This window comes from Xenopus laevis, chromosome 9_10L (assembly GCF_017654675.1).
Source record: "Xenopus laevis strain J_2021 chromosome 9_10L, Xenopus_laevis_v10.1, whole genome shotgun sequence".
Taxonomy (NCBI): domain Eukaryota; kingdom Metazoa; phylum Chordata; class Amphibia; order Anura; family Pipidae; genus Xenopus; species Xenopus laevis.
Window position 1 is genome coordinate 11,420,027 of NC_054387.1, and position 116,048 is coordinate 11,536,074.

At 41.7% G+C, this 116,048-nt stretch overlaps 1 protein-coding gene across 5 annotated transcripts; it reads right to left on the reverse strand.

Annotated features, from left to right (window-relative positions):
- Positions 1-12,638: 12,638 nt before the first annotated feature.
- On the reverse strand, positions 12,639-99,756 carry nfatc2.L (nuclear factor of activated T cells 2 L homeolog). Of its 5 annotated transcripts, XM_018234936.2 has the most exons (11): positions 84,955-85,558; positions 70,355-71,297; positions 69,356-69,524; positions 56,261-56,463; positions 51,755-51,927; positions 50,807-50,947; positions 43,450-43,505; positions 42,699-42,825; positions 40,359-41,054; positions 21,891-21,978; positions 12,639-15,427 (listed from the first exon to the last, which is right to left on the reverse strand). In XM_018234936.2, the coding sequence occupies exons 1-10, from the start codon at positions 85,091-85,093 to the stop codon at positions 21,935-21,937; spliced, it is 2,691 nt and encodes an 896-aa protein (XP_018090425.1). In that variant the 5' UTR covers positions 85,094-85,558; the 3' UTR covers positions 12,639-15,427; positions 21,891-21,934. The 5 variants fall into 5 exon arrangements, with proteins under 5 accessions (XP_018090425.1, XP_041432107.1, XP_041432109.1 ...); XM_041576173.1 differs by lacking the exons at positions 21,891-21,978; positions 84,955-85,558 and adding an exon at positions 99,415-99,756; XM_041576175.1 differs by lacking the exons at positions 21,891-21,978; positions 84,955-85,558 and adding an exon at positions 99,415-99,753 and having other exon boundaries at positions 70,355-70,798.
- Between the last annotated feature and the right edge of the window lie 16,292 nt (positions 99,757-116,048).

Sequence of the window (116,048 nt, forward strand, 5' to 3'; positions counted from 1 at the left end):
ACCCTCTCTGCAAATACCATACAATGTGACACAGAAATTCCGAGCCCGTCTCATACGTTCCAGCCTTTGGCGGGTCCTGAGTTGCCATTTTTAATGTTATTTGGTCACTGAGTCTGTGGCAGTGCCCAGCGTGCCCAGTGCAAACACATACTGTAAGCTTCTGGGGTGTGAAGCAGCGGGGCGGCACCTAGGGAGTTTATGAGGCATTTTCTGCTGAATAAAGAGCTCTGTTGTTCCCAATATGAGCCTTAAATACAATGGGAGTCAGTGTGCTACCCCAGAACAGCAAGTGCAATCGCGCATTTATTGCATGGAGTCATTCAAAAAATATGCATTTGTTACGGTCTGATCTTACATGGGATCAGCTGGAGCGTTAAAGAGGTGCTTGTCCTATAACAAGACCCCCTCCCCTTTTTGAAAGTAAGCTCCCCTACAATTTCTAACCGTTTTCTATCACATTAGAAGTTCACATAAGTTTATATAATGATGTACAGGTATGGGACCTTTTATGAATCTTTATGTAATTTGGATCTTCATATCTACTAGAAAACCATTTAGGGCTGAGACACATGGTCAGATTCGGGGAGATTAGTTGTCCGGCGACAAATCTCCTCTTTTTAAGGGTGACTAATCTCCCCGAACTAATCTCACCTTCCATCTGGCTAATATGTAAATTGCCGGTGGGATGGCTCTTAGAACGCTTAGTTTTCCGAAGTCGCCTGAAGTTTCCTCGTGAGGCAACTTCGGACGACGTCGGAAAACGAAGCAATCTGAGTGCCATCCCGCCGGCGATTAAAATTCTAGCCGACGTGGAGGCAGTTCGGGGAGATTAGTCGTCCGAAGAGGAGGAGATTTGTCCCCAGGTGACAAATCTCCCCGAATCTGAGTGTGTGTCTCTGCCCTTAAATGTTAAATAAACCCAATAGGCTTCCAATAAGGATTAATTCTATCTTTGGATCAAGAACAAGGCTTTTTGTGTTATTACAAAGAAAAGGGAAATCATATTTAAAAACTTGGATTATTTGGATAAAATTGAGTGTATGGGGAGGTGGCCTTTCCATAATTTGGAGCATTCTGGATAACAGGTTTCCGGATAAACCTATGGTTTTAAAAGTTGAGTGGCTATGTTTGCTCTGCTTAAATTAAGCCTATATCTTACAGTTTGACTGCTAAATTGGACCATGACCATGGCCTCCCCAAGCAGCAGTGCAGTACGTGAGCCTTTCAGATAAGGGGTAATTCAGTCTACTTGGTGGGCAATAAAAATAATCTGTTCATATCCAATGGCTTCACCAGCTACATTAGAAAGACCTGGTCAATTGTTAACCAGGTCCTTTAACCAGCTGGCTTCTGCTACATTGTTTCAGGAGTCAGAGGCAGCAGTGCAGAGAATATAAGACAGGTACTGCTTTCAATTCATTCACTCCATACTTCATCCCCGGGGAATGTGCAGCATAGAGAGCGTTTGTGTCTCTGGCCGAACACGAGGAGGATTCTGCATAACCTCATGGCACGGGAAGACACAGTACAAATACCAGCCTGGTGAGATGTGCCCATCGGCTGACGTATCGAGCGCCCGGCTCAATCACTGAGTTCATTCACAAAAAAACGGCTGTTCTTCCCATTAATTATGGTCAGCAAACAGCCAGTTCCCTAGCAACCGGGAAGCATTACCGCAACGTCTGCTCTTATTTCTGTTAGTTTGGAGAGAAAAAAAAAAAGAAATTGCATCTGTTGGACTGGAGAGTGAGAAAAAGAATAGAATTTGGTGGTTTCCTTGACATTTTTTTTTGTTTTGTGTCTCCAGCTGCAACAAGACCCCCCTAAAAAAAATTAAAAAAAGCAAGTTAGACTAACTGTGTGCTGTCACAATGTAGCACCATGACAGTAAGGCCATTGACTCACATGCTGATATCACAATGGATATGTGCCACAAAACAGACAATCAATATCCACGCTGGATTTGTTTTCTGACACTGAAGTCTGTGTGGGCCCCTTATCCAAGCAACGGAGAAATGTGCTTTCTGGGCAGCCATCCTTCCCAAATAAGCGGAATCTCCATCTAACAGGATCCCGGCTATTTTTACATGGGACTGTGGTCAGCAGATGGATGTTGGTGTGGCTACTAAATATGTATTAGATCTGGATGGAGCTCAGATGGCGGATGTTGTAGGTCAATAAAGCTCTAACTCCCAGCTGCTCATTTGACTTGTCTCACTTAGCCCTGAATGGCAGCAATTAATAGATAATGCTAAGCAATTCTCTAGACAGCTCCTTGGCATGCAGATAATATTCCCCAAGGGGTGGTTAGACTAAGTGGTGCTCATCTGTAAAAACACATTCTTATGGCTAGCGCTGTGCATTTTGTAATCTCCTCCAATGCTTATTTCTGGGACAAATTAGAGGTAAAGGGGAAAATCTGGGGCAGATTGGGGGGGTGCAGGGGTGTAAAAAATGGTATGGCACCCTAGGCAACCCGGCTAGGCACATCGCACCCCTACTCTAGTGCACATGAATGAGAGTGAGCACTCGCATGCAGATGCACCGACAACCACAAAAGAAGAGCAGTGCAGGGATGCAATCATTTATACTAGGGGTAGGCAACAGAAGTGGTATCTGCCTGGCACCCCCAACTGTTGCACCCTAGGCATATGCCTCTTCTGCCTACTCCTAATTCTGGCTCTGATGGGTGAGGCTATAATTTTTAGGGAGCTAGCACCCAGGCAGATTCGTGGAGATTTAGCCTGACGACTACTCGCCTCTTCTGCGGGGTGACAGTCTCCCTGAACTGCCTGCTATAATGAGAAAACGGCAGCGCCAATTCACTCGCTGCGCTTTGATTTCCGTAGAGACCCAAAGTTTCCTCGTGAGGCAACTTCTGGCGACTTCAGAAATCAAAGCACCGCCAGTGCATTGGCCCTGGCGTTTTCTCATTATAGCAGACAGGGGGAAGGCAGTTTGGGGAGATTGTTAACCGCGCAGAAGAGGCGATTATTCGGAATGACAATGTGTAATGGCAGTGGGGAGTGTTGTCTATTAACCAATCTCTCAATTTATTTTCTCAATGATAAGAATGGCATTAAACCACAATTCCTTCAGAAGGAAACATCTTTTGTTCAATATTATAAAAGGGCAGCTCAGTTTTGGAGACACTATCTCCCATTGGGTAGTTGCAGTATCACATTTCAGCCCCTCTCCTGTAAGCTGCCATCAGAATGTTCTCGTGCCACTCGTAGTTTGAGTTACAGAATTCCTGCCCTTTAGCCTGTAATTTGCCTTAAGCGGGTACTAACCCACCCACTGCTTGGGGCAGACTCTGTGCTCCTCTAAGTAAGCTGCCATCATTGTGCTCTAGTCCCACCCATTGCTTGTGTCACAGACTCTATGCACCTCCCATGTCTGGACTCAAAATAGGTGCTGGTATTTCAAATACACAGAGGCCCAAACAGCCCCCCAAAGACGCAATAAATAGTAACTGTCTATGGCATCTTCCAGCAGCCCCTCCAATAAGTTGTTGGGGGTTATCATTGACATGAGTGCATTTCTATGTGCGGTTGACTGATATGTGGGTTTTAAAGGGGAACTCCACCAAATTATATTTGCCTAATGAAAGGAAAAATAATTCTAAGCATCTTTCCAATATACATTTTCATTGTTTTTACAGTTAATTGTAAATACTAATGCTAAAGGCAGTCTCTGTCCGGGGTCTGAAACAATGTCGCAGAAGCCAGCTGATTAAAAGGAACCAATGGAAGTGGAGTCTTAAGCGCAAGCTCTGCATTCCCCCATTGAGAACCTTTCGTTCAAACACTAATGGAAAGTAAAGGAGCAATAAAATGTAACCTTCCTGCTAGTGCCGCTAGATGGCATTGCCTCTCTGTTGTGCAGCCCTAGCTCCAACCAGGGATCCCAGTTTAGGGCCAGTGTTGGATTGGAGAGGAATGTAATGTTTCTGGTATTAATGTTCAGTGCAAAGATTCGCTGGGCTGCATTGGAAAGCGCATGTAAAGGTTAGTTTTGGGTTCCTCCTTTTCAGCCAGACAATGTTTCTTTATGGCTGACCTGCAGAGAATGGCACTGACATTTGCCTGTAAACACACAAGTACTGTAACAGTTAAACCACTTTTTAATAACCTGTCTTAAAGGGCAACTGCACTTTTGTTTTCTATGTTTTCTTTGTATTTGTAAATAGGTAAATAGTAAGGACAGATGGGCCAGTTGGGATCATTGACATTAGCTGAAAGATGGGATAACTGTACACAAACAGATACAGGGGCATTTGGATCTTCATACCTTAAGTCTACTAGAAAATCCTGTAAATATTAAATAAACCCAACAGGCTGGTTTTGCCTCCCATAAGGATTAATTATATCTTAGTTGGGATCAAGTACAAGCGACTGTTTTATTATACAGAGAAAAAAATTAATGAAAAAAATAGAATTATTTGGGAGAATTGAGTTTATGGGAGCTTTATGGATAACAGGTTTTCAGATAACAGATCCAACCTGTAGTGTACGCATAGTAAAAAAAATATATGTAAGAGTACATCTTCATTTAGGATTCAGCCGAACCCTGAATCCTTCGTGAAAGATTCGTCCGAATAGTGAACCAAATCCTAATTTGCATATGCAAATTTGGGGTGGGAAGGGGAAAACATTTTTTAATTCCTTGTTTTGTGACAAAAAGTCACGCAATTTCCCTTCCCGCCCCTAGTTTGCATATGCAAATTCGGATTCGGTTTGACCAGGCAGAAGGATTCGCCGAATCCTGCTGAAAAAGGCCTAATCCTGGCTGAATTCCGAACCAAATCCTGGATTCGGTGCATCCCTACTTTCAAGTCTAGAATTACTGGTTGTACCCACCCTCCCTTAAACTATTCTATATCCATTACTTACTATAATGTCTAATCATGCACAGCGGCCCCTGCTTAAAGTAAAAATGACATTATCCACCATTCACTGGGTGCTGTATAATGAAATATTGGCCCAGGACACAAAATCCAGGTATTCTAGAAATTGACTCAGAGTTCTGCATTAACACCAGACATGCCAATAAGATCATTGCATACTTCTAAACATTTGAGAAACCAGAAGAGCTACAGAAGTGCCGCACCACTACATTTATGACAGCAATATTTTTGGACATGTCCCCTTTATCTCCCATTTTACTTCAAGACAATATTTGCCCTATAATAATCCAATCCCCAGCTTCCCTACACATCTTCTTCTATCCCCAGTTTTCCTGTATGTCCCTCCACTCTATAGCTTTCCTATTGAGCCCCGCAGGCAATAAATAGCTGACCAGAATTATATTTTAATACACATTTATTTATCAATTTATGCTACAAAGTCTAAAGATCAAATGATAGTCAAGTATAACATTACAACATGATTAAATGTTTTCTTCACGGTTTAGTGCAGAAAATAACAAAACACGTAGATATTGTTTCATTGAAATAATGGTCTCAGCAGCTATTGAGGTCTTGGGGCCCAAGTCAATTGGGGATTTTGGCCCTGCCGCTGAAAAGGAGAAGATACAGGACTTTTCTCTTTAGAATTCTGCCTTCATCTATATACACTTTACTCTGGGCAGAAGAAATTACAGAGGATCTCAGATAACGAAGGAAATGTTGATTTTTTTGCGTCTTTCAATGTCTCAGTCATTTGAGCAACTGTTTTACTGGTCTCCTGTATCTGTGACTTGGATTCGGCTATTCTTTTTTGAATTTCGGCCATTTTTGCCTCCGTTTCTCGAATTTTCTGCTCCATTTCTCTATGCTGAAGATCAATTCGCTTAACCGTGTTTTCTATTTTAACCATGTGCTGGTAATGAGCCCATTGTCCCCAGCACGTTATCACAACCGCGAATATAAACAGAGCGATGACCAGCTTGAAAAGTTTCTGGGCGTAATGTTGGTCAATAGACTCGTCTAAATAAGAATTCAAATCAGGTTTCTTCTTGTTGTTCTTCATTGTTCTATCTGCATTATCAAAATAAAGATTTTTAACTCACTATCAAATATAAAACTATTCTCTAATCCTTATTTAATGAATATACAAAACTGTAACTACACATTTCTTTCAAATATCAAACGCTATTCCGTTATATTCTCTACTGTACAAACCAAACTGAATATCTAACTTTAAACTCACTATACAATTAAATTATTCTTTTATTACCCTAATACATATACAATTTCCTATAATAAACAAATCTACACATTTTACCTTTAAATTCCATTAAAAGTGAAAATGATGAATTGGTAAAATAAAATTTCTTGTTGATAAATCGCAGAGAGTTGCTTACGCTTGGAAGCTTATCACAACTCTGATCTGATTATTGATGGTGCACTCAATATATATGGCAAGTGTCATTGTGACATCATACTGTACCATTATGACATCATGCCATTGTGACATAGTGCCATTGTGACATCATACTGTGCCATTGTGACATCATGCCATTGTGACATCATACTGTGCCATTGGGACAGCATGCCATTATGACATCACATCACCATGGCAACCTGATTGTTACTGTTTAAGTCCTTTTCCCAAGGCAGTGGAAAGTGCGCCTGACTGTTATACAATTTTAGAAGTTAAACTACTATTTTTGAAGGCTGATTTTGCTTCCAAAAGCTTTGCAGCTTTCCAATACACGTTTATTATATGTTTTTTTAATGCTTTTAAAGGGATGGCTCATCTTTAAGTTAAATTTTAGCATATTATAGACTGGCCAATTCTAAGTGACTTTTCAATTGGTCTTTTGCTACTTTTTTATTACTCTTCTTTCTATTCAGGCCTCTCCTATTTGGCCGAATACTGAACCAAATCCAAATTAGCATATGCAAATTAGGGGTGGAAAGGGGAAAACATTTTTTAATTCCTTTTTTTGTGACAAAAAGTCATGCAATTTCCCTTCCCGCCCCTAATTTGCATATTCAAATTCTATTTGGTTTGACCAGGCAGAAGGATTCACCGAATCTGAATCCTGCTGAAAAAGGCCTAATCCCGGCTGAATTACGAACAAAAACCTGGATTCGGTGCATCCCTACTTTCAAGTCTAGAATTACTGGCTGTACCCACCCTCCGTTAAACTATTCTATATCCATTACTCACTATAATGACTAATCAACATGCACGTCGGCCCCTGCTTAAAGTAATAACAACATTATCCACCATTCACTGGGTGCTGTATAATGAAATATTGGGCCAGGACACAAAATCCAGGTATTCAAGAAATTGATTCAGAGTTCTGCATTAACACCAGACATGCCAATAAGATCATTGCATACTTCTAAACATTTGAGAAACCAGAAGAGCTACAGAAGTGCCGCACCACTACATTTTTGACAGCAATATTTTTGGACATGTCCCCTTTATCTCCCATTTTACTTCAAGACAATATTTGCCCTATAATAATCCAATCTCCAGCTTCCCTACACATCTTCTTCTATCCCCAGTTTTCCTGTATGTCCCTCCACTCTATAGCTTTCCTATTGAGCCCCGCAGGCAATAAATAGCTGACCAGAATTATATTTTAATACACATTTATTTATCAATTTATGCTACAAAGTCTAAAGATCAAATGATAGTCAAGTATAACATTACAACATGATTAAATGTTTTCTTCACGGTTTAGTGCAGAAAATAACAAAACACGTAGATATTGTTTCATTGAAATAATGGTCTCAGCAGCTGTTGGGGCCCAAGTCAGTTGGGGATTTTGGCCCTGCCGCTGAAAAGGAGAAGATACAGGACTTTTCTCTTTAGAATTCTGCCTTCATCTATATACACTTTACTCTGGGCAGAAGAAATTACAGAGGATCTCAGATAACGAAGGAAATGTTGGTTTTTTCGCGTCTTTCAATGTCTCAGTCATTTGAGCAACTGTTTTACTGGTCTCCTGTATCTGTGACTTGGATTCGGCTATTCTTTTTTGAATTTCGGCCATTTTTGCCTCCGTTTCTCGAATTTTCTGCTCCATTTCTCTATGCTGAAGATCAATTCGCTTAACCGTGTTTTCTATTTTAACCATGTGCTGGTAATGAGCCCATTGTCCCCAGCACGTTATCACAACCGCGAATATAAACAGAGCGATGACCAGCTTGAAAAGTTTCTGGGCGTAATGTTGGTCAATAGACTCGTCTAAATAAGAATTCAAATCAGGTTTCTTCTTGTTGTTCTTCATTGTTCTATCTGCATTATCAAAATAAAGATTTTTAACTCACTATCAAATATAAAACTATTCTCTAATCCTTATTTAATGAATATAAAAAACTGTAACACATTTCTTTCAAATATCAAACGCTATTCCGTTATATTCTCTACTGTACAAATCAAACTGAATATCTATCTTCAAACTCACTATACAATTAAATTATTATTTTATTACCCTAATACATATACAATTTCCTATAATAAACAAATCTACACATTTTACCTTTAAATTCCATTAAAAGTGAAAATTATGAATTGGTAAAATAAAATTTGTTGTAGATCAATCTCAGAGAGTTGCTTACGCTTGGAAGCTTATCACAACTCTGATCTGATTATTGATGGTGCACTCAATATATATGGCAAGTGTCATTGTGACATCATACTGTACCATTATGACATCATGCCATTGTGACATCATGCCATTGTGACATCATACTGTGCCATTGGGACAGCATGCCATTATGACATCACATCACCATGGCAACCTGATTGTTACTGTTTACGTTCCAATACACATTTATTAAATTTTTTAGTGCTTTTAAAGGGATGGCTCATCTTTAAGTTAAATTTTAGCATATTATAGACTGGCCAATTCTAAGCAACTTATCAATTGGTCTTTTGCTACTTTTTTATTACTCTTCTTTCTATTCAGGCCTCTCCTATTCATATTCCAGTCTCTTATTCAAAGCAATACATGGTTGCTAGGGTAATTAGGGGAACTGACTTTTGCAACATTTGTTTAAGGGTAGGACTACACGGATGTGCACTTGCACCCGACAGTCGTGTCGCATCAGATCAATGCTGCAACTTCATCCGACATTTCTATCTCTTACCTTATTTCCGTTGCATGCGATTTGTCACATGCGTTTTGTCGCAGTGCGTCGGATTGTGCCGAAAAAGACAGATCTGTTAATCAGCTGCCTTTTCCTACATTGTATTAACAGTCTGAACCACCAGTGCAGAGAATAAAAAAGGACAAAACAGCTTTTAATAGCAATACATATACAAATAACGTAAAAACATAGAACATTTGAAATTAAAGTATATTGCAAAGTTGCTTAGAATTATGTTTTCTTCTATTAGGTGAAAATTTTTTTTTTTGGGTTGACATTCCCTTTAAGCATTCCCGTCCTATGCTGTGGGTCACCACCTATTGGAATGGACAGCAATTGTGAGATCAGAAATAAAAATAAATGAAGACCATTTTGTTCAGCAGTCAATGTTGGTGTCAGCTCCAGATTTATAGTTCGACAGCTGTAGATACAGAGGGGCAAATTCACTAAGCGCCGAACGCTAGCGTTACTTCGCTAGCGTTTGGCATTTTCGTTACTCCGCAAATTCACTAACGAACGCTGGCGTAGTTTCGCTAGTGTTACTTCGCACCCTTACGCCTGGCGAAGTTTCGCTAGCGACGTAACTACGCAAATTCACTAACGAGCGCAGTGTACTGAACGCTACCTTTTACGCTAGACTTCCTTCGCCACCTCAGACCAGGCGAAGCGCAATAGAGTAGATAGGGATTGCTTCAAAAAAAGTCAACATTTTTTCTAAGTCCCAAAAAACGCTGGCGTGTTTTCTACATTATGGGTGATAGGCTGAAAAAGATCTAAATTTTTTTTGGGGCTCCCCTCCTTCCCCCCTACATTTCCTGACTCATGGCAACTTACCTAGACAGTGGGCACATGTGTAGGGCAAAATAAAATTTTTATTTGATGTTTTGAAGCTTTTCTAGCCATTTGTAGTGCTGATACGTATTCCTCCATTGAAATTAGCCTTCGCTACCGTAACTTCGCTTTACTTAGCGAATCAACGCTAGCGCAACTTCGCAACCTTACGCTACCCCTGAGCACAACTTCGGATTTTAGTGAATTTGCGAAGCGCTGGCGAAACTACGCCTGGCGAAGTGCGGCGAAGTTACGCCTGGCGCAACTACGAATCTTAGTGAATTTGCCCCAGAGAGTAAAGATGGCAGTGTATGGGCCCTGGGAGACCAGGTTGGCAGCTCATGGGCTGTTTGCAGTTCCAAATAGACACAATGCAATAAACGATGCACATTCTTGTACAGATACAGAATATAAAATTTATTTATGTATAAAATGAAAACATGCTGAGTTACAGTCTGAGAACTTGTAGAGCTGTACAGCAAGGCAGCGATGGTTTTATACAATAAAGAGGCCACGTCAGATTTGCAGAGCTTTGTGGCTTGTGCAGGGAATGGGTTTCATGTTGCAGGGTATGTACATAAAGCAGTGCAATTTATTGCCCCAAGTGCTCCATCCCTGTCGTGGAAAATGTCTTTGGTTCTGTGTCTGCAGCAACATCACGAGTAACACAACTTTGGTTCAAACAAATGGCCCTGCTACAAAGAGCTTACACTCTATAACAGCAATATTCAACCCTAGGGTGGGGTTCCAAAGAGCGCAGAACTACAACTCCCATAATTCTTCTCAATCAGAGACAGACAAGTGAAAGTTCTCAAAGTGCAGCTAAACGAATAGTAAATAAACGACATCTGCATTGCTTTCCACTGAAGGAGTCTGGGAGTTGTACTTGTGCTATATGGAGCCCGTCTCTAATTAGTCAGAAGGCAAGGCACCCTTATGTGGTATCCAGCAAATGTGCCACTTCCAAAACTATAAGTATAAATAAACAGAGCTGAATTTTCTGGGCATACAATAAGATATTACCCTCTTTCAGCATTGTCTACGGAACAATTAAACATTTTTATTGTATAATAGAGGGTGCATTATCTCTTATAATACAGAGTTCCCTGTATAACTCAGCCTGCAGCCTTGTTCCTTTATATGGTCACATAACCATTAAGGGACTTCTAATATCCTTATCATTTACAGTAGGGGGTACATTATCCCTTATAATACATGAGTGATACTCAGAGTTCCCTGTATAACTCAGCCTGCAGCCTTGTGTCTTTATATGGTCACAGAACAACCCCTCAGTGACTTCTAATATCCTTATCATTTACAGTAGGGGGTACATTATCCCTTATAATACATGAGTGATACTCAGAGTTCCCTGTATAACTCAGCCTGCAGCCTTGTGTCTTTATATGGTCACAGAACTTCCCAGTGACTTCTAATATCCTTATCATTTACAGTAGGGGGTACATTATCCCTTATAATACATGAGTGATACTAAGAGTTCCCTGTATAACTCAGCCTGCAGCCTTGTGCCTTTATATGGTCACAGAATAACCCCTCAGTGACTTCTAATATCCTTATCATTTACAGTAGGGGGTACATTATCCCTTATAATACATGAGTGATACTCAGAGTTCCCTGTATAACTCAGCCTGCAGCCTTGTGCCTTTATATGGTCACAGAACAACCCCTCAGTGACTTCTAATATCCTTATCATTTACAGTAGGGGGTATATTTCCTGTATATTGCAATATGGTGGCACTGTAATGGCAGAGGAAAATACATTAGAATTGCTCAGCCCCCAGACAATATTAATTGTCATACTTTGGTACAATGACAGGAAAGCGCAGTGGTCACAACATTTAAATGCCAAGGAAAGACACATTTTCCTTGTATGCAAATATGGCTTTCTTCCAGGGTAAGTGAAAACTTGCTCTTTACCCCTACTGTACTGATGGGCTGGGAGAGGAGGTTATTTTGGGGGAGTGAAAGTGGATTGTGTACAAGTTTAATTCAGCCTTTTCCCATGTGTAAATAAAATTATTTTGTAGACTGTAAATAGCTTGGGGGTATAACTAATTATATGCATGTGAACAGAAGCTGCCTTCATTCCGGAAGTAAGACTATAAACTCTCCATAGAACAATAACAGTGGTTAAGAATAGATTGTATGGTTTGTTGAGAGCAGCTAAGCTTTGGGAAGCTATACCTTTATACTGTACTGTCTACTTCACAGCACCTTCCTTCCATATGTATAAATATACAGAGAAGGAATGTTCTGGGCACATAATAAGCTATACCCTCATACTGTACTGTAAGGGAAACAATATGGCACCTCCATCTCATATATATATATATATATATATATATATATATATATATATATATATATATATATATATATAAATATACAGAGAAGGAATGTTCTGGGCACACAATAAGCTATACCCTCATACTGTACTGTCTAAGGGAGAAAATATGGCACCTCCTTCCTATATGTATAAATACAAATATACAGAGAAGGAATGTTCTGGGCACACAATAAGCTTTACCCTCATACTGTACTGTCTAAGGGAAACAATATGGCACCTCCTTCCTATATGTATAAATACAAATATACAGAGAAGGAATGTTCTGGGCACACAATAAGCTATACCCTCATACTGTACTGTCTAAGGGAAACAATATGGCACCTCCTTCCCATATGTATAAATACAAATATACAGAGAAGGAATGTTCTGGGCACACAATAAGCTATACTCTCATACTGTACTGTCTGAGGGAAACAATATGGCACCTCCTTTCCATATGTAAAAATACAAATATACAGAGAAGGAAGAGCACGCAGTTAACTGTAGTCAGAAATTAAGCCCATTACAGCGTGAAACTAATATATAGAATATATAGAACATGTTCTGGAAAGAGAAGAGTAAAAAGTGGCACATACTGTTACCCCAGGTCGGACAATCTTGCCTTCTCACTATATAAATCAAATGGCATAGCTGATGTCTATGTACAAGGACTATATTGAAGCTAAGCAGCGTATGGGATGGAATAAGGCTGACTGTACTGTATGTAATAGGCTTATTGATGGCGAGTATATGCATATAATATTCCAATAGGCCGAGGCCTAGATTTCGGCTATAGCAAGGCATGGCAACACTATGAGTATATCACTGCCTCGTATTTATTGTTTATACCAGAGATCATTTACAGATATAATGGAAATGCTTTATGTTAGTGCTTATATTAAGGCTGCCACCCCCCTTCTCTCTGTACATTATAGGGGGGTAACATTGGTTTCTTATAGAAAATAAGATCTGTTTCATGGAAACTGGGCCCTTAGTCTACAGGCACCGTCTGGTGTGATGCCCGGGAGCTGCTGTTCGGTTACAGATCCAAGTGATGGATAAATAATTACTTATATTTTGGGAATGATTCTAGATTCAGTTAAACTACACCCTGGTGTTTTAAAGGAGAACAAAAGTCCAATTTATTTTAGCAGAACTGTAGATCGGTTCAGGCTTAATATTGTTGTGCTTGAGTTAGACCTAGTAGTCCTGCTCAGTAAGCTGCCATCAGAAAGTTCTAGTCCAGCCCACTGCTTCAGTCACAGACTCCTTGACCCTCCCTTGTAAACTGTCAGCGTGTTCTACTCCCACCCACAAATATACTATAATTCAGTGTTGGACTGGGCCCTCCGACCCAGACCCGATCCCTGCCCGGGATAGTGGGCACCAGCGGGGGGATTGGGGGTCCCTCTGGTGGGGCTCACCCCCCCCCCCCAAGTCCAACCCTATAGCAGCTTTCAGGGAGCAGGCCAGAGTTGAACTACAAAAGTGGAAAACACTAGAACACTTTGAAGGCAGCTTACAGGGGAGGAGCCTGTAGTCTGTGACTCAAGCAACCAGAACACCCTGGGAGTTTGACTCACAGTGGGTGGGACTTAATATGAAATATTTAGAAAAGAAATCCTGATTTAATTGGAAAAAGTTAAGGCTTAGTTTTCCTTTAAAGGCCTCTTCTAGGGAACCAACCAATAGGATGTAGTCTGTCAAAGAAACAGCCCTTGGCACCTCTATCCGATTAACCCTCAATGAGGGGAAAGTTAAACAGTTCACCTCTGACAGATCGCATCGTATGTCACAGAAATATACAAAAGCCAGTTATTATATATATATATATATATATATATATATATATATATATATATTCTATAAAACAAGCAAATTAGTTACATTTATATCACTCTAAACATTTGATTAGACATAATAAATAACATATTTCTGCACTTTGTATTTACATCAGCTCTTAGAGATTCCCCCATGAGAACCCTAGTTACAATGGTGGGAAAAAAAACAGGGTCTAAAAATGGAAGCCGGAAGTCTGACTCGGGCAGGGGCACATCACTAATTCAGGCCACTCCTTTGCTTGTGAGATAAGCCCCACCTCTCTCTTTACTCACTATATCGATTCAAAGGAGAATAAAGCTCCATTATCTATTTTAAAAAAACAATGTACCACTAGTGATGGGCGAATTTGTTTTGCATCGCCGGAAAATTTGTGAATTTCCCGCGAAAAACAGTGGAAAATCTATGAAACTCGAATGCATTGACGCCTCTGTTAAAGTCAATGGGCGTTTGAATAATGTTGACGCGCGACGGTTTTGGCGCGAGTGATTTTTCGGAACTGCTGCAAAATTTTTTTAGACACAGGCAAATTTTTGCAGCAGTTTCGCGAATTTATTTGCCAGCTGGGAAACGCGCTAGACATGATGTGGCAAAAGATGGCGGCCGCCAACCCCGCTGCACTACTCTGGAACAAATATGTGGTTTGGGAGCTGGAAAGGGGCACTTTTTGGTAGAAGCAATTTAAAAAAATTGATAAATCACTTTGGTAGACTGGGAGCTCCCTCTACAGGACAAAAAAATCAACAACAGCCAATACACAAAATAAAAATGGCTGCTTCCATTGTAGAGACAGCTAATAGCCAGGCGTTGTAAATAAATGTAAGCAATTCACTTAAATGTTTAATGTGATGCTAACAATTTGGTTAATAGCCATACTAATGTGGTTTATTGTTTCTTTGATTACAATCCATTGGCCTTTAAATGGCAGCATGTGTCCTATACATTTTAAGGTGACACAGAATGCCAGGCCGCAACTGAAAATTTCAAAGGACTTTAGTTGACAGATGGCGGTTCCACAATCAACCCCCTTTACCGTACAATTCTCACCATTTATCTCTGCCCTCGTTCTGCGTTTTATTATAAAAGAACAATTAGTCTTACGAGCGAATCAGGGAAGACAGTCCCTTTGATGTTTACAGAAGCAACGTGCCGAGCTGCTATATATCGCCAAGGCGAGTTGCGGTCAAGCTTATTGTTTCTTGTCGTGGTAACGGACAGAGAGGAAACAGAAGGTGGTTGGGGGGGCGAGCGATGAAACCAGAAAGGTCACCGAGGAAGCGTTCAGTGAAAGGTGCTGTAGTTCTTCTAGGTTTGATTCCTGCCAGGGAAGCCCGGAAACTCCTTCCTGATTATTTCATTTACTGCAGAGAAAAGAATACAGAGATATCAGATACAGTCCAACACCTCTTGTTTTTGGCTGAACAAAAAAAAAACATTCAATTCAAATTAAAGGGAACTGAATCATTCATTAAAATAATTCTGTGGTTTTAGGGTAGAGACACAAGTGGAGATTCAGGGAGATTAGTCGCCCAGCAACAAACCGCCTCTTCTTCGTGCGACTAATCTAGCCTTCCTAGAATCTAAATCACGGGCGGGGTGGCACTAGAAGTGCTTCTTTTTCCGAAGTCGCCCGCACTTTCCTCGTGAGGCAACTTCGGGCGACTTCGGTAACCGAAGCGCTCCAAATGCCATTCCGTTGGCGATTTACATTCTAACCGGTGGGAGGCAAAAGCCTCCCCTACCAGCAGCGCTGTAAATATGTCAGATACATAAAGGGTCAGACCAGCTGAAAGGCCCATTATCCCAGCAGTGGGGGGGTAAAACTACACATGTATGGGCAGATTTATCAAATTTTTGGGTTAAAAAGACTAAAAATTGTCAGGATTTTATTTTAAAAAAAATTAATTTTTAAAGGTTCATTATACCCCAAAGCTAGAAAAAGCTTGAAGCTAAAACCTGTCGAGGTCATGTAGAAGTTAATCGCAGGGGTGCCTTGAACCATTTGAAGATGTTCATATGTTAATTGCCTTCATGATATTTTTCGATGGGTTTCGATCGAAAACTTGATTCATTCGAGCAATTACAGTTTTTTTCCCATGGAAAACTCGATTAATCTTTCGGCCTTTAACCCCCAATTTACTGAATCGAGTTTTTTTCTTAAATTAGAAAACATACAAGGTTGTGAGTTCATTCGAGGTATAAAAAAACCTCACAAACGTCAAAAATTCAACCTTTGATAAATAACCCCCTTATTGTTATTGCTACTTTTTATTACTACTCTTTCTATTCTGACTCTCTCCTATTTATATGCCGTTCTCTAATTCAGTGCATGGTCACTAGGGTAATGTGAACCGTAGCAACCAGATTGCAGAAATTGCAAACTAGGAATCTACTGATTAAAAAAAGAAATAACTCAAAAACCACAAATAATTTAAAATGAAAATCAATTGTCTCAGAAGCTCACTCTCTACATTATACTAAGGGGCCGATTCACTAAATTCGAGTGAAGGATTCAAAGTAAAAAAACTTTGAATTTTGAAGAATCGAAGGATTCGAACTAAAAATCGTTCGACTATTCGACCATTCGATAGTAGAAGTACTGTCTCTTTAAAAAAAACTTCGACCCCCTACTTAGGCAGCTAAAAGCTACCGAAGTCAATGTTAGCCTATGGGGAAGGTCCCCATAGGCTTTCCTACGTTTTTTTGATCGAAGGTTAATTAACCCTCGATATTCGACACTTAATGAATCAGCCCCTAAAAGTTACTCCTTTAGGGCAGAGACACATGCTCAGATTCGGGGAGATTTAGTCGCCCTGCCTCTTCTTTGGGGCGACTAATCTCTGCCTAGAATGTAAATTGGCGATTTACATTCTTGCCGGTGGGAGGCAGTTCGGGGAGATTAGTCGCCCGAAGAAGAGATTTGTTGCCGGGCGACTAATCTCCCTGAATCTAAGTGTGTCTCTGCCCTTACGGCAGGTTAGGGTTGGGTATGGGTTGAAATATTTTATTGAATTATTTAATGTGGTGACAACTCCAGGGTCCCCCTAGTGTCAATGTGTAGGTGCAATTGTTTACGATTCAATACAAGAGGCAGAAGGGATGTAATGGTGCTTAGAATTGACCCTAGTGAGTGTGTATGTGATAGGGACCTTAGATTGTAAGCTCTCATGTCTGTAAATTAGGAAAAATAATTCTTTGAACAGACCTAGGATATCTTGCACTTAAACCAAACCAATAAGGTTGTATGACTACTTGTCCTTTTCTTGTATGGTATGGCAAACGTGGTATACGTTGGATTTTTTCACATCAAGATAACTCTGTGTTATGACTCTCTAATTGCTGTACCCAGGAAATGAGAAGTTTTTGGATGGAAACATTAGTAGTGTCAAAATAGACCCAGGTAGGAGTGCTGTAAGGGCCACTTCCTCTGAAAATATCAAAAAGTCATTGTGCTGCTGAATAAAAAGCGAAATAACTCAAAAACCACAAATAATAAAGGATGAAAAACAATTGCAAATGGTCTCAGAATATCCCTCTCTACATCATACTGAACGTTAGCTCAAAGGTGAACAACCCCTTTAGGGCACGGGCACATGGGCAGATTCAGGGAAATGTAGTCGCCTGTCAACTAATCGCCTCTTCTGCGGGGCAACAATCGCCCCAAACTGCCTTCCGCCTGCCCTAATCAGAAAACGCCAATGCACTCAAGGCACTTCGAATTCCAAAGTCGCCCGGTTTCCCCTTGAGGCAACTTCGGGCGACTTTGGAAATCGAAGCACCGCCAGTGCATTGGCGCTTTCTCATTATAGCAGGCGGAAGTCAGTTCAGGGAGATTGTCGCCCCGCAGAAGAGGCGATTAGTTGCCAGGCGACTAAATCTCCCCGAATCTGCATGTGTGCACCTGCCTTTAATAATCTCATCTCATAAATTATCCCCCCCCCACCAGCCTATGCTTTATAATTCTGTTGAGATCACAAAATTGTAATAAATAGAACTGCTATTAAAGCGGGGTCTGTCTGTGTGTCCTTCTCTATTTTCATACCTGCTGGGCCTGACTTTTGCATTCAGCTACATTGTTTCAAGAGCCATAACCCGCAGTGACAGAAGGTTCAGTCGGTTTATCAAGGCTGAATCTAATTGTCACTACAAGCCTGGCCAAGCACAATAAATCACAGTTTCTTTGTTAGTATCTGCACAGAGAGCGTGATTTAGCTGCCATATTGTTAACCCTCTGCAAAGGCATCCGCTATCAACTGTAATGGAAACAACATATATTTATGATAAATGTGGTTGCTGTATTATAGCAGAAAATGTGCCATACTGTACTGTAAGGGAAGCAATATGGCATCTCTCAAGGCATACATGGAAATATGTAAAAATATAGTTTTAAGAGAAATAGAAAATTTTGCACCTTTTCATACCACATAATAGCAAAGTGAATGAATTTTCTTGGGAAGATATATGGGCATTCTTGTTCCAATATCCGATGGCAGTTAGAGCTTAAAAAATGTTAATAGGATTTCTCACAGTCTTTATAGAGCTCAGTGCTGCCTTGTAAATGTCCCTAAATGACCTTTCCCAGTAGAGCAGAGACTTTTACACTAAAAAGGTTCCATCTGCCTTTCCATCCAGCATTTGGTCAGGGCCTCTTAGAGATATATAAACATTGGGGTAACAGTCACCCTGCTATAGTTCCAGGGGTACCCAGGGTACAAATAAACACTCACCCCAAATCTCCCCCTAACTGGCCTTCAGACTGGGCCCCCTTAGCTCATAACAAGGTTACAGATATATAGAAACATTGGGGTAACAGTCACCCTGCTATAGTTCCAGGGGTACCCAGGGCACAAATAAGCACTCACCCGAAATCTAATGTTAACTGGCCTTCAGGCTGGGCCCCCTTAGCTCATAACAAGGTTACAAATATATAGAAACATTGGGGTCACAGTCACCCTGCTATAGTTCCAGGGGTACCCAGGACACAAATAAGCACTCACCCCAAATCTCCCCCTAACTGGCCTTCAGGCTGGGTCCCCTTAGCTCATAACAAGGTTACAGATATATAGAAACATTGGGGTAACAGTCACCCTGCTATAGTTCCAGGGGTACCCAGGACACAAATAAGCACTCACCCCAAATCTCCCCCTAACTGGCCTTCAGGCAGGGCCCCCTTAGCTCATAACAAGGTTACAGATATATAGAAGGATATCATTTATTGAATATGTACATTTAAACCATTGCTCATTACATGTCTCCCACCAGTCAAAGTTGCAGAATAGTGGGCAAGATGTCATAAGGAGCGGTTAATAAGTGTTTCTCTGAATTACTGAGAATGACTGAGATTTTGACCGTGGGAACCAACTAGCAATTAACCAGTACAACATTAAAAAAAAAAACACTTGTAGTCTCTCCCCAATGAGGTTACACACCAGCCTTGCTCACACGTACATGGGACTATAGGACACTTTATCACTACAGTTCTTTCATTAAGTATTGAATACTGTTGCTGTTTCTTTATTTAATGACTATTCTACCTATACAAAATATGAGGGCAAATTCCAAAAAAACATATTTTACTTGTATAAAGACCCCTAAGTAACATAAGGGATGGACAATACAAAAACAGCTCATTGTGGTCTCCCCTGAAACAAGACACAAAGGGGCAAATTCACTAAGATTCGTAGTTGCGCCAGGCGTAACTTCGCCACACTTCGCCAGGTGTAGTTTCGCCAGCGCTCCGCAAATTCACTAAAATCCGAAGTTGCGCTCAGGGGTAGCTTAAGGTTGCGAAGTTGCGCTAGTGTTGATTCGCTAAGCGAAGCGAAGCGAAGTTACGCTAGCGATGGTTAATTTGCATACGGCGCCAAATTCAAATTTCAATGGAGGAATATGTAGCAGCACTACAAATGCCTGGGAAACCTTCAAAACATCAAATAAAATTTTTATTTTGCCCTACACATGTGCCCAGGGCCGCCATCAGGGGGGGACAGGGGGGACAAGCGTACCGGGCCCGGGCATGAAGGGGGGCCCGGCAGCGCTGCATTTTTTTGAAGATCCGGGCCCCCCTTACGAGCGCCCGAGCCGTACGTCATTCCTCTTCAGTGCCGAATGCGGAAGTGCCGAAAAGCCGAAGCCGATGCGCCGAAAAGACCCGAAGTCACGGAAAAAGCCGAAGTCACGAAGCGCCGAAAAGACCCGAAGTCACGAAAACAGCCGAAGCCGAAGTCATGAAGCAGCGCAAAGACCCGAAGTCACGAAAACAGCCGAAATTTAAGTCCTGAAGCGGTGAAAAGACCCGAAGTCACGAAAGGAGGCGAAGTTGAAGTACTGAAGCCATGAGTTCAATTCTACTGAACACCAGTTTGTGGTTTTTTTTTTTTTTAATCCCCTGGCCACCAATGTATTATTTTAATATTCTATAGGCCCCTGCCACCAATCTTTTTTTTAAAACTTTTGTTTTTGGGGCCCCAATTTTTTTTTTAACTCGTAAGGGGCCCCTTGCCACCATTGTTTTTTTTTGGTTTTTTTTTTTAAAAAAAAAATTAATTTTCTTTTTGGTGGCCCCAAATTTTTTTAATTTGCCACCAGTTTTTTTTTTTTTTCAAATATAAAATTATTTTTTTTTTACATTTTTTTTTGGGGCCTCAATTTGTTTTTAACTTGTAAGGGGGCCCCTGCCACCAGTTTTTTTTTTTTCAAAAAAAATTTTTTTTTTCCAAATTTTTTTTTGGGGCCCCAATTTGTTTTTAACTTATAAGGGGGCCCCTGCCGCCAATGTTTTTTTTTTTTTCAAAAAAAAATTAATTTTTTTTCAAATTTTTTTTGGGGCCCCAATTTGTTTTTAACTTATAAGGGGGCCCCTGCCACCAATGTTTGTTTATTTTTTAGTTTTTTTACATTTTTTTTTGTTGGGGCCCCAAGTTTTTTTTTTAACTTATAAGGGGGCCCCTGCCACCAATGTTTTTAAAAAAAAAAAAAAAATTTTAATTTTTTTTTTTGGGGCCCCAATTTTTTTTATAAGGGGGCCCTGACCATCAATAGCTTTTTACAACTTGTGTGGGGGGGGGTTACTTTTTTAGCGCTGATGTCTGTGTGGTCTTTTAACTGCGATGTGGGCGGGATATGGGGCGGAGCTTGGTCGTCAGTGTGGGCGGGGCCCAGGGGGCCCCAAAAATTTTGTTGTACGGGGCCCCGTGATTTCTAATGGCGGCCCTGCATGTGCCCACTGTATAGTTAAGTTGCCATGAGTTAGGAAATGTAGGGGGGAAGGAGGGGAGCCCCAAAAAAATGTTTGATTCTTTTTCAGCCTATCACCCATAATATAGAAAAAACGCCAGCGTTTTTTGGGACTTAGAAAAAATTTGAACTTTTTTTGAAGAAATCCCTATCTACTCTATTGCGCTTCGACTGGTCTGAGGTGGCGAAGGAAGTCTAGCGTAAAAGGTAGCGTTCAGTACAATGCGCGTGTTAGTGAATTTGCGTAGTTACGTCCGTTACGCAAATTCGCCAGGGGTAAGGGTGCGAAGTTAAACTAGCGAAGTTACGCCAGCGTCCGTTAGTGAATTTGCGAAGTGACGAAAATGCCCAACGCTAGCGAATTGACGCAAGCGTTAGGCGCTTCATCGCTTAGTGAATTTGCCCCAGAGAGCTGGCCTACTGAGTGTAGCAAGCTAAAGCGCTCTTCTGTAGAGCCATCTGGTGGCAGGAGGAGATTTTGTACAATTTTATCCACTGAAAGAACAGAAAGAGACAATGTCCATTTTTTTGTAAGCAGCAAAAGTCAAGTGCAAACGGCTGGAGAAAAAGGGATAAAAATGCATTTACCTTGGACTGTCATTTCTTGCATCTTAGATCACTGTCCCTCTGCCTCATATTATGTTTTGTATCCAGCTAAGGTTTGTATCTATCAGCTCTGAAAAAGACGTGCAAAAACCAATGTTGAGTTGGGGCAAAAAAAAAAAAAAAGTGTAATAATATGTCGTTACCTTAAACCTCCACCTCTAGGATAGTGTGCAGAAGAGTGACTATCATGTAAATATACATCACAATACTCTCACATTCACAAGGATTACAATTATAAAAAGTTCTATACAAAACGTGTGGGTAAAAAACATTCCATCTGTTCATCTTGGAGGAAGGGAATCCCTTCTCCCAATAGTACTATCATCTACAGCTACAATTAGTAGCGGGAGATCTGACCAAGCACCAACTGTAAGCAACAGTCCTGCCCTGCTTTATGGCAGCTGAGATTCTATCTGATCCCCATTGCAAGCAGCAGTCTTGCCCTGCTTTATGGCAGCCGAGAGTCTAGCTATCTGTATAACAGAACATTCTGTCCCAGTGGCTGTACAGATTCTATCTGATCCCCATTGTAAGCAGCAGTCCTGCCCTGCTTTATGGCTGAGATTCTAGCTATCTGTATAACAGATCATTCTGTCCCAGTTGCTGCACAGATCCTATCTGATCCCGATTGTAAGCAGCAGTCCTGCCCTGCTTTATGGCAGCTGAGATTCTAGCTATCTGTATCACAGAGCATTCTGTCCCAGTGGCTGCACAGATCTTATCTGATCCCCATTGTAACCAGCAGTCCTGCCCTGCTTTATGGCAGCTGAGATTCTAGCTATCTGTATAACAGAGCATTCTGTCCAGGGGCTGCACAGATCCTATCTGATCCCCATTGTAAGCAGCAGTCCTGCCCTGCTTTATGGCTGAGATTCTAGCTATCTGTATAACAGAGCATTCTGTCCCAGTGGCTGCACAGATCCTATCTGATCCCCATTGTAAGCAGCAGTCCTGCCCTGCTTTATGGCCGGTAGCTGAGCTATTAGGTCAAGTCTCTTGCAGTTTTTGTTGGCAGACATGCTGAAATGAAAGATATTTAACCCTTTCTTGCAAAGCATGCATCTTTACCAGCAGGTGCACATAGACTTGCTGAGTAAGTGGAATTGCAGCAGTCCCATACTTAGACAGGAGACTAATATTGTACCTCGCTGTGATACATTCTGATACTGTAAATGCTTTGATGGTTTGCACATTCAGTCTTGCATACAAGTGTGATTTCCTGCTCTCTACCTGGGTTTAAAAGCTTCCCCCCCCCTCTTCTTTCTTCTCTCGCTGCATCATTTCCTATCAAGGGATCTGATAAGCTGAAAGCTTTGTGCCCACGCTAATCGCCTGATAAACTGTATCGACCCGCAAGTGGGAAAGTGTGATTTACAATAAACGACTAATGTACTTCCCCTGATTTCTCAAATACAGTTGTTGCATTGCTCCAATTACCTTTTGCACCTAATTGTAACGTTAGATCTAAATACTATGGGGGGCTTCACCAAAACTGCAGTATTAACATACATCCAGGTTAATTAATTCTATTCCATCTGATAAAACTGACCCTAGTGTGTGTGAAATGTGATAGAGACATTAGATTGTAAGCTCCACTGGGGCAGGGATTTTGTATCATGTCTGTAAAGATCCATTGAGACTGAGTTGGTAGATAATTGGGCCCTATATGGGGCCCTTCCAACTGCCTGTACAACTGATATTGGGTTTAAAAATCCCGTCTTGTTTGATGAAGCATAAATCACGTGTTCAGCTATTGACAGCAGCTTGCAGTTGGTCTTGCTGTGTTGACCTTAGCAACAAAGCAGCAGTTTGACTTAAAAGGGTTGTTCACCTTTAAATTAACATTTAGTATGATATAGAGAGTGATATTGCAGTTGGTTTTCATTTTTTATTTGTGGTTTTTGAGCTATTTAGCAGCTCTCTGGTTTGAAATTTTAGCTATCTGGTTGCTAGAGTCCAAATTACCCTAGTAACCATGCACTGATTTGAATAAGAGACTGGAATATGAATAGGAGAGGCCTGAATAGAAAGACGAGGAATAAAAATTAGCCATAACGATACATTTGTGGCCTTACAGAGCGTTTGTTTATAGATGGGGGGGTCAGTGACCCCATTTGAAAGATGGAAAGAGTCAGAAGACGAAGGAAAATAATTTAAAAACTATAAAAAAAAATGAAGCCCAAAGTTGCTTAGAACGAGCCATTCTATAACCTACTAAAAGCCTCTCCTTTAAAGCCAGAGGATACAAAAGAGACGGATTGAACAGAAAACAAAGTAAAGGTATGGGATCCGTTATCTGGAAACCCGTTAACCAGAAATCTCTGAATTACAGGAAAGGTCATCTCCTACAGTCTCCATTTTATCCAAATAATCCAAATTATCCTTTTTCTCTGTAATAATAAAACAGTACCTTGTACTTGATCCCAACTAAGATATAATTAATCCTTATTGGAAGCAAAACCAGCCTATTGGGTATATTTAATGTTTACATGATTTTCTAGTAGACTTAAGGTACGAAGATCCAAATTACGGAAAGATCTGTTATCCGGAAAACACCATTCTGCATAACAGGTCCCATACATGTATTGAAAATCTATACTCACAATAGATCTCTATACTGGGGTCATTGACCCAGTTGTCAGGTTGAAGTATGCAGAACAGAAGAAAGAATTGCTAAATCATAATAAGCCATTGAAGACTAACACAAAAGCTGCTTGATAGCATCTTTTTTTTTTTTAGTAGTTATGCGCCTTTCCAACTTTTTTTTTCCTGAATACAACTCCCATCTACCTTTCTTGCGTCTGCAGTCCTACCTGCACCTCCAGGTCAAAGTCTGTATCTAATGAGTTATCCTGCTGCGTCTGTGTCCTTATAAAATAGGGATTATCTTTTTATAACACTATGGGGCAAATTCACTAAGATCCGAAGTTGCCACACTTCGCCAGGCGTAGTTTCGCCAGAGCTACGCAAATTCACTAAAATGCAAATTTGGGCTCAGGGAGGTGAATGGTAGCGAAGTTGCGCTAGCGTTAATTCATCAAGCAAAGCGAAGTAACGATAGCGATGCCTAATTTGCATACAGCGCCAAGTTAAAGTACAATGGACGTATATGTAGCAGCAAATACATTACACTACACAAGCCCGGGAAACCTTTATAAAACAAAATAGAGTTGTTATTTTGCCCTACACATGTGCCCACTGTATATTTTAGGTGCCATATGTTAGGAAATGTAGGGGGGAAGGAGGGTACCCCCAAAAAAATTATTTTTCAGCCTATCACCCTTAAAAAAGGAAAATACGCCAGAGTTTTTCGGGACTTTCAACTTTTTTTGAAGCAATCCCTATCAACTCTATTGTACTTCGTCTGGTCTGAGGTGGGGAAGGCAAGTCTAGCGCAAGAGTTACGTTCATTAAAATGCTCAAGTTAGTGAATTAGTGTAGTTACGTCTCCCTTCTCCATAGCGCAACTTTGCCTGGCGTAAGGGTGCGAAGTAGCGCTAGAGTAGGTCCACTTCGCTAGCGAATTTACGCCAGCACCCGTTAGTAAATCGGCGAAGTAACTAAATGATGTCACGCTGGCGAATTTGCCCTAGCGTTAGTCGCTTTGCGCTTTAGTGAATTTGCCCCTATATGTAGCAACGGGAAAGTTGTATTTTGGTGAATGAAAGCGGATCTCCTGTTTATCTTCTGTCTCCCTCCATCTGCTCTGTAACCATGTGTCAGAAGTCTGTGCTGCTGCAACGGCTAATTTATTCCAGATGTTTTTCTGGAAACTTTTTTGTGATCACTCAGAACGTATTTAAAGCTATACTGGCACCTGTAAATTAATGGCTGGATTGAAGGAGACCTGGTATAAAAAATACCAGAACTTGGATAACTGTACAAGTCCAGTAAATCTAACTGGCAGGCTGTACCAATAGTGGGAATAATCTGCATTGCGTGTAGGGATCTAGAATATTATTGTTGTTAAGGTAACAAGGAAATCACCCGCAAGTCCCTATATGACCGCACTGCATCATCATTTTACCCCACCGCCCAAGCCACCTACATTTCTTATCATATCCTCCTACTAATGCCATGACTTGCAGACTTGCGATTGCACCCCCAACAACATGAAGTACACAAATGTAGGCAAAGCTCTAATGGAATTTTAATCAAACAGTAAGCGTGGACCACAGGTTTGTTGGGGTATATTACTAAAGCATGTGTAACTTACTAAAAGCACAGGTGGCGGGTGATGTCTGTGACCCAGAACACGCAGCAGGATAAATACAGTGCCAATTCCATATATAATACACCAAAACACACAGCAGGATAAATACAGTGCCAATTCCATGTACAATATCCCAGAAGACACAACAGGAAAATACAGTGCCAAATTCATATATAATACCCCAGAAGACACAACAGGATAAATACAGTGCCAATTCCATATATAATACCCCAGAAGACACAACAGGATAAATACAGTGCCAATTCCATGTATAATAATCCCAGAAGACACAACAGGATAAATACAGTACCAATTCCATATATAATAGCCCAGAAGACACAACAGGCTAAATAGAGTGCCAATTCCATATATAATAGCCCAGAAGACACAACAGGATAAATACAGTGCCAATTCCATGTATAATACCCCAGAAGACACAACAGGATAAATACAGTGCCAATTCCATATATAATACCCCAGAAGACACAACAGGATAAATACAGTGCCAATTCCATATATAATACCCCAGAAGACACAACAGGATAAATACAGTGCCAATTCCATATATAATAGCCCAGAAGACACAACAGGATAAAAACAGTGCCAATTCCATATATAATACCCCAGAAGACACAACAGGATAAATACAGTGCCAATTCCATATATAATAGCCCAGAACACACGGCAGGATAAATACAGTGCCAATTCCATATATAATAGCCCAGAAGCCACAACAGGATAAATACAGTGCCAATTCCATGTATAATAATCCCAGAAGATACAACAGGATAAATACAGTGCCAGTTCCATATATAATATCCAAAAACACACAACAGAATAAATACTGTACCAATCCCATGTATAATATCCCAGAACACACTGCAGGATAAATAACTGTACTGTACTGTATTTATTGGTGTGTTTTGCCTTCACTTATACCACATGACACATACAAATAGAGTGTTGGGCAAGCATGTGGGGCCTACAGTTTATATGAGATGCCTCTCTTGTGATTCACTTATGTAACCCAATCAAAGAGAAACTGGTAACTGGGCACAGTCAGTTTGGGTAAGAAATAGATTCCTCCCAGCTGTGCTTTCAGATTCCCTCTGAGCGTATCCCTATTCCTTATTCACCAGCCTGGGAAAAGCACATTTAATTTGGAAAGGTTTCCCCCGTGTTATTTAGCACATGGAGTGACAGCTGCAGAGTTCTGGGGGCCTGGAGAAGGCAATAGAATCCGATGTTCTGCTTGGCCATTCTCTATCTGCATATCCTGTTTTTAGGCTCCAGCAACCAAAACAGGTAACCAAGGCCTTATCAGCCCCATGGAGGAGTTCCTCTGGGCAAGCTGTCCACCCTTCTGCACAAAGGCAGCCGACGAAGGATAAATAACTAGGGCTAAAGTGTGAGGCACAGGACTCGGTAGGAAGGATACACCTTCAGCACTGTCCCACAGAGGGGGCCCCGCAGGTGCCTAGGGTCAAGTGAAAGTGGATGAAATACAAGCTTGTCTTTTCCTTCCTCTGTGTCACTTAGTGAGTCATATGTCAGCTCCTTCTGCTCAGCGTATTCAAACCATTCACAGGGTTAATTCACTTTCATATCTAATCACTGTCCTTACTCTAAGGTCGACTGTTTCAGTTCCTCAGGATGCCCATATGTATGTAAGGGAAACTGTCAGCTATGAGAGAAGCTGGTCTATAAGCAACCCCTGAAGCATGCCCTGATACAATACATCAACCCCCAAATTTCCTAATGTATATGCTGTGTGCAAGGGACAATTACCCCAATGTTTCTATATCTCTGTAACCTTGTTATGAGCTAAGGGGACCCAGCCTGAAGGTCAGTTAGGGGAAGATTTGGGGTGAGTGTATATTTGTGCCCTGGGTACCCCTGGAACTATAGCAGGGTGACTGTTACCCCAATGTTTCTATATCTCTGTAACCTTGTTATGAGCTAAGGGGGCCCAGCCTGAAGGTCATTTAGGGGGAGATTTGGGGTGAGTGCTTATTTGTACCCTGGGTACCCCTGGAACTATAGCAGGGTGACTGTTACCCAAATGTTTCTATATCTCTGTAACCTTGTTATGAGCTAAGGGGGCCCAGCCTGAAGGCCAGTTAGGGGGAGATTTGGGGTCAGTGCTTATTTTTGCCCTGGGTACCCCTGGAACTATAGCAGAGTGACTGTTACCTCAATGTTTCTATATATCTGTAACCTTGTTATGAGCTAAAAGGGGCCCAGCCTGAAGGCCAGTGTGGGGGGGGTTTGGGGTGAGTGCTTATTTGTGCCCCAGGTACCCCTGGAATTATAGAAGGGTGATGGGTTACCCAATGTTTCTGTGTTGCTGTAACTGTGTTATGGCCAAATGTTCAATATCAGGGGCTTAAACCCAGTGATTTGGAAAACCACTGTCCAGGTTGGAAAAAAACTAAAACATCTGGAAAGGCGCTGATACAGAAAATGTTATATAAAAAGGAAAAATATGTATGTGAGCATATGGCAGTAGAGCTGTGGGCAGAATGGGGGCTTTAGTTAGCAGCTGTTTATAGAGGGAAACCCAATGTACTTCATCCTGAGACTTTTTTTCTCTTTCTGTTCTAATCCATTCATGGCTCAAATTTTCCATCCTCTACGGCCACTGAAAGTCTGTTTAGGAGACCCAAAGTGTTTGTAACTGAGCAGCTGGAATGGTGTGGACTTCACATTGGCATCATTTCTGGTATGGAAAAATAAAGCAGCCCTCTCTCCTAGGGACATTTCCACCCCCCAAAATGTAAGCTTTACTCCTCCAAAGCAAAAAAGGGGCCAAGATCAACAATGAAAAAAAATACAGAAAAAAAGGATGGCTTTCCCCAACTCTCTAGAGTGCCCGTACTCTCACTTTTACAATAGTTTCCATAGAACTTTGTTTGCTGTCATAACAAACTGGGTATATCCAAGCACGGCTGAGCACAGTGTTTTGCAAAGACAATCCATTTCTTGGTCTGTCTGGGTGCCAACGCATTTTTGTGCTTGTGCCAAAGACAGGGGACTCCCTGGATACCGTTTCATTTACCAAAGCAGACCAGCATTAGTGTCATTACTCAAAGCCAAGTGGAGAATAGAGAAAAAGGCAGTTTTTACCAAGGGCAGGAGAGCCTAACCAAATACATTTATTTTTATTTTCTGAAGCTCTCACCTGTTACACCTATTTGTACAGATAATAGGGGTGTGACAAGAGGATGAGTAAGGCTAACTGCTGCTTTCATATAGGATTGTAACAGAATGCTCTGTTATACAGATAGCTAGAATCTCAGTCAAAAAGCAGGACAGGACTTCTGCTTACAATGGGGATCCAATAGGATCTGTGCAGCCTCTGGGATAGAATGCTCTGTTATACAGATAGCTAGAACCTCAGCTACCATAAAGCAGGGTAGGACTGCTGCTTACAATGGGGATCAGATAGGATATGTGCAGCCACTGGGACAGAATGTTCTGTTATACAGATAGCTAGAATCTCAGCCATAAAGCAGGGCAGGACTGCTGCTTACAATGGGGATCAGATAGGATCTGTGCAGCCACTGGGACAGAATGTTCTGTTATACAGATAGCTAGAATCTCAGCTGCCATAAAGCAGGACAGGACTGCTGCTTACAATGGGGATCAGATAGGATCTGTGCAGCCTCTGGGACAGAATGCTCTGTTATACAGATAGCTAGAATCTCAGCCACAAAGCAGGACAGGACTGCTGCTTACAATGGGGATCAGATAGGATCTGTGCAGCCACTGGGTCAGAATGTTCTGTTATACAGATAGCTAGAATCTCAGCTGCTGTAAAGCAGGGCAGGACTGCTGCTTACAATGGGGATCAGATAGGATCTGTGCAGCCACTGGGACAGAATGCTCTGTTATACAGATAGCTAGAATCTCAGCTATAAAGCAGAAGAGGAAGAGAGAAAGGAAGGAGACACTTTGAGTATAGTTTTGCCATCTCAAAGTGAGGATAACTTCAAAAAACCCAGGGGCCTTTTACTATGTCACAATGCCAAATAATGTCTCTGAACACGTTTCACCCAACGAAAGCACGTTACAATCCCCTTATGAAACACAAATGGAACTCCCAGTGTCCTAGTTCAACGACCACCCACTCTCTGGGTGCTGCTCTGACAAACACAGCCATTAAGGTATGAAACTCACACAAGGTTACCCACCAACAGCCAGGAATCCATCTCTGTTTGTTCAGAAAAAGAGAATGTGTTTGTGACTCACGGATTAGAGTATAAAGAAAAGTTCTGGGAACACTAATTGTCAAAAAATTCTAAGTGTTTATAATTAGCAGAGGTTAAACTGAAAGTTGCTGGGAAAGTACCAGCTACAGGGGTTAACCAAACTACCCGGCATTAACGGTCACAATGTGAGCGAATATAAATACAGGTATGGGACCTGTTTTCCAGAATGCTCAGGATTTGGGGTTTTCCGGATAATGGATCTTTCCATAATTTGGATTTTCATAATTTAAGTCTGCTAGAAAATCATGTAAACATTAAATAAACCTAATAGGCTGGTTTTGCTTCCAATAAGGCTTAATTATATCTTAGTTGGGATCAAGTACAAGATACTGTTTTATTATTACACAGAAAAAGGAAATCATTTTTTAAAAAATTGGATTATTTGGATAAAATGCAGTCTATGTGAGACAACCTTCTTGTAATTCAGAGCTTTCTGGATTAGGGATCCCATACCTGTACATTGCGATAACCCCACAAAAACAATGAATTATGAAGCAGGTAGAATGCTGCCATTGCTTCCAGGTCAAAGCTCAGGAATAGGAGAAATGTAACCAAGCAAAGTCAGATGGAGACAAGCTTTATATATACTGAATATAACACTCACAGCAGCTGAACAATACGCAGCGTGGATTGACCCCGGCTAGCAGGGTCTATAGGAAATGTTACTGGTGGTTTTGCTGCGGCAGTTCTGGGGCTACAAGAATCATTAACACACTGGATGGAAGCCATACTCACCCTCGTAATTATTAGTGAGCTGAGAAGTTGCACGCTGGCAGGGTCTCTTGTTTTAATTACAGTCTCCCCTGCCAAGAGAAGGGCCACACAGATGCTCCTTATTCCCTTATCTGCAGCTTCAGCTCAAACCCATTAAGTAGAAATAATTGATATGGGGAACGCCACACAAACATAACTTAAGCTTTTTCAAAAGTTAAACACAATTTCAAGCAACTTTGCAATATACATCAATTAAAATATGCAGACGTTTCATGGTTTTTAATGGTTTCTGAGAGTTCCCTATGCCTAGCCCCCTGCTCTCCTGCTGATCTGTCTGACTACTTTGCCGAGCTGGCTGACTACTGTTACTTTGTTACTGTCCTCAGCCTGCATCCTCCAAACCCCACAATTCCCTGCACACGTGATTTCAATAAGGAACAGAACATCACAGTGCAATGCATTGTGGGTTATGTAGTTCCTGCATGCTGTCTGTAAGATGTGGAGAAGTTGTTACAATTTGTAACATCAGTGTTTAGTCCCTCCTTCCCTGCCAGGATTTCAAATGATGCAGAAAGAGAAGAACTGTTTAACAACGGAGTTCCCCTTTAAGTTAACTTTTAGTATGTTATAGAATGGCCAATTCTAAGAATCTTTTTTTTTTTTATATTATTTGTCTTTTTCCACCTTTCAAATGGGGGGGGGGTCAGGGGAGTACCAAGAAAAGTGCAACAGCTGAGTCATTCCACCCCCCAAAACATCACACATGGTTTACTGGAATCTCCAGTTTTTCACGACAGTAAAGGGGTTGTTCACCTTTGAGTTAGTATGTTTAGTATGATGTAGAGATTGATATTCCTCATAATTTTTTTTATTATTTGGGTTTTTGAGTTATTTCGCTTTTTATTCAGCGGCTCCCCAATTTGCTTTTTCATCCATCTGGTTGTTAAGGTCCAAATTCCCCTAGCAACCATACAGTACATTGATTTAAATAGGAGAATGGAATAGGAATAGGAGAGGCCTGAATAGAAAGATGAGTAATACAAAGTAGCACTAATAATACAATTGTAGCCTTACAGAGCATTCGATTTTTATAGATGGGGTCAGTGACCAATGCTCGAAAGCTGGAAAGACAAATAATTCAAAAACCGGAAACAAAAAAAAAAGAAGTCACTTAGAATTAGCCATTCTATAACATACTAAAAGGCATCTTTTTTATCAGGTGGCAACCCTACTAACAAGTAGGAACAGGGCTGCAAAGAAAAAAAAAAAGGGCCCTCTGACACAAAACCACAACCCTGATCTACCCCCTATATATGGAACCCCCTCCACGATCTGTAAATTGCACTTTTACATTATTTCCATGGGATTTACGTAGGATTTACTGGTCACCTGTTTAAAAGCACACATCTCATTGGTGGCTATGGGTTACTGCTATTGGGCAAACAGTGCCTTTTATAATATATGGGGGATTGAATCAAAATTAATTTTAACATTATTCAGAACCTCCCAATTGGTGACATACAACAAATATTACACTTAAATTGGCAGTATACCCCCTTATCAACATGAGTGCAATGAATAGTGCTTTTGCTGAACATACCTCATGTCTATTGTTTTTAAAAGGCCAGTAAATTTTTTTTAATTAAAAAAATATATATTTTTTTGTTATTTCATGAGCTAAACAGGGAGATGGAAGCTAGATAATTAGATGACCAGGAGTCCATTATGCAGGGGGATTATTTATTCATGGAGAATCTGATTACAGGTATGGGATCAGTTATCCAGAATCCCATTATCCAGAAAGCTACGAATTTCAGAACAACCATCTCCCATAGACTCCACTGTAATCCAATAATTCAAAAGTTTAACAATTATTTCCTTTTTCCCTGTAAGTACCTTGTACTTGATCTCAACTAAGATCCAGTTATGGGACCTATTATCCAGAATGTTGGGCTTTTCTGGGGTTTTCTCTTTCCATAATTTGGATCTCCATACCTTAAGTCTACTAAAAAATCATTTACACATTCATTAAACCCAATATGATTGTTTTGCTTCCAATAAGGATAAATTAAGACCAATAGGCTGGTTCTGCTTCCAATAAGGAAGTGTATAAAATGGGATTAAACAGTAATCAAGTACGGGACCTGTTATCCAGAATGCTCGGGACCTGGGGTTTTCCAGATAACAGATCTTTCCGTAATTTGGGTCTTCATGCCTTAAGTCTACTAGAAATTAATTTAAACGTTAAATAAACCTAATAGGCTGGTTTTGCTTCCAATAAGGATTAATTATATCTTGGTTGGGATCAAGTACAATTTACTGTTTTATTATTACAGAGAAAAAGGAAATCACTTTTAAAAATTTTAATTATTTGATTATTTGATTAATGGAGTCTGTGGGAGAGGGCATTTCTGTAATTTGGAGCTTTCTGGATAACGGATCCTATACCTGTATAATTAATCCTTATTGGAAGCAAAACCAGCCAATTGGGTTTATTTAATGTTTGCATGATTTTCTAGTAGACTTAAGGTATGAAGATCCAAATTACAGGAAGATTCATTATCTGGAAAACCCCCAGGTCCAAAGCATTCTGGATAATAGATCCCATACCTGTCATCTCTATTGTAAGGACCAATCATGTAGTCATAGATTTTTCACAATTAGAAAAAATATATATCCTATTCTTTTCACTCATTTTGAAAAGAGGGGGGTCTACTGCCCCTTTAAAAAGTCTGACTCCGGTGTAAGGGGTTGATTCTCGGCCTGCGTTTTCAGCCCTCCATGGATAAAAGTTTTGGTTGCATCATCCATGCCCTAAAATTAAGCAATTTATTTATTTTTTCAAAGTCTGGGATTTTTTATTTTGCAGAAATTGTAGCCACCCACAGACTTAAACCCACATTTGGACAGGAAAATGAACGGCTAGTATCAGGAGAAACCCAAATCGAATTTATAAAATATCTGGAGAAAAAAAAAAGAAGATTGAAAGTTATGCTAAAATTGTGTTATTTTTGATCAGTGGCGAGAAATATCATTTTGGGTGATCTGCCTAACGCACATTTCCCCTCTGGTGGCACAAAATGATCTCGGCCCTTTGGTGTTTGAATAGCACCCAAAAACCCCTCCACCAGCGCTCCCCATTTCCGTGCCATTGATTCTGTGTTTTTGGGCAGTCGAGGGGAGCCGAGAGAGTCCAAATTATGCTTTCATTGGACATTTTGAACTCCACCACAAACGCAGAGCTTTATAAAATATTTCAGAGGTGCGAAAATATGTTATGGGTGTCGTCTTGCCAAAAATGTTACATTCTACCGGAGGTGAGAAAGAAAAACCTGCGAGAAGAGCTGGTGTTAACGGCTTGCGGTATATAGAGGCACTCTCGTCACTTGTGCCGACTTTTTGATTAATAAAATAATATCAATGTCAGGTTCCCAATTTTGATAAATTGGCAGTCTAACATCTGTGTGTGGCCTTTTATAAGGATACAGATGTTAGCTCAAAACAACTGCTATAGTTCCAGGGGTACCCAGGGCACAAATAAGCACTCACCCCAAATCTCCCCCTAACTGACCTTCAGACTGGGCCCCTTAGCTCATAACAAGGTTACAGATATATAGAAACATTGGGGTAACAGTCACCCTGCTATAGTTCCAGGGGTACCCAGGGCACAAATAAGTACTCACCTCAAATCTCCCCCTAACTGGCCTTCAGACTGGGCCCCCTTAGCTCATAACAAGGTTACAGATATATAGAAACATTGGGGTAACAGTCACCCTGCTATAGTTCCAGGGGTACCCAGGGCACAAATAAGCACTCACCTCAAATCTCCCCCTAACTGGCCTTCAGGCTGGGCCCCCTTAGCTCATAACAAGGTTACAGATATATAGAAACATTGGGGTAACAGTCACCCTGCTATAGTTCCAGGGGGACCCAGGGCACAAATAAGCACTCACCCCAAATCTCCCCCTAACTGGCCTTCAGACTGGGCCCCCTTAGCTCATAAGGTTACAGATATATAGAAACATCGGGGTAACAGTCACCCTGCTATAGTTCCAGGGGTACCCAGGTCACAAATAAGCACTCACCCCAAATCTCCCCATAACTGGCCTTCCAGCTGGGCCCCCTTAGCTCATAACAAGGTTACAGATATATAGAAACATTGGGGTAACAGTCACCCTGCTATAGTTCCAGGGGTACCCAGAGCACAAATAAACACTCACCCCAAATCTAACCCTAACTGGCCTTCAGACTGGACCCCCTTAGCTCATAACAAGGTTACAGATATATAGAAACATTGGGGTAACAGTCACCCTGCTATAGTTCCAGGGGTACCCAGGGCACAAATAAGCACTCACCCCAAATCTCACCCTAACTGGCCTTCAGGCTGGGCCCCCTTAGCTCATAACAAGGTTACAGATATATAGAAACATTGGGGTAACAGTCACCCTACTATAGTTCCAGGGGTACCCAGGGTACAAATAAGCACTCACCCCAAATCTAACCCTAACTGGCCTTCAGACTGGACCCCCTTAGCTCATAACAAGGTAACAGATATATAGAAACATAGGGGTAACAGTCACCCTGATATAGTTCCAGGGGTACCCAGGGTATAAATAAGCAGTCGCTAAAACTGAAGTGGAAAAACCCCAATATTCAAACACGCAGGTGGGTGTATGAGCAAATTTAGACCCTTGTACATGGCGAACTGTGGTACAGACAGACACAAGGGAAGCTATTTTAAACTGGCATGGAGTTCGTATTGGTCTTGGCAGAAAAAAGTAGTTCTGGAGACGTTGTTTTGAGAGTATTAACATGAGTATTGAGCAAGAGAATTGACCATACAGGAAGGCAGCCTGTTGTGGCTAAGGCTCCTTTCACTGACTAAGCAGACTCGCTTTTCCTACAGAAGCCTCTGTCTCTGTTTTTTCTATTACACAACACGCACCAAATCTCTCGAAACACGAATAAAGGAAATAAGTTCACCAAAACACAATAAGAAAACACTGAACAGTCAGCAAACACCTTGGTTATTACTAAATAAAAAGAGCAGTCATTGCTGGGAAAGTATGAAGAGTCAGTGGTTACATTTAAATGTCAGAGTGAAGGTGCATGGGAAATGTGAAAGGGGTGGTTGACCTTTAAGTTCACTTTTTCAACCGGCCTTCATTTTTTCTTTTTTTATAGTTTTTAAATGATTTGCCTTCTAACTCTTTCCATTGGGGTCACTGACCCCATCTAACAAATGCTCTGTCAGGCTACAGATGTATTGTTATTGTTACCTTTTATCGCTCATCTTTCTATTCAGGCCTCTCCTATTCATATTCCAGTCTCTTATTCAAAATCAATGCATGGTTGCTGGGGGAATTTGGACCCTAGCAAACTTTGCTGAAACTGGAGAGCTGCTGAATAAAAAGCTAAATAACTCAAAAACCACAATTAATAAAAAATGAAAGCCAACTGCAAATTGTCTCAGAATATCACTCTCTACATCATACTAAAAGTTCATTTAAAGGCAAACAAACCCTTTGAAGTTCATTGTCTTGTAAGACATGGGCTACGTGGTGCCAAAGAAAGCAGAAAGATTTTTGGTGTAGATTCACAGAAGCCTGGTTACACTGATGAAATAATGACCAGTAATATATAATGTACAGGTAAAGGATCCCTTTTCCGGAAACCTAATATACAGAAAGCTCCGAATTACGGAATGGCTGTCTCCCATAGGCTCCATTTTATCCAAATAATCCAATTTTTAAAAATGATTTCCCTTTTCTGTGTAATAATAAAACAGTAGCTTGTACTTGATCCCAACTAAGATATAATGAATCCTTATTGGAAGCAAAACCAGCCTATTGGGTTTATTTAACGTTTAAATGAATTTCTAGTAGACTTAAGGCATGAAGACCCAAATTACGGAAAGATCCGTTATCTGGAAACAGGTCCCATACCTGTATTAGATTACTGATTAATCCCATTTTATACACTTGCCCAGATTACTGAATATCAGTTATTTATTGGCAAAAAAAATCATTCTTGCCCAAACTTGCCTTAGAGCAGTTGTTTTCTACCTATGATCTAGAATGTAAGCTCTATGGAAACTCCTTATAGTTCTTACTTCCAAACAACCACACTTGTGCTCTGTGTTCACAAATAAAAGAACACAATACAGCTGCTTGCACCCTTATCTGTATACATCTTACACCCTGACTGTCGCTGGCTTTAATTCTCTCTGTCTGTAGGGGCAGCACAAATTTGTGGTTTCTCAAAAATAAGCGGTGAATTGAAACGCCATATTATGTGCTGTATAGTGGTGCCAGATGACTTCAGGCGGCTGAAGACAAATCCGGTCATTACAGAGCTGTTCTGTGTTATTTTTGTCCTCAGCAGAAGAAGATAAAAGAAATAAAAATAAAGACTTTTGTTATCTAGAGGAATGTTCTCGAGCAGACATGTTTCCAGGCCTTCAGCTATTGATTTGCTGGCTGCAGTTATGTGCTTAAAGGACCAGCAACATCAACATTTTTTCTTTGTAAAGCTTCATGCTGGTGTGCCAAAATATAAGGTACAGCTGTTCTATTTGAGGTCATTTACAGGGAATATTTGGGGTGAACACTTTTCTATCCTAATGACCGTTACCCCAATGTTTCTATATATCTGTAACCTTGTTATGAGCTAAGGGGGCCCAGCCTGAAGGCCAGTTAGGGGGAGATTTGGGGTGAGTGCTTATTTGTGACCTGGGTACCCCTGGAACTATAGCAGGGTGACTGTTACCCCAATGTTTCTATATATCTGTAACCTTGTTATGAGCTAAGGGGGCCCAGTCTGAAGGTCAGTTAGGGTGAGTTTTGGGGTGAGTGCTTATTTGTACCCTGGGTACCCCTGGAACTATAGTAGGGTGACTGTTACCCCAATGTTTCTATATATCTATAACCTTTTTATGAGCTAAGGGGGCCCAGCCTGAAGGTCAGTTAGGGGGAGATTTGGGGTGAGTGCTTATTTGTACCCTGGGTACCCCTGGAATCATAGCAGGGTGACTGTTACCCCAATGTTTCTATATATCTATAACCTTGTTATAAACTAAGGGGACCCAGCCTGAAGGCCAGTTAGGGGGAGATTTGGGGAGAATGATTATTTGCTTTCCTACAGATCCCAGAAAGCCCAGCTATAAAGTCAACAAGGGTTATATTTGGAATTACTAATTTGCAGTGCCAGATATTCTTGGAACTGTGACTGAATTGCTTGTATCCCAGGCCAGTCTTATCTTTAACATTATTATTAATTAAGGGGACGCAAACCGAAGGTAAAAACCCTGTTTGAACTGAAAAAGTCGAACCACTGTTCAAGGAGTTACAAGTGTTTTAGCCAGGACCCCTTACCCCATAACAATAGTACAGATATATGTACAGATATACATGTTCAACCCAAATTCATCCTAACATTCTTTCAGTCTGCCACCCCCTATTTTTCTTTGTTTAGATAACTTCTGCCCATGTGTTGCCAAACAATTCCCCTTTGGGATGACAGGTACTGAACACACTGCCTTGCTGTTTAGTCACTGAGCATTACAGGAGAATAAAAACTAGACTTAGTGTATGCAGTGGCTCATTTTGAATTGAGAAGTAAATATACAGGGGCTGAGTCATAGACATGTGTAGCCCAGTCTCCTGTCACCTCCCTCTCCATCTGCCAAAATTGTATTATTTTCTCCTGCCTTCCAGGGAGAAAGGGATTCACTGTTTCCTCCTGGTTACTCTATGCATTGTTCTTATAGCCTTAAAGGAGAACTAGAGCTTAACTAAAGAAGTAGCTAGAAATTTAAATGTACATGATGTTTTGTGCTTCTGTACCAGCCCAAGGCAACCACAGCCCTTTAGCAGTAAAGATCTGTGTCTCCAAAGATGCCCCAGTAGCTCCCCATCTTCTTTTCTGCTGATTCACTGCACATGCTCTGTGCTGCTGTCACTTACTGAGCTTTGGGACCCATATAAGGCTGATTAGTAATTAATACAGATAATTACTACATGACAGCAAAGAAACCAGTGCAATTAGCATCAGCATTTAATAATCAGCCCTGTAGCATCAACTTATAATACAGACCAACCTCATTTTCTGCTGGATAATTAGTGACGAGCCCTAAGCTTAGCTTCTCAACAGCCAATCAGAGCCCACTGAGCATGTGAGTGTCACAGACACTTTCCAAGATGGTGACCCCCTGTGACAAGTTTGAAGTCCTGGATCATTGCTGCTATTGACAAGCTGAAACTTTAGGCTGGTGCAATAAGTTCACTATATAAAATATGGCATTTTTAACAATTTGAATTTTTTGAGTTTAGTTCTCCTTTAATACATACAGGGACATTCAGGTTGCAGCAACATGGCGGGCTGAGCGGGCATTTCAACCAAGATGGAGCCAGTCGTATCAGAAACATAACATCTGCATTTGTCGGTGGGCCAAAGGCGGGTTTGTTGCAGAGACACAACATTGTTTGCCAGTCAATGCCCCTCTGTTCATGGGTAATGTTAAGAATATGTGCCCGGCAGCATTTTTTGTCCTAATCTCATGCTGCAGTTAGCAGCCTACATTGAAGCAGCAGAGAAATAACTGGATGGCTTGTTTGATGCCATTTATTATTACTACCCGCTGTTTACAAGAGAAGCTGTTGCCTGTTGCACTGAGCCCCAGATCTGGGCCAAGAAGTCTTTGCTTAGTCTACACGCAAGCAAGAACCCCCCCCCCAGTTCTCCGTTCACTTGCTTCTCCTCCAACAGTACAGTGGTTGGCAGACGTTTTTTGGTTTAAGCCCCCCTTTTGAGGTCTAATGTTTGTTCAGGACTTCCATAGCTCAAGAAGACTTCCATAGTGAAGACATTGATGTATCAAGAGTAAAAACAGTAGCAAGAATTAATGGCCTTCAAGCTGGACTTCTAGACGTGTCTAGGAGACCAAACCAGCATTCTCACTAAATCTCACACTAAATGGTCTACAGGCTGCCTCCCAGATTGCACCTGGAGGCTGTTGGGAGTTGCTGGAATGTTGGAAAGCCCTACTTCCTTTAGCTCCTCAACCACTATAATGGTATTGCTCCACAGCATAAGCAGAAACCTAAGCATTTCTCTGAGTTGGTCAACCATCCCAATAAACTCAAAGCGAAGTTGTGATAATTGCCTAGCATTCTCAGGTTGTAGTAGGGAAACAACAATGTTGTATATGCTTGTATATAACTTCTGCTCTAGACAAGTTCAGATGTTACTTACCATCATCTAGGTAAGCCTGGTCCAAATTCTGTTCCCGCTTCACCGTTACTCCACCTGGGCCATTCTCTTTTTCATCTGGAATGGGGGGACCATTTTTTGAAGCTCTTGGGCTGTTTGACTGTTGCTGGATCACACTCTGGAAGGGATTTGGGCTCATTCTTTGGGCTTGGCTGACTTGTGGCTGACTGGATCTGGTAGGACTTGTTGCAAAATGATCAGAGCACATTATGTGTTGGAAGTCCTGGTGACTTCTATGTCTCACCTGATGATTGGTTGGAGAATAGTGAATTACAGGAGATAGCTGTGGATTGGCAGAAGAGTGGAGCACAGACTGGACTGGAGAACCAGCATGGACAAGGACAGATCTGTGGGCATCAGGAATGGCATCTGGCATTGCAATCTGTGAGGCCATTAGTTGTGGCTGATTGTAGCCTAGTTGGCTTGGACTCAAGCTTTTGCTTCTTTGGTACATAACAGTCGAGGGATTCTGCTGATGATACCTGGATTCTGGAGATGGAAGACTTACTCTTGCCTGTTGACATGAGACCAAATTGGCCACCAGACAAGAAGGTGCATCATTAGCCATAGAATGCTGGGAAAAGTAGGCCTGCGACACTGTTCCTAGGCCACTGTGTATGTTGCTCCCAACGATGGAGGGATTGAACTCATCGAGAGGCTCTGTTTTGATAGATGGCACTGCAATGCACATAAAAGAGCAACCGCTATAGTTATACTGGTCTGAATTATCCCAAATAACAGCTGATTATAATTTTCTTTTTTCCTTCCCCGTCTAAAGTTATAAAATATTTCATTTATGAAGGAGCGAACAATGGGAATTCCAACACCTGTTGACCAGTGAGTTTATCATTATATCTACTGTATATAAATATATATATATCCCTTCAATGCAAGGTAGTAAGTCACATGCGTGCAGAGATGTCGATGTGGGAGTAAAAGAACTTTCCGATCAGATGTGCCCTTTGCAAGTAATTATTTCAGAATCAGAATTGAATTGCCGCAAACAGTTGTTTACTTTGCAGAGTAAAAGGGCATAGAGTTCAGGTCATTCAGTGCAAGTCACATCCAGAAACAACAAGATATGAAACATAGGGTGGCAGTTGTGGATACATATGATCGACAGACGGGACTTCACATGCTATGCAAACTGAAGCCATGTAGGGCAGACTAATAGCAAAGAGAAAACTCTAATTCTAGTCTATACAGAATGTGGCCTTTTATATTATTAAATCTTTAAGATTCCTTACACCTTTTCCAATATGCTATTGTTACAATGTCAGTTCGATGTACTTCTTGAGTTATAGTGGCCATACACTGAGAGATCTGCTCGTTTGGCGACATGCCCACCCTGAGGTGGGCGATATCGGGCCAATCATATCGTGGGACCTAGGGCCCAAGAATCGGATCATATCGAAGGGTAACGGGTGGTTGGATTGCGGGACCGCATCAAGAACAGATGCAGCCAAGATCCAATGGGATTTTTAGTCCTGTCCGATCGACATCTGGCCAACTTCTGGCCAGATGTCGATCGGGAAAGCCCGTTGGAGGTACCCATACATGGGCCAATAAGCTGCAGCTTTTATCGGCCAGTGTATGGCCACCTTTACAGACTGCCTGTCCTACTCCCAAAAAGCTATCATTAGTGTTCTAGCCTAGTTTAGACTCCCTCCCCCTGGGTAGGAAGGAAATTGCTTACACCTTTACCTGTAAGGTGTCATTATAATGTTCTAGTCCCACCTACTCCTTGAGTTACAGACTGCCTACCTCACCCCCCGATAAGCTGCCCCTCCCCCTGTATGTTGACGTAATTTTTTCCTAGCCCAGCCCACTGCTTGAGTCACAGACTTCTTGCTCCATTTCCTGTAGTGTGTTCAAGTTCAGTCCCATTGATAGAACTCCAGTGTGCTGCTCTTGGGAATTAGTTCAGGTCCAGCATTACATTACTCCTCAACACATCAACACTGGGCAAATTTGCCCATGGGCAGAAACCCATGGCAACCAATCAGATGGCTAAATTCATTGTTCTACTTCCAGCTGGTTTCAAAAAGCTAATCACTGATTGGTTGCTAGAGGTAACTGCCCATGGGCAAATTTGCCCAGTGTTGATAAATGAGCCCCAGTGTTCTTAAATGCCCAGCCCTACCAACATACTAACTGTAGTGTTACAATGGAACCACACAGTACCAAAGTGCCGCACACGTTCCAGCTGCTTTGCTGGTTGGCAGTTGTGTTGCCTTTTGCACAATAAACTCTTTGTACAAAGTGGCTCCCATCTTGTGGTTTGTGTAAATGAACACAGCTAGGCGACACAGGGGGACTTACCTGGGTGATAGGTGAAGTGCTGAGCCTGGCTACGCTTTCTTTTCCCATTGATGACATAGAAATTGACTTTGACAGGAGAGGTGATGTGTTTGCTGCGATACTCTGGCACTTCCACAAAGAGCATGCTCTGAAACAGGGACACACAATCAGACACAACTGTTAATTTGCCAATTACTGATACTAGCCTTTTTTATTCTTAATTGTATAAAATATTAAGAGATACGTGTGCAAACATAGATATTCCTGTTCCATGTCTTTCCCTGCCTTCTAAAAGGTATTTAGGATTCAGAGATTGACTAATGGTGTGATAACAATGCCCCCCCCAATAAAGATGTCTTTTACAAAATAGTACCTGACCACTTATAGTCTACCCACAATGCACCTGATCTCCCTCCATAGGTGGTTATAGTCTCAATATAGATTTATTTTTAATAATAGGGATTACACTATTAATAGTGACTGTAAAAGGCCTTGGTTTGAAGGAGGGTGTTCAGAAAATTGGGGGTGAGACCTACTTTTGGGGCAGTCTATAAAAATATAGAGTTTGATTAGTAACAAGAATGAGTTTGCACATAACCATTGTTAATATACACCGAACCTTGAAATGGGTGATATTTATTATTATTCAGCTTAGAGTGGCTTTAATTTGTTTTTCCATTATTTGAAAAAATTAGATATTTGACATTATTATTATAAAATTTATTACAGGCAACATTACTGTCTACCAAGAGAGCTTTCATTTTTTACTCACCGGTTGGCTCTTGTCTTTATCGACTGTAGCCTCCATCTCCCAAATCTGCTGGCCATCTGAAAAAAAAAAAAAAAGATTTCAGACCATAATATCTTAATTTGGATTCCTCGGTTGGCTTGTATATGGCAGCATTGAAAGACAAGGAAACCCTGATTCACCCAAGGAGTAAGGTCTGATAGATACAAGGCCATGGCTAGTTAAAACCAGCTAAAGATTTCTAAAAAGCTTGTACAGAGAGATACTATAAAACAATTCCGGCATAGAGATTCGCCTTTACTAAGCACAATTCAACAGGAACAGCCCCCTAAGTTTGCTCATAGCCTGTACACAGAGAGCCCATAAAACTATGGCAGCATAGGTATTCCCCTGTACTAAGCACAATTCAGCAGGAACAGTCCCCTAAATTTGCTCATAGACTGTACAGAAAGACACCATAAAACTATGACACCATTGGTATTCCCCTGTACTAAGCACAATTCAGCAGGAACAGTCCCTAGGTTTGCTCATAGTCTGTACAGAGAGATACCATAAAACTATGGCAGCATAGGTATTCCCATGTACTAAGCACAATTCAGCAGGAACAGTCCCTAAGTTTGCTCATAGTCTGTACAGAGAGATCCCATAAAACTATGGCAGCATAGGTATTCCCTGTACTAAGCACAATTCAGCAGGAACAGCCCCTAAGTTTGCTCATAGTCTGTACAGAGAGATCCCATAAAACTATGACAGCATAGGTAATCTCTTGAAGTGAGCACCATTCTGCAAGTATTTAGTAGCCCTGTTTACTCATTACTGGGAATAAAAATAAACATTACTATCCCATAGTACAGGTAGGATTATCTGTTGCAACACTTTACTGAGAAGTTGGACAAATTCCCTGCTGAGTCCGGTGGATAATCCGATATCTCACTGACAGCACAACAGGGAAACTCATGTGAAATACATAAAAGAGAAATTTTTGGCAGCAAGGAGCCCCTGCATGGAATGTGTTATCAGAGGGCGCTGAATTGGATGAGATAAGGGTGCTGAAAGCAGAGCTCTCCTGTAATACAATAATATACTGTAAGGCTAGGGGCACACGGCGCGATTTCGCCGCGATTCTGCGCTGGGCGAGTTGTCGCTGCGTTTTTTAAGCTGAAATAGCTTTGCTAACTTTGGCGCTGGCGTCAATGCAAATCGCGGCGAAATCGCTGCGCTAATTCACACGCGGCGATTCTTTTTCTACTGTCGCCCGGAAACGCCCAGCGAGGCAACTTCGGACGACAATAGAAAACGAATCGCCGCGTGTGAATTAGCGCAGCGATTTCGCCGCGATTTGCATTGACGCCAGCGCCAAAGTTAGCAAAGCTATTTCGGCTTAAAAAACGCAGCGACAACTCGCTTAGCGCAGAATCGCGGCGAAATCGCGCCGTGTGCCCCTACCCTAAGTGTGCTGGGGCAAAGGGAGCAGCAGGGACGGTACAACACATTGGCTGTGACTGAGACAAGTGTAAAGTATTAGTCTAGATCCCAGCATCAAGATGTATACGCTGCTCCTGTTAACAGCTTTAATCTTAAAGCTATACCCGTATACTGTACTGTCTAACAGTCTAGCTGGCCATAGATGCAAAGATCCGATCGTACAAATCATCGTACGATCGGACTTTCCCATCTCCCGACCCGCCACTAACCATTCAGATCAAAGTCTTACCAGTCAGATTAGTAAAAGAACAGATCAGCAATGTTCTGCCCCTGACAGCAATCGTACGATATCTATGTCCAACCAAAGCTAGTGACAGTCTCCCACTGAAAATCGTACGATCGGCAATACACGCAGAGATATTATCGACAGCCGACAGAAATTTTCTAACCTGTCCGATCGACCAAACGACCGATCTCCGCCGGACGAAAAATGTCGGGACTCTCCACACACGGTCCGAAAATCGTACGAATCCTCGATTCGTACGATCAGATCTTTGCGTCTATGGCCAGCTTAAGGGAAACAATATGGCACCTCCTTCCCATATGTATAAATACAAATATACAGAGAAGGAATGCTCTGGGCACACAATAAGCTATACCCTCATACTGTACCGTCTAAGGGAAACAATATGGCACCTCCTTCCCTTATGTATAAATACAAATATACAGAGAAGGAATGTTCTGGGCACACAATAAGCTATACCCTCATACTGTACTGTCTAAGGGAAACAATATGGCACCTCCTCATATGTATAAATACAAATATACAGAGAAGGAATGTTCTGGGCACACAATAAGCTATACCCTCATACTGTACTGTCTAAGGGAAACAATATGGCACCTCCTTCCCATATGTATAAATACAAATATACAGAGAAGGAATGTTCTGGGCACACAATAAGCTATACCCTCATACTGTACTGTCTAAGGGAAACAATATGGCACCTCCTTCCCATATGTATAAATACAGATATACAGAGAAGGAATGTTCTGGGCACACAATAAGATATACCCTCATACTGTACTGTCTAAGGGAAACAATATGGCACCTCCTTCCCATATGTATAAATACAAATATAAAAAGAAGGAATGTTCTGGGCACACAATAAGCTATACCCTCATACTGTACTGTCTAAGGGAAACAATATGGCACCTCCTTCCCTTATGTATAAATACAAATATACAGAGAAAGAATGTTCTGGGCACACAATAAGCTATACCCTCATACTGTACTGTCTAAGGGAAACAATATGGCACCTCCTTCCCATATGTATAAATACAAATATACTGAGAAGGAATGTTCTGGCCACACAATAAGCTATACCCTCATACTGTACTGTCTAAGGGAAACAATATGGCACCTCCTTCCCATATGTATAAATACAAATATACTGAGAAGGAATGTTCTGGCCACACAATAAGCTATACCATCATACTGTACTGTCTTAAAAAATAATATTTTAATTTATTATTTTTAATGTGTTTTGCATCTGGTTCTTGGTTCTCATTTGTGTTTCTGATATCATTTCATTTATTTCTGTCTCTGCTTCACTCACAAACTAAATGCAATTGGATCAGAGACTCCTGCTTGTGCTGAACAGCTGAGGGCCTAGGTTTAGTCATGCTCAGAATTCTGAAGGGACATGCATTATTTACTTTTTCATGAACAATCAGTGTTTCCCACAGTCCTGCAGCCCAAGAGGGATTTTGAAATGTGCCACGAAAGGCTGGTACATCATGTATTAGTGCACACACTGAAGGACTGGAAATGAGATATCTTTAAAGGCCAAATAATCCAAACAGACAGCAACTTGTGTTGCTAAATGCCAGAATGCTGTGTTATACAGATAGCTAGAATCTCAGCCATAAAGCAGGGCAGGACTGCTGCTTAAAATGGGGATCAGATAGGATCTGTGCAGCCACTGGGACAGAATGTTCTGTTATACAGATAGCTAGAATCTCAGCTGCCATAAAGCAGGACAGGACTGCTGCTTACAATGGGGATCAGATAGGATCTGTGCAGCCACTGGGACAGAATGCTCTGTTATACAGATAGCTAGAATCTCAGCTGCCATAAAGCAGGGCAGGACTGCTGCTTACAATGGGGATCAGATAGGATCTGTGCAGCCTCTGGGACAGAATGCTCTGTTATACAGATAGTTAGAATCTCAGCTGCCATAAAGCAGGGTAGGACTGCTGCTTACAATGGGGATCAGATAGGATCTGTGCAGCCACTGGGACAGAATGATCTGTTATACAGATAGCTAGAATCTCAGCTGCCATAAAGCAGGGCAGGACTGCTGCTTACAATGGGGATCAGATAGGATCTGTGCAGTCACTGGGACAGAATGCTCTGTTATACAGATAGCTAGAATCTCAGCCATAAAGCAGGACAGGACTGCTGCTTACAATGGGGATCAGATAGGATCTGTGCAGTCACTGGGACAGAATGCTCTGTTATATAGATAGCTAGAATCTCAGCCATAAAGCAGGACAGGACTGCTGCTTACAATGGGGATCAGATAGGATCTGTGCAGCCACTGGGACAGAATGTTCTGTTATACAGATAGCTAGAATCTCAGCCATAAAGCAGGACAGGACTGCCTTTACAGTGTTTATATAACTGTATATGAAAGCAAATTGTGGTTGTAATGCTAATCTTTCTCTACCCCAAACATAGGGATGACCTGCCTGTCTTTGCTGACTGCTGCATCCTCAGTTTCGGAGTCACGTCTGGCCCCTGCTAATACAGACAAGCCTTTTGCATGATTAAAGATGACTTATCATTCTCACAATCATCACACCAAATTAGCTCTTGTTTTGCTTATGTTTCCTCTGTTTCCACTTTCCTGCTCTTTGTGGTCAGAACCTCATCTGGTGCTTCTATCTCTGTGCTTAATGATTCAGTGTATTGTACAACACACAGTAAGTGGTTTCCCTGCTCGCAGCAATCCGACCAAATGCATGATCACAACTCTAAATTGCATCCTAGGCCTTTGAAATGGGGGGCTATAAATTCCTAATAATAAATTCACTTTTGCACATGTGATCGTTGGCTTTCAGGTCAGGCTCAGAGAAAAGTTTGGAATCAGGATTTGCCCCATTACCAAAGGCTGCTGCAGGGGTTTCAAGCCAAACATTGCGGAGTTGTTCTGAGCCTGTCCACCATCAATACCCCAGAATGCAGTCTAAGGTCCTGACCCAACAGTGTCCATCTTTTCCTATTACAGGTATGGGATCAGTTATCCAGAAAGCTGTGAATTACGGAAAGGCAGTCTTCCATAGACAACATTTTATCCAAATTTTTAAAACTTATTTCCTTTTTCTGTGTAATAATAAAACAGTAGCTTGTACTTGAGCCCAACTAATATATAATTAATCCTTATTGGAAGTAAAACCAGCCTATGGGGTTTATTTAATGTTCACATGATTTTTTAGTAGACTTAAGATCCAAATTACAGAAAGATCCATTATCAGGAGAACCCCAGGTCCTGAGAATTCTGGATAACAGGTCCCATACCTGTAGTGCTGTGTAGTTTTTTGTTTCCAACACAGGGTATAGGTATGGGACCTGTTATCCAGAATGCTCAGGACCTGGGGTTGTCCGGATAACAGAAATTTGGATCTTCATACAGTCTATTGGGTTTATTTAACGTTTACATGATTTTCTAGTAGACTTAAGGTATGAAAATCCAAATTTCTGTTATCTGTTCTGTTATTTCTGTTATCTGGAAAGCCCCAGGTCCTGAGCATTCTGGATAACAGGTCCCATACCTGTACCATGCTTTGGAAACAAAAAACTACACAACACTACATGTATGGGACCTGTTATGCAGAATGGCCTGGGCCTGGGGTTGTCCTGATAATGGATCTTTCTGTAAATTGGATCCTAAGTCTAGTAGAAAATCATGTAAACATTAAATAAACCCAATAGGCTGGTTTTGCTTCCAATAAAGATTAATTATATCTTAGTTGGGATCAAGAAAAAGCTACGTTTTTTTTTATAACAGAGAAACAGGAAATCAATTTTAAAAATCAGGATTTTTTGATTATAATGAGAGACGACCTTTCCGTAATTCGTGCTTTCTGGATAACGGGTTTCCAGACAACGGATCCCATACCTGTAATTAAAATGGTAAAAGCAGGGGAAGCAATGGATTTCTGCGGGTTTCATTTTCTGCAGCTTCTCACATGTGAGCTCTGTATTGACACGGCAGCTGGGCTACCACCAGTCTTTTTGGCCCCCGAATGGTGTGAATGAAATTCAGGCTTCGGGTCATGTGAATATTTCACCCAGAGAAGCAGCGTGTAATAAAATGAGTCACTGGGAGACGATGACTAAGGAGGGAGAGAGGGGAATTTCTCTTCCTCCGCCAACGCTTTATATCATGCCTTTCAGCAGGTGAGGGGTTATGATCTCCAAATGGGCTTACTCCAGAAGATTTCTTGCACAATAAATACATATCATCAGAATATATTTTGTATTTCCGGTAAAGAAAAAAATATCTGCAATGTATAGTAAGGAAATAATGTCCGTGGGAAGGATTCATTTACTGTAATTATTAAATCCATTGTAAGCAGCAGTCCTGCCCTGCTTTATGGCAGCTGAGATTCTAGCTATCTGTATAACAGAGCATTCTGTCCCAGTGGCTGCACAGATCCTATCTGATCCCCATTGCAAGCAGCAGTCCTGCCCTGCTTTATGGCAGCTGAGATTCTAGCTATCTGTATAACAGGGCATTCTGTCCCAGTGGCTGCATAGATCCTATCTGATCCCCATTGTAAGCAGCAGTCCTGCCCTGCTTTATGGCAGCTGAGATTCTAGCTATCTGTATAACAGAACATTCTGTCCCACTGGCTGCACAGATCCTATCTGATCCCCATTGTAAGCAGCGGTCCTGCCCTGCTTTATGGCTGAGATTCTAGCTATCTGTATAACAGAGCATTCTGTCCCAGTGGCTGCACAGATCCTATCTGATCCCCATTGTAAGCAGCAGTCCTGTCCTGCTTTATGGCAGCTGAGATTCTAGCTATCTGTATAACAGAACATTCTGTCCCAGTGGCTGCATAGATCCTATCTGATCCCCATTGTAAGCAGCAGTCCTGCCCTGCTTTATGGCAGCTGAGATTCTAGCTATCTGACAGGCAGGATTTTGACCGTAACACAATTAATAAGGAAAATTATTAGGATCACATGTCACTCAGTTTTAAAATATATGGTTGTAAGAAAAAAATATATTTAATCAGAGAAATTGGCTCAGAACTGCATATATTTTTACAAAGGGGAAGCCCAGGGATGATAATATTGCTTTAAATACATGGTTGCTTAGCAGAAGAGTCAAGACCAGGCTGATTTCCATGTGCGCCCCCACACAGAGGGCTATGCCAGAAAGCTCAGGCGAATAGTGGATTCCTCTCTGTTAATAAGGATTTACCATCTGTAAAATTCCAATGTGTTGTGTCATGCAGGGAACCTTCCAAAACACTGGATTCCACCCTGATTCACACAGTTTGTTACAGCTATGGTAACTGACTTGCAGGAGCTCCATCTCTTAATCAGGGGCTCTTAGATTTTTTCCTGTTTGGTCGTGTTTAGAGGGGATATCCCAGTGACCTCACGCCACGTAAGTCTGTTTGTTGTGTGACTGCCAGAAAGTGTCGGATTCTCCCCCGGAATCCACAACAGCTCAAAAGAAACACAATAACAATACACTATAACACTAAGAGGTCAGCTCTGTAACTAGGCATTAAAGGCAGTGGTTCTGGAGGGCAGGATACGGGCAGAAGTGAGAAAGTTATGCCCTAACCTAGATCAATCTGCAACAGGCAAGAGTAAAATAAATCAGCCTTCTACATAGTGGGTAATGGATCCTGACACCCTCAGCAGATCACCTACCTGAAGTCTTCTCTGTGAATACGACTTTGGACTCAGCAGTGAAGTTCTGCCCACTGAGAATCATCTGTTGCCCTCCGTACACCAGGCAACTGTGGATATCATGCCTCTCCACCATGGGGAGCTCATGAGCAGATCTTTGGGCTGAAAAGAAATCCACAAACATTTGGATAGTTTGATATAATGCAACACATTTGGGTATTGCAATGATTTTGGTTGTAATAAAATATACCCAGAATAAATAATAACTTGCATATTAGTGTTGCCTCCTACTATATTTTCCTAGGCCTTGCCTAAATAAACAGCTATGACCATTAGTTCTAAATGCCCTTTATTCTGCCCACAATATGAAGCTATCAAAATGGTAGATGGAGCATGGCCAACAAGTACACCACGAGGAGATGGTTTCACTGTGGCATCTAATTCACTAGACACTTGGACTAAATTGCCAGCAAAATACTATGGCATTTCCTTCTTCATAGGTGGAGGAGGCCCACAGGTGGGTTTTCTGTCCAATTACAGGCTTGAGTGCTTAAAGGCACTCTAGGACCCTAAACAAACAAGACATTAGGGGTCCCTGTGGCCTACTTTATAGAGTTAAATATATTTTTCAATGGCAAAGTGTTGAATGGGTATGGCAGTTCCACCTGAAACCCACTCATGGGATCTCTGTTCTTTAGGGAGCTATGTAAGAGTAAGAGGAAGTGAGAGTACATAGGGAAGGGAAGATAATGACAAAGGGAAGGAAAGGGGTGTCATAATAAAGAAGGAAAGGGCTGAAAAAGTAAAAGGAGGGGGATGCAAGAGAGAAGAAACAAAAACATAGGACAATGAGTTGGGAGAATAGCATAGAAAGTTAAAGTGAAAGAATTAGAATGGGAAGAGAAAAATTAGAATTATGAAAGAAGGGGATTGGGAAGGCCACCCCAACCACCCCACTGATGAACTTACAGCACTCAATAGGGTTGGAAGCCACTTGCAGGGACACAATCCGACCATTTGCCTCTGGAATGTGGACTCTGAAAACCAGGCGCACCCGTGTGTTCTTCCGCCCAATGTCAGTCTCTCCTTTCCTCAGCTCGATGTCTGCATTTTTTAATTTCAGGATCCCTGCGCAGTCAATTCTATGGGAAAATGAACATATTTTATTTATTAAAAGGCGTAACCCTGACACACCCCAAACTGTTCAAAATGTAAAATGCGTAAGGGGACAGGTGTGCTTCAAGGTCTAGCAACCCAAAGTAGTTGGTCAGACCATCACGTTGACTGGTAGATAGTAATGGAATAAATTAGTGAATTTGCGCTGGCGTCAATGTTTTTTCAATGCCGACGACAGTTCCGATGCCGGTGCCAAATTTTCACCAGTTTCGCAAATTTCGCGGGAAATTTTTAGACAGTTTCGCAAATTTCGCAGGAAATTTTCGAAATTTGTGGCAAAGCGAAACGGAACAAATTCGCCCATCACTACTGGTAGAGTGCATTTAGAATAATGAAAGGAGATTGGTGAGAGTTACTTAAAGGGATACTGTCATGGGTAAAAAAAAATTTTTCAAAATGAATCAGTTAATAGTGCTGCTCCAGCAGAATTCTGCACTGAAATCCATTTCTCAAAAGAGCAAACAGATTTTCTTATATTCAATTTTGAAATCTGACATGGGGATAGACATTTTGTCAATTTCCCAGCTGCCCCAGATCATGTGACTTGTGCCTGCACTTTAGGAGAGAAATGCTTTCTGGCAGGCTGCTGTTTTTCCTTCTCAATGTAACTGAATGTGTCTCAGTGAGACATGGGTTTTTACTATTGAGTGATGTTCTTAGATCTACCAGGCAGCTGTTATCTTGTGTTAGGGAGCTATTATCTGGTTACCTTCCCATTGTTCTTTTGTTTGGCTGCTGGGGGGAAAAGGGAGGGGGTGATATCACTCCAACTTGCAGTACAGCAGTAAAGAGTGATTGAAGTTTATCAGAGCACAAGTCACATGACTTGGGGCAGCTGGGAAATTGACAAAATGTCTAGCCCCATGTCAGATTTCAAAATTGAATATAAATAATCTGTTTGCTCTTTTGAGAAATGGATTTCTAAAGATTTATTTACCAGTAGGTCTTTCCAGCTGACACGAGGTCACCCATTCCGATTAGAAGAAAAGAGGTTCCGCCTAAATATTCGGAAGGGGTTTGTTACAGTGAGAGCTGTGAAGATGTGGAATTCTCTCCCTGAATCAGTTGTACTGGCTGATACATTAGATAGCTTTAAGAAGGGGTTGGATGGCTTTTTAGCAAGTAAGGGAATACAGGGTTATGGGAAATAGCTCATAGTCCTAGTTGATCCAGGGACTTGTCCGATTGCCATTTTGGAGTCAGGAAGGAATTTTTCCCCCTCTAAGGCAAATTGGAGAGGCTTCAGATGGGTTTTTTTTGCCTTCCTCTGGATCAACTGGCAGATAGGTAGTTAATAAAAAAAAAAAAAAAAAAAAAAAAAGGTTGAACTCGATGGACATGTGTCTTTTTTCAACCTTACTTACTATGTTACTATGTTACTATGATTTCAGTGCAGAATTCTGCTGGAGCAGCACTATTAACTGATTTATTTTGAATTTTTTTTTTTTCCAATGACAGTATCCCTTTAAGTGTTTCAGGAGTCCGAACCAAAAAAGCAATGTGAATGCAAATGTTGTAGGCAATTCATTTTGCCAAATGTATGTTAGATAATGATATAAAAAAATAAAATATACAAGTTATAAAAGAGAAATCGTGTGTATGGAAAAATGCTTTTCAGACGGTTCTCCCAAATAAGCCATTAAAGTAAAGTTTTAACAACTGCCCTTAAATGTGCTATTAAATACGTCGAGCAGTGCTGAGGGAGCTGAGAGTCTTTACTACAATTGTATATAAACCAGGTCTCTTTGGAGAAGTTGCTGGAGTTGCGAGCTTTCCCTCTGGTTACTGTAAAACTCAAACTAACCGTGCGTTCCCACCAGGCCACACCAATAAGATTGCTTCTCCAGGCCATGAATAAAATCCCATCTGCTTTTTTGCAGAAGTCTGAGAAGCAGAGATTTTTATGGGCAGGCAAATACCATGATAACATTTATATGCTGTGATTCATAGTCTCGTAAATATCCATGAAGCCCAAGTTGTGTTTCATTTGCATTCTGTTTAATTCCTGGAAGGTATGAAAAGTATAGGCACCCCTTAGCATGACCAAAGTGTCTTGGGAAATCCAATTTGAGTATTGACCAGCTACAGTAGATATATGTTAGTTCCCCAACTTGAGTATCGGCCAGCTATAGTAGGTATCCTCTAGTCCCCCCAACAACCTATAGACATTACTCAATAAAACTCTAAAGGAAAAACTTTGTCCCTGGATATTTTGCCGGTCCAAGAAGACAATGAAGTTCCTCGTAAATAGAATCTCTCCTCACAACATCGGTTAGCAGGGTATTTAACAGCCTCACTGCCTTCACTGTGAAGAACGATTTCAGTTCAGTTAAAGTCTTGAAGGGTGGCCTCTGGTTCTTTGTTAGTTATCCCCCCACACTATTTGTCTGTAATGTTCTCTAAATGTACCTGCAAAGAGTAAAGCTGGCCATAGATGTTGAGATTTTTAAAAGATCAGATCCTGATCGTGAGACCACGATCTTCTCAGAACAATTGTACGATCCTACGAATTTACCATCATCTAAAAAGACCAGTTTGCCAGGAAAACAAAGGGGAGCTGCCTGCTTGGCCCTGCAAACATAGATAGATTGCACTGGGGCCGACAAAGATTTTTTGATCTGGCTGATCAATTTCCCGAAAAATCGTAAGATGTACGATCGTTCGAATACCACTAACCGCACGATAATTTCGAAGGATTGGTCGGGCTTCCCTAAAATCGGTCGTTCGGCAAGAAGAATCGTCGCGTCTATGGGGAGCTTAATCATGTCCCCTCAGAAGCATCTTTTCTCCTAAGAAAACAACCCTAACGCTGATAGTCTTTCCTCATAACTGAATACTTCCGTTCCATTTACCAGTTAAGATAACATGTCTTCTCACAAGGACTCTTCAACACAATTCCATTTAGTGAATAATTCAAATTTGTTATTTTTGCCTAACCTTACATTTATAAACATTGAACCTCGTCTGCTAATTTACTGGCCAGTTCTCTAAATCAAATCTCTCAGCAAAGCGGCAGCATTTTACATGAATCTTAAGGTGGCCATAGACGTAACAATTTAGATCTTTCTTTCGATACACACGTGTAGAGCTGAATCGTCGTAGAAACAATAGTATTTTACCTGTATCTGACGATTCAGCACTAACAATGGCCGATGTTTGGGCGCCAATCTACATTTTCCATCCAGCCCGATCGACGAGCCAACCGATATCCAAGTCTTCTGCTGATATCAGTCGGCTCTTTTCCCACCATACACGCACTGAATATCATATGTATCGTATATTATCTTTGCGTGTATGGCCACCTTTCGTTTTTCACAAAGGAGTATCATCAGAAAATAGGCCTTTTTTTGAACTTTAAGGTAATTTATGAAGAAGTTGAAAAACAAAAAAGACTAAGGACAAACCCTTGAGGTCTAACTAGAAAATGTTCCGCGTATGAATGCAAACAGGTTTTTTTATTAGATGTTAAGCTTTGAGTATGTTTGGCAAAAAGACCCCTTACACCAAGAATACTGGATAATAAATCCAATAGCTATATACATTGTCTCCACTCAAATCTGTAGTAGATTACCTCTACACAATCAGCTTCAGTATTCACCAGCCATAGTTGATTGCCTATAGAACTTTCCGTTCAGTGTTAACCAGCTAAAAGAGATCCCTAATGAGAATTAACCATGAACAGTAGATTGTACATTGCCTTTAGCCATTTAAATGGAGTATCCAGTGCACACCACAAATGAGCTAGATAATTAATTTGTGTTTCCAGAGTAAATGGATGGGTTCTAGAGTTACCACCAGCTACAATATAATGGCTTTGGTATCCACCAAGGATTAGATTTCCAGTTCGAGTGACCAGCAACTACAGTTGATTACATTTAGATAACTAACTCAATTATTATTGTCACTAGACATCTATAAATGATCTATAGAAGATTGCTGCTGGACTTCTACCTGCAGTATTCACTATGGAATAAAGATACCCAACAAGTATCCAGCAACTTCACTGCTTTGACTGAGCCAAAATGAGTATCCCCTAAAGACAGTAGATTTGTTCTAGAATCTGATTATATAACCTCTAGATTGAGTATCCAATAGCTACAGAAGACAGCCTCTAATTACCTAGCTTAAGTATTCACTAGCTACAACTAGCTGCTGATTATTCCCCAATGAGAAAAGACTCTTGAAAATCAACTTGAATAACTACTAGCTATAGTAGATCAGCTTTATATACCTGTCTTAAGTATGGACCAGGAGCAGTAGAAAGGTTATAGCTGTTCTATATAGATAAAGACTACTTACATTGCCCTCATATTGTTTTTTGGTTCCAAAGGCATCTCCAGCACTTTGTTGTTGCCAATAATTTTCTCGTAGCTGGTGGTGGTCACTGTCTTTCCGGTGATGCGGTGCACTTGATAGAAAGCATGAGGCTTTAGGATCCGGTCATCTGCTGTCCCAATGAAGATTTGAAGGCCCAAAGGCTTATTTTCCATATAGCCATTAAGCTGTGGGAGAAAATAAACCTTACTTGTTTCAGATGCACAGAGAGACACATTAAAAAACAAAAACATTTGGAAACCTTTGCCAACATCTTTTTTATTTGTAATCTCAGGCCATGGGCTTTTTCATTGTGTGTGACATGTCAGAACAGGGTTATGCAAAATTACTATTAAAGGGGAAGATTTACTTTAAGACAGAATTAAACTAATGGTGCTTCATTACCTAAGTAACTTTATGTGCAGGAACGTGTTTCCTGAACACTATTAATGCTAGAATCAGGCTAATGACCATGTTCTTTTATAGCTACCTGTCCTAAAAACAACAAGTGGACACCACAAATGAAGTTTCCTTCTCTAGGGCCAATGGAGGGTTGGACTGGCCCACCGGCGTACCAGGAAAAATCCTAGTGAACCCCTCCACTTGGTCTTGTCCATCCACATAGCTACCTGAACAACCAGACTTTTTTTAAACCTATTTCTCTCTACAGCAGAGATCCCCAACCAGTAGCTTGTGAGCAACATGTTTCTCTCCAACCTCTTGGATGTTGCTCTCAGTGGACTCAAAGCAGGAGCTTATTTTTGAATTCCTGGCTTGGAGACAAGTTTTGGTGCATAAAAACCAGATGTACTGCCAAAAAGAGCCTCAATGTAGGTTGATAATCCACAAAGGGGCTACCAAATAGCCAATCACAGCACTTATTTGGCAGCCCAAGAACATTTTTCATGCATGTGTTGCTCCCCAACTCCTTTTACTTCTGATGTTGCTCACAGGTTCTAAAGGTTGGGGATCCCTGCTCTACACCAATTCATCCAATGCTTGCATATGTATTGAACTCTACTACTCCCCTGGTGGTGGTTATGAGCTGATCAGAATTTTTTTTAACCTGAACTCAAACCTGCTACTTCCTAACCCAATCTGAAGACCTTGTCTACTTTATGACCTACAACCAACCCGACTCCCTTTTGATGACTCCTATAAGGGTAGGATCAGCCACCATAAGGAGGTGGGTCACCACTATCACAACTGGAACAAAGTTGGAGGGCTTTGCTTCATGTTTTAGCCAAATCAAGGGTTTTTAACTTATTGGCCTGAACCCACCCAACCTGAGGGATTCAGGTCAACCTGAAGGGGGGGATTGTTTATGAACCTGGTAGGCACTTGAGGTGAGTGTCTCTGGTGGGCTCCAGGTTTCCCAGTCCTAGGCCAATGGCACATGTGATATTTCAAGAGACTACCCTGCAGTCAAAATGCCCTCAAGCACCTGTGCAGGTGCTACTCTAAGAGCATTTGTCCCCTATGAAACAGCAATCACAGTTTTGAGTATCCTAAATCCACTCCAGGAATGAAATAACCTTAATGGGGTTGTTCACCTTTAAATTAACTTTTAGTATGATGTAGAGAGTGATATTCTGAGGCAATATGCAATTGGTTTTCATTTTTGCGTCTTTTGAGTTATTTAGCTTTTTATTAAACAGCTCTCCAGTTTGCAATTTCGACAATCTGGTTGCTAGGGTCCGAATTCCCCTAGCAACCATGTATTGATTTGAATAAGAGACTGGGATATGAATAGGAGAGGGCCTGAAGTAAAGGGGAGTAACAAAAAGTAGCAATCACAATAAATGTGTAGCCTTAGAGAGCATTTGTTTTTAGATGGGGTCAGTGACCCCCATTTGAAAGCCAGAAAGAGTTAGAAGGCAAATAATTATAAAACTATATAAAAAAAAAGAAGACCAATTGTAAAGTTGATTAGAATTTACCATTCTATAACATACTAAAAGTTAACAGAAAGATGAACCACCCCTTTAAAGGCCAATTTTTCATGCGTACAATCCATAGAAGGCTGATATTGTACTGAACAATATATTAAATTGCCAGCGCGCTCTTTCTGCAGTCTGGAAAAATGCGATCACCCTGCAGGTTTATGCCACATATTTCGGTACATTTGCCCGTAAGTCCAAAACATGACATTCCAGCGCATTACCCATATTCGGTAGACAAGTCTTTTTGTTTTTCTTTTACTTACTTACTCTGCAGAATTTCAGGGGCTGATTTCCCATCATGCAACACTCACAGGGTGAAATAAAATAAATAATAATAATGGCTTGACTGTAGTGTTTGACACTGTTGCATTGTACTCTGTTCCAGACAGTGTTCATTCTGCCGGTGAATATTGCTAGTCAGGAAATGTCGCTCTTTCCATAAAAACAAATTAACCTGAATTTCAATAAAACACAAAACCAGTCCTGCTCCACTGACATTTATTTAAGAGAATCGCCTAGAGACGCATGCCTCTAATGAAGTGGCAGATGTTCTCATATTTACCTATTTTTTTTCTGAATGCATATTAAAAAAATGCCACCGCCGCTTCTTTTTAGTTCAGGGCACGGGAAAGGCGGGCTACAATGTGTTCCTGTGCCAGTTGCCAATAGCTTGTCTGTCTGGCCGTAGAGGAGAATTATTGTAGATTAAAGGCATACAATAATTTAATGGAACACTATTATGGTTGCCAAATGGTTTACACAGGTTTCACACCTGACCCCCATCCAAATATTGGGCATGGTGTGTTCTATCAAATAGGTAACACTGTTCTTAAAAGGTACACGTCATCTTTAAACTACTATAGTAAAGACAAGTCACATTTTAAGACGACTTACAATTTTATTTTTTTAATTGTGGGTTTTAATTATTTAAAACTTTTGATGTGCAGGAGGTACCCTCTTTTCTAGTAGATAGGATCCGTCTTACCCTAGCAGCCAAGCAGTGGTGTCAATGAAAGTCGGTATAGTAGTAGGGAGTATTAGTGTAGATATAGTAGAGAGCCTGAAAAGACTCTGACGGTAGTTAAGAGGGGAGGTGCAGGAAGTGTGTGACTCAACCAGTAAGCCTGACTAGAACCCATTGATGGTAGATTACAGTGGGAGGTGTAGGGAGTCTTTGACTCAAACAAGATGGACTAGATCTCTTTAATGATAACTAACAGTGACAGGAAGAGGAAGTGTGTATTGAACAGTGGGTGGGGCTAGAATACTTTAATTGCTTGGAGAGGAGGTGGAACAGGAATATAACTCAATCTGTGGGCTGGACTTGAACTGTAATTGCAATTTACAGATGAAGGGGCAGGGAGTCTGTGACTCAAGCACTGGGCTAGGCTACAATTTTTTAATGGCAGCTTGCAGTGGGAGGAACAGGAAATATAACAAAAACGGTGGACTGGACTAGAACGCTTCATGGCAGCTTAAAGGGGGTAGAACAGGAAAATAACTCAAGCAGTGGGCTGGACTTGTAAATGACACTTTACAGTGGGAGGAACAGAAGGTATAAAAGGATCAGTGAGTGGGACTAGAAGTCCTTCATAGCAGCTTACAGGGGAGCGACATGGAGTCAGTGACTCAAGCAGTGGGCTGGACTATATCTCTGTGATAGCCTCTTACTGGGTGAGGAGCAGGAAGTACAACTTAAGCAATGGGTGGGAATAGAACAAACGTCTATGGCATCTTACAGGGGGTGGACAGGAAGTATAACGAGCAGTGGGCTGGACTAGATTTTTTTTTTTAATGGCAGCCAACAGTGGGATAAACAGGGATAAACAGGAAGTATAACTAAAACAGTGGACTGGACTAGGACGCTTTATGGCAGCTTAAGGGGGGGGTGGAACAGGAAAATAACTCAAGCAGTGGGCTGGACTTGAATGATTTGATGACACTTTACAGTGGGAGGAACAGGAGGTATAAATGGATCACTGAGTGGAACTAGACGTCCTTCATAGAAGTTACAGGGGGAGCAACATGTAGTCAGTGACTCAAGCAGTGGGCTGGACTATATCTCTGTGAAAGCCACTTACTGGGTGAGGAGCAGGAAGTATAACTCAAGCAATGGGTGGGAATAGAACATCTATGGCATCTTACAGGGGGCTGGACAGGAAGTATAACTTGAGCAGTGGGATGGACTAGAACTCTTTAATGACAATTTATAAAAGGAGTAGTAACTCAAGCAAAAGACTATATGACATATAGAGAGGGAATCGGATGCCTGTAAGTTTAGATTGTGTGGCAGGACCAAGACATTCTGATGAAGTCTAAAGGAGAAGGTACATATTTTATTTTAATCAAGCAGTGGCAGATGCCAGAAGGTGGAGCATTAATACATGACATAAGCAGTCTGCTTATGGTATTTTAGAAAAGCCAGGGAGTATTTAACACAAGAAGTGGGCAGGACTAGAATCAAAGAGGAAGCAGGAGATTATTCAATATCACCTTTGTTTTTATAGCACCAGAACCTGCACATCCTGCCAACTCTTTAATCTGTTTCTGATATATAAAGAGGAATTTAATTCTCCTGAAATTCTCCTTTTATTTTACAAACAGACCCTCTGGCTGCGCCGGGAGCGCCCGTGAAATGCTGACCGTGGAAATGTGGTTGATTCAGACAACCGCAGAGAGTTCAGCGTGGGAGGCGCTGCCAGTGAGTGGCACCCAAAGAAAGACTATCCGCACCGCACTGAAACCATCTTATACCCCAAGGGAAATCTTAAGGTTGCAGTTCAGCGTGTGTTTTATTCCTCATAATAAATAATCTGAAGGCGACAACGTCAGAATGAAATTATTATATAGATTTCCCGGAGATACTAAAATACTAAAAAAAAGACTAATTTACTCTATTGCAAATGCACAGCATATTGGAGTGCATCAAACACAACAGGGCCCAAAGCAACCACTCATCCTAGTAAGTGTAAATTCAAGCCCACTGTGTGATCTAGTGTTGGACCATGGACCTCTCTTGTCATATCAGTCACCACAATATAGTCACAAGACCATCTAGGACTGCAAATATGGGGTTCACTCAAAATCTCACTTTAACTGACCTCACTGGGCTTCGAGGAACATTTTTAAGAGCATATTAACAGTCATACCATCATCATGACCTAACTTTCAGCCTGAACTTTCTCCCATACACTCCTGCTGGAAGCTCCACACTTTGAAGGCTCTGCAGGAGATCTACCCTTTCAATGTGAATTGCATTATCCCACAAGCAACAAGAACAAGATCTATAGAATATTTAGCTGAGCCTGGTATTATATGTACTCACATCCAGGGTCAGAATGGCTTGCTGTCACCAGAAGTCTAGGGGGGCCCAGCCGAGAAAAATTCCCATGAACCCTTTCTTATTTCAACCATAATCCTGTATGACACCATCGCACTTAGCAGAGTGGGCACTAAATATCATTTTCTCTGTTCAGCCCTAGGAGGCCCAATCCAACATCTTATTTATTCTTTAGCTACTGTAGAATCTTGGGCCCCCAAAGTTCTTGCACAACAACTCCTAGCTTCCACAGATTAATAAGGAATACAGCCTGCTGGTAGTTTTCAGATAGAAATACCCAGAGACCTAAGTATTATGTAGTTATTCTGGGGCGTGACGACTTTCTTCTGCTGTTTGCTGTGTCCAGTTGGAATATTTAGAGCTAAACACCTTGTACAAAGATTGTCAAATATGGACTCCATCCCCTTGGCATGCTCTCTGTCTGCTCTTTTATGAAGCTATAGCCCAAAATTTGCCTGTTTCAACTCTGGGCAGACTGGAAACCACAGCAATCTGGCTTATGGCTGCATCCTTCTGGGAATCAGAGGCAAACAGACCTACTCAATGACTCTGAACATTTCATAAATGAAATTTGTACAGTTTAATAAAGTAGGTGGAACGAAGGCTTTGGAGAGAAATACTTGCATTGTAAATATATATAATGTCTCTGTCCAAGAAATATGGGGGTCCTGTAGACAGGGCCGGACTGAGAGTCAAAATAGGCCCTGGCATTTGAGGTACAAAGAGTCCCAATCGGCCTACACGGAGGCCCAAATAGACCCCACCAGCCCACTAAATACTGACTTTCTATGGCACTTTATAGCAGCCCCTCTGGCATTTGCCAGAACCTACAGATTGCCAGTCTGGGCCTGCCTGTAGAGGTCTACAAAAACAGGCAAGCCTTCTAGCGTTCAGCATCTTGATAACCATGACCTGTTTTTGGTCAAACTCTGCTAACGCTACACTTTTTGGTCAGATGACTGAACTTCACTGCAATTGCATTTTTTTGCTCTTTTTAGGCAGGGGGACTATTGTTCCATCCTGTACAGGGGCAGTCAAAGCAAGATTTGGACCTCAAACGGGATTGCCACCTTTTCTTCTGAATATCACTGGCCTGCAAAGGGCAGTTGGGGGCAGGGACTTCACAGGGGCAGGGTGGTGATATGAAATGTTCAGAGAATGGATTGGACGTGGGAATGGGAGGATCGAGAAGGACTAGGAGCTGTAGGTTGTCGGAGCAGGAACTGAAAACCTAAAATGCTGGGCTGGATAGCCAAGGTGGTCAGGGAAGGTAGAGATTGATAGGGAATTAAAAGATTACCAGTTAGCCCATTGCTGGTAAATAAGGTGCCAACTTAGGCAACCCTAGCCTCAATGTCACTTAGAAAGAACCTCTTGCTCTGGTCATTGGGCCATTCCATATAGCTGAATGTGACCCAAGACTTCTGCGGTGGTCATGACCAGGGTGGTGGAAAGCAAAATAAACACAGTCTCTCAAGTAGTTTTTAAAGGTAGACTGTCATATGGGCATTAGCCATTTCCAAACAGGAGGTGACAGCACAAAATGGGGCTCCTTCTATCACCTACCTCAGAAAAACTGTGACCCTAGCAGGTAGGTCCCACTCCCACCTCCTCAACCCCACATAGGGCAAGGGGTGCTGTAGGGATACCCTGCATTTCTATTTATTTTATTGTAGTAAAAATGATGCTAAAATATTAAAACACAAAATCTCTCATCTGTCACAAATATATCCCCTTATCATATGTAAGTAATCTCCCAAGTAGATTTCCATATCTCCCCCTCTTTAATTCCCTGTACCTGCCTGGCACCTGCATAGAAATCAAATCCCCCCGGCAGGAAATAAAATGGTCGAGTCCCCGGCCGAACCACTTGACTTTATATAACTCTATATTCACCAAGTCTCAGGTTTCTATTGCCTTGAATAAAACTCGCCCACAATATAAAAGAGAGATTTGGAAAGCGGCGGAGTTGCTAATAAGACATTGCACCTGCAAAGGAAATTATTTGCATTAAGAAAAAAAAAGGCGAGCGAGTCACAATAAAAGGCCTATAAACCCGACGCAGGGCTCAGGCTGGAGCGAAACCAACTGCTTTGAGTCACATTTACCATACAAGCGGTGGGCCAGACGTAGCGTCTGTCTTTCTGAACTCTATTTTGGGATTTAAAGGTCCTATTTTTTTTTTAACTTGAAAAATAAAATTTAAAAAAAAGGGTTCTTAATCTTTTTATTTAATTACTGTGATATTATGACCCCGGCCAGACGTGTTTAGTTTGGTCTGTGAGGAGAGGGAGCGAGAGGCACTTTGGCCAAACTTTCCCCCCACCTTTCCCTGAAACAAGGAGGCTTTTCTTTTTCAGTGCCTTTTGCAAGCAAGATTTTAATCTGCATGGATTCAAAGCTGCCCTTAAATAAACAGTAAACTGAATTCAGCCTCTTTCTCTTCTTCCTTCTTGAAATGCCTGCTTGTGGGCTGAACCCAGCCCATTACTCAAATAGCGGCCACAATCACTAAAGTGTGCAATTAGAGAGCAATCATTTCTTAAACTGGTGATGCAAACAGGGTGCCAACCACAAAGTTCAAAATAGGGTGCAGGGTCTGCTTCCAGCCTTCCACTAGTTACCCACTGGGGCAAATCTACTAAAGGGCGAAGTGGCTAGCGAAAATTCGGCAGTGTGACGTCATTTCGTTACTTCGCGATTTACTAACGGGCGCTGGCGTAAATTCCCTATCGAAGTGGACCTACTCTAGCGCTACTTCGCACCCTTACACCGGCCGAAGTTATGGCCAAGGGAAGTAACTACGCTAATTCACTAACTTACGCATTTTACTGAACGTTACCTCTTGCGCCAGACTTGCCTTCGCCACCTCAGACAAGGCCAAGTGCAATAGAGTAGATAGGACTTGCTTCAAAAAAAGTTGACATTTTTTCTAAGTCCTGAAAAACGCTTGCGTCTTTTACTTTTTTAACGGTGATAGGATGAAAAAGATCGTAAATTTTTTTGGGGGTACCCTCCTTCCCCCCTACATTTCCTAACATATGGCACCTAAACTATACAGTGGGCAGATGTGTAGGGCAAAATATCAACTCTATTTTATTTTATGAAGCTTTCCCAGGCTTGTGTAGTGTAATGTATTTGCTGCGTCCATATACGTCCATTGTACTTTAACTTGGCGCCGTATGCAAATTAGACAACGCTAGCGTAACTTCGCTTTGCTTGACAAATTATCAGTAGCGCAACTTCTCTACCTTTCGTCTCCCTGAGCGCAACTTCGGATTTTAGTGAATTAGCGGCGCCCTGGGAAACTTCACCTGGCAAAGTGCGGCAAAGTCACCGCTGGCGCAACTTCGGAGGTAAGTAAATTTGCCCCACTCTCTCTATTTCCTTAAGGTAGGCATAGATGTAACATTTACGATCTTTCTTGGAAATGATCTTTCCAAGAAAGATCCTTTCGTTTCAATACACTCGAGCCGACCGATATCCAAGTCTTCTGCCCATATCGGTCGGCTCTTTTCCCAACAAACGCACCGAATATTGTACGAAAATTAGTTTTGTACGATATTATCTGTGCGTCTATGGTCACCTTTAGACAACCAGCCAGCAATCAGTTCAGAACATTCTAATATGTGGGTTATACAGGGTCGGACTGGACCCGAACTGAGAAAAATCCCTGTGCACCTGACCCACACTGTAGTGAAGAATCTGCAGACGGGGAAGCGGTTTGGACAGATTTCAGCGCCAGGCAGTGGTGGTGGGCGGAGGTACGCCATAAAGGGTTCACAAAGGGTGCTTGTTGTGTCCGGGCCCATGCGGTGAGGTTTTAGGAGGGACCAGAAACTACAGTCCAACATTGTTGCCACCTAGCCCTATAATATAAAAGAGGGACAAATACCCTGAGAATTATATGTATTACCTGGGGGGTATATGGTTCAGTAGGGTATGATAATGCTTAAGACTATAATCCCTGCAGCCTACCTATTTTACAGAAGATGGCCCTCTGAGCATCCAGAATACAATCACCCAGATGTCATACACATTAAATAAAGGAACAATATATCCATCTAAGAGCCTGGATTTCCTCCATCTTCTGTTTGTGCTCTAATGCACACGTACCAGTCTTACCCCCCTGTAGGCCCTTCTTCTTGGCACTTGATTCTCTGCAGGAAAGTACAAAACCTCCGTATTCTCAAAGATATGATTTATAATAACACACAATTCAGAACTGGCTACAATTGATAAGGATTGCTCCCTCCAACTGCATCCAGTTGGCACCAACAAACCTTCTAATTTCCCTTCTCTGTCAGGGTTGCTTCCTTCCTCGGATGAGCCCAGGCACCTACAACACAAGCGCTCGAGACTTCTCTGCACTGAAAGAGGAAATTAATGAGCCTTCCGGTGTTCAGCCACATCTTCCTTAGCCTGGTACTTGACATACCTCAAAATGTCATTTCAAATAAACACACGTTCAAAACATATTGCTTGGCTCCCTGCACATACTAAACCAAAAAAAAAAAAAAATACTTCTTAAGTCTTCTTACTGCTCCACATAAGCAAATATGCCTATTTTTTAGCCGAATGCAAGTCATCATATCAAGTCCTAAAAGCTTTGCAGAAAACATTGCTTCTTATTCTTAATAAATAACCACTAAACCCAAATATTTTCCTAACTGCCCTTCAGACTGGGCCCCTTAGCTCATAACAAGGTTACAGATATATAGAAACATTGGGGTAACAGTCACCCTGCTATAGTTCCAGGGGTACCCAGGGTACAAATAATCACTCACCCCAAATCTCCCCCTAACTGACCTTCAGACTGGGTCCCCTTAGCTCATAACAAGGTTACAGATATATAGAAACATTGGGGTAACAGTCACCCTGCTATAGTTCCAGGGGTACCCAGGGCACAAATAAGCACTCACCCCAAATCTCCTCCTAATTGGCTTTCAGGCTGGGCCCCCTTAGCTCATAACAAGGTTACAGAAATATAGAAACATTGGGGTAACAGTCACCCTGCTATAGTTCCAGGGGTACCCAGGGCACAAATAAGCACTCACCCCAAATCTCCTCCTAATTGGCTTTCAGGCTGGGCCCCCTTAGCTCATAACAAGGTTACAGATATATAGAAACATTGGGGTAACAGTCACCCTGCTATAGTTCCAGGGGTACCCAGGGAACAAATAAGCACTCACCCCAAATCTCCCCCTAACTGGCCTTCAGGCTGGGCCCCCTTAGCTCATAACAAGGTTACAGATATATAGAAACATTGGGGTAACAGTCACCCTGCTATAGTTCCAGGGGTACCCAGAGTACAAATAAGCACTCACCCCAAATCTCCCCCTAACTGGCCTTCAGGCTGGGCCCCCTTAGCTCATAACAAGGTTACAGATATATAGAAACATTGGGGTAACAGTCACCGCTATAGTTCCAGGGGTACCCAGAGTACAAATAAGCACTCACCCCAAATCTCCCCCTAACTGGCCTTCAGGCTGGGCCCCCTTAGCTCATAACAAGGTTACAGATATATAGAAACATTGGGGTAACAGTCACCGCTATAGTTCCAGGTGTACCCAGGGCACAGATATAAAAAAAAAAAAAACTTCAGATTGGATCTCCTCTTTAAATGGGGTACCCCTATCATGGTCTATAAAAGGGGGTGTGGGATATGAGAAAATGAGCAGGGATGAGGCAGATTGAAACTAATATTTGGGGTAAACTGGGGCAATGTAAGAAGGCTGACAGTTTTGGCCTCATTAACTGTCACAAAACACACTTTGTTTTCTAACATTGTGACAACATTGCACCGTTATAGTAAATGTATTTCAGGAAGTGTGCCAGTGATTATCTTACGGATATATCAAGAATATCTGCATGAACATCTCAAATTGAGTGCGAACTGTTCTGTTTTTATGATTAAAAAAAAGATAGTTTGTGTACTTTTTAGTTTAGTTAGTAGGGTCCCCTCCCTAGAGATTATTTGTCTCCAACCAAATCAAGTCACCCCTTGGGTGGTGGTTCCTGCCAACTCAGTTGCCACTGAAGAAAAAACTTGCTCACCTACAATTGCCCATTTAGACCTATGATGATCTCAAACATCTGTCCAGGCCCCCTGATACAACACCCACCTGTCCCCCCACCCTGAAACTAAAGAAGGCTATAGTATTTGTTTTTTAGATGGGGTCAGTGACCCCCCCCCCCCATTTGAAAGCTGGACAGATAAAGAAATAAAATATAAAATAAATAAACCAATTGAAAAGTTGCTTCAAATTGGCCATTCTATAAAATAATAAAAGTTAACCTAAAGATGAACAACTCCTTTAGGCGACAAGATGAGCCAATAACACTTGTATAGAAGCAAAGGTGAAAACAAACTTCTGCTCACCGTGAGTCTAAAATAAAGAGAAAAGACAAACGTAGAAGACTTTTCAGCTGCTCAGGGGGGTGTGGGGAGAGCTTGATATTTTTAGCCTAAACCTCTGCTTATTTTCTCTGTCTAAACAAAGGACTATATATTGCTCTGCGTTTGGCTGAGTGCTTGGAATCAGCTTGGCGCTTATACAAATAAAGTCCATCAGCGCGCCGCTTTATCCGTAACTGCACCTGTCTGCTGCCACTGGGCTTACAGGCTCCTTTAAGCCAACAATAGCAGATCATTCATCCGTGCTCCCAAACACATTTGTTTAATTTAAAAAGGAAAACAAAAGGCCTAACGTGCAGGATAAAGATGAAGGTCCTCAATGAACACGTTGTGATATGGAGCTTAGTGAATTATACCTAGAATTAAAGGTAACGGTCCATGTACTTCCAGTGGTTCCAATATGAATATTGTCCTGTAGGCTGGGATGGAAGACTTCCTATTAACATTTAATTTAAGTGAGAACATTTCAATTAGGTCCTTTTAGGTTCCCTATGGCAGGAAGAGGAGTTGTTAGGTAGTTAGGAGATACTGGGACACGCAGGTGTACTGCTGTTTGGCACCGTGCCTGATCCAACTGGATAATGCAGCATTTCTTTGTGTAGTGTGGGACATGTTCACGGTCAAAACCTGGACAGAATAATCTACAGCAGTGATCCCCAACCCAAGATTTGCCACCCCCTTTGATGTTGCTCCAAATGGTCTCTAATAATTTGCTCATAATTAAATGCCTAGCTTTAAGGCAAGTACAGGTTAAACAGGTGCTGGTGGCCCACATAAACCAATGACACTCCTTACTTTTCAACCCCTAGCAATGTTAATCCTGCTGGTGTTTGAATGTGACTCATGGGTATGAAGGGTTGATGACCTCTGATCTACAGTATAGTCTCTGGTGGACCTTGTAGGTAGGAACAAGCCACACACTTAGGTCTCCAAAGTTTTAATGTTAACCATATCATTCTAAGTGTGTAGGATACTGGAAACACATCTGCACCAATACCTTGAAGAGCAAATTGCCAGATTCTGCATTCACTTCCTCCAAGGAAAGGAGGAAGAGTAGGGCCAGCTGGTGGCAGAAAACATAAGAGACTTTAGACTGCTAGACTGTAGAGTCCCATTGGCATATATCATTAAGAGACTGACTGTTCCACTGGAAAAGTTACCAGAATCAACCTCCCTAGTTAAATATGTCAACATCATTCAAGTGAGCAAATCATGATGGAAGGAAAAGGTGCTCAAAGTGTGGTACCAGTGTACACTTGAAGCCCAACTGGCCACAATAGCTTGTTAGGTAGCCTTATAGTTCAGATTAGGCAGGTGACTGATTATTCTATATATACACTATATATATGTCATTAACCAATATTAGGAGAGAGTCTTACCTGAACCACTGGATGACCCCCATTAGGTGACTTTACGGCTCCACGACTCCCCTCCGTCTCATAGTGTGCACGATGATGGGGCTTAGGATGCACTTCTATTTGGAGTTCGTAAGACCCAACCTGAGTTGGCAAGGGCCACTCAAGAGGAGGAAGGGAGGTGACGGGTATGCTGTGTGGGAGAAATGAGATACACAATTTCAGATCTTCTACTGGAGAATGATATCAACATCAATAGTCAGTTTGGTACACCTGCCCTGGAAGGTGGGTGGACTTGGGATGGGTTTTGGGCATACACTACCACCACCATACACTACTTCACTATAGGCATAGAACCATAAGAAGACCTCTGCATGACACTGGGATGTAAGGTAGTGGCACAAAAGAAGTCTGTTCTTAGTAAGAACCACAAGGAAGCCTGTCTGGAGTTTGCCTCACCAATTCTCAAAAAGCTTGAGATAACCAAGTTATCACAAGGGAATTCGTTTTGTGGTCAGATAAGGCCAAGATAGACTTTTGCCTAATACACCATATCCAGAGAGAAGATTGGGAGTGGTAGTGCCATGCTATAGGGCTGCTTTTTATTTGGGCATCTCGTTAAGATAGAAGAAAGGATGGTGCATCTTGGAGATCAGCAGGACATTGATCCCAGACATTAGGGAAAGTAACTCTGGAACATCAGGAACAATCAGGTGAATGCCCTACATGGCCCAGTCACTGCCCTGGTCTCAGTCCAACTGAAAACATACCATAACTTAGACCCACAGCACATATACAGAATAACAACAGAATGTGTAGAAGGTTCTTAACACATACCCCCAGGTCTCATAACCTTAAGCAACCAATCAGATGTTTTTATTCCCAGAACAGACTATTACATGAGTGGTGGCTATTAGTTACTAGATCTGGATGTGTCTGCTCTGGTTAGGGCATTACCCAACTTATTTATATGCTTGAATAACAGATAGTTATATTGATAGATAGAAGCTATATTTAGTTTACCTGTAGTAAGGCATGGCAGGAACCAGCTGCTTTGGCCACGAAGGCGGCATCAGTAGGATTGACCCAGAATCCACATTTTGTCTCTCCTCCTTTTCATAAGGGCCCAAATATTCTGTGGGCTGATAAATATGGCAAGGCAGATTCTTATGGGAAGACACTGGAGATGGTTCTGGACTAGTTTTCCATATTTTCGGTGGGACACCACATGAATGGTCTGCAACAAGGCTATTCATGGCGTCCATAAGTGTTGAAGAGGAAGAGTGAGAAAAACCCAGGCTTGAGTTATCGTCCCGTAAATGGACCTGTGGTGAAGGCTGTGGTGAAGGCGACCTTCTTTTTGAGCCTGGGGATGATGACCGTGATCTTGGGCGAGACGATGGAGAATGTGGTCCCAGGAAGGTGTCCTCTGTCATGCTTTCTCGTGGTGACATTATTGGAGAAGCTCTAGGAGAATAATGAGGATTGATGTTTTGAAACTGTGGACACAAGTCATCATTAGGCCCATTGGGTGAGACACAAGGTGATGTGTAAGGAGAGAAATTGGTCTCGGAAATGAAGCTGGCGGAAGAACCACTGCTAGCAGGGCTCAAGCAAAGCGGTTCTCTGTAGCCCTCAAACCCAGGGACAGGCAGTGTAACCCTTGGACTAGTAGCCGCTGAGTTTGTGAGGAACTCTACAAATATATCTGATTCTCTGCTGCGACCACCTGATTGAATCAGTTCATGAGATGGAGTGATCTCAATCCTTGGACTCAAAGCTGAAGCCCCACAAGCCTTCAGAGGGTCCAAGAAGTATTTTGACCCTACGCTATCTGTCTGTTCATAGGTGCCCATGGCATCCCTATGGTATGGCAGGTTACTGTATGACTTGATGAATAATTCGCCATGAGAATACGCAACTCCAGGTGGTGGGCTGATGGTTTTATGTGAAGGATTCGTGTCTTCTGGAAAAAAGAAGGCTCTCTTTAGGACTAAGTAGGAACACATTACGGACAATTGAATAAATTGCTACTGGACATTACAATTCCTTTAGTATTGTGCTTTCATTATGCATAAATGTTATCTTAGGATTTATATCTCTTTAATACAATTGATTATTCTTATGAAGGCTTCAAGAGCTACTATGCAAGCTGACCACTTTGGCATTCTTTAGCAATCTAAGCTGTCTTATCAACTATAGGTATCAGTGTTGTTAATGTTCTAGTCTTTAAGATAAAGGGTAAATTGATTTTGGTCTGATTGCCAAATTAATAAACCGTTATCTGGTCAGCTTATTCATGGGAGGCTCTGGCCCTGAGAGTTTAGCTAGACTTCTTGCCGTAAAGCAAGACAACAATGCTTTAGTTTTCAAGAAAAAAAAGTCAAGATTAATCCAATTCAATATGACTATACCCAAAATACCATTCAAATAGTGGCGCTGTTCTATTCCAGCCCTATCGGCATAAACGGCCATCGGCTAAAACAAGTACTGCAACACATAAACCTATGTTTATTACTTCATTTGCAGGTTATTTGTATACCACCTAGGTGTGTCCAAGCACTTAGCTAAAATAGCAGGTAGTGTACTTTATGGCAACAAGATGCAATGCAAACTCTAACCAAGGTTAAATACTATCTGAGGCACAGAACATAAATCCCTTTTGTAAACAGTGATGTGTTTTTCTTATATGGCAGTGGTAGGCACTGGCATAATTATAGAGGCAGACCCAGTAGGGTGAGATGGAGACATTAGGGCAACATGGAGGCTGTGGGTCAAGATCAAGACTAAAGGCAAAGATGGAGATGGTAGAGTAACATGGAAACAGTTGCCAAGATTAAGACCAAAGATGGAGATGGTAGAGAGGCATGGAAACAGTAGGCAAGATCAAAACCAAAGACAAAGATGGAGATGGTAAAATTAGATCAACAAGTTATACACTAAATGGCCTTTAGTTTCCTTAACTGAGAAGGATCTAGGGGTTTTTGCAGATAACAAGTTGTCGAATTCTGTGGCTACTAAAGCAAATAAAAAAAAGGCATTAACTCATTAACTCAAGGGATGAAAACATAATTATGCCTCTTTATAGGTCCCTGGTGAGGCCTCATCTGGAGTATGCAGTGCAGTTTTGGACTCCAGTCCTTAAGAGGGATATAAATGAGCTGGAGAGAGTGCAGAGTCTAAGTGCAACTAAACTGGTTAGAGGGATGGAAGACTTAAATTATGAGTGTAGATTGTCAAGGTTGGGGTTATTTTCTCTGGAAAAAAAGGCGCTTGCGAGGGGACATGATTACACTTTACAAGTACATTAGAGGACATTATAGACAAATAGCAGGGGACCTTTTTACCCATAAAGTGGATCACCGTACCAGAGGCCTCCCCTTTAGACTAGAAGAAAATAACTTTCATTTGAAGCAACGTAGGGGGTTCTTCACAGTCAGGACAGTGAGGTTGTGGAATGCACTGCCGGGTGATGTTGTGATGCTGATTCAGTTAATGACTTTAAGAGGGACTTGGATGATTCTTTGGACAGACATAATATCAAAGGCTATTGTGATACTAAACTTTATAGTTAGTATAGGTATGGGTATATAGAATTTATGTGAAAGTAGGGAGGGGTGTGTGTATGGATGCCGGGTTTTCATTTGGAGGAGTTGGACTTGATGGACTGTCTTTTTTCAACCCGATTTAACTATGTAACAATGTATGGCCAGATTCAGACAGTAGGACAAGATGGAGATCAAATATGGAAATGTATGGACTAGATGAACACAGTAAAGCTTAATGAACATGTGCCAAAAAAATATGTTCCTTGTGGGGCCACAAAACGTCTTGGTCTAAGCTGCTCTTAATGCGTTGACCCTACAAAATGGGATGTGTGTGGCCCCATCATATCATTAAAAGGTGAGTTAATTTAGGGCTAAATCTGTCTTTTTGTTTTGAGTGTATGTTGCGTATTTTGTTAAAATGAGTAAGAAACACAGTGTAAAAATAAAGCCGTGAGCCTCCTAATGGGAACACTGGTATTTACGGCAGGATGTTATTCGGTTTACACTCAGTTTCTTGTACTTGCAATAATGAGTTTTTTTCCTGTTTTGCCTGCCTGGTACATTATATTGCATAGTTGCCTGCCAACTGCCTTTGTTACCGACATTCCTATCCCGTCCATAGCAACCACATGTACTGTCACCGGCCATTAGAACTTAAAGTCGTCTCCTCTTCTATTAAAGGGCTAGTTTATGCCTAAAGCATTCACACAATAAGCTATACCCTCATACTGTACTGTCTAAGAGAAACAATATGGCACCTCCTTCCCATATGTATAAATAGAAATATACAGAGAAGGAATGTTCTGGGCACACAATAAGCTATACCCTCATACTGTACTGTCTAAGGGAAACAATATGGCACCTCCTTCCCATATGTATAAATACAAATATAGAGAGAAGGAATGTTCTGGGCACACAATAAGCTATACCCTCATACTGTACTGTCTAAGGGAAACAATATGGCACCTCCTTCCCATATGTATAAATACAAATATACAGAGAAGGAATGTTCTGGGCACACAATAAGCTATAACCTCATACTGTACTGTCTAAGAGAAACAATATGACACCTCCTTCCCATATGTATAAATACAAATATACAGAGAAGGAATGTTCTGGGCACACAATAAGCTATACCCTCATACTGTACTGTCTAAGAGAAACAATATGACACCTCCTTCCCATATGTATAAATACAAATATACAGAGAAGGAATGTTCTGGGCACACAATAAGCTATACCCTCATACTGTACTGTCTAAGGGAAACAATATGGCACCTCCTTCCCATATGTATAAATACAAATCGACAGAGAAGGAATGTTCTGGGCACACAAAAAGCTATACCCTCATACTGTACTGTCTAAGGGAAACAATATGGCACCTCCTTCCCATATGTACAAATACAAATATACAGAGAAGGAATGTTCTGGGCACACAATAAACTATACCCTCATACTGTACTGTCTAAGGGAAACAATATGGCACCTCCTTCCCATATGTATAAATACAAATATACAGAGAAGGAATGTTCTGGGCACACAATAAGCTATACCCTCATATTGTACTGTCTAAGGGAAACAATATGGCACCTCCTTCCCATATGTATTAATACAAATCGACAGAGAAGGAATGTTCTGGGTACACAATAAGCTATACCCTTATACTGTACTGTCTAAGGGAAACAATATGGCACCTCCTTCCCATATGTATAAATAGAAATATACAGAGAAGGAATGTTCTGGGCACACAATAAGCTATACCCTCATACTGTACTGTCTAAGGGAAACAATATGACACCTCCTTCCCATATGTATAAATACAAATATAGAGAGAAGGAATGTTCTGGGCACACAATAAGCTATACCCTCATACTGTACTGTCTAAGGGAAACAATATGGCACCTCCTTCCCATATGTATAAATAGAAATATACAGAGAAGGAATGTTCTGGGCACACAATAAGCTATACCCTCATACTGTACTGTCTAAGGGAAACAATATGACACCTCCTTCCCATATGTATAAATACAAATATAGAGAGAAGGAATGTTCTGGGCACACAATAAGCTATACCCTCATACTATACTGTCTAAGGGAAACAATATGGCACCTCCTTCCCATATGTATAAATACAAATATACAGAGAAGGAATGTTCTGGGCACACAATAAACTACACCCTCATACTGTACTGTCTAAGGGAAACTGTAAGATTCTGTTATATTTTAATTATACATTTTACTAACAAGAACTAATTCCAATAGTATCCTTGGCTCTTAGAGGAGACACTGTCATTGAAAAACCTTGGTCATCAGTCTGGTGAATCCCTATTCTTAGGATTAGGGTCATTCCTTTACATTCTTGTAGATCTATTCATGGTCTGTATGGTAGAGTGTGTGTGTGTTAAATGACAGGACAGCTGTCTTATGTGAGGAGTAAGGAGAAACTATATTTGGTTTTTACTGTGATGCATGGCCTGGTCACAAAAGAGTTTGTACAGAAAAAACATGTATTGAGGTTTTTTCATACAATAATAGTATATATATTATACATATAAATAAGGAAAGGGGTGTTTTCTCTTCATGTATTTTGAACATATAAGGTTTTGTGATAATTTATGTATACTCATTTAAGAAAGAGTGATTGTTTTATATATCAGACACCATTTACATTATCCTAATGAATGGTCATTTGGACATATGCCAAAAGTAATCCTCTACTGCCCCCAAGAGGGGTAGAAACTTTGGAAGAAAATAAAAAACCTACCACAACCTATTTCTGGGAAAGTACTAATATGGACTTAACCACAAGTGATGGGAGGATCTAGAGGTGTTCAATGCATTTGTATTGGACTGAAAAAGTATATAAACTGACCTTCAAGCTAAGAAGATCAGAGAGAGAAAACCATCAATAACAAGGAGCAACTCTTCTAAAGGATTTTGTCATCAAGGACTGCTCTCTCTCTCTCCCATTACCAGCACATGAAGATCAACTGAGGTTGTATACCTGTTTTGCAATAACTGGATTTATCAAATAAATAATCTTTTCTTTCAAAAGGCATAACCCTCTGAATTTTATAAAGAAGTACAAAATAGGAGCAATATCCAATTTTGTTGGCGAGCAGTTATTTTTCCTACAGAAACAATATGGCACCTCCTTCCCATATGTATAAATACAAATATACAGAGAAGGAATGTTCTGGGCACACAATAAGCTATACCCTCATACTGTACTGTCTAAGGGAAACAATATGGCACCTCGTTCCCATATGTATTAATACAAATCGACAGAGAAGGAATGTTCTGGGCACACAATAAGCTATACCCTTATACTGTACTGTCTAAGGGAAACAATATGGCACCTCCTTCCCATATGTATAATACAAATATACAGAGAAGGAATGTTCTGGGCACACAATAAGCTATACCCTCATACTGTACTGTCTAAGGGAAACAATATGGCACCTCCTTCCCATATGTATAAATACAAATATACAGTGAAGGAATGTTCTGGGCACACAATAAACTATACCCTCATACTGTACTGTCTAAGGGAAACAATATGGCACCTCCTTCCCATATGTATAAATACAAATATACAGAGAAGGAATGTTCTGGGCACACAATAAGCTATACCCTCATACTGTACTGTCTAAGGGAAACAATATGGCACCTCCTTCCCATATATGTATAAATACAAATATACAGAGAAGGAATGTTCTGGGCACACAATAAGCTATACCCTCATACTGTACTGTCTAAGGGAAGAAGTGTCTTGCATCTCAACTACTGAAATGTCTGCAAGCAGCTTATAGTATAAATAAATAAACAAACAAACCAGTATTGATTCCAAAAGTAGAGGTAGCCCTGTATAGGTATAAATGGAATGCTTCGCTTCATGGGTCAGAGATAAGGATGGAATAGTATGTTTAACCTCACCTGGGCACAGGTGTGACTTACTGATTCATTCTCACCCCTGCACAGACAAGGCTATGCCTATTCAGCAATTTTAGGGGAAGGCAAGATTGTGTTTAAGGAGCTCATTTATTATCTTAGGTGCAAAAGTACACATCAACAGTAACCAATAACAACTAATCACAACGTTTCTTCCATAGCAATACACAACATAGAAAAGGGACAGAGACAAGGGGAAAATGTTGGAATGGTTATTGCCTGCTCTGCTCTCTTTTCCCTACAGAAATAGGGATTGGTAACACTAGATAGGTGCCTAATATACAAGGACAGAGACAAGAGGAAAGTGTTGGAAGGGTTACTGTCTGCTCTGCTCTCATTTCCCTACAGAATTAGGGATTGGTAGCACTAGATAGGTACCTAATATTTAAGGACAGAGACAAGAGGAAAGTGTTGGAAGGGTTACTGTCTGCTCTCTCTCATTTCCCTACAGAAATAGGGATTGGTAACACTAGATAGGTACCTAATATATAAGGAGAGAGACAAGAGGAAAGTGTTGGAAGGGTTACTGTCTGCTCTGCTCTCATTTCCCTACAGAAATAGGGATTGGTAGCACTAGATAGGTGCCTAATATATAAGGACAAAGACAGGGAGAGTGTTGGAAGGGTTACTGCCTCTTATTTGCCATATTACAACAGCACTTGCTTGGCACCTAATATATAAGAATGAGGTGATCTGGCAGATGCCATTCTAAAAACAGCAAGAAATATATTTCTAAAACTTGAAATTCAAATAAATGTGTTTGCAACCAATTAAAGCAGTTGAATCACAATGACATGATTAATAGCTTGCTTGTTGGTCGCCAATGGTTGTACATGATGCCCCCCCCAAATCCTTTGTTGACCATTTCTTTAATCTTAGTTCATTATGGAACACAGATGCCCTGGTGGTTAGCACTTGGCATGCAACGGTGCCCAGAGAGCGTCACGGCTTTGTTACTCTAATGCTAATTTCTTCCATGCTGGTGGCAAGTACAGATAATTTGAACAGCCTAAAAATGTCCTTGTGTTGTACCAGCCCTCTCTGCCCAGGGCATGCCATCCTCCTACAGAGATTCTGTTACTTGGGAAATGGGATATAAACTGCAAGAGGAACCCAAAGAACAAAAGCAACGTAGTAAAATGGAACTCAGATATACATTGTCATATATATTTCAGTTGTTCATTGCTGTATCTTCTCTTTTGCTAAAAAGTCATCCAACCCTTTCTTGAAGCTATCTAATGTATCTGCCAGCACAGCCGCTTCATGGAGAGAATTTCACTATAATAACAAACAAAACAGAATCTGCTTTCTTCTAATCTGAATGGATTCCCTTGTAGCTACTGCTGAATAAAAAGCCAAAAAGTTTATTGTATGGCCCCTATATGTTTATAAAAAGCTACTATATCCCCCTTCTCCAGAATACCCAATCCCAGCTTGGCCAACCTTTCCCCAGATGGGGACCTTGCATTCCCTTTATCAGCTTAGCCGCTCTTCTCTGTACTTTATTTGTTTCATTAATAGAATTTAGAAAGAGAAAGAATAACCTTCCCTGAAGAAGAGAGTCGGATTAGGGGTAGGCAGAAGACTCTTCAAAAGCTACCTGACCAGCACCCCTATGCCGGTGCCTCTTCTGCCGACCCCAGGTTATTACATCAAGGATTTGCCAAGCTTAGTCCCATTAATGGTGTAGGTACTCTGCATATGTTTAAATCCCAGATGCACAATTTGTCAACACTGAATTTCATCTACCGATTTACCCTGCCATTAAACATATGGTGCAACAGGAGCTTTCCGGACCAGGAGGCCCAAGTGCACCCGTCTTTCCTAGAAGAACCCAGTGCTTTGTGGTTTTTATGCTTATTCAGTAACTGAGATGAGGAAGCCTCATCTCAACAGAAACCTATGTGTATAATGTGGTGGCCTCGGTCACTGTATTCTTCATGGGGGTTATATTGAAATATTTATGGAAGTGAAATTGTGAGGTTTAAACTTTCTGCAACACTGGGAAGCTCACATAATTGTTCCTGCTGTACTGTACAGGGGAAAACTTATCCTGCTATAGTTTTATGGTATCTCACTGTACAGACTATGAGCAAACTTAGGGGACTGTTCCTGCTGAATTGTGCTTAGTACAGGGAATACCTATGCTGCCATAGTTTTATGGTATCTCTCTGTACAGACTATGAGCAAATTTAGGGGACTGTTCCTGCTGAATTGTGCTTAGTACAGGGGAATACCTATGCTGCCATAGTTTTATGGGATCTCTCTGTACAGACTATGAGCAAACTTAGGGGGCTGTTCCTGCTGAATTGTGCTTAGTACAGGGAATACCTATGCTGCCATAGTTTTATGGTATCTCTCTGTACAGACTATGAGCAAACTTAGGGGACTGTTCCTGCTGAATTGTGCTTAGTACAGGGGAATACCTATGCTGCCATAGTTTTATGGGATCTCTCTGTACAGACTATGAGCAAACTTAGGGGCTGTTCCTGCTGAATTGTGCTTAGTACAGGGAATACCTATGCTGCCATAGTTTTATGGGATCTCTCTGTACAGACTATGAGCAAACTTAGGGGCTGTTCCTGCTGAATTGTGCTTAGTACAGGGGAATACCTATGCTGCCATAGTTTTATGGGATCTCTCTGTACAGACTATGAGCAAACTTAGGGGGCTGTTCCTGCTGAATTGTGCTTAGTACAGGGAATACCTATGCTGCCATAGTTTTATGGTATCTCTCTGTACAGACTATGAGCAAACTTAGGGGACTGTTCCTGCTGAATTGTGCTTAGTACAGGGGAATACCTATGCTGCCATAGTTTTATGGGATCTCTCTGTACAGACTATGAGCAAACTTAGGGGCTGTTCCTGCTGAATTGTGCTTAGTACAGGGAATACCTATGCTGCCATAGTTTTATGGGATCTCTCTGTACAGACTATGAGCAAACTTAGGGGCTGTTCCTGCTGAATTGTGCTTAGTACAGGGGATACCTATGCTGCCATAGTTTTATGGGATCTCTCTGTACAGACTATAAAATAAGGGGATTCAGTTGCTGCTATAACTGCACAGGTTTATTTTCAGCCCTTTTTGATACCGCTAATATACACACTCCTTTAGCCAATGGACTATGGCCACCCCCAACATGGTCCCCCTGATAAAAATGCAATAATTGTGAACAATAAAAAAAAAAAAATGTAACCCTTGCGACAGCCTGGAGCCGGCACAGTACCGCAGCGTTTATAGGATAACTGTGTGCCGGGCTCAGGCGTGCAAATGAGTGTGTCTCTTTTAGATGTGCTGCACTTCTAATAATACACAGAACTTTCCCACACCACATCCTCTGTCACCCACCCACCCCGCAGCACTCTGATAATCTCACTGACAACGGCTGAATCTATAGGCCAGTTCTGGACTGGGAGTCAAAATAGGCCCTGGCATTCCAAATACAGAGAGGCCCAATCAGCTCCCCACCAGCCCACTAAATAGTGACTGTCTATGGCATCTTATGGCAGCCCCTCTGGCATTTGCCAGAACCCACAGATTGCCAGTCCGGGCCTTCTATAGGCCAGGGGGAACTCTCTAAACTCTCGGCATCTCTATAAAAATGCGCTGCTGTAATGGATTATACGGAGATGAAGGTTATATTGCAGCAGGAAAAAGAAGGAGCCGCCTCGATTGGGTTTCACTAGAAATATGAGGTTGCTTGTAACAAACAAACACTGAACAAAGTTACGGTCTGTTCTTTTTAGCTGAGAGCTACTGTATGTATTGATGGGGTGGTTCGCGTTTAAAGGGATACTGTCATGGGGAAAAAATAATTTTCCGAAATGAATCAGTTAATAGTGCTGCTCCAGCAGAATTCTGCACTGAATTTCCAAGAGCAAACAGATTTTTTTATATTCAATTTTGAAATCTGACATGGGGCTAGACATTTTGTCAATTTCCCAGTTGCCTCCAGTCATGTGACTTGTGCCTGGACTTTAGGAGAGAAATGCTTTCTGGCAGGCTGCTGTTTTTCCTTCTAAATGTAACTGGAGGAGTCTTAGTGGGACATGGGTTTTTACTATTGAGTACAGCAGTAAAGAGTGATTGAAGTTTATCAGAGTACAAGTCACATGACTTGGGGCAGCTGGGAAACTAACAATATGTCTAGCCCCATGTCAGATTTCAAAATTGAATATAAAAAAATCTGTTTGCTCTTTTGAGAAATGGATTTCAGTGCAGCATTCTGCTGGAGCAGCACTATTAACTGATTCATTTCTGGAAAAAAAAATTTCCCCATGACAGTATCCCTTTAAACGCGAACCACCCCATCTGCTCTCTGCTAAAAAGAACAGACCGTAACTTTGTTCAGTGTGTGTTTGTTACAAGCAACCTCATATTTCTAGTGAAACCCAATCGAGGCGGAACAACAAGATTCTTGAAGGTTTCCTCTGAGCCGCAGAACAGACACAAAATACACAGACAAAGCTCAGGTTCAGGGTTGGCTTACGATACACTTGGCCCTAGGAATTAAACAAGAAAAAAAAGAACTTTTCTCAACTGGTTTTTCTGGGGGTAAAACAACATTTTAGAAATGCTGTTGGGGCTTCCATGTTGCCTCAGGACTAAGCTGGTTGGCCTCTGATTAAAGGGGAACTGAGCACCTTTCCAATAGCCAAACATTCCACATTCTCACCTTATTTACTAATGAAAGAAGTGTCTGCCTGCCCCTTTCTATTCTCTGGTTTGATTCTTGAAACAATGTAAAAAGTCAGTTTCCCCTCATGTCTGTTAGTCAGCTACAACGTTTCAGGAGTCAGAGGCAGCAGTGCAGACAATGTCAACAGCCAAACATAATCATATAACAGTGGTCTGCAGCTGGCGCACTAGAGTACAGGTATGGGATCAATTATCGGGAAACACCATTATCCAGAAAGCTCCGAATTATGGAAAGGCAATCTCCCATAGGGGCAAATTTACTAAAGGGCGAAGTGACTAACGTGGGTGAAAATTCGCCAGAGTGACGTCATTTCTGTACTTCGCCGATTTACTAACAGTCGGCGGTGTAACTTCCCTAGCGAAGGAGATAGACTCTAGCGGCACTAACGCCTGCCGAATGGACGTAACTAAGCAAATTCACTAAGATGCGGTTTTTACTGGACGTTCCCTCTTGTGCCAGACTTGCCTTCACCACCTCAGACCAGGCGAAGTGAAATAGAGTAGATAGGACTTCCTAAAAAAATAGTTGAAAATTTTTCTAATTCCCAAAAAACTCTGGCATCTTTTCCTTTTTCAGGGTGATAGGCTGTATCCCTATAGTTTCCTAACATATGGCACATAAACTATACACTGGGCTCATGTGTAGGGCAATGTAACAACTTTATTTTATTTATTAAGGTTCCCTGGACTTGTGTAGTGTAATGTATTTGCTACAACATATACGTCCATTCAACCGCCGTATGCAAATTAGGCAACGCTAGTGCAACTTCGCTTGGTGCAGTAACGCTAGCGCAACTTCACCAACGCTCGGCTCCCTTGACGCAACTTCGGATTTTAGTGAATTAGCGTCCTGGCGAATCTACGCCTGGCGAAGTGTTGCGCTGTGAGCAAAGCCGTCGCTGGTGAATTTTTGAAGGTTAGTGAATTTTTCCCCATAGACTCGATTATATATAATTATCCAAATAATCCAATAAAAATTTTTTCTTTTTTCTGTGTAATAATAAAACAGTCGCTTGTACTTGATCCCAAAACCAGCCTATTGGGTTTATTTAATGTTTATATGAAGATCCAAATTATCGAAAGGTCTGTTATCCCCAGCATTCTGAATAACAGGTCCCGTACCTGTATTAGTTTATCCAGACCAAGAACAGAAGAACAGAGTAATGCATGGGGAATGAGAAGCACTGTCCATTCCTTCAATGACAATTTATATAACAAAATTTAATCGAAACCAACGCCATCGCTCTCCATTCTTGGTTCTGCTATTTCTTTGTGTACAATAATGTAATTTCCTATAATGTACAGGCAATTCAGCCTTCATTCTCTAAAGATAAGATAATACTTTCTCATAACTCCATTCCCCCAGGGGGGCCCAATTATTAGCCTAATTAGAGCAGGGCCCAATGAAGACAAATCAAATGTGCGGCCCCCTGATCCACCCAAGCTTTCAGAGGGGTAAGATGCTGTGATGGACAATGCAGGAAAAAAATTAAATTAAAAAACGCAATCTGGTTGCTAGGGTCCTTGTCCCCAGTAACCAAAAGCAGATTGATAATAAGGCTAGATTTCCATTCCTCATTAGGATAAAAGTTAATTATGAGGTGATTTTGAACCATGTCATCGTGCTCCAGCCAATGTTAAGCCCCGGTGAGATTTGAATGGCAAGCAAATAATTTATAACCAGTTCTGCTTCTCCTGCAGAGCACCCGCAGGGTTAATGAAGTGCAGTCGACTGTAAATACACCGGGTATCTGCTGGTCTGCATAGATCTGTTTACAGAGAGAGGACTGAGTGCCAAAAACAATCATAGGTGCCATCTGTAATGGGCATGCAAATATACCGCAGGCTTAGAGTATCCAACGGTGCAGATACAGCCTGTCCTACATGCAAATGTGTCATTTTGGGGCATTTAACCATGTAAACCAAGTGCTGCTGGGGCCCTGTATTAACCACTAAATGGCAGGCAAGTTGGGCTACGGGTTATATAAAATAGTTATATTCACCCCCCCCCCGCCATGATCTTGCCATATATTACTGTCACCATCTATTTACAACTTCTCTGTAGTACAATAGGCAAGAGAATTGTAAGCCTCGCATTTACTGGCCCAGTGTTTAGGATCAGCCATAGCAAATTTCCAGACACATTAAACTATAGTTCCAGGGGTACCCAGGTCACAAATAAGCACTCACCCCAAATCTCCCCCTAACTGGCCTTCCAATTGGTTCCCTTTAGCTCATAACAAGGTTACAGATATATAGAAACATTGGGGTAACAGTCACCCTGCTATAGTTCCAGGGGTATCCAGGGCACAAATAAGCACTCACCCCAAATCTCCCTTTAACTGACCTTCAGGCTGGGCCCCCTTACCTCATAACAAGGTTACAGATATATAGAAACATTGGGATAACAGTCACCCTGCTATAGTTTCAGGGGTACCCAGGGCACAAATAAGCACTCACCCCAAATCTCCCCCTAACTGGCCTTCCAATTGGTTCCCTTTAGCTCATAACAAGGTTACAGATATATAGAAACATTGGGGTAACAGTCACCCTGCTATAGTTCCAGGGGTACCCAGGGCACAAATAAGCACTCACCCCAAATCTCCCTCTAACTGACCTTCAGACTGGGCCCCCTTAGCTCATAACAAGGTTACAGATATATAGAAACATTGGGGTAACAGTCACCCTGCTATAGTTCCAGGGGTACCCAGGGTACAAATAAGCACTCACCCCAAATCTCCCCCTAACTGGCCTTCAGACTGGGCCCCCTTAGCTCATAACAAGGTTACAGATATATAGAAACATTGGGGTAACTGTCACCCTCCTATAGTTCCAGGGGTACCAGGCCACAAATAAGCACTCACCCCAAATCTAACATTGGTTGCTACCCTTTCCATTGGCCAGTCCCACAGTTTAGGAACGTGAGAGTTAGACAACCTGTAGATTCCCTGTGTAAACTGAATATACAAAGAAACTGCGCTACAGCAATTTTTTAAGAAAATAAATGTGTCACTGCTGCAGCCAATGCACAAAGCCAATAAGAAGCATCTCAACCAGATTCACCTTGGGAGTTACAGAGTTAATTGTGTGTACTTATGTACTGCACACAGACTATGGTTTAGTTACTAGGGCTTGGTTTAGTAACCCCTTAGTTGCTGCAGTGTCATCAATATATCGCTCTAGCACCAGGGCTAAACGCTTAGTGCACCCCGGCCCCGTAAAATCAATATTTAAGCTTCTGCCCTGCCTTATGATCGATCGTTAAACAGTTAACCCATGGAGCCATGGGGTTAAACAGAAGAGACTCTAAACAAACCAGTCTATCATTTGCATACTGAAAACTGATTGACAGGTTTCGAATTAAGTTGCGTTCTTTTTTAACCCTCTCAGAGCCAGATGTCCTATTCCACTCCCACCCGACAAACCTTCTGCGGCGTCTGGATAAATAGTATCATAGTCAAACAGGTCGGAGAAGTTCAGCTCGACTTCAGGGCTGGCGGCATCTTGGCTGCACCCTTCCAGCGAGATGGGGTCCTGAAGTCGATCCACGTAGTTCAGGTCCATGGTGAAGTTTCGGGACTCTCGAGATCCAGGTGGGGTTCCCAGTGTTTCCGCTGCTCTGGGATCAGATCCCTGGAAAACTTTTCAGTCCTTTAAAAACAAGCCTTTCGAGACATGGCGATGGAAGGGGGGGGAGAAACAGGCGAGTTTAAGGAGGTTAAAGGGTCTCCTATAATCTACCCGTGAAGGTGCCTAATGAAAAGGTGCCGACGGCCTGGTGTTTGGAAGACGAGCGGGGATGGGAGAGTGTCGGTGACAAGTGTGTGAAATTGGCAGCCAGGAACGACAGTCACCCTTACTTCCTGCTCTGTGCAGACACCTGCTACTGAGGGGGGCGGAGCTTCCAGCCACAACTGGGGACAGAGACATTGTAGCAAGCGAGCAAACAGCTCCAGCCAGGGACACAGCCCAAAACAAAGAAAAGCAGAACCAGCCCAGTGATACGACTCTCTTCCTTCCCTCTTCCCTCCACAGCCAAAAAGCATCACGGCTGGGTCTGCAAAAGGTGAAATCCACCCTGAAAACTTTTTTTTTTTGCACAATAAAAGAGAATTGAATTCAAAGCAACTTTTTTAAAACTTCAGTGTTTTTTTTTTTACAGTTGTGCAAAAACGTCACTGATCTTCAGGCGGAGTCGTTTATCCCCCCATCTGTTCAGGGGCGGAACTACAGAGGAAGCAGACCCTGCGGCTGCTGGGGGCCCAACGAGGTATAGGGGGCCCCACGAGGTATAGGGGGCCCCATGAAGCCCTAATTAATGAGCATTTTAAATATATACTGGTAATACGGGCAACCTCTAGAAATGTTGGGGCCCCAACATTTTGGGACCCCATGAGGCCCTAATTAATAAGCATTTTAAATTATATACTGGTAATTAGGGATGTGCCGAATCCATTATTTTGGATTCGGCCAAACCCCCGAATCCTTTGCGAAAGGTTCAGCCGAATACCGAACCGAATCCAAATCTTAATTTGCATATGCAAATTAGAAGTGGGAAGGAGAAAACATTTGCATATGCAAATTCGGATTTGGTTCGGCCAGGCAGAAGGATTTGGCCGAATCCTGCTGAAAAAGGCCGAATCCAGAACCGAATCCTGGATTCGGTGCATCCCTACTGGTAATACAGGCAACCTCTAGAAATGTTGCCAGAAATGCTCCAATATTCTGGGGCCCCATGAGGCTCTAATTAATGAACATTTTAAATATATACTTGTAATAAGGGCAACCTCTAGAAATGTTGGGGTCCCAATATTAATTTGCTGTGGGGCCCAGTAACATCTAGTTATGCCATCGCGGTTCTGACTCAGCAAACAATGTAGCAGAAGGGCGATCTTCTACCGGTCTGGCCTCTGCTAAGTGGTTTCAGGAGTCACAACCAGCAGTGCAAAGATTACTGGTTTCATAATGTCCCATGTCATGTTAAAGGGAGCGTTCTACTTTAAATTATGATGTATAGACATATTCTAAGACAATTTGCCAGAGGTTTTTTAAAAGAAAAGAGAGTCAGCTTTTGGGTAAAAGTTGAGGAATTTTGGTGACTGGGGGTAGTTTTAGGTTTAATTTTTCTGTAACAAGGAAAGAGCTAAAAACACCTTTTTTTGCAGCCGGGTCTCCACTATACAGGTAAATCCTGTTTCACCGAAGTCTTTCGAAAAGAAAAAAAGTGCAGATTCCCTGAAACGTTGCAAACCAAAGGCACAAACAGGATTAAAGGGGAAGTAGTTGTCCACACCTACGTGTCACAGACTATTCCCATTACATTTTTAGTCGTCACCTCTCCAACATGAAACAGTCTTTGGTTGCTACAGCCGGTGACCTCGGCAACCATATTGTCAAAAGTGAATCTTACTTGTTATAGGATCTTTCTATTCCTTCTTCTTCTAAATTTACAAACAGCAGGACCAACTGCAAGTATTCTCACAGCACCGTTATCTACATCCTACCACAAGGTCATTGTAACGCAAAGATTTTCCTGTTTGCACATACGCAATGTATTTTAATTAGCACTTTTTTCATTTGCTCTGGAATCGTGTATTTCTCATGCTGAGCAATTAAACGGTATTTATGAATCTTTCATGAATATCATCTAAAAGGTTTCATTCTACTGGAATTCATAGGATATGTAGCAGCAAATAGATGAATTGGTTTGAGTCAGGGAAAAGATCTGACACTAAACAGTCAGACAGTCGAGGTCTCTACGTCACGAATACTCAGAAATACCAACTCTATGCTTCCATGGAACAGAGATGTGAAACTGCAGAGATCAGTCAAATCGAAGGACCAAGATTGTTTTAATTAGTGTGGAAATTGGATCCTTCTGGTACTTCTTTTGATAAATATGTCGGTAATGGTACAGAAGCCTCACTCAGATTCACCAGGAAAAGAAAGTTTGCTCATAGTCTGTACAGAGAGATCCCATAAAACTATGGCAGCATAGGTATTCCCCTGTACTAAGCACAATTCAGCAGGAAAAGCCCCCTAAGTTTGCTCATAGCCTGTACAGAGAGATATCATAAAACTATAGCAGCATAGGTATTCCCCTGTACTAAGCACAATTCAGCAGGAACAGTCCCCTAAGTTTGCTCATAGTCTGTACAGAGAGATACCATAAAACTATAGCAGCATAGGTATTCCCCTTGTACTAAGCACAATTCAGCAGGAACAGCCCCCTAAGTTTGTTCATAGTCTGTACAGAGAGATCCCATAAAACTATGGCAGCATAGGTATTCCCCTGTACTAAGCACAATTCAGCAGGAACAGCCCCCTAAGTTTGTTCATAGTCTGTACAGAGAGATCCCATAAAACTATGGCAGCATAGGTATTCCCTGTACTAAGCACAATTCAGCAGGAACAGCCCTCTAAGTTTGCTCACAGTCTGTACAGAGAGATCCCATAAAACTATGGCAGCATAGGTATTCCCTGTACTAAGCACAATTCAGCAGGAACAGTCCCCTAAGTTTGCTCATAGTCTGTACAGAGAGATCCCATAAAACTATAGCAGCATAGGTATTCCCTGTACTAAGCACAATTCAGCAGGAACAGCCCTCTAAGTTTGCTCACAGTCTGTACAGAGAGAACCCATAAAACTATGGCAGCATAGGTATTCCCCTGTACTAAGCACAATTCAGCAGGAACAGTCCCCTAAGTTTGCTCATAGTCTGTACAGAGAGATCCCATAAAACTATGGCAGCATAGGGTATCCCCTGTACTAAGCACAATTCAGCAGGAACAGCCCTCTAAGTTTGCTCACAGTCTGTACAGAGAGATCCCATAAAACTATGGCAGCATAGGTATTCCCTGTACTAAGCACAATTCAGCAGGAACAGCCCCCTAAGTTTGCTCATAGTCTGTACAGAGAGATCCCATAAAACTATGGCAGCATAGGTATTCCCCTGTACTAAGCACAATTCAGCAGGAACAGTACGGTAGGTTTGCTCATAGTCTGTACAGAGAGATATTATAACACTATGCCAGGGGAGGTTTTTCCTGTACTAAGCACAACCGTGCAGATAAATATTTGAATAACATGCCTTTTAAATTCATTTACTTGATTTCTTCTCTGGTTAAATGATGAAGATCAGCAGAGTAATGACATTAGGAGAAGGCTGTTCGGTGCTTCTGTTATATTAGACTTAATGCTTTCGCCTCAGACATTTGCAGCCAAGAAATATTCAGTGACTGCTCTATCGATTGTCCCGTAACCCCGCGGTGCTGTTATTTAATGGAAGCGCCTATTGATCGGAGCAGGGATCACAGCACAGAGGAAAGAATAATGTAAAAATCACTTTGCTAAACCCTCCTAACGACCCCAGCTCTTTGCTGTACTAATTACAGGTAGTTAGTGCTCAGCATACAGTACAATGCTCTAGATGGAAAGGATTGAGAATCTTGGCCTAGTGGACTTTTTTTACCAATGGCAGAAAATTGGTGCCAATCGGCTGCCACAAAAGGCCAGTAGGGTCAACTCAAACATAATTTAATGGGCACGTAAACTCCTCCTAACAGGTTATTAGCATGGTTCCCTCTGTCATAATCATCTTAAGAGTTTACTGGAGTTTCTATAAAAGGTCTAGGTTTTTACAGTTTTTTGGGAATAGAGTCCTGTGTTGCAGCTCCTGCCACCCCCAATGGGGTGAAACTCTACAATTAGTACAGGTACTAGTATAGGGTGCTAGAAGGGTACAAGTAGGGTGTTAGAAGGGTGCTAGCAGGGTTGTAGTAGGGTTCAAGTAGGTAGGGTCACCATGAAAGGGTCCTATGTAGCAGCTCCTGCAAACCCCAAGGGGGTGAAACACTACAATTAGTAGGGGTACTGGTACCGGGTGCTAGAAGAGTACAAGTAAGGTGCTAGCAGGGTATTAGTAGGGTTCAAGTAGGGTGTTAGCAGAGTATTAGTAGGGTCACCATGATAGGGTCCTATGTTGCAGCACCTGCCACCTCCAAGGGGGTGAAACCGTACAAATAGTAGGGGTACTAGTATAGGGTGCTAGAAGGGTACAAACAGGGTGCTAGCAGGGTAATAGTAGGGTTCAAGTAGGGTGTTAGCAGGGTATTAGTAGGGTCACCATGATAGGGTCCTATGCTGCCACCCCCCAAGTAGGGGAATGCCTACAATTAGTAGGGGTACTAGTATAGGGTGCTAGAAGGGTACAAGTAGGTGATAGCAGGATGCTAGTAGGGCATTACATTAGTACCCCCTTGGTGGTGGCTCCTGTCACCATGATTGACATAATCTTAAGGCTTTAACCCCCATATTTAATAAAAGGCACTGGAGCCACCACCAAGGGGTACTAGTGTTATACCCTACTAGCACCCTGCTTGCACCCTTCAAGCACCCTATACAAGTACCCTTACTAGTTCTAAGGTTTCACTCCTTTGGGGGATAATGGCAGGAGCTGCAGTGTTAGACCCTGTTCCAAAAAAACTGTAAAAAACTAGACATTCAATAGTAAATGACAGTAAACTCCTCTAGCCTTACGATTACTATAGAAGGTCTAGGTTTTTTTTTTAAGTTTTTTGGAATAGGGCCCAATGTTGCAGCTCCTGCCACCCCCAAGGGGGTGAAATCCTAGATTTTGTAGGGTTGCTAGTAAAGGGTGCTAGAAGGGTTCAAGTAGGGTGTTAGCAGGGTATTAGTAGGGCATAAGTAGGGTGTTAGCAGGGTATTCGTAGGGTACAAGTAGGGTGTTAGCAGGGTATTAGTAGGGTACTAGTAGGGTGTTAGCAGGGTATTAGTAGGGTACAAGTAGGGTGTTAGCAGGGTATTAGTAGGGTACAAGTAGGGTGATGGCAAGGTATTAGTAGGGTCACCATGATTGACTCTACCATAATAACCTTAAGACTTTAAGAGTTCACTGGTTTTTACTACAGCATTTGTAGGTTTTTACAGTTTTTTGAAATAGGGTCCAATGTTCCAGCTCTGCAACACAAACTGTAAAGCCATAGAACTGTTAGGGGTACTCCTTAATGGTGGTCCTGACCTTTACTAACATATTGTAGGTGAGTTTATTGCCTATTGTCTTGTCTACCTAAGGACGGCAGCTGGATGTATTCTGTGCAACACTTAACTTGCCCTTTAGATGTTTAATGTCCCCTTTATATATATATATTTTATGTTACGTTAATAAAAGAAAAATAAATGGAATTACCACTTAGAAGTGGAAACAAGGGGCCACTCCAGTAAGAGTTTGGGTAAGGCCCAAATTCCCTGCCCAGAACAGATATTTAAAGTAACTCTTTCATCTCTCTTGTTTGGTTAAGCCGTGAATGGGAACAGTGTCTCGCCCACAGCATGGTCGCAAAAACAAGGCGCGGCTCCCAGAATGTCAGCTCTGCTTCACCCCAGGACAATCCTCCGCTTCACTGGCGTCACAACGTAAAGGAAAAATGAAATTGTAAGAATGAGTTGAGTCACTTGCACTTCACTTGGCAGCGTGCCGCAAATTCCAGGGACATTGCCTAAGATGTTGTCCATGACATATACATCACCGTATCTAGAAAACATGCTGAACTGGCCATTGTGTATAGTAAGGGAAGCCAAGTAGGTGGCGCCCTGCGCTGAATCGGCTACTTGAACATTACATCATACTCCAGTGCCGCCGTACACAAAAGGGGTTTATGTAGCAGAATGAGCAACGGTTGGCCCAGTCTAGTTACCCATAGCAACCAATTAGATGTTTGCTTTCTTCACTGTAACTGCTGTAGGCCAGTAAAATCTAATTGCTTATTGGTCGCTAGGGGTTACTAGACAAGGCTGACTTTGTGCTCCGCATAATTGGTACGTTAACTCCTTATTTCAATCATATTTTATAATATAAAATAGAAGTATGATTTTATATATTAAATATATATATATATATATAAATAGATATATATATATATACACACAGGTATGGGACCTGTTATCCAGAATGCTCAGGACCTGGGGTTTTCTGGATAACGGATCTTTCCGTAATTTGGGTCTTCATGCCTTAAGCCTACTAGAAATTAATTTAAACATTAAATAAACCCAATAGGCTGGCTTTGCTTCCAATAAGGATTAATTATGTCTTAGTTGGGATCAAGTACAAGCTACTGTTTTATTATTACAGAGAAAAAGGAAATCATTTTTAAAAATGTGGATTATTTTGATAAAATGGAGTCTATGGGAGACAGCCATTCTGTAATTCGGGGCTTTCTGGATATCGGGTTTCCGGATAAGGGATCCTATACCTGTATGTATGTATGTATATGTATATATATTGTATTTGTCTCTCTCTATTTATATATATATATATATATATATATCTATATATATATATATATATATATACTTATATATACTTATATATTACTTGATTCTAAGCAACATTTCAATTGGCCTTCATTTTTTATTTTTCATTGTTTTTGAATGATTTGCCTTTTTCTTCAGACTCTTAGCTTTCCAATGGGAGACATCTAAAAAAAATTCAGGGGTTCGGCCGAATTCAAAATAGTGGATTCGGTGCATCCCTAGAAAGAATAACAGTAGAAGGAAGGTCAGGGAGATAAAGAGGAGATGGAAGAACGTTTATCAGGACAATAGTTCAAGGGGGAAAAGAATAATGAACATTGGCTCAGATTTATCTTTCAATAACAAGAGTTGCTCCCTCATCTCCTTCGTCCCTCAAATATTATCCCTCCTGGAAATGTTACATTCTTGTCTTAACCCTTCAACTTTCAATTTAACCCTTATGTCCAACTCAACGCTTTATCAACCATAAACATCTCCTGGAGGTCAACAGAGGTCCTTCAAACAGTTAAAAGCAGGTTTCATGGAACATGGGATGTGCATATGTAAAGGTCCCCACAGACGCAAAGATGAACGACCGATTTGAGTGCAATCCAGCCAATTTATCGTCAAATTATCGCGAGGTTAGTGGGAACCAAACGATCGTGCGTCTAATGATTTTTCAGAAAATTGATCGGCTTGGTTAGAACATTTTCATTGGTGGACGTAAAATCTATCTTTTGTTCAATTGTTTGCAGGGCCAAGCAGGCAGCTACCCTCTGTTTTCCTGGCTTCAACTGGACAACATCGCTTGAAATGGTCTTTTTAGTTGATGGACAAATAGTACATTTAAACGATCGTTTCAAGACCAGCTTGGTCTAACGATAACGAAAAGATCTTTACATCTATGACCAGCTTAAGGCTAGAGCGGCTATTGTTCTTCTGCAGGAATTACCCTGTTACCCTCCCAAAGTGGGGGATGGAAATAGGGGAAACTTGAAGGCAGGGCTGGATCCGATTATTTGCGGTCCTGTAAAATCATGGACAATGATAATCGTTTCGGCAAAAAATCGCAGCCGGAGAATTGCCGTCAACGCCCTTTAAAGTCTATGGGCGTCAAAAAAATGTTGAATTATTTTTCTAGCGCACACCACCATACGTCTATGGCCGTCATTTCCACGGCAAAACAAGGTGAAGTAATGTATGATATCCCCATGGTTTTATATATCAGAACCCCTCCTAAACGGTATTCCCTGTCCATAAGTTGGACAAAGTTACCAAAGTCTGACAGTAGTAGACTATATGTTAACAGGACAGCTTGGAAAGGCATTTTCCACCTTTTAATTCAATTTTAGTATGATGTAGAGAGTGATATTCTGAGACAATTTGCTATTTGTTTTCATTTTTTATTATTTGTGGTTTTTGAGTTATTTAGCTTTTTATTCAGCAGCTCTCCAGTTTGCAATTTCAGCAGCCTGGTTGCTATGGCTCAAATGACCCTAGCAACAATGTCTTGATTTGAATAAGAGACCGGAATATGAATAGGAGAGGCCTGAATAGAAAGATTAGGAATAAAAAGTAACAATAACAATAAATGTGTGGCCTTACAGAGCATTTGTTTTTAGATGGGGTCAGTGACCCCCCATTTGAAAGCTGGAAAGAGTCAGAAAAAGAAGAAGGCAAATAATTAAAAAAAACTATAATAAATAAATAATGAAGACCAATTGAAAAAGTTTTTTTTAGTATTAGCCATTCTAGAACATACTAAAAGTTAACATAAACGTGAACCACCCCTTTTCATAGAAAACAATAGGGAATACAGGTGTGGGGTCTGTTATCCAGAAACCTGTTAACCAGAAAGCTCTGAATTACAGGAAGGCCACCTCCATTATAATCAAATTCAATTTTTTTAAATGTTTTTCTAATAAAACAGTACCTTGTACTTGATCCCTACTGCCAAACAAATTGAGTTTAAGAGATTTTTTTTTAGTAGTCTTAAGGTATGAAGATTCCTTATCCAAGAAACAACAGGGCCCAAGCATTTTTATATTTCCATCGGACACATACAAAAAGGGACTGTAATAAAGGCACAGGGCCATTTTAACTGAACCAGTACAGACATTCACCCCTAGTTGACAGATAGCAAACTGGAGATGGTTTTGTTTGGCTCGAGGATCTTGCAGAATGATTTATTTTATATGAATGTATCACCGTCCCAGACAAAATGCAACAGAAAGTTATAGAAAGACGAGCTTTGGCTTGCCAACGCCCAGACATAAAATTAATCAGAGACCCAAGCGAGCTTTGAGGGCCCAGCAAAGGAACTACTACTACTACTACTACTACTACTACTACTAGAAGCTCCACCAACACCAAGCTGTTTACTAACTGCGTCGGCTCCAGGTGACAGCTTTACTACTGACTGATACAATACTATTTCTAAAAGAACCCAGATAAAAATAAGGCACGGGTCTCATTAATGCTCTCAGTCTATCATCCAGCCATGGGATCCGTTATCCGGAAAACCATTTTCCAGAAAGCTCTGAATTTCAGGAAGGCTGTCTCCCATAGACTTTTATCTAAATAATCACAATTTTTAAAAATGATTTCCTTTTTTCTCTGTAATAATAAAACAGTAGCTTGTACTTGATCCCAACTAAGATATTAATCCTTATTGGAAGCAAAACCAGCCTATTGGGTTTATTTAATGTTTACATGATTTTCTTGTAGACTTAAGGTACAAAGATCCAAATTACACAAAGATCCATTATCCAGAAAACCCCAGGTCCCGAGCATTCTGCATAACAGGTCCCATACCTGTACTGGGGTAAACCATGGTGCCTCCCTTCCATATCTATAAATACAAATATACAGAGAAGGAATGTTCTGGGCACACAATAAGCTATACCCTCATACTGTACTGTCTAAGGGAAACAATATGGCACCTCCTTCCCATATGTATAAATACAAATATACAGAGAAGGAATGTTCTGGGCACACAATAAGCTATACCCTCATACTGTACTGTCTAAGGGAAACAATATGGCACCTCCTTCCCATATGTATAAATACAAATATACAGAGAAGGAATGTTTTGGGCACACAATAAGCTATACCCTCATACTGTACTGTCTAAGGGAAACAATATGGCACCTCCTTCCCATATGTATAAATACAAATATACAGAGAAGGAATGTTCTGGGCACACAATAAGCTATACCCTCATACTGTACTGTCTAAGGGAAACAAATGGCACCTCCTTCCTATATGTATAAATACAAATATACAGAGAAGGAATGTTCTGGGCACACAATAAGCTATACCCTCATACTGTACTGTCTAAGGGAAACAATATGGCACCTCCTTCCCATATGTATAAATACAAATATACAGAGAAGGAATGTTCTGGGCACACAATAAGCTATACCCTCATACTGTACTGTCTAAGGGAAACAATATGGCACCTCCTTCCCATATGTATAAATACAAATATACAGAGAAGGAATGTTCTGGGCACACAATAAGCTATACCCTCATACTGTACTGTCTAAGGGAAACAATATGGCACCTCCTTCCCATATGTATAAATACAAATATACAGAGAAGGAATGTTCTGGGCACACAATATACAATTAAAATCAGTATAATATAATCCATACTTTATAAACATGGATTTTTTCAACATTAAAATCGGTTTTAGAAGTGTTATTTGGTGCTGGAAGGAGATTCGCCCAGAGACTCATTATAAGGTTACCTTGCAGTGGCATAACTACACATTACTGGGCCCCACAGCAAATATCTAGACGTTGACCTGTTTTACCAACATTTATTTAAATTCTATACGAATTAGGGCCTCATGGAGCCCTTATACCTCCTGGGCCCCCCTGAAGCCGCAGGGTCTGCTTCCTCTGTAGTTACGCCCCTGTTACCTTGGATCCTACAGAGAGTTAACCTGATGATCATTCCAGGTGTTTTGGGAATTTCACCTTAAAAAATGCATTAAAGTCTTCATATATTTGCTAGGTGTACTGGCCTAAGCAACCAGCCATCCGCCTATGTCACACTAAACAGTGAGAAAACACACAACAAATCTTTGTTTTTTGATAGCCCTTTTTAAATTGTCTGCTTTTTCCTTGAGATGAACTGTGTAGTGTTGTCTGGTTGCTAGGTTTAGTGATTCCCAGCAACCAGATTAACTGTGCAACTTCTCCTTTCTATTATTATCTTTAGGGGCTTTCTCCTTTTCAGTCCCCTGCCTGTTCCTTGGCCCCCTAGAACCTTAGTAACCAACCAATTTTAAATTTCACAAAAGATGTCGGAAAAAAAAAAAAGCTGCAGTGTCGATTACAATTGCCTCTGAATACCACAGTCTATAGTATATTAAAATCTTAGAGTTAATTTCTCCTTTAAACTCTGCCAATGCAACAGCTCAATTTGAATGCCATTCGTGTGGCTGCTCCATAGGGCTCCCTTGCAGGAAGCTTGCCTTCTCTCCAGACAGCAAAGGGTTAAATGACCTCCGTGACTCAGGTTTGGGATCTATTATTCAGAATGATTGTAATTTTCTGGATAAGGGGTCCTTAATGTGCAACACCATGCCTCTTGGCTACTAAAGAAACACTAAAACCATAATAAACCCCAAAAAAGAAGAACCGGCTTGGCAGAAGAGGAGACACTTGGATCTGCACAGGGATCTCCTCCAGGGTTAAATTCCAGATAACAGATCCCATGCTTTTACAGACCAGCAGTGTGTGTTGCAAATGAAATATAGCCTAATAACCCATTTTTGCCTGTTGCTCTTTATAATCTCCCTATAAACTGGAGATGGAGACTTTACAACTGACAGTCTCGGCTCTAATGCAGCTGTAGGCAACTGCTCTTCACCAGATGCTGATAAACTGTAACTCCCAGGATGAGCAGTTTTGCTGCATCTGCAAAGGTTAGATATTGTAACAATTACTAACTAGCCATTTATTGGTAGTATGTTAATGCTCGGTGGGACCCAAGAGAGCCTTATAATGAGTCCATCTTTCTAGGACAAACCGCAGAGCTTACAGTCATATTCCTCTGCCACAGACCCACACACTAAGGTCAGTTTAATAAGGAACCAATTAACCTGCCCGTTATGTTTTTGGGCTGTGGGAGGAAACCGGAGTACCCAGAGGAAACCCGCACTGACGCCACGCAGGGAGTACGCTGCTTGGAATAGAACCCAAGGCGATGAATAAGAATGCAATGCCTTGTGCTCCCGTTTAAAGCTGTAGCTGGTAGTTAAACCCTCGCTCTGCCCGACGGAGACCCACGAAGAGTTGTTCCCAGTCTGACAGCGACAGCAGTTCACAGGATCTATGGTGTGGGGGAACTGGAGATGGGACTCCCTTACGTAACTCTGCAAATCACAATAAGCACTAGGCATGGGTGTCCGCTGTCATCTCTAGGGGATTCTCGCGATTAACCACCATCCACAGCGTAAAATTGTATAAGGGGATCCCATTTGTCACTAACCATATACACAGAATAAATACTCCCATTAAGGAAACTCTAAACTATTCTATAGGTGCCTGCACCAGGGATTTGGGATTTAGATCTCGTGTCCTATCTCGAGTTCCTGCTGTTTTCTAGGGGAATTCTAGAAGATATGTTTAAATAAAAATATACAACTACAGGTGTACATGTTAAAGAGGAGGGAACCCCTAAATCTAATGAAAGCAACTTCCCAATAAACATTCAATGCGCGTTTTGACTGCTTTTATCGTTATTTGTGTAAGTGCAATGGCTGTTGAAAAACAGTAATGTGTTGTATCTACCGCACTCCTGCAATTTACTTCAGCTGCCATGGTGGTGCTGGTCCTCCTTGACCCAGCTAGGTCCCTTAGCAACATTGATTATTAAATACGGTTCCGCACTCACTCATTCACTCAGTGCTCTGCAGCTGGGGATGATCCCCTTTTTTCATTATAATATCACCAACAGTATAAACAACTCGGTGGGTAACTGCTTTAAAAAACATGTATAACTTTATTTAATCATGTTGTGCAATATATGCTTGAAACAATTGTCTACTATTTATTAATGACATGTTGGGGAGGGGAACCCCCCCCCAAAACTTTGATACTGCCCCCCCCAAAACGTTGATACTGTTGGTGATATTATAATAAAAAAAAGGGGATCATCCCCAACTGCAGAGAATTGAGTGAGTGCGGATCCGTATGAAAAAAAAAATCACTATTGAAAAACAGTGTCTGTCCAGTGTCCTGCTGGTTCTGACTGTTGAAACAATGTAGTGGCCAGTCAGCTGATCAACCGATCAGCGAAGCGACGTGCAAGGCTGACTTCTGCTACATACAGTAGATTCAAGAGAAAGAACCAGCAGTGCAGAAAGGGACAGGCAGGCGCTACTTTCATAACTCTGACATTTACACATAACTATAAAAAAACTCTATAAAAATGTGAATTGAATGCAGATTGGAAAGTTGCTTAGAATTCGATTTTTTTTTTCATTAGAAAAAATTTGGTGGGTTTACATTCACTTTATACTCTATATATTGAGCTGGTAGGTGTTTGTTTCCTTCAATGGTTCACATAACTGTGTTTTTGTATTTATGTGATCATGTCCAAGTCCTTGTATTTGTGTGCCATGTATGTACGAACGTGTGTTATATAGATGATAAATAGATAGATAGATAGATAGATAGATAGATGATAGATAAATAGATAGATAGATAGATAGATAGATAGATAGATAGATAGATAGATAAATAGATAGATAGATAGATAGATGATAGATAGATAGATAGATAGATAGATAGATAGATAGATAGATTGGTAGATAAATAGATAGATAGATGATAGATAGATTGATAGATAGATAGATAGATAGATAGATAGATAGATAGATAGATAGATAAATAGATAGATAGATGATAGATAGATTGATAGATAGATAGATAGATAGATAGATAGATAGATAGATAGATAGATAAATAGATAGATAGATGATAGATAGATAGATTGATAGATAGATGGATAGATAGATAGATAAATAGATAGATAGATAGATGATAGATAGATTGATAGATAGATAGATAGATAGATAGATAATAGATAGATAGATAGATAGATAGATAGATAGATAGATGATAGATAGATAGATAGATAGATAGATAGATAGATAGATAGATAGATAGATAGATAGATAATAGATAGATAGATAGATAGATGGATAGATAGATTGAGACGAACGATAAATAGAGACGAGCGATAGATAGATAGATAGATAGATAGATCGATCGATCGATCAAGGCAAAGAGAGTGAAAGGGACAGGTAGATGATGGATAGATATAGAATGTGAGCTAATGGGTCCTAGTGTAAATATATGATTATATATATATATATATAAAAATAAATAAGAGAGTTAGCCCTTGCTTTTTATAATGTTTAAATGTAAAAAGTCCTTATAAATATCCTCTGCTCCCACGCTGCCCCCTACTGTTAGCCATAGCAATGCCCCAGCTTCAGTTACCCCCACAATGACAGCAACACCCCAAGCTGCTCCCAGCAGAAAGTTCTCCATACCTTGATCCATAGACCTCATGATGCGCTGGTGCTGGTGGTACTGGGTCAGTCTGCAGGCTGCCTCTCTGTGCATTTGGAGACAAATTATAATTACCAAAAAAAAAATCAAAAAAAGCCCCAAATTGTGTGGATCATGTTCAGCCAATGCTGCTTGTTGGGAGGTGGGGAAAAAAAAGGTGTGGGAGGGTGTGGGGTGCAGGGTGGGGGTGGGGGGCTCTAACAATTTAGGACCCAAAGAGGAGCAACAAGGAGCAGCAGGACTCCAGGCTGGAGATGCAGTGAGACTGGGCTCTGCCTGTGATCTGGGCTAGTGGAGTGGGAAAGTCGACTTCCTTCCCTGCTCTGAGTGTTTATAGTGTTTGAACGCTGTAAAATAACGGGATTCCCTCACTGTTTCGTCCTGTTTATCCCATCGCTATGGGAACCCTTGGACCTGATCCATCTCCTAAACTGAGGGCTTTCCTGCAAACTTCTCACTCAGGAATCTCTGACGTCTCCGCAGCCTCAGCCAACATTGCTCTGTGGCTTTTTTCAGCCTCGCAGTACAAGCACTTAATTGTTGAGCGCTCGGGCGCTGAGGGGAAAAAAGAGGGAATGATATTTATAAAAAATTTAAAAAAAAGAGAGAGAAAAAGAAATGGTGCTAATAAAAAAAACTCCCCGGCACAAGCGCGGCTTCTGTTTAGCTCCAATAGCGCTAGTGAAAGAGCAATGACATCACTTGTAGGCCGCCGTTATGTACAGGGTTAAGTAGTGAATGAATTGCTGTAAGCAGCAGGGTGGCTATGCACTGACTGGAAGGGAGTTAAAAGCTTCTTACTGGCATAGAAACATAGGCCTGGGCTCTTACTGGGGGCAGAAGAAGGGAAAAAAATGTGGCCTACCCTCTTTAATATTCCCCAAGTCATCTCCACGAAGCTCACTACTAACAGACAGGTGCATACGGCTAGTGGAAGGGGCTAGTAATCCTGAACACAAGCAGAAAGAAGGGCTAGGGCACATTGATGTTGATTACTAGAGGCGGAGCAAGGAGCTTCTATCAAGCAGTGGGCGGGACTAGGAAGATATGGCTGCTTACAGGGGAAAGGGTCACTATACAAACACAATGCCGTTCTGAAACATCAGGAAAGGTGAAGATAACTAATAGGCAGTTCTGCATCGGCGCTCAAGGGGCATTATTGTATATGACATTGAAATAGGCGTGCATTAGATGCCTTGTAATTATAATACAAATGCTGGCATTAAGATTTCACCAGCATAGTCAGACGGCCCAGTGGTGATTACATTACAGAAAAAGCACAGGAATGTCCCTGTCACTTCTGGGCTGTGAGAGACACAGGTACAGATATATGAAAATATAATGGCCACCCTGCTATAGTTCCAGGGGTACCCAGGGCACAAATAAACACTCACCCCAAATCTCCCCCTAACTGACCTTCAGATTGGCCCCCCTTAGCTCATAACAAGGTTACAGATATATAGAAACATTGGGGTAACAGTCACTCTGCTATAGTTCCAGGGGTACCCAGAGTACAAATAAGCACTCACCCCAAATCTCCCCCTAACTGACCTTCAGACTGGGCCCCCTTAGCTCATAACAAGGTTACAGATATATAGAAACATTGGGGTAACAGTCACCCTGCTATAGTTCCAGGGGTACCCAGAGTACAAATAAGCACTCACGCCAAATCTCCCCCTAACTGGCCTTCAGACTGGGTCCCATTAGCTCATAACAAGGTTACAGATATATAGAAACATTGGGGTAACAGTCACCCTGCTATAATTCCAGGGGTACCCAGGGCACAAATAAGCACTCACCCCAAATCTCCCCCTAACTGACCTTCAGACTGGGCCCCCTTAGCTCATAACAAGGTTACAGATATATAGAAACATTGGGGTAACCGTCACCCTGCTATAGTTCCAGGGGTACCCAGGGCACAAATAAGCACTCACCCCAAATCTTGCATGGGGTATGACATGTCAGGAGACTGTATAGGCCCATGCTCTTTCATTATAGTGACTTTTAGTGACTTTTGCTCTTTCATTATAGTGACTTTTAGTGACTTTTGCGCATAATTGCAGCTGGAAATCTGGGGTGTGTGTATGTCTGTCTGTTGGGTGTCAGTCGTACCGTAAATTCCATTTGTGCAGAGAAGAAAGGCACAGCTTCCCCTTTAGGAATAGTTTGGGAATGAGTGACAGGAGGAGAGTACAGACAGAGAAGGAGGGATATAATGCAGCCCCAGGGATAGGAGTCTCCAGCACAGACACAGACTGTCAGACTGAGAGAATGGAGCTCTCTACATACCCAGCTGTCCTTCCCTGTTCTCTGGATCGCAGCTGTTCCTCTGTCTCATTAATATCACATCTGTGCCTCCGCTCTCTCAGGGAACCCTGTGTATAGTAAGGCAAGAGGGGAAAGGGGCTGCAACTGAGCAAAATATGTGTCACAAGGAAGAGATTATCAGTAACTCTATAGGAGTAGTCCAACCTGCTGTAGTTACAGTAGTAGCCTCCCAGAGGTGGTGGTCCTGTTAGAGCTACAGGCTGATTTATGAATAGCAGTCCCCTATTTATGAATCCTACTAAAATAGCAGCTCGTCCCTTCTAAACTGCCCCCCCCCCCATATGAACACGTGTTGCAGAACAGTTTAGCAATTGGCTCGGATACAAGCTGCAAGCTCTTTTGGTTTCTCAGCAACAGAAGAGACAAGTAATCAGACGCGCAGCATGAGGATTTTATAGGATTCTCGTTTTATGATGATGATCTGGCAGCCACATGCACCATCCCTGTAACATGCACATTCTCTCTGTATGACTTGTGAATATGAATTGACAGTTCGGATCAATTTACAACCCCCACGCGACCTGTCCCTTTATACTGTGCAGCGTAACCAATATGGCAGCTCCTACCCATATGCAAAGCAAATTTACAGCCAATGAATTTACTGCGCACACAAAACCGTATACTTTCCTACATTCTTAAGGAAACAGATGGTGCCCCCTACTAACAAACAACATGCCCCCCACCATAAGAGGCATAAATAGGAATGAGAAGGTTTATTTCCGACACTTGTCACACTGACAGTTAAATGACTGACTGTTCCAGGGGTCAGCAAGGATCTTGAGCAGGAACAGAGGGTGACTCACTGCCACTTTCTTACAGATGGGTTTGAACTTAAGCGCCATTGAGTGCTGCCTGGCAAACAGCCTGCCTTTCCATCTCCGTGCAACAACAATGCGGCTTCACATCCGTGTCACTCTCTGTGCTTTTGGGGTTGTCCTGCAGTTCAGCCATTTAAATACCTTCTCTGCATTATCAGATTATGGAGACTTTATATGGATCTGGAAGAACTATAAGAGATATTGGGGTAGTAGCTCATAACAAGGTTACAAATATATAGAGCCATTGGGGTAACAGTCACCCTGCTATAGTTCCAGGGGTACCCAGGGCACAAATAAGCACTCACCCCAAATCTCTCCCTAACTGGCCTCCAGACTGGGCCCCCTTAGCTCATAACAAGGTTACAGATATATAGAAACATTGGGGTAACAGTCACCTGCTATAGTTCCAGGGGTACCCAGGGCACAAATAAGTACTCACCCTAACTGACCTTCAGACTGGGCCCCCTTAGCTCGTAACAAGGTTACAGATATATAGAGCCATTGGGGTAACAGTCACCCTGCTATAGTTCCAGGGGTACCCAGGGCACAAATAATCACTCACCCCAAATCTCTCCCTAACTGGCCTTCAGACTGGGCTTCCTTAGCTCATAACAAGGTTACAGATATATAGAAACATTGGGGTAACAGTCACCCTGCTATAGTTCCAGGGGTACCCAGGGTACAAATAAGCACTCACCCCAAATCTCTCCCTAACTGGCCTCCAGACTGGGCCCCTTAGCTCATTACAAGGTTACAGATATATAGAAACATTGGGGTAACAGTCACCTGCTATAGTTCCAGGGGTACCCAGGGTACAAATAAGCACTCACCCCAAATCTCCCCCTAACTGGCCTTCAGACTGGGCCCCCTTAGCTCATAACAAGGTTACAGATATATAGAAACATTGGGGTAACAGTCACCCTGCTATAGTTCCAGGGGTACCCAGGGCACAAATAAACACTCACCCCAAATCTCCCCCTAACTGGCCTTCAGGCTGGGCTCCCTTAGCTCATAACAAGGTTACAGATATATAGAAACATCGGGGTTACAGTCACCCTGCTATAGTTCCAGGGGTACCCAGGGCACAAATAATCACTCACCCCAAATCTCCCCCTAACTGGCCTTCAGACTGGGCCCCCTTAGCTCATAACAAGTTTACAGATATATAGAAACATTGGGAGGCATATTGAAGAACTGTAACAGATATTGGGGTAGTACAGGTATGGGATATGTTACCGAATGGCCATCTCTCATAGACTCCTTTTTATCCAAATAATCCAAATTTGAAAAGATGATTTCCTTTTTCTGTGTAATAATAAAACAGTCGCTTGTACTTGATCCCAACTAAGATATAATTAATCCTTATTGGAAACAAAACCAGCCTATTGGCTAAAGTAGACCTAAAGTAGGAAGATCCAAATTATGGAAAGATCCCTTATCCAGAAAACCCAGGTCCCAAGAATTCTGGATAACAGGTCTCATACATGTACCATGAGAGAGAATTGCTAAAAATTCTCTTATAACTCCTTATATACATCCTTCACATCATTAGCTTCCCCAGAGGAGCTTACAATCGAAGCTCCCATTACATTCTCATCCACTAGGAGTAGGTTCATAAGGAGCCAATTTAAGGTGGCCATTCACGGGCAGATTAAAGCTGCCGATATCAGTCCTTTAGACCAATTTGGCAGCTTACTTGCCTGTGTATGGATGCTTTCGACAGGTCTTCGATATCTAGCCACGAAATAGATCTGGAAGGTTTAGAATGTGGAAGGGAACGGGGTACCCAGAGGAACCCCACATTGGCACAGGGTATTGGCTGGAATCAAACCTGAGACTGTTGAGAAGCAACAAGGCCAATCAAGTCACACCAGGGCACCACATTATACACATTATACACATTACCTACAGTCACAGATTATTTACAAATAAACACAATGCGCCAGTAGAAATGGGCAGTTCCCCCGTGGGTCTGTGGGGATTCTCAGGATCAGAAAGACAGAGGGTTTCCCCCGTTAGCTAAGCAACTAAAAAAATAACATGTCGCTGCCAAGCCTTCCAGTTCCACAGCCAGAATCACTGTGTATGGAAAAAACCCCGGCGCAGTCCCATGTGGAGAGGGGTCGGCCACCCAAACAACCAGGGAGTCCCCTTTTATCTTTCAGAGAACCGTTCTGTTCCTACATCTATCGGCGCACTTGGACCTGGATCCCATTACCTTAAAGTAAACTCACCCTGGCCAATGGAATGTCACACGGGCCGTTTCCGCAGAACCCAGTCAACTGCTAATATTCTGCTTCTAAACACAGAGTTCAGTCTCTAGCAAGTAAACTGACCACTAAATAAAACCCAGAAACCTGCTAGTAGGAAGCCATAGTAAATTCACTTCTGCTTCACTGTTTCAAGGATCTTTATATGCTCCAATTCCCATTCTGAATTGTCCTTAGTACAGGGGAATACCTATGCTGCCATAGTTTTATGGGATCTCTCTGTACAGACTATGAGCAAACTTAGGGGACTGTTCCTGCTGAATTGTGCTTAGTACAGGGGAATACCTATGCTGCCATAGTTTTATGGGATCTCTCTGTACAGACTATGAGCAAACTCAGGGGACTGTTCCTGCTGAATTGTGCTTAGTACAGGGGAATACCTATGCTGCCATAGTTTTATGGTATCTCTCTGTACAGACTATGAAAAAACATAGGGGGCTGTTCCTGCTGAATTGTGCTTAGTACAGGGAATACCTATGCTGCTATAGTTTTATGGGATCTCTCTGTACAGGCTATGAGCAAATTTAGGGGACTGTTCCTGCTGAATTGTGCTTAGTACAGGGGAATACCTATGCTGCCATAGTTTTATGGGATCTCTCTGTACAGACTATGAGCAAACTTATGGTGTTGTTCCTGCTGAATTATGTAATCATAGTGTATTAATCTTTGCACTCAAAACTTAGCAGCACTCCATCTCACGATTTTTTGATTCTTACGTTACTGTCAAGAAAACCAAATTTTACTTATTTAGTAAAACCAGTTGGACGGCATTTCTCAGCGGATACCAAAAACCACATGGGGGCCTCCCAGCCTATATTTCAGTCCCAGCTTGCCCTGCAGATGTGGAAAATCCACAATATCTGGGCAGATCAGCAAACATTCAGTTTAGTTAGTCAGCCAACAGAGCATTATATTCCATATATACATACAGAGCTCCGCTATAGAATATATACATATCACTGGAAAGGCATTCAAGGGCAAAATTTGAGGGGAATCTCAAACAACAATTGTGGTCTGATCTGCTTTTCTCTGTAAAGACGACCTTCAACTAATCTTCCAGTCTGATTTCAAAAAACAAAAAAAAAATCACAGCTCGGTTGCAATGGTCACTGGCACCCTAGCAACCATAGAACAGTGTCAATATCAGACAAGAAAGCTGCAAAGCAAAAAGAAAATACTGCAAATGATTAATAATAATAACAAGAAAATTCTATGCTGCAGGATAAAAGCAAATGTTAAGGTGATAATCCCCTTTAATAATAAATAGACATCCAGTCTCACTGACTGATCATTAACCTCCCTGCTGAAATGTTCACAGGTGCCCGGCTCTACAGACTGACTGTGACTCCTGCACTCTGTATGTTTCTCTGCAGTCAGAATTATTTATGATGGAGCAGGTGAGTGATTTCCAATATCTCCTCATTCCCAGGCCGCACTGCACTAGTACCGGAGACAAACTCTGTGTATAGAGATACCCCCTCCACCTGATTATTCTACCAGTACCCACAGCAGCTAGCAATGGGATAATACACATTTTCTTTATAAAGGGGAACTCTACCCAAAAACAGTTTTTTCTATATATATAAAAGAAAATATAATTCAAAGCAACTTTCCAATTCTAAGTGAACATTTTTTACAGAGCAGTCAATAACCCTTCCAACACTTTCCTCTTGTCTCTCTCCTTATATATTAGGTACCTATCTAGTGCTACCAATCCCTATTTCTGTAGGGAAATGAGAGCAGAGCAGACAGTAACCCTTCCAACACTTTCCTCTTGTCTCTCTCCTTATATATTAGGTACCTATCTAGTGTTACCAATCCCTATTTCTGTAGGGAAATGAGAGTAGAGCAGACAGTAACCCTTCCAACACTTTCCTCTTGTCTCTGTCCCAGGTTTGAAAGGTGCTTGAAAGGGGAACCATCCAGGTCCTTCATTCCACCAGTGATATCCATAAAAACCATATTGGCTCAGGTAGCTCCTTCCCTTGTCATTCGGTGTTTATATTGAAAAAGTATCAGAAGATTAGGTAGAATTCTGATTTGCTTTCCCCAGTTTTACACACATTTCTTGCCTAGGCCACAGTTCATCGAATGTTAAAGAGACTGGACAACGCATTGCATGCAGACAGACCTTGTGATCGCCAAGATGAAAGCCAGACCTCACTAAAATAACTCTGGAAGGAATTGCATATTTATTTAAATGTAAATACAATACTTTAATATAATGACTTGATTTATATTGATACATGAGCAGGTCAAAAAGATCAATAAAAATGATTTAAAGCCTGTGTACATGGGAAGTCTTGTTTATTCACTTTTAGTGATTCAATGGGAGTTCTATTCCATGGGAGCTATGAAGAAAGCAGGACTGTGGCTAATAGTGGGGATTAGACACAGGGTCTGTGCAGCCACTGGGACAGAATGTTCTGTTATACAGATAGCTAGAATCTCAGCTGCCATAAAGCAGGACAGGACTGCTGCTTACAATGGGATCAGATAGGATCTGTGCAGCCACTGGGACAGAATGCTCTGTTATACAGATAGCTAGAATCTCAGCTGCCATAAAGCAGGCAGGACTGCTGCTTACAATGGGGATCAGATAGGATCTGTGCAGCCACTGGGACAGAATGTCCTGTTATACAGATAGCTAGAATCTCAGCTGCCATAAAGCAGGACAGGACTGCTGCTTACAATGGGGATCAGATAGGATCTGTGCAGGCCACTGGGACAGGAATGTCCTGTTATACAGATAGCTAGAATCTCAGCTCCATAAAGCAGGACAGGACTGCTGCTTACAATGGGGATCAGTAAGGATCTGTGCAGCACTTGGGACAGAATGTCTGTTATACAGATAGCTAGAATCTCAGCTGCCATAAACAGGACAGGGCTGCTGCTTACAATGGGGAATCAGATAGGATCTGTGCAGCCACTGGACAGAATGTCCTGTTATACAGATAGCTAGAATCTCAGCTGCCATAAAGCAGGACAGGACTGCTGCTTACAATGGGGATCAGATAGGATCTGTGCAGCCACTGGGACAGAATGCTCTGTTTATACAGATAGCTAGAATCTCAGCGCCATAAAGCAGGAGCAGACTGCTGCTTACAATGGGGATCAGATAGGATTGTGCAGCCACTGGGACAGAATGCTCTGTTATACAGATAGCTAGAATCTCAGCCATAAAGCAGGGACAGGACTGCTGCTTAATGGGGATCAGATAGGAATCTGTGCAGCCACTGGGAAAGAATGCTCTGTTATACAGATAGCTAAGAATCTAGCCATAAAGCAGGGCAGAGACTGCTGGCATTACAAGTGGAATCAGATAATATCATTAATCCAAGTAAGAGATTCATATCATCTACTTGAGATCAGTGAGTTAACTAATAGATCAGCGAGGCAAGAACGTTTAGGGCTCTCTTTATGGAGATGTGGATAGGTGATCGACTTGTGCTATCGCAACTAGAGACCTGTATCAGCATGCGAGATCGAATATATGAGGACATGTGTAGGTCCAGTCGTGTGAGTGAGTGGGGGGATTAGAAGGTTATAATTAGACAACAGTTGCCTTAAACGCCGATATCAAAGTGCATGTTTTGCCTGAGGATGGACCTTCATCAGTACGCGGAGTGTTCCGTAGACGTACAGTCGCAGGCGTGCGAGAGCTGCTCGGCAGTTCATTTGAGCCAAGGATACACGCAGCATGTTAGTCGGTCAGATGCGCAGGGTAGTATACATACACGCTCGTGCTCGTTCGCTGTGAGGTGACCCACGCGTAGTTTCGCGGCGACATCTACACGTTGTCGGGCATTTCGCAGCGTCAAACTTACGCACGCCCTGAGAGTCGCTGATAGGGAATAGCACATCGAACTGCGATTTTCGTATAGTTGTGTATCTAATGCATCACATACAAGTTTGTCGCGTTTATAATGGATCTCACACATACGTCGAGACGTTGAGGTGCCTCATGAGGATCCGACATACATCATATATGGCTACAGGTGCCCGTGAGCGAGCAGCGACTGAGTACTGGAGTATCATGAGCTTGCGTGAATATGATATTCGACATCTGTAGACCAGTGATGCATTTGTATGAGACGAGTCTTTAGATGACGCCCTGCAGCGATGCCTGGGGCGTGGTTCATTATCAGGCGGGCTGGCTACTTGGGACTGTCCTGACAGACAAGGACAGTTGTGGGTGGTGCACAAACACACACACTGCGAATGTTTCCCTGAAATAGTAAGGGTTTTCACAGCACCATAAATCACCTTCGTTGGCTCTGCCTTTCAGCCCACAGCTCTTATACTCAAACTTTGTGTCCCGGATCATTTCCAAAATGGCCTATCCAGGTCTGGGACATAGAGTAGCATGTGAAAAAGATGCTTACTTAAAGGCAACCGATGGAACTTGCAATCAGTTCTAATCCTCTAGTGTGTTGCCTTCACTGATTTGGTTATGTCATGTGACACATACACACAGGAAAGTGTAACAAGTTGTTGTTTTTGGTGTAAATCACCCAACTGGTTCCATCTTGCTCAGTAGGGAGGGAAATTCTGTTGGAGATAAATATCTGGAGAATTTCTGGAGATGTTGCCCATAGCAACCAATCAGATCTTTACTTTTGTTTTCTAACTTATAGGTGTCTGTTTGCATCTAATTGCTGATTGGTTGCCATGGGAACATCTCCAGAAATGTTTTTGATATGTTTTTTTGAGATATTTATTTCCAAATGTTAGTAAACATGCCCAATAATTGGGTTCATTTATCAGCATGCGCCCTGGCCCTTGGATTCATTGCTCTACTTGCAGCTGGTTTTAAAAATCACTGTTTGGTTGCTATAGGTCACTGCCTAAAGGCAACTTTGTACAGTGTTGATAAATGAGCCCCAATGTGTTATGCTGACCCAATGTCCCCGTTCTTGTTCCCATTCTGCCCCACTTCCTTGTCCCCATCCTGCCCCAATTATTTGTCCCCATCCTTCCCCACTTCCTTGTCCCCATCCTGCCCCACTGCTTGTTCCCATACTGTCCCACTTCCTTGTCCCCATCCTGCCCCAATTCTTTGTCCCCATCCTGCCCCACTACTTGTCCCCATCCTGCCCCAATTCTTCCCCTTCCTCCTCACTTCTTGTCCCCATCTCTGCTCCACTTCCTTGTCCCCATCCCTGCCCCATTCTTTGTCCCCATCCTGCCCCACTTCCTTGTCCCCATTTCCTGCCATCCTGCACTTCCTTGTCCCCATCCTGCCCAAATTTTGTTCCATCGCTTTCCTTGTCCCCATCCCTGCCCCAATTCTTTGTCCCCATCCTGCCCCAATTCTTTGTCCCATCCTGCCCCACTTCCTTGTCCCCATCTGCCCCTCTGTCCCATCTGCCCCACTTCCTTGTCCCCATCCTGCCCCACTTCCTTGTCCCCATCCTGCCCCACTGCTTGTTCCCATCCTGCCTCAAAGAGTGGGCAACAGTGGTATAAAGTGTTATACTGACCCATTTTCTTGCCCTCCTGTCTCCATTGTGCATTACAGGGTGGGCAACAGTTCTAGAACCTGTGACTAGTTCATCCCCCTTCCCTCTGTCACATAGTGAGAATGCAGATTTAAAGGATAAGTTTTGTTTTTCTTTGCTGCTGACTGTAAAGCTGGAATCTGAGCAGCAGCCGGTGATGGATGGGCAGCCAATGAAGTCAGACTATTAGTGAGCTCTTCTCTTGCACACACCTCGTATGTTTTCATTACAGGTGAAGGGAGTATATTTAACCCCTGCATGGCAGCCAGGTTGAATTGAGGCCATTGCATTGGTCGTATATGTAATATTCTTTAGTTTCCAGTAGATGAATTTATTACTGTGCCCTGATGTTTAAAGAGGTTGTTCACATGTAATTTAACTTTTTGGTATGACGTAGAGAGTGATATTCTGAGAAAGAATTTGTCAAAGGAGGTGCGAAAAAAAAAAGGGCAATAAAGGGGCTTATATTATAAATATGGCGGCCGTGATGTTTATTGTCACATTACTTTGGGCAACATAAAGTCGTATTCTCTGAACATAAATATTTAGACAGGAATATGATGGGAGATAGAAATGATTTTGCAGTTAAGTGTTGAGCTCATCCCTGAGCAGCGCTACAGAGTCAACTCAAGAGTCAGGTTTCAGCCCCCAACACTGGAACAGACGTTTTAAGGGAGGAATATATAAGCAACGGAAAAATAACTGGAGGAAAATGAAATGGAGTTCTGGGGCCAGGGATACCCCCTTATTTTCCAGCACTTCACTTTATTTATACTGCTATATATTTAACTTGCCTTCCTCAAGCAACTCTGCTACTACTATAAATAGCACTACCCTACCAGAGCCTCTATAGTAATAATACATTGCAGGGTACCATGAATGGGCTTCCAGGAGTCTCGGACTGGCAATCTGTGGGTTCTGTGGGCAAATGCCAGATGGGCTGCTGAAAGATGCCATAGACACTCACATTTAGTGGGCTGGTGGGAGGCTGTTTGGGCCTCTGGGTACCTGAAACGCCAGGGCCTATTTTGATTCTCAGTACAGACCTGACTTCCAGGGTCAGCCTGTTATGCCAATAATGATGGGAATTGGTCTATAGCTTCAGGTAGTCAGCTTCTCACCCAGAATACAGCCATTTGTTGTCTTACTCTCAACGACAATAATAGGGATTGGTAACCCTAGATAGGTGCCTAATATATAAGGACAGAGACAAGAGGAAAGTGTTGGAAGGGTTACTGTCTGCTTTCTCTCATTTCCCTACAGAAATAGGGATTGGTAGCACTAGATAGGTACCTAATATATAAGGATAGAGACAAGAGGAAAGTGTTGGAAGGGTTACTGTCTGCTCTCTCTCATTTCCCTACAGAAATAGGGATTGGTAGCACTAGATAGGTACCTAATATATAAGGAGAGAGACAAGAGGAAAGTGTTGGAAGGGTTACTGTCTGCTCTGCTCTCATTTCCCTACAGAAATAGGGATTGGTAGCACTAGATAGGTACCTAATATATAAGGACAGAGACAAGAGGAAAGTGTTGGAAGGGTTACTGTCTGCTCTGCTCTCATTTCCCTACAGAAATAGGGATTGGTAGCACTAGATAGGTACCTAATATATAAGGACAGAGACAAGAGGAAAGTGTTTGGAAGGGTTACTGTCTGCTCTGCTCTCATTTCCCCTACAGAAATAGGGATTGGTAGCACTAGATAGGGTACCTAATATATAAGGAGAGAGACAAGAGGAAAGTGTTGGAAGGGTTACTGTCTGCTCTCTCTCATTTCCCTACAGAAATAGGGATTGGTAGCACTAGATAGGTGCCTAATATATAAGGACAGAGACAAGAGGAAAGTGTTGGAAGGGTTACTGTCTGTTCTCTCTCATTTCCCTACAGAAATAGGGATTGGTAGCACTAGATAAGTACCTAATATATAAGGACATAGACAAGGGGAAAGTGTTGGAAGGGTTACTGTCTGCTCTCTCTCATTTCCCTACAGAAATAGGGATTGGTATCACTAGATAGGTACCTAATATATAGAGACAGAGAGGAAAAGAAAGTGTTGGAAGGGTTACTGTCTGCTCTGCTCTCATTTCCCTACAGAAATAGGGATTGGTATCACTAGATAGGTACCTAATATATAGAGACAGAGAGGAAAAGAAAGTGTTGGAAGGGTTACTGCCTGCTCTGCTCTCATTTCCCTACAGAAATAGGGGTTGGTAGCACAAGATAGGTACCTAATATATAGAGACAAAAGGAAAACGATCCCTTTAATGCAGATTTAGACAGAGTCCCCCCCTATAGAAGGCACAAAGTCGGAACTGAGGATTGTCAGGAAGGGATCAGTCATTGTGACAGAGCAAATTCATTCCGTGCTGCAAAATTAATAAGTATTGTATAAAAGATGAAGCTGAATGGGTCTCAGTAATGTTGGGCAGTAACAATATTCCTGATATATTCTCCCCAGTGAGTGGCCTCTGACCCGAGCGAGTGCCTCTCCTCACATATATCGTTTAGCAGAGACAAATCAATCCATTCTATGGAGCAGAACCAGCCAGGAACATGTTGTTAGCCCAGGTCAGGGTCAGACAATGGTGGTGGTGGGGGGAATAGAACTTTAAAATGATAACTATTATTTTTTAAAGGGGAAGTTGGGATCACCATTAACCTTTAATGTTTAAACTCATATCATTTTGTGTTTTTTTTTTATTAAATTTTTTTTGATGATGCACTCTAGGCCACCCCCAGATTAGGAATTTAAGATGCAACCCAGTTGCTAGACTCATCCACCTTAGCAACATGGTATTTGTTTAATGGGCAGAAAGAAGGATTTACTGGACAGGCTTGAACCAACAAGCAGTCTGTGATACCAATATATATATATATATATATATATATAAGGGGTAATTTACTATTGCACCATGTGCAAGAGCTAACTAAGGGGTGCAAAATTGCACCATTTTGGGCATATGCGCTATGTAGAGAGAGATATCCTGAGACAATTTGCAATTGGTTTTCATTTTTTATTATTTTTGGTTTTTGAGTTATATCGCTTTTTTTTATTCAGCAGCTCTTCAGTTTGCAATTTCAGCAATATGGTTGCTAGGGTCTAAATTCCCTAGCAACCATGAACTGATTTGAATAAGAGGCTGGAATATGAAGAGGAGAGGGTGTGAATAGAAACAACAGTAATAAAAAGTAGCAAAAACAATACATTTGTAAACTTCCCATTGGAAAGCTGAAAAGAGTCAGTAGAAGGCAAATAATTAAAAAAAAAAACTATAAAAAATAAATAATAAAGACCAACTGAAAAGTTGCTTAGAATTGGCCATTTTAAAACATACTTAAAGTTACCGTAAAGGTGAACCACCCCTCTAAAAGGGGAACCTTTTGCATATAACATGTTACTGTGTACATTACCCATGTTTTAGGAAGGAGTCCCCTAACCTCAAAAATAATCTGCTCTCTGGTTGCTGGGATGACTGGCCCTAGCAACAAGATAACATTAGGAGTGTACCATACAATATAATATTTATTGGGCGGTCACAGAGCCAATGGTCACTTGGGGTCTTTTATTTTTTAAGAGACCCTTTCTTCAAAGTCAGGGGGTCCTAAAATGTTTTTGTGGGGTTCCAGTACTCGATTCTCAACCTGAACAATAACTTTTCCAGTTGGTACTTTTTGATCCCTAGCCCATTTATGTGTTTTTGTTCATACCACTGGTTGCTAGGACAAGCAGGACCCTAGCAACCCAATAAATCAGGATAGACATAATAAACACTATTATTTCAAATCCATAAAAGAAGAAAACCCAACAGCAAGTTCTATTGCTTCCCCTCCCATCTTGACAGCTCATTTTAAAGGAGAACTAAACCCTAAATTGAATAGGGCTAAAAATGCCATATTTTATATAGTGAACTTATTACACGAGGCTAAAGTTTCAGCTTGTCAATAGCAGCAATGATCCAGGACTTCAAACTTGTCACAGGGGGTCACCATCTTGGAAAGTGTCTGTGACACTCACATGCTCAGTGGGCTCTGATTGGCTGTTGAGAAGCTAAGCTTAGGGGTCGTCACTAATTATCCAGCAGAAAATGAGCTTCCCCTGTAATATAAGCTGATGCTACAGGTTTGCTGATTATTAAATTCTGATGCTAATTGCACTGGTTTCTGTGCTGCCATGTAGTAATTATCTGTATTAATTACTAATCAGCCTTATATTGTGACATTTCTATTCTATGTGTATTGTATATTGTGAGTGGGTCCCTAAGCTCAGTAAGTGACAGAGCATGTGCAGTGAATCAGCAGAAAAGAAGATGGGGAGCTACTGGGGCATCTTTGGAGACACAGATCTTTACTGCTAAAGGGCTGTGTTTGCCTTGGGCTGGTTCAGAAGCACAAAACATAATGTACAACATTTCTAGCTACTTCTTTAGTTAAACTTTCCTTGTCCTTTAAGGGAAACTAACCCCGTTTAATGGCGCTTTGGAAATCCAACGATTTTGTCATCGAGACGGATTAAAACTTTTATGTCCTCAGAAAGAAGGAAAATCTCGGATTGTTGGTTTATGGATATTGTCTTATTTCCCTGGAATGGAGAGAGAGCGGCATTGCTGCATTTTTATGTGGAAAGAAAAGCGATTCCTGGAAATGTCTCAGACTGAGGTTCACTTAATACCCGGCTGTCCCCTCGGCTCACCTGTGGGTCAGATCTGAAAATATCAGTCCCTGTGTTTTGTTGTTGTTTTATTTAACCAGTCTTGGAGCCGAGGGTGCTGGGAGTTGTTTCTTCTGCGTCATCAGCTAAAGCAGAACATATAGTGGAGCCAAGGGTTGAACTTGATCTATATGTGTCTGTTGCAGCCTCAGCTACTATGTCACTATTCAACTATAGAAAAATAAAGTCAGAGTTGCATTTACTCTTCTCCTGTCCCAGAATGCTTAGTGTGCCCAATGGGAGGGGGGAGGGCAGCTAAAAACACATGTGAGCTACACCTGCCCTACAGGAATGCAGGAACCGCCCGTCAGATCCCTGCAAGTTTCGGCAGTGCCAGGAGACACCGGGGGTTTGAGACAAGAGGAGGAATCCCAAAATAAACCTCATTTTCTCCCTATTAATCATCATCCTACAGAGATGACTCCCATGTCTGCTCCTTCCCTTACAAACTGTCTGCAAATAAGAGTCTGACAGATGGAGCATAATGGCATTAGCATGTGGGAGCCACGGCCGATACCTTTGGCTTAATGATTCCCTATGGGAAGGGGATCCCACTATGAAATCTGAGACTCAGAGACTGCCAACTCTCTGTCTTTCTCTCTTCCCTTCTTCTATAACGTTCTCTCTCTCTCTCTTGTTCTGTTCTATGTTTCTCCAGTCCACTTTCTTCCTTCTTTTTCTATTCTCCCTTCTATATTTCTCCTCTACTCTCCACTTTCACTTCTTCTCTCTCTCCCCCTGTCTCTTTTACTATTCTCCCCAACTGTTTGGACTCTCCGCTTCTATATTTTACCTCTTCTCTCCATTTGTCTCTATTCCCTGACCCATTTGCCTTCTCTTTTCTGCATCTGTCTCTCGTCCACTCTCCCCCGAGTGCTTGGCTTTACTCTCCCCCATCCTCCCTTTTCTCTCCCCTTCAATATTTCTCCTCTCCATGTTTCTCTCTATTCCCTAACTTACTTTCCCTTCTGCCTCTTCTCTCCCCTTCTA

Excerpts from the sequence above, each read along its gene's own strand:
- nfatc2.L (XM_041576172.1), bottom strand. The coding sequence starts at position 85,093 with ATGGACCTGAACTACGTGGATCGACTTCAGGACCCCATCTCGCTGGAA. Across the intron at positions 71,298-84,954 it reads TTATCCAGACGCCGCAGAAG|AAGACACGAATCCTTCACAT; the intron begins GTTTGTCGGGTG and ends TCTTTTTTCCAG. Across the intron at positions 15,428-40,358 it reads CCAGGCTTACCTAGATGATG|TAAATGAAATAATCAGGAAG; the intron begins GTAAGTAACATC and ends TTTTCTCTGCAG.